This window comes from Panthera tigris, chromosome D1 (assembly GCF_018350195.1).
Source record: "Panthera tigris isolate Pti1 chromosome D1, P.tigris_Pti1_mat1.1, whole genome shotgun sequence".
Taxonomy (NCBI): domain Eukaryota; kingdom Metazoa; phylum Chordata; class Mammalia; order Carnivora; family Felidae; genus Panthera; species Panthera tigris.
In genome coordinates this window covers 42,937,810-43,081,988 of record NC_056669.1, presented here as the reverse complement: position 1 = coordinate 43,081,988, position 144,179 = coordinate 42,937,810, and the positions used below count along the sequence as shown (strand labels likewise).

Genomic DNA, 144,179 nt, shown 5'->3' with positions numbered 1-144,179 from the left:
CTCCTGAAGCCAGTTTTGCACTGTATGTTCACTAACTGAAATTTAAGTTTACAAAAAAGAAAAAAAGAAAAAAATTCATAGTGTTGTTTGAGATTGTGTTAAATACCTATACATTTGAAGTAGAGTAAAACCTTCAATAAACAAAATTTGCACCAGGAGTTTGGAAAAGAGACTGACTAAAGAGCACTGGAATCATCAGTAAAGACTTCATGGAGAAGAGGGGCTGAGTCTTGCAGGATAGGAAGAATTTAGATAAAGGAAAGGACAGGGTTCCTGGGTGGTCAGTCGCTAAGCATCTGACTTCGGCTAGGTCATTATGATCTCAGGGTTTGTAGGTTGGAGTCCCTCATTGGGTGAGCTTGAGCCACACCTTGGATAAACACGAGCCCTGCTTTGGGTAAAAAGAAAGAAAGAAAGAAAGAAAAAGAAAGAAAGAAAGAAAGAAAGAAAGAAAGAAAGAAAGAAAGAAAGAAAGAAAGAAAAAGAAAAGACAAGACCAGCCTCTCTTACCTGAGCCCAGCTTCTCTCGCTCTCTCTCTCTGCCCCTCACTCACTTGCACCCTCTCCTTGTCTCTCTTTCTCTCTCTCTCTCTCTCTCTGTCTCAAAGCAAGATGTTGGATTTGAAGTCAAATAGACCTGAAATATTTACTTTGCTTACAATGAAGTCTGTGTCTTAAGCAATTTAATAAACACATCTCGAGGGGCCTTAGTTTCCCTCGTGTGTGTGTGTGTGTGTGTGTGTGTGTGTGTGTGTGTTATCTATTGAATGTCTAGGAGAAAAGCAAGTCATTTTAATATCCTCTCTTTGCCCTCTCAGTTCCACTGGTTTTGGCAGACCCACATTATCTTCCAACCACATTTCCTAGCTACTCCAGGAAGCTAAAAAATTCATCTCTAAACCATTTGTGTCATTCCAAAATTCTGACATGAATAGTTCTGCCGGGTTCATAAGCAAATGAGGAGAAGGTCTACAGCAGTAGTCTCCAAACTGCTTCAACAGATCAGTGAAAAGTTTGGAGAATGTATTTTGAATCTATGAACAATGAATATATATGAAAAATAAATATATGTATATATGAATAATAAATATATATGCATGCATATGAATAATGAATATATTTACATATATGCTGAAGTATACATTAACATATATAAATAATATTAATATATATATTACATATATATTAAATATTAACAAGCCTAAATAGTATTTTAATTTTAGATAAAAATAACGACTCACAGAAGTGTTAATATATTCTTTTACACTTCAACTGATTGTCTTGTATATTCCCTAAAGTGCCTATGGAGCAGAGATCCTCTTAAGTTCAGTCCAAAAGGCCAGAGTGTGTACATTCTAGCAAATCTGTCCCTATCACGCATGCCCTGTGTTCTTGGCCTCAGGTATCATCCTCCTTTTCTGACTTGTTCAAAGAACTATTCCAACATGTACCTAAAAAGGTTATGTTTGGTCTCAATGGTAAAGATTAAATTAACAATGCATTAAGAAGTACACAGATCAAAAGAACTTTTTCAAACAACCCAAGCTACTACTGATCAAGAATTCAGTGACCCTTGTTTAGAAAAAGGCTGAAGATTAAGAGGGAAGGTAAGGTGTGCATTTTACTTGCGACCTGATCTAACTGAAATGGCTGGGTCCCAGTCCCCAGGAACCACCAGGTGGCCCAGCCTTCACCACGTGGAGAAGAGCCCTTAGGAAACTTTACCTGTGCCATTTTCCTTTAAAAGAGTGTTTTGATAGCTCAAGCTTCTCCTCTGAAGAAAAAACTGTATCTTGCTTCCATTGCTTCTGATTCCTCTTTGTCCTCATGCATTATGCCTGATTTCAGTCTTAGGATTAAGACCCCCCTTTTACACCCCCAAGCAGCCCTTACCCCTCTTCAGCTTAAAATTTAAAAATCACCTCGTGTGTGCCTTCCCTCTCCATCATAAAACTAGTGGATAGGGTTAGATTTTGTAGAACCTTGTTAGAGAAGTTTAGATTCATTGTTTTAAATAAGTCATTGAGGATTTTGTTCTGAGAATTTGCAAGACTTTAGGAAGACACTCTTGTCTGCCAGATTAAAGAAGCATAGAATATGGAGGCCGAGAATGATTGGGAATGGGAAGAAGGGCTCAGAGCTGTACTAGGGGACAATCTGGCTGTGGTGTGTTGGGAAAGATGGGCACTCAGGTGCCCCAGTGGTTTACAATATTTATGGTAGTTATCTGCAATGCACATGGGATGAGCAAACTGCTAGATGCTATTTAATTATTAAGTAATACATTATTGACGAAGTCAGATGTTGGAGGGGATTCCGACACATAGTTGAAAAGTAACTCATGTTCTGGTTTTGGTGCTGCTACCAATTAACTGCAGTTTTTGGCAAAACACTTATGCCTCTAGTTTCTCTGCCATTAAAAAAAAAGATATTCAATAAAATAAACTCCAGTAATCCTCTTTGTCTAGAATTGTATGATTGTAAAAAAATAAATAATGCCTAAATTTGGGGGAAATTCTTTCTTTCTTCTCTTTTCTTTCAAACATCATGTATCTTTCTTCAAACACTATTAACTTTTTCGTATATTTTATTAATCTGCACATGTGATCCCATCACCAAGTATTTTTAAAAGGAAGCAGCATATAATTTAAAAATCACTGTATGATATTTTAATGGTAACTCAATATAAATAAAATCAACATTTAATAATTGACCATTATTTCTTTGAAAAAAAAAGTGATCAAAATCATATTTTCCACTGGAGTTATAATATTGCAGTATTATGAAAGAACTAAGAGATTTCCAAAACAAGGAAGCCAAGTTAAGTGGCATGTTGATAATTTGACAAAATCCATGCATATGACATATGGAGAAGGACCCCTCAGTTATCTGCTTTCATGGATGGAGACATTAGTAGAAAATCTAAACACAATCATGTTATGTCTACCTCTGAAGTAAGCTTGCAAAACTATGCATAAACATGACTGTGTCTAAAGCTTTAAGAATTAACAATACTTCAAATTAAATAATGACATTCTAATTCAGGAGACACAGGAAGTGTCTAGTTTCACCACACAACCAGTGTTTTGAAGAGAATGAAAATTATCACCTCTACTTCCAAACAAAGAAATCCCTTAAAACCAACTAACTTATTTCATGTTTAATTTGTCCGGGCAAATAATATTTTGATTTAAATAACACTCTTGGTGGATTGAAATAAGCTTAGAGTCAGAAGATCTGTATTTAAATAGTGTCACCTCCTTTTGCTAGCTATATGGCATTGAGCAAGGCTACAAACTCTGAACCTCAATGTGATCATTTGTGATGAGAAATTAATAATAGAGTTTTATCTACCTTATGTTCTTCACGTGAGTACAGATAAGACACAATAAAATGATTAATGTGGAGTTATTTTATAAAGTATTTACATGAGTATTTGATGAATTACTACAGATAATACAAAACAAACATAACAATATAAATAAGTGATATATACTGCATTAACTTCATATTTTATGCAAATGTTGTGAAATAAGCCAAGTTCTTTTAAAAGGACTCTACTTTTGGGATAATATGATCTATTTGAGAAGACATACAAACAAGGGGACTTAACTTTCTCCCACTATCACTGTGGGAGCTGGTATAAATTTAGGGCTTCAAGAAAGCATGGAGGCCACCAAATGAATACCCATTCTTTACAGCTGAGGAAACTGAACTTCAGAGAGTTTTGAAGTACAATTTGAAGAAAAGATTCAGAAGAAAGCTGACATTTGCAAGTGAGATCTGGCATTAATAAAGGAAAATGTTGGGATGCCGGGGTGGCTTAGTCGGTTAAGCACCGACTTCAGCTCATGTCATGATTGTGCAGCTGTTGGGTTCAAGCCCCACACTGGGCTCTGTGCCGTCAGCTCAGAGCCTGGAGCCTGTTTCCAATTCTGTCTCCCTCTCTCTCTCTGCCCCTTCCCTGCTCATGTTCTCTCTCTCTCAAAAATAAATTTTGAAAAAAAATAATAATAAAGGAAAATTTTGTTAGGGCATCTTGCTTAATTGTAGATACAAGAAGTACATCTCTAAATCATAACAGTTCCTAGGAATAGTGGGTAGAATAATTGACTAAATAACCTGCAAATGAGTAACAGTCCATTGTGGCTTGAAAGTTTATGATAATCATGATACCCAAACTCCGTATCACTAACTTATGAGGATTTTCATTCAGAAAGTACGGGTAAGACACTAGACAAGACTATGAGGTTTTCAATTAGACTCTCAACTTTGGCATGTGTGCCTTCATAAACTCATGAAATGGGCACTGTACTTTGCACAGTGCCATGTGATACTGTTTTAGCAACCAGAGCACTAAAATTCTGCAAGTAGATCAGTCCTAGGCTGTCAGGCAGAACAAGTCACAGGTGCTCAATCATGGGGGCCTAGAACACTGTATTTTTTAAATTGTTATTATTTTTTAATGTTTATTTATTTTTGACAGGGAAAGAGACAGAATGCGAGCAGGGGAGGGACAGAGAGAGAGAGGGACACACAGAATCTGAAACAGACTCCAGGCTTTGAGCTGTCAGCACAAAGCACAATGTGGGGCTGGAACTCACAAAGAGTGAGATCATGACCTGAGCTGAAGTCGGACACTTAAGTTGGACACTTAAGTCGGACTTAAGTCCGACTGAGTCGGACACTCAGTCGGATGACTGAGCCACCCAGGCACCCCTAGAACACTGCATTTTTAAAACCAGGGCAGTAATAAAAGTGGTTCCTTAAGTTGTACAGTGTTTCACATACACTATCTCATGTGATAGTGAGGTACAATATGTAGAGTTCTCCATGGTATAGATGAGGAAAAATACGTGACTGAAGTCACATAGCAAGTGAATAATGAAGCTAGACCCACACTTCCTATTCTCTAACCCAAAGTCCAGCCTTTTGTGTTTCACTGTTCCAAACTTGTCAATAATAATTATAGCTATTATTTACCAAGCACTTAATTATGTGTCAAGCACCATGCTGAGTTCTTTAGATGCTCCATTTCATTTAGTCAACCCAAACCCCAGAGAGAAGGAGGCATTATTACCCGCATTTCATAGACAAGGAAACTAAAGCTTGCAGGAGAAGCAGGAAGACTTTGTTCCAGGTCACAGGGCTACCAAGTGGTGGAACCAGCGCCTACCCCCATGTCTGTCTGACTTCAGCCTATCCTACCCCTTCCCCCAGGCAGCTTATGTATCTCTGGCAGCTACCATTCCAGAAGCTTCCCCTTCAAGGAGTTAGTTTGACTTAAAAATATTAAGGCAGAGCAATGAAAGGACTGCACTATTGGCTTTTAGGGGTCTCTTTTAGTATCTATTATTAAAATGTGATATAATTTTATATAATCCATACATGCTGAGTTTTTAGCTTTTAGGGGTCTCTTTTAGTATCTATTATTAAAATGTGATATAATTTTATATAATCCATACATGCTGAGTTTAAATTCCCTGCCCAGTGTATATCCCTCTATCAGGTTGTGTCTTTTTTTTTTCTCTTCTCCCTTTCTACCTCACAAAACATAGTCAATATGTATGTATCAGTGACATGTATAACTACCCTGGGACTTCCTTGTGTTTCACATGCTCAGGAGAGTCCTGGACAATGACAAATATTCTAAAACCTTCATGCAGTGCAGATTTCCCAGCTGTATTACCTATGATATATATATATATATATATATATATATATATATATATTTTCTAGAATCTAACATACTCTTGAAACATATTAATTCCACCTCCTACTACCAACATTCATCCTGCCTGCTTTGTTTTTTCTTCCTTCCTACTTTCTCTCTTCCCCCCATTCTTTTCTTTCCTTCCTTCCACCCTCCATGTAATAATAATAATTCAAAGTGACTATTACGTGCAAACATGACCTGGGGGAACTCACTGTCTAGCTGGGACAGGAGCCCCATATATGTATTAAACAACTAACATATAAAGAGTAACAATGTGTGACAGGCTACAGGGAATGTAGATTCTCTGTAAATTGACAAAGATCATGAAAAACAGTTCCCGAAGAAACACCAGAACTGAACCTTCAACAGTACCAAAATACACAAAGAGGAAAGGAAAGGCAAGATAACATTTTATAAATTTCAAAGAGAAAACAATGGGTACTATTAATTCAGTCTCCTCTCTCAGCAAATCACCCTTTTGCCTGCTAACCAACAAAAACAGACCAAGTGCATGCAGTTCTCTGGTTTAATACGCAGGCCTGTACCTCTGTTTCTTTGCCTCTGCTGCCCCCTCTGTCTGACATAGCCTCCCAACCTCCCATCCAAACCTCCTGACTTTCCATGAAAGTCAGCTCAAGGGTAAGTCTGTAAATCCTTTGTGAAGCTTTCTCTGGTTCCCCCAGACAGGCTAGGCTTGCCTTCCTCGAGCCTCACTGCACGCTGCATATAACGCCACTGTATCTGACACTTTGATGTGTTAAATGCCTCTTCACACTGTCTCCATGCCACACTGTGTGTTACTTGTTGTCTAAATCCCAGAACACCAACAATGTGGAATGCTTAATAAATAACCAATATATGTTCCAGGAATGAATAAATTCTATAAAAACATTTGTGAACTTGGTCTATATAATTTCATACTAGAATGGTGGCTTTGAGAGTTAAAGGCTCCATTTAATTCAGGTTATTTTCAAAAATGCTTACTCTGTGGCTTAACTCTGAGTAAAAGAATTACAAAGAAATGGTTTGAGAATGTGAGAACCGTCTCCATGAAATGAACTATATGCAATATAAATATCTAAGCAATGCATAAATATGCACAGAAAGAGATGAATGAGGCATTCAAATAGCAACAGTGTCTGAGCCTTCTAGAAGTGGTTGATGATTGCAGGTTGCCGTGGAACATCATGAATAAAAGATTAAGTGGTATGTGTTTTAGGTAGGTGGATGGGTGGGCAGTGCAGAGAACTGGTAACAAAGAGGGAGAATATTCAGAAGTGCCTAAGAGAAATAATTCATTTCCCAGTGAAAGTGAAACCCCAAACATGGCTGTTGCTAAAAGTATCATACTTACGTGACCTCTTAAACAAATTTTGTGTAATGTTTTTATAATAAAATGGATCGTTCCCTACATGGAAAAGGGATTTCACACATGTCGACCAACATCTGGAGATTGATCGTATGAAACTAAGAAAGAACATAAAGGTTTCCCAGCTTCACAAAAGGTCACAATCCAGAGGAACCTGTATTTAGAATAAAATTGAGTACATAATAGGGTACCCAGAATTCTCATGTGAGTTGACTTTCCCAGTCACCACTATCGGTGAAGGGTCCCTTTCTACTCTCTTATGGAGTAAGCAAGAGGAGAGAATAGAAGAATCAGAAGTTAGAGTTGGAAGGTTTATAGGAATCATCTTTTGCTACCCTTATTTTCAAATGAGGAAACCTGTCAGAGTCCAGAAAGGTATAGAAACTTAACAGGTAGTCAAAGAACTAAAATATGCCAGAGTTGGAGCTAAAACCCCTGATTTCTGATTCCCAGTCTGGTGTTCTTTCTTCTACACTAGGCTATGTAAAAATCAGGTCAAAAATAAAATACTAAAGCTACTAGGCTTACCATTCAAAAGCGTTTGTACAGGGAAATAGATTTGTTTCTTGTTTCAATGTCAAGTCTTTGTTTTCTTGTTTACAGAAAGACTGACATGGACCACAGTCTCCTAGTGACATCTGGTGACTAAATCAGGGTAATGCAAAATATAGGAATAATAAAAATAAAGCACCTCTCTATTTTTGTTTATTAACATTTTCTGGGGTACTTAAATCCAAAATTTGGAGGATATGTTCTAACGGTTCCCTTCCTCATTAATATGTCTACAAACAAGGCTTTGTTTTATAATTCTCTTATTTGTAATAACAGTGACTTATTGACAATCTTGTGCCATCTGAGTCTAAATTACCTAATCTATTCCACAAAGATTCATGATAACCTACTATGTAACATAAACAGTTCTAGTGACTGTGAATGCAAGGATAGATATGTATCATCCCTTTCTTTAAGGCCAACAATGCCTAGTTGGGGAAATAAAGTCATTACAGGGAATTATAATACAATGTGATAGGGTCTGAAATGAAGATAAATATAAAATATGCTGAAGAAGGAGTGACTGGGAAATCAGGAAGTCTTCAGGTAAAATGAGACCTTATTAACCTAATTGTTAAAAAGGGTTTAAGAGTCCATCTGAATTAGAAAGCAAAAGGTCCCAATCATTCTGTCAAATATAACAAAAAGCATCTAACAGTTAAATGTATTTTTATTAAATGCCATTCCGTGAGTATGACTGTCACTCTATATTTCTTCAGTAGTGATCAATTGGTTCCTTGTAGAAAAGAAGAGTATGCTACTATTTTTGGTCAATAACACAGAGATGTTTCTAATATTCTCACTATTTTTATTTCTATATCTGGTGAGTACAGACTCTGGGGGCCAGAACCCAGAACTCTCTGACTTTGAAGTATTCCAGCCTTACTTATTGAGTGACTACTATGTGTCAGATATTCTCTATGATGCTGGAAACAAAATATTAAATCCATACCTTCATTGTACTTATATTCTAGAGGAGAGGAGAGTCAATAAATAAATAAGTAAAACATAGTAGTCAGATAGCTATAAATACTATTAGAAAAAATTGATTAGGGATGGGGGATAGATAGTGCTGGTGTGTGGGGTGGGGGGGGGGCAATTTTAAAGATTGTGGTTGGTGAAAGCTTCTCTGAGAAATTGATATTTTAGCAAAGGCTTAAAGGAAGTAATGGAGAAAGACATGGTATTTGAGGAAGAGGGCTCAGAGAAGGGGGAACAGTAAGAGTAAAAGCTCTATGTTGGGAGCATATGTAGAGTGTGAAGAACACCAAGGAGGACAGTGTAACTAATGAATGAGGCCTAAAAAGAGTAGAAGAAATTAGGTCTGGAAAAAAAAAATGGGGGAAGATCACACAGGGCCTGTTGGTGAAAAACCATTGTAGAGTTGAGGATACAGGGGTAACATTACTCAATCCAATCCAGCTTCCATGTTCAGAACAGACCAGAGGAGGGAGACACATGCTAAATCAGAGACCAAAAGTATTGTATTTACTAGGGAACAGATGATGACCACCTAGAGAAGAGTTAGCAGTGGGATAGGAAAAACCAGATTATTTATACATTTTGAAGGTATAATTAATGGAATTGATAGATGGAGCAAATATGTATGAGAAAAAGAGAGAAGTCCATTGATAGGTGACTCCAAGTTGCTTAAGCAATTGGAAGAAGAAGTTGACATTAATCGTGCAGGAAGATCAATATCAAGGAGTTGTATATCAGGAGTCCGACTCAGGATATATTACATTTAAGATTTCTCTTAACTACAGAAGTGAGGACAATCAGTAGCAGTTGAATAGAATTACGAATTCAGAGTAAGAACATTTGAGTGTCTTCAAAATACAGACAATACTTAAAGCCATAAGACTGAATGATATGGCTGTGAGAGTTAGTGTTGATAAGGAAGAGAAGGGAAGTAAGGACTGAACCTCAGTGAACTCCAGTAGAGAGATGAGAAGAATCAGTAAAGGGAGTGACAAGAAGCCAAATGAAGAAAATATTTCCCGGAGAGATTCATCCATGGCATCACTGCTGCTGAAAAGTTAATTAGAGTGAAGACTGAGAGTTTAACATTGCACTGGGGCAACTATGAAAGTCACGGGTAATCTTGAGATGAGCTGCTTTTGGAGTCCATTCCAGTGAGAACAGGAAGAAAGAAAAGAAACCCAAGAGTGAATACAAGAAATCTCTTTCAAGGAATTTTGATGTATACGGAAGCAGAGAAATCAGGTTATAGTTGGAGACTATTTTAAAGAAGGGTGTTATTTTTAAAAAGGTATTACAGTAAGCTTGCACATTTATGGGACTAATCTGACTGAGATGAAAAAATATTGCTTAAGGAAGAGAGTCTAATTGCTGAAGAGAAAGTGAAGGGGATCCAGTGCATAATTGTTACCAGAATCGTGGGCAGTTCCCCTGCAGTAGTGCAGAGGAAGAAAGAACATACACAAACAGATAGGACAGGTTAGTCCATGTGGTGGGGACAGAACAGAATTATCCACTGATTCTTCTAGGGCAAAACCAAGGACCTGGGGAGCTGAGGTAGAATGGAAGTTCTCTGAGAAAGTGGTCAGGATTTTGGAATTTTAATCCATGGACATTTACCGAGGTTTATAACAGGAGTGTTGTAAAGACTGACCTTAATACACACATGATAAAATCTTGAGGAGTAATAACTAATAAAAACTGATGATATGAGCATCATGCTGTGGAGATTTTTCAGGAGGACAGAGAAAAAAATCACCTGGAAGTGTCAACTAGGAGAAAGGACCTCTACATCCAGGTCCAGTGACAGAGGAGGTATGGGCGACAAACCAGGGCACACTTGAGAGTATATATTTCCTAAATTTGTTACTTCTATTTATTACCAGATATTTATTCTTTCAAAAGATATTTATTAGAATGCCAACTCTATTCAGGTCAATAAATGAGGACTTCTTAAATCCAGACCCCGGCTCATTTGATCCTTCCATTTTTATAGGTTTCATTCATATCTATTGGCATCCAGCATGGTTTAGAGAAGATGGGCATTTATATCCCTGAGTTCTAACTAATTTCCAACTCAGAAAATTATATTGTGCTTTCCTACATGTCTTCCTGCTATTTCAATCGAAAAAGCTATTCACCTCCTCTCTATGGCATTCAGCAGAAAGAACGGTGCCTGCATGTTTCCAGAGTGGGGGACTCTAATCAAGTGGTGTTTTATATTGTCTCCTAATGGTGACACAGTGCCTTCGAAGTGCTTTCAGAGTCTGCAGAAGAAAAGTACCCAACAAACATAAGAGCTGCTAGGAACTTAATCATGTGCCCTGAGCAGCAGATCACTCAAATACAATTGGCTAGAGATTTCATTGTAATCTTTTTCACTGGTCACATGTCGCATCCCTGGACCTCATGTGTTCTCACTCCCAGGCTTACAAATTGTGTTTTCTTGAATTTGTTCTCTTTTTCAATTTGCACGATCCTAATGATTCTTCTTTGACAAGAGTTTTTCACTCTGATAGTTCAATTCATCCACATGCTTATAATGAGCAAGATCTTGGGTCCTAGGGGGAAAGGGAATGAAAAGATGAATGAATTCTGGTCTCTACAGGCCACAAGCCTGCTGCAAAGAAGGAAGTTTGGTGCACACTGCCTCCCTAATCCTTTGGCGAGGAGAGAACAGAATATTGTCTCAAGCCTCCTCACATTAGCAATCCCCTGGGGTGGTGCCTGAAAATAGGAGTTATTAACAGGCACCTCAGATGTTTCTTGTGCACACTAAACCATCCTAATAACATGCTTAAATTTCTGATCTGGATCTTCCCTTTAGTTAAGTGCCAAGGGATCTTACCTCCCCCCATATCCTCCTGCTTTAATGTCTTCAGGTCACGTTACTGTTTCTCAGAAGCTCTATTTCTCCTTTTGTTTACTATAAAGTAAAATGTGTAGTTTTTTCAGAAGACAGAGTGTTCTAAAATCGCACTCTGTGTTTTGGGGAACAGTCTCCTTCAGGGAAAAAACAGCTTGTGAAGTTAGAGACCTCTTTCCAAATCACAGCGATCCTTGAGAAGTCTGGGTGATAACTGGCAGGGTATAATAACATGAGTTCGAAGCAATGGTGGAATAAACTTCAATCCCCATCTGTAAACGGGGACAACTACGGGCTACCTCAGAAATATGAAGAGGGGCGCCTGGGTGGCTCAGTCGGTTAAGCTGCCGACTTCGGCTCAGGTCGTGATCTCGCGGTCCGTGAGTTCGAGCCCCGCGTCTGGCTCTGTGCTGACAGCTCAGAGCCTGGAACCTGTTTCAGATTCTGTGTCTCCCTCTCTCTGACCCTCCCCCATTCATGCTCTGTCTCTCTCTGTCTCAAAAATAAATAAACGTTTAAAAAAAAAGTTTAAAAAAGAAATATGAACGTAATTAAGACAATGTAAATCTTTATTCCAGTCCCTGGCACTTAGTAAGCCTTAAAAAAATAATATCTATTATTGCTACATTATTCTACTTCTTCTACTTCTCTGTGCTCCAGACAAATGGACTGCTAATGACGCAGGGGTTTTTGTTCATTCTCATCTTGACAAGTATAAATGGGCTCTTTCCCCACACTCTATCAAAATCAACTGCTCTTTGTAAACTGAGCTCTGATGCCCTCCCTTGGAGGCCTTCCCAGACCATCCCTTGGCCAAGGGTGATCACTGTTCCCTGTTCTTTATACACAGCTGTTTCTTTCCTGCTTGACAATTATCACGTATTTGTATGCACTGAAGTTACTGTTATAAAACCACTGTTTGCCTTCTTTTCCTTCAAACCATTTACATAACATGCAATTGTTTTATCTGTGTATATTCTTTTTTTTTCCTTTGTGAATATTCCTCATGCTCCACCCCACCAGTGTCTTCCAGACTATGTGCCCCATAAAAGTAGGGATCATCGTCTCTTGTCTCCACCACCGTATGACATGCAAGGTGACTGAGTGCTAGTTACATAATTATATCACTCAATAAGTATTTGATGAATACATTTTGGATTTTAAGGTAGGAACCATGTCTTACATTTTGTGTCCTCTACAAAACTACCCCAGAGCAAAGCATGTGACAGACAAGGTTGCTTCTCTTGATGACGCATACTCTGGGATGGGGGAAAAAAAAAAAACACCAATGGAAAAAAATGTGCAGTTAATATGATAATTGTTTTATAGAAGCACTGTATTCGTTTCCAGGGCTGCTACAACAAAATGCCACAACTGAGGGGCTTAAACAAGAGAAATTGATCTGCCTCACATCTCTGGAGCTGTCTCAAGCCTCCTCATATTAGCAACTGTCCAAGATCAAGAAGACCGAGATCAAGGTGTTGGCAAGGTCAGTTCCTTCCAAGGGCAGCGGGAGAAGGATCTATTTCATGCCCCTAGTCTAACTTCCAGTGTTTCCTGGTAATTACTGGCGTTCCTTGGCATGTAGAAGCATCACGCTAATCTCTGCCTTGTTCTCACAAGGCATTCTCCCCCTCTGAATATATATGTCCAAATTTTCCTTTTTCATAAGAACAACGGTCATATTGCATATTGAATTAAAGCCCACTCTAAGGTCTGCATTTTAACCTAATTTCCTCTGGAAAGGTCCTATCTCCAAACAAGATTGCATTCTGAGGTATTGGGGGTTAGGACTCCAATATATAAGTCTTGAAGGAAATATTCAACTTATAACAGGCACATATAATCTGGCTGGAGCACGGAAGGGCCCCATTTCTATACTTAGCTCACAAAAAGATTCAAGGTGGCTTACAAAAGATTTACAGAGTTTAACAGAATGAAAAATAGCAAGGATGTAGGGAATATGTGTTAAATTAGCATGCTTCCCTAACATGTAATGGGACATAAAATGGTTAACCTAACTATTTCAATTCAACCTAATTCAATTCAACCTAACCTAAACTGTTTCAATCAAGGGAAGATAATAAATGCTGTAATATATGAAGTGCCAGGTCATACACATTTCTGTCCAATGAGAGGAATTTTTTCATTTGAGATCTCCATGAATATACTCCTCCTGTGAAGAGAACTGCATTTTTAATGGTGCAGGAAGATCAGTGATCAACACACACTGGGAGAAACAGAGACTGAGAGGAAAAATAAAGGTGCACTGCACATATACCCCTGGGTATGTACATGAATTCTCAAAATTGTGGATGTACATATATAAAGTTCATTTCAGTACAAAGAAATATCTGAATTCAGAAGGATGTGGCTCAAGAACAGAATGTGAAGACATATAGAAAAGAATTTGCAGAATTTAGGTCAAGCAACAAATAATTAAACCAAACTAGAATAAATGATTCTTATAGCCATTATTAGTGGAGGGATTACTAAATTGGAATTAAATATTTATACCTGACCAGGGCCCAAGGTGAGTGACTCCAGGGTGCACAATCCATATTGGGTAGCATCTGTGCTCCAAGGGGGTCTGATAGAAGCCCATCATTTATCATTAGTAATATATAGCCTATACTGAAATTTAAATTAATGGTATAAAAAAATACTTAGTTTTTATTCCTCTATTTAGGAGAAAAGAATCCTTTAATTAGTATTTCTAAAAGTTGTTGTGTTGTGGGGTTGCCAAGGTGGCTTAGTCAGTTAAGCCTCCAACTTTTTATTTCAGCTCAGGTCATGATCTCATAGTTCGTGAGATCAAGCCCTGCTTCAGGCTTAGCGCTAACAGAACTGAGCCTGCTTGGGATTCTCTCTCCCCCACCCTTCCCCTGCTTGCACACTCTTTTTCTCTCTCTTTCAAAATAAATAAATAAACTTAAAAAAAGTCTTAATGTTGTGAAGTCCTGCATTACAGAACTTCTCCATATTTTTGGGCCGTGATAACTTTACCTTAGTCTTGCTGTATAAACCCAAATGAATGTATAAACTGCATGTATAGACCCAAAGTAAGTTACAATAATAATGATAATAACAATAATTAATAATAATAAGGGTGTCCTACCTATTGAAGTAGCACCATACCTATTGAACTAGCACAGACATCTCTCCCACTTGCTTACTAATCCAAATTACTTTCCTGTGTGCAGAGTTTTAATTGAATAAGAGCATTTATCTGGGATGACAAAGTCCAGTAAAGGGTCTTTCTGTCAGTTACTTACTCCATCTTTATGTAAAGTCAATAGTGAAAATGGGGAGGGGAAATGAATGTTTGTGACCTCAATTCTCCAAAAACAAAACAGAAACTTAAAAATGAGAAAACCACTTTGCCCTTTTAAGAATCTTAGATTCACATCCTAGTAAAGTTATGTTCTCCCTCCTCCCTCCTTTCCATTTTACCCTATTACATAACACCTCGTTGCCCTGGCTGAAGGGCATAATTCAGTTGTGTTACTTATCCATGATAGTAAATATTCTGGTCTTGCAATGCCCAGGCTGTGGGTACAGCTTTTTAGTGGAAGTAAGACATCCAGCTCCCTAGCTTTGACAAAAAATAATAATAAAGAGAGATTTCACTTCTATTGAGTAACTTGGCTTAACCATAAAAATTGCAACATCTGTCTAAAATACTCTTCACTTATACTTAAACACAAAGTACACTAATGAATGCACATAAACCATAGATAATTTTATTTATATTTTATTCTGTAACCAAACTAAATTTTATCACATATATCTACCCTCATAGTTTGTTGCCCAGCTAACATTTCATTTATTTCCAACTGTCCATGTAAACATTTGTCACATTCTTAGACATAGAGTGCATAAGAAATAACTTAGTTATTATTACCTCGTTACATCTTATAAATGTGTAAGGTCACAGTTCTTGATTCCTGGCTTAGAGTTCTTTCCACGGAACAGCAAAATCCATTTGAATAACATATGGGTAATATATGCTAATGAGAATAAAATAAATTCCAAATATCCAGATAGAAATGCAGATGGAACCGGGCAGCTTCCCAAGAAACAGGAAGAGTACGTAAGAAAGATAGGAGTGTGCATTGTGAGCAAGAAGCTAAACTACAAAAGGGTATCTTGGCAGGGCAGGGCAGGAATGTCATTTCTTCTGGAATCTGAAACTATGTTGCAAGTCTTACTTTGCCCTTGTCCAGAGGGTATAGGCTTATGTTCAGAGAGACTCCCTTTCCACTTTCCGCTTCCTATCAACTTTCTTGTTACTGGGCTCTCCAAAGAGGGTCCTCTCCCACTGGCCTGCCTCCTTGGGAATACTCTGTTCCTCTGTTTTGGTCTGAGATCTGGAAACATTCCTTGTTCTATCAGTTCAGCTAGGACAAGGCTACAGTTTTTTTGTTTGTTTTTTAGTCTAATTTGTACTAAAAAACATTTTTAAAGAAGAAAATTTTTAAAAACTGGAACAAAAAGACATGTAGAAAGAAATTCTAATCCAAATGTGTTTTGGCTGGTTGACAGAATTCTTCAGTCTTTTTGGAAAATAACACCTTGAAATCCTCACTCTCAGGTCTCTGGTGCCCTTCTCCCATAATCCTCTGCTCTTTTTTGACTTACCTGCTGTGAAGGGGAGGAGCTGGAACAGAATGGATTAAATTCCTCACCAGAAAGGGCAAGAAACAATGAAATGAATTGTCTAGAGTACATTAGTGTACATTGTCATATGATCATGTCAGAGTCCAAGGCAGAGAAGCCAGTCCTGAGGAATGGCATATTTTCTGGCCAGTTCTGAAGGGTAAAGAGGTCTTTCTTCCACAAAGCTGTTCTAGCAAGTAACCTTGTGCCACACAAAGAACTAATTTGCATATATTGGCCAGTAGCTCAAAAAACATCTTGTTTAAGCTCAGCTCTTGGCAGAAGAAAAGGTGAATGCTCCTTAGGAGTTTCTCTTTTTTTTTTTTTTTTTTTTTTAAGCTTATTTATTTATTTTGAGAGAGAGAAAAAGAGAGAGAGAGAGAGTGAGCATGAGCAGGAGAGGGGCAGAGAGAAAGGGAGAGAGAGAGTATCCCAAGCAGGTATCTCAATGTCAGTGCCAGGAGCCCTATGCAGGGCTGGAACTCACAAACGGCGAGATCATAACCAGAGCCAAAATCAGACATTAGCTGAGTGAGCCACCCAGGCACCCCTAAAATAGACATCTCTAAGGAAAAATAACAAAGTATTCTAGTTTAAGAGGGCATTGAGTACCCCAATATACAAAGCGTGAGGTAGCTCACAGTCTTTTCAGAGCCCTCAAATAGTTGGTTAACAAACTCCTACTCCAACAACAACAAAAGTCATTATAAACCTAAATAAATGACTTGCATTAGAGACTGTCTTTGGCAAGAGACCCTTTCTATACCCACTAGATTTGGATGAATCCAAAATCCATCCAAACTGGATTTGGATGAATCCCCAAATCCCAAACACTGATGAGCAGTGTTAAGCAAGAGGCCAGTAGACTGATGTGGTTCTAATGCCACCGCAGCTTTTGTATGCAAACCCAAATCTCAGCCTCAAGGTTAAGAAATAAAAATAACTAAGGACAGGGGCTCCTGGGTTGGCTCAGTTGGTTAAGCGTCCCACTCTTGGTTTTGGCTCAGGTCATGACCTGACAGTCGTGAGACTGAGTCCTACATCAGGCTCTGCATTGAGCCTACTTGGGATTCTTTCTCTCTCTCCCTCTGCCCCTCTCTCCTGCTTGTTCTCTCTCTCTCTCTCTCTCTCAAAAAAAAAAAAAAAAAAAATTCTTAAATGCTAAAGACAACCAGCCACAATTAACCAGGGGGCTTTAAGCTACAGTCAATCTGCAATTTCCTTACTTTCCTTACACCTTTTCTCTGTAAAACCTCTCACCATGCTCCTGTCAGTGGAACTTTCTTAACTACATCCACTTTGGAGAAGCCTGACTCAAATAGACTTTTCTTACATAAACTCTTAAAATTTTATTATGCTTCAGTTTATCTTTTAATAGTTCGGTATCAGAAGAGGGAACCAAAGGAGACCTTCCCCCTCCCCAATGGCCCCCAGGAACAATGAGCAACCAGACAAAGGTATCTGCGGTATGAGCACTGCCTCTGGAGGTGATGTGGGCAGAGAATGGAGATCCAGAGCTGAAGGAGAGATGAGACTCAAGAGCTTAATTATTCAGGATTCTAAGTAAAAGAAACCAACTCTAGTTAGTTAAGCAAAAAGGAGATTGGGTAAGGGAGCAGGGCTTTTTTATAGAGACATAAGAATATTTCATGAAACCCAAGAGCAGGAATGACACTGGGTCTCTAGAAACACTGGAAACAAGATCTTGAATTGAAGGTCAGGAATTAGAGGAGTCCTCCATTTTGGATACTATCTCTGCTCCTCTCTGGACACTCGCTTCCTTCTCCGTGCTAGTTAATCCTGCTTTCTCTGTTATTGGATCCGTGTGGTGGTAGGCTGAAGCTGACTGGCCACATATGTAACACTTCCAGCCGCTTCAAACTCCAATTCAATAGCTCCGCAATAAAGACTTTCCTCTAAGCTCAGTCAAGTGCCTGGTCGTCCTTCAAGTAACTGTGCCCAGGGGCATGAGGTTTTCAAGGTAGATGTCCACTACAAGAATAGATTTGTGTAAGGTTTTGGAAAAATGTGTATATCTCGAGGAAGAATTTAAACTTTATTTTGTAGGGGGTAAAAAAACAAGTAAAGGCAAAGATTTTCAAACCAAAGATTGAAATGATCGTACTTAATTTTTAGGAGAACTGGTAGAAGTTGGCTATGAGTACAAGAGGTAATGGGAACCAGGTCTAGTTTGCTTACTATTGTGTCTGGTGTGCCAGGAATAGCTCCTAACGCATAGGGCAAACTAAATAAACATTGCATAAATAGATAAAGAATGACTTAAGATTTCATCCTGAACAACAATGGAGAATGGTGTCGTTGATTCACACAGGGCAGACAGGGAAGTCTAGCATGAGGTGGGTGTGGTGTTGGGAGGTGACGTGATGGTCAATTTTATGTCAACATGACTGGGATAGGGGACACCAGATAGCTGGTCAACATTCCATCTGAGTGTGTCTGTACTGTGAGGGTGTCTCTGGAAGAGATCAGCATTTGATTCAGTAGCCTGAGTAAAAAAGATCTTCCCTCACTAATGTGATTAGGGCCCCAACAAAACAAAAAGATGTTAAAAAGGTAAATTATTTTACTTTGTTCTTCAACTGGATGTACATTGTGGGCCTTCAGACTTAGGGCTTTACACCAGAGATACCTCTCCCCACCTAACACCCCTTCTCAGGACTTTGGACTTGGACTGAGTTATACCACTGGCTTCCCTGGTTCTCCAGCTTGCAGACAGCAGATTGAGGGACTTCTCAGCCTCCGTAACCACGTGAGCCAATTCTTACAATAGATCTTCAATTGTGCATAGCTGTATGTATCCTATTTGTTCTGTTTCTCTGCCAAACGTTGACTAATACAGTTGGGTACTAAACCAACTTCTCTTTGACCATGTTAAGTTTGGGTGGACTAATTGACTTCCAGGTAGAGATCTCAATTAAGCAATTAGATATTTAATTCTGGATCTCAGAGGTGAAGTCTAGTCTGGCAATAAACATGAAAAAATGGAGGATTCCATCAAGATCAGTAATATTTAGTGACACCAGCTATTGTGGCAAATTAATCTACTTGGTTAAAAAAATACAAGTTTATTTTTCACTTTTATAGAGTCTAATTGGGCATTCTTGATTACTTGGAGGTTACTCCTCCAAGCAATGATTTAGGAATCAATGTCCTTTCCATCCTGAGTCTATTACCATTCTCTAGGGCCTTGATTCCTCTCTTAGATTGCCTGCAGTCAAACAAATGATTGATGTGAGGAGGGAGAATGGAAGATTGTGTCGTTTTTTTTTTTTTTTCAATTTTTTTATTAAAAAAATTTTTAATGTTTTATTTATTTTTGAGAGAGAGGGAGAGCACAAGCAGAGGAGGGACAGAGAGAGAGAGGGAGGGAGAGGGAGACACAGAATCAGAAGCAGGCTTCAGGCTCTGAGCTGTCAGCCCAGAGCCTGACATGAAACTCGAACCTATGATCTGCAAGATCATGACCTGAGCGTAAGCCCAAGTCAGACACTTAATGAACTGAACCACCCAGGTGCCGCTGTGTAGGAGGTTTTTAAGGTCCAGGCTTGGCAGTGACAGACATCACTTCCTCCTGTATTCTGGTACCCTTGCACACCCAAGTGGCCTACCTAGCTTCAAGGGAAACTGAGACTTGTAGTCTAGCTGTGTGCCTAGGAAACAGGGAAATGTCTGGTGAACTTCTAGCCCATTTCTGCCAGAGTATAGATAGTACTTGGAGTTTGAAATCACCCCAAGGGATACTATAGAAAAAAGAAACACAGGACCAAAGGCAGAGCCTTGAAGCACCCCAACATTTAAAGGACTGGCAAAGGAGACTCACGAATGCCAGCAAGTTTGAGAGGAGTGATGTCATCTAGTCTAGAAGAGAAGTGTTAATGGGAGAGCTAGTAATTAACTTTGCTAGACATTGTGACACTTTGTTTTTTTTAATGTTCTTGAGGGCAGGTTTTATATAGAAAAAAAATATTCAGAGTTTTGCTTTGATTTTCATAATCAGTATTTGGTTGATTGAAGTTAGAAATTTTAAAAAACCTTGTTCTTCCTTAGTGGCTTTAATTTCAGTGTGTGTACCTTATTCTATTTATAAATCTAATAAATTTTAACAATCACTATGAGACTTTTTTTTAGTCTTCTTTTAAACACTTGATTAAATACAGTTAAACATTTTAAATAGCATTTATACATTTAATGGATTCTATTAATTTTAAGCCACTTCAATCATTTAACAAAAATTTTCAAGTACTGAAAATTAATTCTTATAAGACTAATAAATTTAATTTATAATTTTGGAGAATCTTAATTTCTTATATATATTCTAGTAAAACTGCATATAAATATAGTAAGTAATTTCAATTTAAAACCCAAAAGGTGAACTCAATTATTCTATTACACAGATTAAATTTAGAATTAAGTCTAACTGAATATTCCAAATCCTCTCAAATATTGCACATCACATTTTTGAAATACTAAATATGCCTAAATTTCTGATAATTAATGAGTTCCATTACCCATATATTTCTATGTTTAAATCTAAATATTCTGGAGGTAAAAATATGCTTTTTCACAAAGGAAACATAGCTGTCATCAAAAGAGTCTTCAAGGATACTCTCTTAGATGTATAGAATTTGCATAGTTACCTGAGATACTGACCAGAGATACTCACATCTATGCCTGTGATGCCTGCATCAAACCACTAAATGGTTGTGGAGATTTCAAAATCCATGTAGATTACATGTTTAAATTTGGATTGTTCCTAATTCTTCTTTTCATAAGACTCTGCAACCCCATTCAGGTGGTTATATCACTAAAATTAATTTTCTTTGGTTCTTATGCTATTTAAAATATCTTCTAACGTGTAAGTCTAAATACCTGTGATCTTGATAGAAACCTACACTTTTCTCATGTTTTTCCTATTTGTTTGGAACAGATGCCTTTATGGATCTAGATAACTCTTATAGCTCTACAGTGTCCCAAGGTTCCACTGACAGTGAGTGGGCAGGGTGAGACGAGGCAGAGAGAGACAGAGAGATGGTGAGTCACGGGTACAGAGAAAGAGAACTGACTACTGTCTTGGTAATTTTGAGAAGACTGAACAACATACCTATAATTGCCTATGTGAGCAATTGAGATATATTTATTGTTTTAAGTTTATTTATTTATTTATTTATTTAGAGCAAGGAAGGGGCAGAGAGAGAGAATTCCAAGCAGGCTCCACATTCAGTGCAGAGCCCCATGAGAGGCTCGAACTCACGAACTGCAAGATCATGACCTGAGCTGAAATCAAGTGTCAGTAGCTTAACCAAAACTGAGTGGGCCACCTGGCACCCCAACTGAGATAGATTTAAAATCAACTATGTATGATTTTAAATTCAAGACTGTGAAGAGACAAACTTGCCATATTTGTATGTGGGAATGTTTTTATCTTTTCAATAATAATTATTTTTGTTGTTTATTTTTTAATTAGGTAAATATGCTAAATTAATCTAAGATTAGCATTTTGGAAGGTAAATCTTTGTTAATTTGTTGTTTTGGTTATAATTTGGGCCTCTTAGCATCCTTTAGTTTTTAGAATTGCCATCTAGTTTGTTTTTAAAATGGTGGTGAGAACATTTAATATGAAATCTACCCTTTTAACAGATTATGTATATATGTATGTGTTTATTTATTTATTTTGCTTTTTGCTTTTACTTTATTTCTTGTTTTTAATTCCAGTATGACTAACATACAGTGTTATATTAATTTCAGGTGTACAGTACACTGATTTAACAATTCCATATATCACGCAGTACTCATCGTGGTAAGTGTGCTCTTAATCCCCATCACCTACTTCACCTATCCCCCACTAACATGCCCTTTGGTAATCACCAGGTTGTTTCCTATAGTTGTCTGTTTTTTGCTTTTCATTTTTGGTTTGTTTGTTTGCCTCCTTTTTTCTAAAAGTATTCCTTTTTTAATGTTTATTTATTTATTTTTGAGAGAGAGAGAGAGAGAGAGAGAGAGAGAGAGAGAGAGGGAGAGAGGAGAGGGCAGAGACAGAGAGAATCCCAAGTAGGCTCCGCACTGTCAGTGTAGAGCCCAACGCAGGGCTCGAACCAGAGAACCATGAGATCATGACCTGAGCTGAAACCAAGAGTCAGACGCTTAACCGACTGAGCTACCCAGGCATCTCTGTCTCCTTTTTGCTTTGTTCCTTTGTTTTGTTTCTTAAATTCCACATTTGAGTGTGATCATATTGTATTTGTCTTTTTCTGACTGACTTATTTCACTTAGCATTATACCCTGTAGATCTATCCATGTTGTTGCAAATGGCAAGATTTCATTCTTTTTTATGGCTGAATAGTACCCCATTCTATATGTATTCCACCTCTTCTTTATCCATTCATTAGTCGATGGACATTTGGGTGGCTTCCATATCTTGGTCCCCTGTTAACAGATTTTTAAGTGTGCAAAACAGTAGTGTCATCGATACTGCACAATATTATCTATAGGTACAATTTTGTGCACCATATCTCCAGAACTTTTTCATCTTGCATAACTGAAATTTTATAGCCCTTGATTAGCAACTCCTTGGCAACCACTGTTCTATTCTTTGCTTCTTTGAGTTTGACTATTTTAGACATGATATAAGTGGAAACATGCAGCATTTTCCCTTCTGTGACTGGCTATTTCACTTAGTACAATGTTCATTAATGTTGTCACATATTGCAGTATTTCCTTCTTTTTCAAGGCTGAATATATCCCACTGTATGTATATACCACATTTTTTTTAACCCCTTCATTGATTGGTGGACATTTAGGTTGTTTCCACATCCTGGCTATGAACATTGCAGTGCTAATATCTCCTTGATACACTGCTTTCAATTTTGCTGGATTATATGGTAGTTTTTTTTAAATTTTTGAAGAACCTCCATACTATTTTCCATAGTGGCTGCACCATTTTGCATTCCCACCAACAGTGCACAAGAGTTCCAATTATTTAAAACAAAACAAAGATTTTAGCTTTTAGTTTCCAGTTTGATATAAACAGTATAGTATCTCTCCATTCCATATTCCTCCTCTCTCTCAATAATACGGCATTTTAATTGGATTTTCGGTTTCCTCTCCCATATATTCTGTCAAGAACTTTGAAGACCTTTCTTTAGACACATGCTAACTCAATTCCCTTCAGTTTAGGTCTTAATATTTCTCTCAGAATTCCCATTATAGACCTTCAAAACTGCCACCTTTGCCAAAATTTTTCCCAATCAGCTTCATTCTTACCTTTATATTCCAAACAATTCGCAATAAGTTTTCACTTTACTCCATACAAATCACAATTACCTTGCTTCTTCTCACATAGAAATCACTGACATTCTCTGGTTATTCTGCTATGAATGGAATAAAAAAGCCCTTTCTGCTTCATGTGTCCAGAAGCAGCTTTCTCCTTATTCAAGTTCTTTAAGGGCCACTCCTTCTTCTTAAAAGGTTATTCATGACAAAAGTTGTGGTGCTATTTTCCAGAACAAATTTCAGCTTGAATGCAAAGTATCTAATTCTTCTTTAAAATTTTTTTATTTATTTTTAGAGAGAGCATGTGAGCTCACGTGTGAGAGAGAATCCCAAGCAGGCTCTGCACTGTCAGCACAGAGCCCCAGGCCAGGCTTGATCTCACAACCTATGAGACCATGCCCTGAGCTGAAATCAAGAGTTTGACACTTAACCAATTGAGCCACCCAGGCGCCCCTCAATATATTTAATTCTTATGTGAATCAGATACACATTGAAATCTTTGGTATGCTTAGAATAAAAATTGCATTTCACACCTATTCTTTAAAATATTATAAAGTTACTAAAAACAGTAAAGGATATAATCTATGTATTGATATGAAAATCTTCATTCCTGAGTAAAACAAATAAATTTAAAAAATATAGGCATACAGTATTATATATAAATTCTTACGAAACAAGACGAAAAAGAGCAGAATACCTTTCCCATAGAAGAAAACAGCTTCTTATACTTTAAGAAAAACCACATTTGTAATATTTAAGTAAAATGCAGGCTTTTTTTTCCTGTCAATTTTTATTACTAAATAAAACTTGCTTAGTATTTAAAGAAATGTACATAGAAGTATAGGAAATAAGAAACTCAAGTACATCTTTTACCCTCTTCTCTCCCTTCCCTCACTGTTACCACCCTCCAGAGGTAAATACTGTAAACATTTCGGTCCAAACCCTACCCTCACATTTTTCTATGCATACACACAAGATACTTTAAGAAATACAAAATGCGATGCTCCTCTGCCTTTATCTTTTTAAGGAAGGTTTTAATTACTGTATATAGGCATACAGAAAAGTTCACAAGTCGTAACTGTTCAGCTTCCTGTGGCTGGACTGCGGGTGTTGGCACTTTGCAAAAACTCAGGGAGCTGATTGGCTCGGAGTGAGCTAGCGCTGTTTTGGGGCGGGGAAACCGGAGCCCCGGACCGCTAGCGGAGCCAGCCTGCAGTAGCCCGGGGGCGCTCCCTGGCCGGAGGAGTCTTCCGTCCCGCCGCGAGGCTGCAGCGGGACCACAGCAGAGGCGCAGGTCTGGGGAGGCCCCGCCGCCCGCGCCGAGATGTGGAATCCCCTTCACGAAGCCGACTCGAGCTTTGCGGCTTGGCGCCGCCCGCGCTGGCTGTGCGTCGGGGCGCTGGCGCTGGCCGCCGGCCTCTTGATCGTCGGCTTCCTCTTCGGTACGGGCGGGCTGGGCTCGCGCGCGCCGGAGCCTACTGCGCAGCCCCGCGGTTCCCGGGACTCGCGGGCCGCCTGTAGAGCGCGGTCCTGTGGCGCGTTCCCCTCCGGGGGGCGGAAAGTGGGGACCGGCCCCCGCGAGTCAGCTGAGGGGGGCGCTGGGTTGGGTTCTGGACAGTCACCCCAGGTAAAGAGTGGAGCGCAGAGCCCATGAAACTGGACTTCAGCAGGTCCCACCCGCTCGAGCCCTGTGAGCAATTGGTAAGTCTTAGGACGTACTCCCGCAGGTCAGCGGCGGCAGTTGAACCAGGTCGTCCAGGGAGCTTTGCAGGCAGGGACTCTCTAGTGTTGCCCGGGCTGCTTCATGTATACAGTAGGTAAACGTCCGGGCATTGCTGCACGGGACTCTTTTCCGTCCTCATACCGTCGTCCTTGCGAGTTACGTAATTAGGGGAACACGTGGGAACTGGCTGTTACTGGCAGCGCTCTGAACAGATCTTTGCCTGTAAGTGTTCTGCGGCGTTCTCTGTGTACCGATTCGCACACTTAGCCCAACTTCCATAAAAACTAGGGGCAGCACAGACCAGCTCAGACTCTTACATTTTCATTTGGACTCTGTTACTTTTTCGTGGCTTTGAACAGTTTATCATGTCTCTCTTCGCCTCCGTTTTCCAATCTTTATGATGAGGAGAATTTCTGGAATTTATTCGGAATAGCAAATGAAGTAGCACCAGAACCCTCTAGCCCAGTATTGGGGCGTTGGCACTTTTCCTAGTGCCTTCTTGGTGAGGAGATGCTTCTCATTGGACGTTGGTGCACAGGTCCAGCCTAATGTCGTTCACCCCTGCTCTGAATTCTGGATTCTCCTTCTGGGATTAAGAAGACCAGGCATAGACCAGCAACCTTGACTCAATCCAGCACTCTTTTTGGCTTGCTGTGTGACTTCTGGGGTGACTAAGACTTCTGAGCTTCACTCTGCTTATAACTAACGTCTGGATGTTAGTAACCACCCCCACCCCCAGGGTTGTTGTGGGGTTTGCATGAGATAGGCGCTCAGTAATTAGGACACAGTTCAAGTTGAGTTTCAATGGTCTCAGCTGTAAAATAGAGTTGGGAAATAGAGTTGGTAAGGCTGGCACAGGGATTAAAAACTGCATTTCATGGTGGCAATCTTATTCTTCCTGCTGTTGCCCACAGCCCCTTCCGTGTACACTGCTCAGTGGCTGACACCAAATAGGTTCTTTTTTTTTCTTTTTTTTTTAACGTTTATTCATTTTTGAGAGAGAGAGAGAGAGAGAGAGAGCGCGCGCGCGAGTGCGAGTGGGGGAGGGGCAGAGAGTGAGGCAGACACAATCTGAGGCAGGCTCAGGGCTCTGAGCTGTCAACACAGATCCCCATGCAGGGCTCAAACTCACGAACTGTGAGAACATGACCTGAGCCAAAGTTGGACACCTGACCGACTGAGCCACCCAGGCTTCCCCTGTATAGGTTCTTTATTAGGACTTGTTAATTTTTTCCCTAAGATTCTCTGCTCTCCACTCTCCCACAGGCCTCCCACCTCTTCATTTTGTTCATTTTTTTCAGCTCTCAATTCAAGCATTTCATCCCCAATGAATACTTCCCGGATTCCACACTCTAACCCAAGTCCTTTTGTTTTATGTACCGGTGGAATTAAATTTCCATTTGCTGCCAACCATTTATTTCAGTATGTATATATGGGTGTGTGTATGTATGTATATGATTTGTAACTGGAAAGTTCCAAGAAAGCTGGGTGGGTGATTTTGGTAACCATTTTATGCCAAGATCATATCATTTTTCCAAATAAACTCTGTAAAGATACCCCATTTCCCTCAGTAGTGGGCATCTTGCAAAGCCATTGGGAAAACTAAACCGTAGTTTCCTTGTAGCTTTCTAAAGTCCAGCGTCTCCAGCCTGCTTCAACTGGAAACAGACTCTCAATACATTTTGTTTGGGAAACAGAACAAATGACAAGTCTGAGTTTCCTTCACTGAAATAATTTATGTACTTGAAATAGATTCATAATTAATTCATTATAAACATATTACTAAGTGCTTATTCTCAGCACAGGGGCAGTCACTGGAAATAGAAGGTTTCAGAAGAAAGTAGGTGGATCTCCTTTTTTCCTTAACCTTTAAGAGATTTTCTTTATCCCCCGTAGTTGAAACATATTTTAGTAGTCCTTTTCTTATAAAACATTCTTTAAAGAATAACAGCAATATTCGTCATTGAAATTGTATTAAAAAATATGTTGTGACTGATCTGTATTTTCGAAGTGTTTGCATGATTATTTTCCAGTGGAAGTGGGCAAGAGAAATTACACTCCAGAAGACTGGACGTCATTGATAATTTGTGTTTTACATGATAGATACAGTAATGAGGAAAAGTAGGTCCTGTCAATGAGCTCATGTCTCATTCCTATATTTGCATATATTTTACAGGATGGTTTATAAAATCCTCCAGTGAACCTACTAAGATTGTTCCACAGCCTAATGTGAAGAAGGCATTTTTGGATGAATTGAAAGCTGAGAACATCAAGAGGTTCTTATAGTAAGCATATACTTGAGAGTTTATATGGATAATTTGTTGGAAAATTGTTATTCTGTTTGGAAATATTGATCCAGTATTTCATATATAGGAGCTGAGTTTTTAAAAGAAGTTTTATTTGTTGAAAATCTTGTATCATATTTCATCTAGAGAGGATTATACTTTAAGCTAAACTGTACCACAAGAGCCATTTTTGAGGAGGACCCAGCAAACTTGTCTGTGAAGGACCAGCCCCTGTCACAACTACTCTGCTCTGCTATTGTAGCAAGAAGCAGCCATTGAAAATACATAAATAAGAATGGCAGTTTCAGTAAAACTTTATTTATGGGCACTATAATTTGAATGTCATATAATTTATAGGTCACTATATATATATATACACACACACACATATATGTATATATATATATATATATATATATACATACACATACACTACCTATTTAAAATATAATAACCATTTTTAGCTTGTGGAGTGTACAGAAACAAGTTAACTGGATCTGGTCGGGGGAACATAGTTTGATGACTGCCGTTTTAAAAGACATTATATTCTAGTCAAAAGAATAAATCTGGATTTTGGACTTGGATATACTTCAGTTTAAATTCCATCTTTGCCTATTGACAGTAAAATCACTAGGGGTGAATACTTAACTTTCCTGAGCTCGCATTTCCACCTCTATAAAGTGGGGACCATAATATTGTTGTGACAAGGATGATTAGAGAGCATATATGTGATAGGGTTTGCAAACTAGCTCCCTAGTTCCTGAGATAGCTATCTGTAGTGTAAAGCAAAAGATGTAAATGAGTAAACTTACAGAGTATTTGCAAAGCAACTAAAAATAAAACACTTGTGTAGGATGATTGTATGTAATTGATTAGAACACTTAGGTTTTTCAAAGCAGAATACTTGAAGTCCCTATTAGTGATTGAAGGATTCCTTAGTGGATAAAAGTTACGATTTTATATAAAGGGAAGTTATGTATATATACACATATATTTACGTGCACACATATAATAAGCATAAGTGTGCACACATGATCCTACATACATATGTCTGTTTTAATTACAATAGAATTAAAGCCATAAATAAACATTTGCTAGGGCACCTTCTAGGTGTTTGGAAGGGCCATTTCAAGTGAGAGACCCTGAAGCTTAAATTTTGTGGAAATTCCTCCTCTGACTCTTGGACTTACTTCACTATAATTATGTATAATAGATACAATAAAAGTGGAGGTCCGGCAAAATACAATCTCCTTCCTAGACAGAGCTGCTGTCGCTGCTGCTTCCTTCTTCCTTTCCTAACCTGTGACATAGACTGACCAGCAAAGAAGAAAAATGAATGCCTTAATTTCTCTCTCTGGACCCTGAATAAAATGGAAGCAGTTTCTTAATTATTCCTCCTTGACCCTGACCAAGCTCCTCTGTTTGCAACTCAAGGAGTTTCACCATTAGCACAAAAGAAAGAGATTAAAACTTGATATTTTAGTTGGATCAACAACTTACTTGCAACACACCTCTTAATTGATTAAAATAATAAAAATTAAGAGCTGGAGTTTAATACCAGTTACCTAACTGAGCCACAGATCTTTGGGAAGTAGTGAGGGAACAATATTCTCCCCATATACAGATGAGAAAATGAAGATTTAGCCAGGATTACACAATTTAGTGGCAAAACCTCAAATACACTCCTTGTAGGATTTTATGCCAGTTAATTTATTTATCATTGGAAATGGATTTTTTCCCACTCTTCATTAGGATTTGCTTTGCTCCAAATGAGTGGGTTCTAGCCCTGCTTGTAGCACAGTGTAGTATCCTAGTTGGTAATGACAAAACCGTTCCAAGGAATTTCACTCATAATAGCCAGGTCTGATAATAATCCATCCTCCTCCCTCCCTCCCTCCCTCTTTCTTGGTGGTGGGGAGAGCAGGTTCAAGACTCCCCATTGGCAACTGTTCTTTTTTCTTTTTAAAAAACATTTTTTTGTGTGTAAACTCTACCCTCAACATGGGGCTCGAACTCAACGATGCCGATATTAAGAGTCACATGCTCTACTGATGGAGCCAGCCAGACACCCCATTTCTTAGATGCAGGGACAGAGTTATCACTGTGACTTCAGAAAATATGCATAATCTGCATCCATTTTACTTATGTTACAGTTTGCCATCTGTGTAATGTAGAAAAAAATAGCACCATGCTGGCTCTTTTTCTCTTTTCTCTGCAGGTATACGTTGAAGGGATATAGAGACACCTCAGCTGCCTGTTAAGATTGTGTATTTCTGTTACTACATTTTGTAAAGATGCATTAGAAACTTTGTGTAAGAGGTTGTATGGGAGCAAGAATGACCTGTGCCCTTCAAGGTCCTTCTACCAGGACTAAGAATCAAATTGACACAAACAGATTAACAGGAGGAAATCAAATTTAATAGCATACGTACAGGGATTCCACACAGACATGGAAATTCCAAAGCAGGACAAAATAAGTATACATGTCACCCTGAACTAAGAAGTGGGTAGGGATCTGAGACTTCAGGTGAAAGAAATGTGCTTCACAGGGCAATGAGAAAAACAGATGTTTGGTAATAGATGTGTGCCCTGCCTATACAGAGGGATCACCCAGATCAAATTTATCTCTGCTAGTAACCCTTATTTGGGAAAAGACCACCAGTCTCGATTCTCCTGTGTTGTTAAGGGACCGACAAAACTTTCTTTTGAGCCTGTAGGGTCTTGATTGCCTTCAGCTCAGAATAATCATGCCACAATGGCCCATCTTGGGGCAGCCCACCTTTGGCCCCTAGGGTGTTAAGCCCTTAAACATTTTTTGAATGAGGATTTTAATACCATCTTTGTAAACATAACTTAAATTATTTTAATGGAGTTATAAAAATTAACAAAAACTCCCATTTTTTTAAAAAAATTGGAAGTTATTCTTGGCAGTTGATTTTTCAGTCAAAAATTCAGATACACAGTAAAATTAAGTATTTGAAGGTGGAATCATCATAGCCATGTTACCTATTTATTAGTTTATTTTTCTTTTAAAACTCACTATATGGATGGACATGTGCTAATTTTAGGAAGACCTACATATTCAGAACCAGAAGTTCATGAAGCTCAAGAAGTTCATGATCTAGAAATAAATATCTTTTTATGATACGTGATGCATTGTCATACGGATTTTTTTTCCTTTAAGTGGTTTAAGATGAAAATACAAATGAGCTGAATTTTCAGAGAAACAACACATTTCCACAAAAGAAAAATTTAAACAAAAAGCACCACTCTATAGATATATTAAACGAGAGATTAATAAACTCATGACAATATTTTTGGTGGCTAAAATTTTGGCTGCATAGTTTATTAATTAAAGATATTCCTGGTCAGGCTAATTATCATCATTGATTTTTAAGTGTATTACTATGCATGATGAATGGAGTACAAGAGATTCAGTCTGAACTTGTGTAAATATTTTTAGATTATTCCTTAATGAAAATACTTTATACAGGTTGCTAATCAAAAGGTTTCTCACTTGGCTCTAACTTTCAGTCTTTAAAAATAAATGTGATTATCAATCATTCTTGGCACGTCACAGCTTGGTGTTTTGTAGGAAAATAATTTTTACCTCCCAAATATATTTTACACAGTGAAATAAAGAAATAATTCCATAAAAGTTATAAGATGCATGAGTCTTAAGGAAAGATATGATACTTTCCTCATTTACTATATGGGGACACGTCCAAAGGATCGCACATAACAATTCTCTACAAAGATCAGTTTCTCCAGTTTTTCCTTTAATGAGTACAAATTACAGAATGAAACCTTCAAAATACACTTTGAGGATCTATTTGATGCAATAATAGTGCTGCTTTGTTTTTTTTTAACGTATCACATTTCAAAGCAATTTTTAGATGTAAATCTGCCTTACTTGGTTGTTCATTTGGGATGCTGGCTGACTAAACATTAATTTCTAACCACTTTCAATTTTTGTTCACCAGTAATTTTACACGGATGCCACATTTAGCAGGAACAGAACAAAACTTTCAGCTTGCAAAGCAAATTCAATCCCAGTGGAAAGAATTTGGCCTGGATTCTGTTGAGTTAGCCCATTATGATGTCCTGTTGTCCTATCCAAATAAGACTCATCCCAACTACATCTCAATAATTGATGAAGATGGAAATGAGGTAAAAAAAAAAAAAAAAAAAGGGAGAGATAGAAACTACCCTCATCTCTATTTTTTTCAAGTACCTTTTATGAAAGAATGGCCCTATACCATCTCTAATTATTGATAGAAATTAATATTATTGAAACTTGTGAATGTTTTTCATATCTCATTACCAGTATCAGCTGTTTTCCTATGATGTTTGAATTTAATGTGATGTTGGAAAAATTATGAGAAATTAATGCTTGATGACAGTTGTATTTTCTGTTTTTTTAGTATTGCCTACTAATATATAGCAATATATTAGTACTTCCAAGCAACTAAAATAAACACGTTTTTGATAGGTTCAGACTGTAAAAGAAACTGCATAAGTTTGGGGCTATCAGGAAACTCAGGACACCTGGTGTACAGTTTGAGTCATTAGGTTTTTACTGGTATTTAATGATATGTCTCCTAGGATCATGTGTTCAGCTCTGTGCCCAGAACTTGGATGTGGCATTTGAAGGAGAAGAGTTTGGATGGCAAGTCTGTAGAAGGATATCTAAAGAATATACAATTTTGTTTGCAAGTTAGGGTACATACTTGAGAAAGAAGAGATAATACAAGTAACTGAGGTATATCTCATCGTGATATATATTCAATATGAAGGCTTATAAAATAAAACTCATACCTTTAATCCTATTTAGCATACCTTAGTTTTAAAGCTACTATATCTTAACTAAAATAACCTCTTTTAATCTAGATAGTTTCCTTCAGCCCTTTTGTTAGCTGGGCCTTCTAAATATGTCCAGCTTGATCAGTGAACTGAAAATGTCATGTGATTTAAATATATATAGATTTAAAAAAATTTCATAATATGTCAATCACCTTCTATCAACTAATGAATCAATCTTTTAATGGCTAATATGCTGTTAGTTTTGTAGCCAGTCATATAATCCCATGCTAAATTTCCTAACATGATTCAAAATTTTCATATTAGCTACTTTTTAAAATTATACTAGTTAATAGTTTATCTTTTTAAAATATTAATCTCAAAATTTAAAAAGTATTTTTAAAAAAGGTGTGTAGAATATCAGTGTACAGCATATGGTCCCATAACATTTGTTAAATAAGGTATCATATCTATCTATATATAATCGAGTACTAAGCAGTCTATAAAAGTGTATTTAGGGAAATTGTTTAATGATAAAATATTATGTTAAAAAATATATACATATACTTAAACCTTTGTCTTGATCTGTCAAATTTGGGATTATCTATATACAAGGAGGAAAATAGCAAACTTGCAGTTCTTTTTTCCTTCTTTGCTTTTATTATTCCATTTCATTATTTGTTTTTGCTATTATAAGCATTTATTAAATTCCTCAAGCCTGTCACATAACATAAAGGTATCATGTAGAAATTTCATTTCGGAGATTTTCTTGAATGCTGTCAGCTCTCTCATTTGGGTTCCTAGACCAATTTCTACTGAGATGGCGAGTGTTTTCCCCACACATTCAATAAGCAATTCTCAGACACCAGTTGGGTTGTTCTAGAATTCGATTCAATTCTGACACTATTTACCTGGGGATTGCGTCAGATTCCATAGGTAAGAAGTCAGTCTTCTAAAAATGTCCCCTTCCACACTCATTCAGGATGCCACTTGAAAGCTTGGGTTGTTACTTGTGTTTCTGACCTACCTACTGGCTATAAACTGGAAGTTCCAAAGGCTCCCTCCAACTCAGGGTGTCAAGTGTAAGCAGGTTGTTACCTGTACTTCTGACAGACTGGGAGAAATCAGAGGTTCCCATGATCCCCTCCTCAGGTCTGATTAATTTGCTAGAGTGAATCAACATTTATAAAAACATTTTACATTTTAGATTACTGAGTTAGTACAGTTAAAGGACAGTAAATGACATGAAGCAATAGCCAGATGAAGAGATGCGTAGAGCACAGTATGTGGGAAAGAGCACAGAGCTTTCATGCCTTCTCTAGGAGTGCCAGTCTCCCCACACTCCCATGTGTTCACCAACCCAGAAGCTCTCTGAACCCTGTCCTTTGAGTTTTTATGGGCTTCATTACATAGGTGTGATGATTAAATCTTGGCTATTGGTGGTTGATCCAACTTCCAGGTCCTCTCCCTTCCCTGGTGGGAGGTGGGCAATGGGATGGAAAGTCCCAAGGCTCTAATCACAAAGTTGGTTCTCCTGGCCCACCTGACCCCATCCTTAGGTGAGGTCAAAAGTTACCTCGTTAGCCTAACAATAGACCCTTTGTTGCTCTCATCAGGAAATTCCTTTTAGGAGGTTTTAGGAGCTCAGTGCCAGAAAAGGAAAGAGGATCAAATATGTATTTATTGTAAATCACAATATCACACTGCCTAAAGCTTCCTCATTTTTTAAAAGCTATATCATTGGTTCATCTTCCTTTTTATTTTCATCCAAGTACACCTGAACGAAGAGTCACAGACTTCTCCAAGTGCCTTGCTTCCTCCCTATGTCCCTTTCCTGAAGCAGTTGCTATTCAACCATTGACACAAAATAAACAAACCTTTTAAAAACTTTTAAAGGAAAAGGAAAAGAGTTTTATTTGACCCCAAGTTAAGACAGCCGTGCAGGATACACAATCTTGCCAAAAGCAAAAGCAGCATTAGGGGAAAAAAAGAAGAGTATTAATCATATAATAAGAAGGTAGAAGGGCTTTAAATGCTGTATATAAGTAATTAGAAAAAAACTTAAAGGAAAAAACTGGTTAAAAACATAGTATGTCAGACTAAATAAAATCAGCTGTGTACTATTTTATAAGGAGTGACTTGAATGTAACATCACAGCAAGTTTGAAAGTAACAAAACAAAAAGAAATACCAAGCAAATACTGACTTAAAAAACTTGTCTATCTAGTAGTCAATTTTAGGGCAAAGTCAAAAACCTTATTAAGAGTTAGAGAGGGTTACTACATAAGTGTTTCAATTCATTTTTGTCTGTTAAAGAAAAAGATACAACAGGCCCAAAATGGAGTTAATTGTACTAAGCCCCACTTCAGCAAACCAAGATTTAATACCTAACCTAGTACAGTTTCAGCCTCTCCCAGGAATGTAGCCTTTGACTAGTCAATTTGGAATTACCTGGTCAGCACTAATGAGGTAATCCACCTGATTGACCCCTTATGTTCCCCAAAGGACAAAGATCAATAAGGAAAAAAAAATACAAGGAATGCATAAATAAATAGTATAAGGAGTAAAAAAGAGAGGCATATCTCTAGATGTTGCCGAAATTCAAAAAGATAAAAAAGTACTAGGAAGAAGTATGCCAACAATTCATAGATGAGATGAAATGCAAAATGGAAAAAAACATGAAAATTGACCTAAGAATGCACTTTTAAAAATCCAAAGAGTTTTAGAACATTAAAGAAATTAAATCTGTAATTCAAAAATTCCCATAACTCAAAGCATCAAGACCAACTGGTTTTCCTTTAAGTGTGAAAGATTAAAGTGAAAGATCATTTTTGTAAAGATCATTTAAATACAGTACAACACAACTTATTTCAGAGAATATTAAATATTCAACTCATTTTTAAGGCAAGTATAATCTAGAAATTATAAGCCAACAAAGACATTGCAAAAATACTAGCCAAATGTGTAATATATATATAGATAGATAACATAATTATCATTATGAAAAAGAAAAACTTATATACTTATCTCAAAAGACATTCCCCCCCCCTAAATATTTAACACAATGAAACATATATTCATGACAAAAACTCTTAGTAAACTTGGAAGTTAGTTGACATTACCTGATAAAGGTCACTGTAACTATCAAAATTGATGGTGAGACACTGAAAACATCCCCTTCAAGTTAAGCATATCTGTCACCACTTTTCAACACTGTACTTAATTAAGGTCCTGGCCGGTGCAGTGGAACAAAGGGTAATGGGAGACCAGGAGTGAACCTGTGTTGACTAACACAGTGACCTGCGTTATACTAACTAGAGCACCAAATATCTGCCTCTCCCGAGGCAATCTAAAATGAAGCCAAATCAACCACTACCCTCCAAAAATCCCCGCATTCTCCATATAGCCCATAATTTTTCCATGAGCCACATAAGGTACAAACTTATCTGAATCATTGGGCAAGATCACAAAAGAAACTGTAGTATAAAGTACAGTACAAATTCATATAGAAACACAGTCATTACATCAGCAAGTCTTTCAGCCAGTGGAGTATTCAAGTTGTTTTCATTCAATTTGCCTTTATGATAATCTCCAGTTTTACAGCATCACCAAATAAGTGGATTTTAGACCACGTTTATGAGTTATTCTAACAAGTAGGAGACACTTAAAAAAATTGTTTTTTAATTTATTTTTGAGACAGAGAGAGACAGAGCATGATCAGGGGAGGGGCAGAGAGAGAGGGAGACACAGAATCTGAAGCAGGCTCCAGGCTTTGAGCTGTCGGCAGAGCCAGATTCAGGGCTCGAACTCACAGGCCAGACGGTGAGATCATGACCTGAGCTGGACTTAGATGCTTAACCAACTGAGCCACCCAGGCGCCCCTGAGTGGGAGACATTTTTTAAAGTCAAGGAAACAACTTTTTTTGGTGACTTTATCAAAAGGAGATTATATACCAGAGAGCATTGTTCTCTTTCCAAAATTCACCAATATAGCCTCAAATTATGTTTTCTGAATATAACCAAAATAATTTTGGTCCACAAATCTCTATTAACCTTTTGTGACATAACAAAAAGGCAGTATATAGTTCAGTCTATATCATATGTTATCTCTACACAAAGATAAAATAATATGTTTATATATTTAAAACATTTCTGGTAGAATCTATAGAACACTGGTCTTATATGTTGCCTGTGGAAGGAGGAACTTGTGTGTGTTGTGCAGAACAAAAACTGACAGTTTACCACACAGCTCTGCTCTGAATAGTCACAATGATTAAGCTACACTGGGAGATGGTGATAGTACAAAACCATTTGCAGGTGGGACCGAAGGACAAAAACAGAGCTGAGCTGTCACAATGTCAATAGAGAACACCTGAATCTGAAACACAGGCAATATGAGCTTGTGATTTAAAGAAATAGAAGTGAATATATAATTCAACTTATGGTTGTGATAAAATAAAGGGAATTTTCAACTCTTCATGTTTGTAGGCTCTGTCTCTGGGCTCCCAGAGAAGCTATACTTTAACATTTACTAAGATCAAAATGACTCGGCAAAACCTTAAAGTATGGCTCCATTTCTGCCCCAAGCACACACCGTACATCTGCTTTGTTAAAAATAAATAAGTAAATAACCAAAGAGAAGCATTCCAAACATAAGGATTAGAAAAAGAAAGAAACCTCCCTGGTTCCCACGAGATTAAAACTATACAGACTTGCATATACTAAAAATGTAAGATAAAGTCTGTAACTTTCTGGAATGTCCTAGGTCATGATGATTTCTAACTGTTTTTCCCTTTTTTTTTTTTTTTTTGTCTTGGGTGGTTGATCTTATTAGTTTTATTTTTTAGTAGTCTGGAAACTAAAACATCCGATCCCTACTTAACAATGTCATAATTCAATCAATATTTCTACAATACAAACATCTTAGAATACTTTCACTTTGGTCATGCCCTATCAATTTATACCCAGAATTCTAATTCAACCTTATTCTTTTCAACTTGAATAATACTTGCTTTTATTATTACATACAGTCCATATTTATTCATTTTTTCCATATATTTGCGGTAACTTGCTTACCAATCTTTGAATCATATAAGAGCTTCTTTTAGAGGCTTTGTTTTGTTGAATGATACCTTTAGAAGTTTTCTTTGTTTTCAGTGAATGTCTGTTGGCTCCAAACAGTTACTTTTTGGTAGAAAATGTGTCTTTCATTTCATTTTCAAAAGGAAAGATGTTTTATGCATTATGCATTACGTTATTGAGATACCAGCTACCAATCTAATTTTTATTCTGTTTGGGTATCTTGTGTAATCTCTCTTTTGCAACTTTTAACATTAAGTATTATATTGAATATTACAGTTTAACTATGATGGGTCTGGATGTAGATTATTTTTTAGTTAGCTTGGTCAGGATTCATTGGACAGCCTGAATCCTAGAGTTCATAGTTTTTATCAGTTTGGAAAATTCTTAGTCATTATATATTCAAATTTAGCTCCTTCACATTCTTTCTATTCTCTTCTTTTACAAGTCCTCATATATACATCCAACAGGTTTATCTCTAGTGTATCTTCAATCCTGAAGGTTGTTGTATTTTGGAGACCCAGCTTTATGCAGGGGTCTCTTGTAAGACTCTATTATTTGGACCATCTCTAGACTTTCTTTAAACATCGTGTGCCCCTCTTTTGGGGTCCCAGGTTCCATTAGATTCAACTTTTAGTGCAACCTCTCAGGATTCCCGAGAATCCTGAAAATCCTGGAATGTGCCACTTTTTTGTCTTCTGAGTATTCCTTACTCCTCCCCCCCAATTCAATGATATGCTTAAAAACATAATATTTTATTTTTAGTTCAAGTGTGAATGTTGTTCACTGTGTCTAGGTACTATTAGATATGGATCTTCTTGAAATGTTTTTTTTTATTGAAATGAATTTAGTATGTAATTTATTGCTAAATAATCATCTTAGCAATGTTATAAGGGACTAAATTTATAATACAATGCTACTTTTTATTTGGGTATTAACACTTCCTCCTAAATCAAACCTGGTGCTTTATAAGTCCTCTCTGGTTCTATAGTTTATTCTTCTGATGAAATCCTCACAACTTCCAGCACAGTGCTGGATATTTGATATGTATTTGCAAAATACTGAAGGATTGATTAACCCTGTACTGAAAAGGAAGAATATACACATTTTTTCCTTGTGTTTGACTTGTAGCAATCAAACTTTACCTGATTTACTTTTGATTATCGTATTTTGTTTTTCTAGATTTTTAACACATCATTATTTGAACCACCTCCTCCAGGATATGAAAATGTTTCAGATGTTGTGCCACCTTTTAATGCCTTCTCCCCACAGGGAATGCCAGAGGTAAAAATGCAATATGATGAAATAAAAATAACAAACAGAATTCCTCATATATGCAGGCAACAATTAAACAGTTATAAGATTTTTCATATAATCCAAATTTACCCCTTTTTTACAGTTAAGAAACTAGAATTTCTTTATAAGAAAAGGACTATTAGTTTTGTTGACCGTTTTTAAAGATAAAATTTACTCCAATGAGATGCAGAAATGCAAAATGTACATTTGTTGACTTTTGACAAATGCGTATACCTATGTAATCCAAACCCCTTAACACACAAAATATTACAGTCACTTCAGAATGTACCTTTATGACCTTTCTCAATCGGTATTACACAGACTCCCAGTCAGTCATTCAATTTGTTTTTGCCACCATTGATTAGTTTTGCCTATTCTAAAAATTCACCTAAATAGAATTGTATAGCATGTAATCATTTGTGTCCAGTTTCTTTCACTAAGCATAGAGTCTATGAGATTCCTGCGTTTTAGCATTTAGTTCATTCTTTTTTATTGCCAAGTAATTTTCATTGTATGAAAATACATTAATTACTACTGTTGCATGGCAGTGATTAGTTTTCAAAGAATTTGAATAAGAGTGTTGTTGCCATTTTCAAATAGGGAGCCTGGATGTCCATTCTAGAAAATTTTGTGTGGTCTACTCAATAAAGCAGTGTATTTAACTATCATCTGAAATTCTACAGTCAATCCGATTCTTGTGTGGTACTTTGTTGTTTAGAAGAAAGCTAAGAAAGGTAAATTTGAAAGAGTTGAATATAATTTATTTATATATTTTAACAATTATCTTTCCCATTAAAATATTTGACAGCAAGTAGATTCAATTTTGGATGTACTGGGTTGAGATGCCTAGGATATATGGTATATTTACAAGAAGTTGCTGATTGACAGTTGGGTATATTGAAATACCACCCGATAGAAGGGTAAGAGTTGGCTATTATTGGAAACATCCTAAGTAAAAAAAATTGTATTTAGAGTTGAATATTTAAAAGTCTCTCTTCACCAATCAATGAGGATTTAATCCAAGAACATAAGGATTATTTAATATCAGGCAACAGTGCCATATTTTTTAATAAGAGAGAAAAATACTCTTTTTTATTTTCAGATGTATTGGCTTTACTGGCTTATTTATAATTTAAAAACACAAGATTTGAATCAAAGAATATTTTCTATTGATTTCATGAAACTTATTTCAAATGAATAGTTTACATCTTACCTAATGGTATAATATTAGAAAAATTCTTTCTAAAATTGGCACATAAATAGAATGCATACAATTGTAATTATTTTATGGTTGACCTGAGATAGAAATGTGGCATTTAACAATTGGAAATGAAGAGAGAGTGTATATTATTTTATTTTTAATTTATTTTTAATGTTTATTTATTTTTGAGAGACAGAGAGAGAGACAGAGTGCGAGGGAGGGGAGGGTCAGGGAGGGAGACACAGAATCCAAAGCATGCTCCAAGCTCTGAGCTGTCAGCACAGAGCCAGATGTGGGGCTTGAACCCATGAACTGTGAGATCATGACCTGAGCCGAAGTCGGACCCGTAACCAACTGAGCCACCCAGATGCCCCAAGATAGTATATTTTAGATCTCACGTGTCCTGACATCACTTAGACTTGTTCCTCAGGTTAAGGCGCCTTACCATCATGGGCCCATGTATGATCCCTAATTTAAATGTATTTTCTTTTCCTTTCATCTCTCATCCCTATCCTCGATCTCATTCCTTTCCCCTCCCCCCAGTGTATTTGTGTCCTTAGCAATGTACACAGTGTTCTTAAAAACATATGACTTTATTTTGTGTTTGATGTACTTTAAATTTCTATAGGTAGCATTATATTTTAGGTCTTACTTCATCTCTTACTATTTTCAATCAACGTCCTTTAAAAAATCTACCCTGTTGCTTTGTCAGAGCAGCTCATCACTTTTGCTGTCGCCTATCATTTCATGATATGTGCACACCACATGTAACTTACCCATTCTTTTGGTTGCCAACACTGCTTTACTTTTAAGTCCTCATGACCACAGTGTTGCAGCAAGTAACCTCATACGTGTCCCTGTTTGGGCTTGCCAGGGTTTCTCTGTTCATGGTAAACCAGGTATGGGATTGCTGTTTTATAGGAATATTTAATTTCCCGACGTCCAGACTGTAGCAGTTTATTGCTTGCACTGACATCCTTTTTTTATATATTTTCATCAACACTTGGAATTATGTAACTTTATAATTTTTGCCCATCTAAGTGTTTTAATTTATTTTAATTCACATTTCTCTGATTACCAGTGAGGTTGCTTGTCTCTATACATAGTTATTTATTAGCTGTTCTGGTTTTTATTCTGTGCAATGACTACATATAGCCTTCTCCTTTTCCTGTTGAATTTCCAGCCTTTTTTCTTACTGAATTTAAGTATTTCTTAAATATTTTAATTATTTATTCAATATTGGTTTAAATATTATAAGTATCTTCTAATTTTTCACCTATTTCTTCATGTTATCTAAGCTTTCCTTTATTGAAAATATATCTTTAATTTTGATATTGCCCAATTGTTCTTATGTTTTCAAACTTTGGGTTTTCTTTATTAATTTTCCTCATTATTTACAGTGATAAATCTGTATAACCAGAATATATAAAAAATACTAATACATCATTATTTTAAAATAGCATTAATATTATCAGATTGGAGTTAAATATATATGGACAGATAGTATATAATAAGAGGAAATATAGCAAAAATTTTAATTTAAGATAGCCATAAAATATAAAATATACTTTAAAAGTCTTTAGTGAGTGTGAAGTAGTTGAAAAACACTGAAATTTATTGAGCAATGGAAATACTATGTATAAAGAAACAGATTATGGGGGCACCTGGGTGGCTGAGTTGGTTAAGCATTCTACTTCGGCTCAGGTCAAGGTCTCGCAGTTCCTGAGTTTGAGCCCCACTTCAGGCTCTGTGCTGATAGCTCAAAGCCTAGAGCCTGCTTCAGATTCTGTGTCTCCTTCTCTGCCCCTCTCTCATTCACGCTCTGTCTCTCTGTCTCTCTCTCTCCAAAGTAAACTTAAAAAAAAAAAGAAACAGATTATGTTTCTAGATAAGAAGACAGAGTGTTATAAGGAGGAAATTATACCCACATTAGTATGTGGGCTTAATGTATAATCAGTTAAAATCCCCAAATACTTTTTGGACTTTGACAGAATTATTCTACTCCTAAGAGTCATAGAGATTATTAACTCATTTCTTTCAAGTAGATTTAAACTCTTCTAGATTAATGGAAAGCTAGAAGGATCCCCTGATTCCGCATGAGATTCTTGTTTGTGTTCAAATATTAGATGAATTTGCGGCTGGTGTGCTTCACTGGGTCACCTGTAACTCAGCTAGTGCACTGTTCTTTTTAAAATTATATATGTCTGTATGTGGGCTTAATATTTTTCACTGTAAGTTATCTTCGGATCTACATCTGAATTCTCCGGAGTGTAAAGTACGGGGCTCTGCTTTAGGCTATTTGAAATGAGCAATTTGACAATGTCTAATAAAAATATAATCTAAGGGTATCTGGGTGGCTCAGTCAGTTAAGCATCCAACTCTCGGTTTTCGGCTCAGGTCATGATCTCGGGCCTTTCTGGGTTCATGCCCCGTTTTGGGCTCTCTGCTGGCAGCATGGGGCCTGGTTGGGGTTCTCTCTCTCCACCTGTCTTTCTGTTTCTCCCCCACTCCCACCGTCTCTCTCAAAATAAACTTTAAAAATATATGTAATCTAATTTTTGGTTTTCAAACTTCAGCACATATCATGGTAATCGAGAAGGCTTATAAAACACAGGTTCTGGTTCCCACCTCACTGAGTTTTGGTAGGTCTTCATAGTTTGTTCCCAGTAAGACTCCAGGCCTTGATTCTGTGGGTTTAACAACTATACTTTGGGAGCCGCATATCTTTCCTCCCAGTTCTGTTTCAGCTAACAAGAACAGGAAGATGGAAGCTTGAAAGACACGGAAAATTCTAGGCTGACAGTGCAAGATTGTATTTATTCCCAGTCATAGAACAATGGTACAGTGTAAACTTTACAAGAAGGTCATTATCTGAAAACAAAGCTTTTTTCTAAATAACAGTGACAACTTGCATTTGTGAAGTGCCCAGAGGACATATCTATCACACTTGTGTTCATTTTCAAAGTGTCCTGTCATTTTTAAACCAATATCTTCTCCAATCCCACCTCCGTCATAATTTGTTCTGTGAGGATTACAGATTTATCAAAAGATAGCCACAATTTATAGACATTTTAGGAAGTAGTGTCCCCAAAGTTAGTGATACTAAATAGAGATACATTTCAAGTAGGACACTGACACTAAAACAAAATTCACTGAAATCAGATTGGTTAATGTCTCTATACTCACAGAATAAAAGTGAGCTCCAGAGAAGGCTAACAATTATAAATGAGACATACAGTGCTATCATTAATAGTGTATTAATATTGCATTGTCTGAAGAAGAAATACAAGAGCTAAAAGTAATCCCTTTACTGAAGTAAAGATTCAGATGTCACCTTCTCAGTAGACTTTCCTCTTTTTATTAACATTGCATCCACCCAAGTACTAGTTACTGTTTACCTATTCTATTTAAACTTTGAAAAAAATTTTGACAGCACTGATCACTTTTTAATATACCATATAATTTACTTACTTTTTAATTCATTATTATCTTTCTGCTTTTCACATAAATGTAAGTTCCTCCAAGGACAGGGATTTACTGTATCCCTAATTTTTTTTTTAATGTTTATTTATTTTTGGGAGAGAGAGATGGAGTGTGAGCGGGGAAGGGACAGAGAGAGAAGGAGATGCAGAATCCGAAGCAGGCTCCAGGCTCTGAGTTGTCAGCACAGAGCCCAACACGGGGTTCGAATCCATGAACTGTGAGATCATGACCTGAGCCAAAGTCAGATGCTAACCAACTGAGCCACCCAGGTGCCCCTCTTTTTAAGTTTTTTAATTAATTTATTTATTTTTGATAGCAAGCAGAGGAGAGGCAGAGAGAGAGGGAGAAAGAAAGAGAATCCCAAGCAGGCCCCACACTGCTAGCATTGCTAAGTGCAGAGCCCAAACCCTGGTTCGAACCCAGGAACCATGAGACCATGACCTAAGCTGAAGTCAAGAGTCAGGTGCTTGACCAACTGAGCCTCCTAGGCACCCCAACAAATGACCTTCTTAATACCCATCACCCAATGTAGCCCATCTTCCACCAATCTCTCTCCATCAACCCTCAGTTTGTTCTCTATGGTTAAGAGTCTCTTGTGGTTTATTTCCCTCTCTCCTTTTCCCCTCCTCCCCCACCCCTTCCCATATGTTCATCTGTTTTGTTTCTTAAATTCCACATATGAGTAAAAGCATACATACATATATTCTTAATCAAGGGAAGTTGGGCAGTGATCAAGAAACGACTTCCAAGCATTCCCAGATTCTAGGTGACAGAAACCGAAGTGGAATTTAGTATGCTAAATATTCATTAAGAAGCATTCTCTTGGGATCAGTACCTGTGTCAGGGAGGGAAAGGAAGCCAGATGGAGCAGAAGGAGCAGTCACCCTCAATGCCAGCTCTGGGACAGCGTCGGCTGGAGTCAGCATAGCCCTTCAGAACTGTCCCGGGTTGGACTAAGATGTCCAAGTCTTTTTTTTTTTTTTCAATATATGAAATTTATTGTCAAATTGGTTTCCATACAACACCCAGTGCTCATCCCAAAAGGTGCCCTCCTCAATACCCATCACCCACCCTCCCTTCCCTCCCACCCCCCATCAACCCTCAGTTTGTTCTCAGTTTTTAACAGTCTCTTATGCTTTGGCTCTCTCCCACTCTACCTATTTTTTTTTTCCTTCCCCTCCCCCATGGGTTTCTGTTAAGTTTCTCAGGATCCACATAAGAGTGAAAACATATGGTATCTGTCTTTCTCTGTATGGCTTATTTCACTTAGCATCACACTCTCCAGTTCCATCCACGTTGCTACAAAGGGCCATATTTCGTTCTTTCTCATTGCCATGTAGTACTCCATTGTGTATATAAACCACAATTTCTTTATCCATTCATCAGTTGATGGACATTTAGGCTCTTTCCATAATTTGGCTATTGTTGAGAGTGCTGCTATAAACATTGGGGTACAAGTGCCTCTATGCATCAGCACTCCTGTATCCCTTGGGTAAATTCCTAGCAGTGCTATTGCTGGGTCATAGGGTAGGTCTATTTTTAATTTTTTGAGGAACCTCCACACTGTTTTCCAGAGTGGCTGCACCAATTTGCATTCCCACCAACAGTGCAAGAGGGTTCCCGTTTCTCCACATCCTCTCCAGCATCTATAGTCTCCTGATTTGTTCATTTTGGCCACTCTGACTGGCGTGAGGTGATATCTGAGTGTGGTTTTGATTTGTATTTCCCTGATGAGGAGCGACGTTGAGCATCTTTTCATGTGCCTGTTGGCCATCCGGATGTCTTCTTTAGAGAAGTGTCTATTCATGTTTTCTGCTCATTTCTTCACTGGGTTATTTGTCTTTCGGGTGTGGAGTTTGGTGAGCTCTTTATAGATTTTGGATACTAGCCCTTTGTCTGATATGTCGTTTGCAAATATCTTTTCCCATTCCATTGGTTGCCTTTTAGTTTTGTTGGTTGTTTCCTTTGCTGTGCAGAAGCTTTTTATCTTCATAAGGTCCCAGTAATTCATTTTTGCTTTTAATTCCCTTGCCTTTGGGAATTACTGTGTCAAGTAAGAGATTGCTACGGCTGAGGTCAGAGAGGTCTTTTCCTGCTTTCTCCTCTAAGGTTTTGATGGTTTCCTGTCTCACATTCAGGTCCTTTATCCATTTTGAGTTTATTTTTGTGAATGGTGTGAGTAGTGGTCTAGTTTCAACCTTCTGCATGTTGCTGTCCAGTTCTCCCAGCACCATTTGTTAAAGAGATTGTCTTTTTTCCATTGGATGTTCTTTCCTGCTTTGTCAAAGATGAGTTGGCCATATGTTTGTGGGTCTAGTTCTGGGGTTTCTATTCTATTCCATTGGTCTATGTGTCTGTTTTTGTGCCAATACCATGCTGTCTTGGTGATTACAGCTTTGTAGTAGAGGCTAAAGTCTGGGATTGTGATGCCTCGTGCTTTGGTCTTCTTCAAAATTACTTTGGCTATTCGGGGCCTTTTGTGGTTCCATATGAATTTTAGGATTGCTTGTTCTAGCTTCGAGAAGAATGCTGGTGCAATTTTGATTGGGATTGCATTGAATGTGTAGATAGCTTTGGGTAGTATTGACATTTTGACAATATTTATTCTTCCAATCCATGAGCAGGGAATGTCTTTCCATTTCTTTATATCTTCTTCAATTACCTTCATAAGCGTTCTATAGTTTTCAGCATACAGATCTTTTACATCTTTGGTTAGATTTATTCCTAGGTATTTTATGCTTCTTGGTGCAATTGTGAATGGGATCAGTTTCTTTATTTGTCTTTCTGTTGCTTCATTGTTAGTGTATAAGAATGCAACTGATTTCTGTACATTGATTTTGTATCCTGCAACTTTGCTGAATTCATGTATCAGTTCTAGCAGACTTTTGATGGAGTCTATCGGATTTTCCATGTATAATATCATGTCATCTGCAAAAAGCGAAAGCTTGACTTCATCTTTGCCAATTTTGATGCCTTTGATTTCCTTTTGTTGTCTGATTGCTGATGCTAGAACTTCCAACACTATGTTAAACAACAGCGGTGAGAGTGGGCATCCCTGTCGTGTTCCTGATCTCAGGGAAAAAGCTCTCAGTTTTTCCCCATTGAGGATGATGTTAGCTGTGGGCTCTTCATAAATGGCTTTTATGATGTTTAAGTATGTTCCTTCTATCCCGACTTTCTCAAGGGTTTTTATTAAGAAAGGGTGCTGGATTTTGTCAAAGGCCTTTTCTGCATCAATTGACAGGATCATATGTTTCTTATCTTGTCTTTTATTAATGTGATATATCACGTTGATTGATTTGCGAATGTTGAACCAGCCCTGCAGCCCAGGAATGAATCCCACTTGATCATGGTGAATAATTCTTTTTATATGCTGTTGAATTCGATTTGCTAGTATCTTATTGAGAATTTTTGCATCTGTATTCATCAGGGATATTGGCCTGTAGTTCTCTTTTTTTACTGGGTCTCTGTCTGGTTTAGGAATCAAAGTAATACTGGCTTCATAGAATGAGTCTGGAGGTTTTCCTTCCCTTTCTATTTCTTGGAATAGCTTGAGAAGGATAGGTATTATCTCTGCTTTAAACGTCTGGTAGAACTCCCCTGGGAAGCCATCTGGTCCTGGACTCTTATTTGTTGGGAGATTTTTGATGACTGATTCAATTTCTTCGCTGGTTATGGGTCTGTTCAAGCTTTCTATTTCCTCCTGATTGAGTTTTGGAAGAGTGTGGGTGTTTAGGAATTTGTCCATTTCTTCCAGGTTGTCCAATTTGATGGCATATAATTTTTCATAGTATTCCCTGATAATTGTTTGTATCTCTGAGGGATTGGTTGTAATAATTCCATTTTCATTCATGATTTTATCTATCTGGGTCATCTCCCTTTTCTTTTTGAGAAGCCTGGCTAGAGGTTTGTCAATTTTGTTTATTTTTTCAAAAAACCAACTCTTGGTTTTGTTGATCTGCTCTACAGTTTTTTTTAGATTCTATATTGTTTATTTCTGCTCTGATCTTTATTTTTGCTGTTCTGCTTCTATTTCCTTTAGGTGTGCTATTAGATTTTGTATTTGGGATTTTTCTTGTTTCTTGAGATAGGTGTGGATGGCAATGTATTTTCCTCTCAGGACTGCCTTCGCTGCATCCCAAAGCGTTTGGATTGTTGTATTTTCATTTTCGTTTGTTTCCATATATTTTTTAGTTTCTTCTCTAATTGCCTGTTTGACCCACTCATTCTTTAGTAAGGTGATGTCCAAGTCTTTATAGTCCCACACTGATCTGTCACTGATGTGTGACATCCTAAGAAAGGGCATGACCTTGAGCAGAGTGGCTGTCTGTACCTGAGGCAATCCCTGGAGAGGCTTGAGAATTGAAGGATGTCTGCAGAGAGCCTTCCTTGAAACTGGAACAAGAACATCATCACTGAAGAGGAATCTGGGCAGCACATCCCAGTGTCCAGAACAAATATATTTTACTTTAGAGTAAAATTTTTTGGGGAAAGGGGGACAAAAGTGAAGCTGAAGGAGAAAAGGGATGGTAAAATTCTGACTGTGTTCCTGTAGTTTTCAAATGGATGATATTGAATAATAAATCAGTATAGTGTTTATATGCCTTTGGATACATATAAAAATTGATGTAAATTTGCTCCTAAAAATGTTAATACTTATAATATGCTGGTAATTGCATTTGTTATAGTGACTTAAAGGTATGATATTAGATCTTAAAGGTATGATATTAGACTTAAAGGTATGATCTTAGATGTCAAGTAAATGTATGAGAGAGTACATTACTTTTCAAAATTAATTTAGGGAGTAGGTAAGAAAAAATGAAGAACACTGGTCATTTTGCAAATAAGAGTACTGAGACTCAGAGATGTTATAAGACTTACACACAGTCATACTAATAATATGAAACCAGACTCATAAGCCCTTAAAAATTACCTGACCTTTCTTCCTTACCTGGTGGTTGTAAAGACCCATTAATCTACTATTTGTGAATGTACTTCTAAAAGAATAAAGCTCTCATCAAGAGTTTCTTAACCTAGAGAGCCTGGACCCTTCAAAGTGCCAGTGGCAATATGTATATTTGTATACATTTGTGGGGGGAACACTTCTATAGCATTATAGCCACTATAGAGGAGACATATAAGCGAACCCTACTGTTAAGTTCATACATCTCTAACCCAGCCAATTGCTTTAATTCAAGTTCTTCTCTCTTGAATGTCTTATTTGAGTTTCATGCTTTCTGACCCCCTTGAACTCTCTTGCATCTTCCCTCATTCAAAGATGGGAAACAGTCTTCATGCAGGGAAACCTCCTTGTATTAAATCTTACTTGTACTAAATCATTCCTGATCTCAACAGGGTGATCTAGTGTATGTTAACTATGCCCGGATTGAAGACTTCTTTAAACTAGAGAGGGACATGAAAATCAATTGCTCTGGGAAGATTGTGATTGCCAGATATGGGAAAATTTTCAGAGGAAATAAGGTAAAAGTCATTTCTTTTTCCTTGTCCCCAAATACAAAAAATTATGTCATATCTTACATGTGTAGAAACATATCCTTCAAACTTCCTGAGGACTATAATCCTCTCATATTATATAACATGCCTACCTTATGGGGAGGACACATGTACTAGCTTATAGATAAGGGTTTTAATGGGGTCTTTGGAGTTTGGGCCAATGAGGAAGTTCACGGAGAACAGAGCAGATTTTTCCATATTTACAGATTATGCCTGTGGTCTACAAAGAAGCATGAATGGGATTTTTTGTTACCATCGTGTCTTTGTTTTAAATATTATCTCTGAAAATATCTACCTAATTAAATTTTAATAGTAATTATTATTATAGGGACTCAGAGAAAACAATTTATACATAACAGTTTTTAAAAATTACTGTCACTTTGACCTGTAAATTTTTTTCCTCTTTTGTAAGAAATTAAATTTCCAAAATATTCCCTTCCATCCATAAAAGATAGAGAAATCTGGCCTGTAGGGTCTACTTGCTTCCTGTGCTTCTAGACTAATGCAAGAAAACAGCAAGTACTTGCTATCTCTATTACGGGCATTTTCCAAATCTGCTGCTGTGGGGGCTGATCTAGCCCTAGAAACCCATTTTTAGAACTTAAAGTAGGAAAAAGCAAGCACCAGTGCTCTGTGAGATGTCCTTTGTTGCAGGTCTAAATGACAAAGTTTAAGTGTAATTTCAAAAAACCTGATATTATCAAATCTGGAACAACCAACCTGAAATAAAAAAGATGTTGTGTTTTCCAGGTTAAAAATGCCCAGCTGGCAGGGGCCAAAGGAGTCATCCTGTACTCAGATCCTGCTGATTACTTTGCTCCTGGGGTGAAGTCCTATCCAGATGGTTGGAATCTACCTGGTGGTGGTGTCCAGCGTGGAAATATCTTAAATCTTAATGGAGCAGGGGACCCTCTCACACCTGGTTACCCAGCAAATGGTGAGTGATCAGGCCTTAATCATCACAGGAAACTTAAAAACATTTTAAAGTGATTTTATTAAAGGATTTCAAACAAAGTATGTCTTTTTAAAATTCTCTGTGCATCAAAGAAGTAAGTTAAAGAGTTTCAGACTCTGAAAAGTATTGCCTTAGCTTCCTGATCTCTTATTGGGAACCCCTGGGCCTGATGGGTTTTGGAATCCAGACATTTTCTGATATTTAAAAGTAATGTGATGCATATACCATTGATTGCGTAACACCCAGGAGTCTGGGATGGAATCCAGGAAGCAGACATATAAATACTTTTGCAGCAAAATATATGAATAATCATCCTAAGCAGAGGTAAATAATAAGTGATAAAAATAAATAATATAAATAGCCACATGTCTGCTCTAATTAGATCGGCTGTGAAATGAGTTTGGATCAGATCAGGTTTTGATGCCAAGTAAATTCCCTCTAAATTTATGGCTTTTACAGTTTTTGGATTTCCTAGTTGCTGATAAGGGATAGCAGAAAAGAAGTTTTACAAATCCCCAAAATGGCACATTTAAAATATAGAGTCCTTTAAAGATTTATGAATCTTCTTAGAACATAGTATACTGTCATAGATTTTTTTTTAAAAAACAATACATGTTATCCTGTAATAAAATCACATAAATATACCTTAACTTCACTTACTTCTGGTTTTTACTCCCAAGTTAAAAAAAAAATGCAACCTCTCTTAATTTCTGTTTTACAAAGTTAAACTTATGAACATAAAATGAACTTACCTGGAATATTTCTGTTGCTTATCCTCAAATTTAAATGATAGTATTTTAGGCGAGAAATGTTATCCCTATGGGGCTTGTATTTACTGAATTTCCTTTTGTGCCCTATTCTTTTTTTTTTCTTACCCCTTTAGTTTTACTTTTTTATTTCTGGAATAGTTCTAAAATACACAAACATAGAGATAATTATCAACATTTTGTCAATCTTGTTTCATCTCTTTATTCTGCCTTTTTTATTGTTACATAGGACAATTTTTACATAAGTCCCATGTAATGTATCATTACATCATTTTACTCATAAAATGAATGTGCTTTTGCAATCACCTTGTTCTTATTAGATAATTTAAAAATTTGGAGAAAAAAAATGGAAAAATAACTCCTATTTTTTTAATCTGAGGAAATGACAGAAGGTTTTTATTTTGAAGTAGAGCTCATATGTAATAAAATACACAGATCTTAAGAATTGAGTTCAATGAAAATTTTAAATTGCATATGTCTATGTCATTCAAAATAAGATATAGGACATTCTCGTGACTCCAGAAAGTTCTCTTGTGCTCCTTTCTGGTCAAGCACTTTCTGGTATCTCTCACCATTGATTAATTTGCCTGGTTTTGAACTTCATATACAAGGACTCAGTGTATATTCTTTTGTAGCTCACTGTTCTTATTCAGTATACTGATTTGAGATCTGTCCGTGTTATTGTGTGTCTTAGTAGTTCTTTTAATTGCTGAGTAGAATTCTGTTGTGCGACTGGGCTACAGATCATTTATTCATGCTGCTGTTGACAGACATCTGTGCTGTGTTCTGTGTTTAGCTGCCCAAATTCAGCTGCTGTGAATAATTTTGTACAGGTCTTCTATGTGGACATATATTTTCCTCCTTTCTTGAGTAAATACCTACGAGTAATTGCTGTGTCCTAATGCACAATTCTGTTTAACCTTACTTTTCCAAAGAGTGATCCAAAGTGACTGTATGATTTTACACGCTTGCACAGAATGTACGAGAGTTTCAGCTGCTCTACATACTCGCTAACGTTTGAAGGTGTCTTTTTATTTTAACAGTTCCAGTAGATGCAATATAAGAATGTGTTTAATGGGATTTACAGAAACACTTTTGAAAGGGACTCGGTTTGTACTGAAGCATGTCCAGCTTCTTTCAGAATATGCTTATAGACGTGGAATCACCGAGGCTGTTGGTCTTCCAAGTATTCCCGTTCATCCAGTTGGATACTACGATGCACAGAAGTTCCTGGAGTAAGTGTGTAAGAAACAAACAGATGGCTCTTTGGTTAATTCTCTTTATCGGCAGTCTTTGACTATTGGCAATATTAACATCTGAATATTTCTCCACTGTTCAGAAACACTGAAATTCTGTTAGATGGTAGAACCTACAATTTTATCACCATTTTAAAGAATAGTGGTTATTTTCTGGAATTTACTTTATGTAGTGCTATCCGGTATGTGACAGTCATGAGAATGACTTTTAGTTTCCAGCTGCAGGGGGCATAACTGATCAATGACTCCAGCGACAGTGCTTTGAAATCCACTACCCTGTTTGTGTCGAGGCCATGCTTCCTACTGGTGTTCCCAGTCAATGACTAGTTGCAGCAGGGACACTAAAACAGCCCCATTATTGGGAGGCCCAGGACTCTTCTCATGGGAGACTTTGGCTCAGGATTCCATGACAGGTTTGTCCAACTAGATGCCACCACCCATGACCCTTTTCTTCCTTCCTTTTCTCCTTTACCTCATATGAGACCTGCATTGCAGTCTATTGGCTTTTTCAGCTTTCCCTCACCCCCTTCCCATTTCTCTCACAGGCTTTTCCCCTAATAAATCTCTTGCTCATCTAATCCACATATTGTCTAGTACTTGGATGACTTGGAACACCATATTGTGAGATCAATTCCATGTTATCTTTACCTTTATTCCTCTTCCCCTTCTGCTTTCCTGACATTGGAACCCTCTCTCCTTTCCTGCCCTGCTATGTCCCATCTGCAGGTCCTTTGTCCAGCGTCCTTCAGGAGGGAGAGAACATGACTTCTTTGAAAGTAGAATTGTGAGAGAAGCATCTTGCCAGTTAGTACCTTTTCTTATTTGAGTTTAAAGCATTCTTAATCATTTTATTCTAGTCTCTATAAGAAAACTTTTTATGACCTAATACAATGCCCTTCTTATTTATAATTGAGGAGGTTGATATTCGGAGAAGTGGAGGGATCTGTCCCATTTAAGGGCAGTTTAAGGAACAGCACCTTCGTCTCTTTTATTTATAGGCTCTCAGCTTTTACCGTGTGGTTAGAATTCAGGATCCAGGCACAACTTTTGAGGGCACAGCAGACAATGCATTTGTCTAAACATATTTGTAAATCAAGTCAAATATTTGTCATATTTAAAAGATGAAAGTGATTATAACATTACTTGTAGTATTAGAAAACTGTCAATAACACTGATCTTCAAAAATTGCTAAGTAAGTCAGATATGTAGCTATGGCTATGATAGTGCATAGAACCATTAAAACATATGTTGTACAAGAATATTTAATGTTATGGAAACATGCTTATGCTATACTACTAAGTGAAAATAGCAGAATTATCTATCTAGGTATCTATAGAAATATCTGTATATAGATATGCAGATACATAAAGACAGAATAATCTTAATTATGTTAATTTTTTAAAATGAACCTGTATTATCTTTGTAATTAAAAAAAGAATGCATGGAAGGAAGATCATATGGAATTTATTTGAAGTGTATTTAGCCATGTTTACTATTTGACTGCTCTGATTAACTAGGTCAGCATTGGCTAGGTCCTAAATGTGTATTAGAATTACTTGATCAGAAAAAAATCACAAATGCAGTTTATCTCTAATGTATTCAAGTCAGCTTCTCTAAGCCATCTTGTAAATACAATCATCATTAATGACATAATTTCTATGGAAAAGTGGACTTTGCATTAAAAACACCATAATTTAAAAGGAACTTTGGAAATACAATCTACATGGAAGTAGGAGATGATCTTTATATGTTAAAAGCAATAAGACAGCTCCTATCTCATCTTTCATACTTTCTAAGATATAATGAAATATTCTTCAGGAATTTAGTCTTACATATTTTTTTCAAAGAACATATCATTTGTTTATGAATTTCACTGTGAAAATTTACTCCCGATGCACACTTAGGAGTATGCTAGTTGTCCCTGATAGTCAATTCTCAGATGCCCACAAAAGGTTAGCCATTTAGCATTATGTATTAATTAGAAAAGAATTGCTAACATCATAACATGAAAGTTTCTTCATAAATGTGTGTGAAGACAAGAAGAGATATAAAGTCATATAATGGCCCAAGAATGTTGTGAATTTCAATAAAAAGTTGATGAGATGTGAGGTGCCTGGGTGGCTCAGTCACTTAATCTCAGCTCAAGACTTGATCTCAGAGTCGTGAGTTCAAGCCCTGTGTTGGACTCCAGGCTGGATGTGAAGCCTATTAAAAAAAAAAAAAAAAAAAAAAAAAGGTGAGGGGCTCCTGGGTGGCTCAGTCAGTTGGGCGGCTGACTTTGGCTCAGGTCATGATCTCATGTTCCGTGAGTTCAAGCCCCACATCAGGCTCTGTACTGACAGCCTGGATCCTGCTTCAGATTCTGTGTCTCCCTCTCTCTCTGCCCCTCCCCCATTTGTGCTGTGCCTCTCTCTGTCTTTCAAAAATGAGTAAATGTTAAAAAAAGAGTTGATGAGATGTGAGTTATAGTAAAGCAAAACCACATTTACTTGGGTGGGAGGGAAAAGGGACACATGTGTTTTTTTCTATTCTTCTTTACATGTCTGTTGAAGGGAATGTGATTATATGGTTTTCATTTGCCTCCCTGAGAAACTACTAGCATTGATACTAGTATCAACAATAATAATGACAATAACAATAATAATAGCATCTATCATGCAGTTATTTGTCAATTTTATCAAAGAATCAACTTTTGGTGTCATGGATTTTGTCTATTTTTTCCTCTTTTCTGTAATTATTTTTGTTACAGTATTTATTGTTCTCTTTCTTATGCTCAATACGAGTTTAATTTGCCTTCATTGTCCTGTTTTTTAAGGTGGAAGACTAGTTTATTGATTGATGTCTTTCTCCTTTTTTTAAAAATTTATTTTAATGTTTATTTATTTTTGAGAGAAAGAGAGACAGAGCATGAATGGTGGAGGGGCAGAGAGAGACAGGGAGACACAGAATCAGAAGCAGGCTCCAGGCTCTGAGCTGTCAGCACAGAGCCTGACACGGGGCTTGAACTCACCAACTGAAGATCATGACTTGAGCTGCAGTCAGATGCTCAACTGACTGAGCCACCCACGTGCCCCAATGTCTTTCTCCTTTTTAAATGTAGATGTTTACAGCTATACTTTTCCTCCAAGCACTGCTTTAGCTGCATCCCATAGGTTTAGATACATCATGTCTGCATTTTCATTCATCACTAAGTATTTCCTAATTATTCTTGGGATTTTTTCTTTCACCCATTGTGTATTTAGGAGTTAGTTCTTTGATTTCCATATATATTTCCATATATTTCCCAAATTCCCATCTTTAATTGTTAAATTCTTCCTTTTTTGGTTGGATTAATAAACAGATTGTATAATTTATAAAAGGGTTGCATGACTGCAGCCATTTAAATTCATTTAAACTGATTTTATAGCCTAATATATAGTCTATCCTGAAAAAATGTTCCATAGGTGCTTGGGAAGAACATGCATTCAGCTCTTGTCAGATAGCATGTTCTAGATATGCCACATGACATTTCTGGCTTGTCAGCTTCTTCAGCTCCAAGTCTGGGATAGATAAGCCAAAAAATAAACAGAGGAGCTCATCTTTGTCTCTTCTTATACCCTGAAGTCCCAGCCTAGGCTTTGAGAGCCTAATGTGTGTTGTATATAGTTATGGCCCAGAGAATTTAGTTGTTGTACTTAACCAGAAGAATAGGGTAAAGCTCATCTCCATCTTTCCAGAAGCAGTCTTACTTCTTTTCAAGCTTCTGTCATGGTACCCTAATCCCTTATTCCCCAGCCAGAACAATCACCATGCCTTACACTTGCCCTATACTTCTCTGCATTTGTACCTCTTCATGTCATACTTAGTACCTAGAATGCTCTCCATGTCATCTTCCCATGCCCAGATCTTAACTCATCCTTTAAAATTCAGATAAGTAAAACCTCTAAAAAGTTGTTCATGTTCCCACAAGCTAAATCAAGCTGTCTTTTGTCTATATTCTTTAGAATTTTCTCTACCATTGGTCTTGCTTTGTTTTATATTATTGTTGACTTTATATGTACCTTCTTCTGACTAACTTCTGACTAAACTTTTTGGTGGAAAAAGGTCATGTCCATATTTGTGTTCCTTATAACACAAATGTCTTGAGTATAACACAATGTCTTGAACATCGTAGACCGTAAATCTTTGCCAAATGCACACATAAAAAGTAATTTGCTACAGGATATAGATTTTAAATGCCGTGCTGTTTGCATATATTTATTGAACAAGTCCTTTCAGAGACATTTCAACATGTATATTTCCTGAAATTTTTATGGTTTGGAAGTTTAATATTTAACTTTTTAATTTTCTTGGAATTTATTTTTTATTTATAGAGTGAGGGAAGTACCTAAAGAATTTATATTCCTAATAATCTCAGTAACATTTATTGACTAAAACCTCTATTCTCCATAGATCTGTGATATTTCCTGAACTGATACATCAAATTCTTATATTCAGCTATTATATTCTATTCCAGTCATCTGTTTACTTGTCCTTGCGGAACACTATAATTTCCGCTTTATAGTTTATTATCTTGTGGGAATATGGACTAATCGTTACCTTCCTTATGTAATAATATACAATTGGCTATTATTCTTCCTGCTGAAATTACCTTGTTATATTTTTCATGTTTTTATTTTGAAAAGGAAATACATTTACATGGTTCAAAATTCAAAGGGGTATACAGGAAGAGGTTTCCATCTAACCCATTTCCACCTCAAGAACAATTAGTGTTGTTAACTTATATCATTATAGAAATACTTTACATATAATGAAGCATGGTATATTTTTCTTCACTTGTGCTCCACAACTTTTTTTTTAATGTTTATTTTATGGGGGGAAGGGCTGAGAGAGGGAGACAGAGGATCTGAAGTGGACTTTGTGCTAACAGCAGAAAGCCTGATCTGGAGCTCGAAATCATGAACTATGAGATCATCTGAGCTGAAGTCAGATGTTTAACAGACTGAGCCACCTAGGTGCCCCTGTGCTCTGCAACTTTTTTACATACTTAGTACTCTGCTGTTTTGACTGATTATGCTTTCTACCAATGTAAAAGTCCCCTTCATATTACTTGATGCTATTTATGTGAAATTTTAATATAAAAAGATAAATTTTATAGTATATTACTTGAAATTATGTTTATTAGCCAAACTCCTCCGTGATATGGGGGGGGGGGAAAAGAAGAAGGATTTACTCCCTGGTAGAGCATTTTAAAACAGAATATTACTTATAATTAGGCTTCCATGAGAAGATAGTCTAATCAATTGCTTTAGCATTGTGTGTGCACTAGATTCTAGGTCAAGTTGAACTAGTCACATTTCCTCAAATAGGTAGGCAGGGAACAGCGCCTGTGTGTAGGCACACAACAAAGAGGGAACTGTAAAGCATGTTCCTTTGCAAAGCCTAGGGTGCATGAAGTTCTATGATGAGAGATAAAGTCATAAAAGATAGATTGATATTTTCCACACTCTTCATTTTCTCTTGAACCATGTTCTTCTATTTGCTGCAATTTAGCAAAGGTTTCTGTGCCCAAACCAAGAATAAGTCAATGCTCTTAAAAGAATAAAGGCAGATATGTTGAGATAAAACCACAAGAACTCCTTCATTCCATAAACGCTCTCATATTACCTTTCTCAGTCACCTGCTGAGAAATAACCAGGGCTAGTTGCATGTACTGGCTAGTCTGCTTGAATCTTTCTACCTTAAAAATTTTTTTAAATGTTTATTTTTGAGAGAGAGAGAGACAGAGCGTGAGTGGGGGAGGGGCAGAGAGAGAGAGAGAGAGAGAGAGAGAGAGAAAGAGAGAGAGAGAGAGAGAGGGGCACAGAATCTGAAGCAGTCTCCAGGCTCTGAGCTGTCAGCACAGACCCTGATGCAGGTCTCAAACCCATGAACCGTGAGAACATGACCTGATTTGAAGTCAGACTCTTAACCAACTGAGCCACCCAGGTGCCCCTCTACTTAAAAAAATAAAAATAAAAATAAAAAAGTTTACAAAAATTTCGTGAAGCTTTTACAGACTGTTGATTGAAGTAAAATCATTTCCTTTGCTCTTTATGAGTGAAGATACCTTGTGAAAGATTAACATGTCCATATTTGGGGATATATTTATCAGTAGGAGAAATAACAAAATGGAAAATCCCAGAATTTGACATCAGAGCTCTTTCCTCACAGCATTCCCTGGAGGCATTTTAAACAGACTTTCTATTAGAAACTGGGAACGAAGAGTCTGGATTCTTCCCAAACGTTTGACCCTCAGCTATACCACTTACCAGCTGCATGACTCCAAGCAAGTTACGTATCTCTCTAAGCCTCATGCCCTCATCTCTGAAGTAGGAGGAATAGTAGACTCTACCTCCTAAGAGTCCGAGTAAGGGTTAACTGGCGTATCCCTGACTCCTGAAGCTATCATGAGCAGGCACTCAAAAAAGCAAGCTCATTGACATTTTAACTGATAGCTCCAAAGTTTTTCTTCAGCTGATAATACTTTTTGTGTTCCATAGGAAAATGGGTGGATCAGCACCGCCAGACAGCAGCTGGAAAGGAAGTCTCCAAGTGCCCTACAATGTTGGCCCTGGCTTTACTGGAAACTTTTCTACGCAGTTAAGAGACTCTTTTTGTTGTAACTCTCAGGCGAGGAAAACTTTTTTCAAAAAAACAAAAAAACAAAAACAAAAAATACTTACAGAGGATGACTGGAAAAGTAAAATATATCTGGTACCAAAAGGGAACAAAGCCACAGGTTGTAGAGGGGAATACACTTACATCATTTGTATTGGACAGCTGGACAATGTAATTCTTGCATGTGTACATTTAGAAATCTTTAAAATGATGTAAGAGTTAAAAAAATTGCAGGTGGCAAAGTGTTAACCAGGATTTTCAGAATGCGTTCTTTATTTTTGCATTAGAAAAGTCAAGATGCACATCCATTCTAACAATAAAGTAACCAGAATATACAATGTGATCGGAACTCTCAGAGGAGCAGTGGAACCAGGTAAATTAATCATTTGCTCAGCAAATATTGATTGAGCAATCCTTCCGGGCCGGGCACTGCTCTGAGCTCTGGGAATGTAAGGTGAACAAAGCACTTCTTGGCCCTAATGGAACTTACATGGACACAAAATACACAAATTGAGGTAATTTTGTATTGGGATACATGTTTGAAGAAGAGTAAACGTGGGGCTAAGTTGGTTAGATGCCCAAGGATAGTAAATATGAAGCTGTGCATGCTTCAATTAAAGGATCAAGGGAGAAAGGTCAGGGAGGGATCATTGTGAGGTCTTTTCTCTGGGTTTTCTGGATTTGTTTACCACGTAGTTTGCTTGGAGTAATATTTCATGTTAACTACAAACATCTATGTGAAAGATAACACTATTAGAAGATTAAGGTAACCTTGAATTAATGAATCCTTTATGTAGTCTTACCTTCTATTGAAGTTAATGAGATATATAGACACATGATTTCCACAGAATTTCAGATACCCTGCAGCTTACTCTATTCTGTAAATAGTCTTACTTCATTGTGTTTCAATTCCTTAAGGATTAGGGTAATATATTTCTGACTAACAGGCATACAGTTAAATCACATATTTTTTGTAGAAGCAGCCAATGCTTTCTTTCAGGGATATAAAGAATACTGGTATACTTCCAGAGGGTACTAAATAATATATAACTGGCAATTCATTGAATCTCACTGACTACCTGTTTTGTGCCAGCTCTGTATTAGGCATTGGGGATGGAGGGAAAAATTGAAGACATAAGCCAGGGATGAGGAGCCATGCATTCAAGCATGGTAAATGCTTTGTCAGATATGGTAGGATTGCTTTGAGAGCTGGAGAGTGGGAGCAGTTCTCTCCCCTGTGGAAGCTAGGAAAGGGTCATGGAGAGGTAAAATCGTTGATCTGTGTCTTGAAAACTGAATAGGAGTAGGAAGTGGAGAATGTACTGTGAGGCCACTGTGTTCTCTTACTCTGAAAATACTGGAAGTAAAGTGTTAAGTAGCTAAGAGAGGAGTGACAGAGGATAGAATAATTCCATACTTACTTATTATTACTTTTTGCATTTACTTAGAGAGAGAGAGCATGTGCAAGTGAGTGGGGAGGGGCAGAGAGAGAGAGGGAGAGAGAGAATCCCAAGCAGGCTCCACACCTTCGGTGCAGAACCCATGCAGGTCTTGAACCCACGAACCATGAGATCATGACATGAGCTGAAATCAAGAGTTGGACACTTAACCAACTGAGTGCCCCAGGTGCCCCGTCAATTACATGTTTATGATTGTTATTGTACATTGTACACTGAGTATACCTTTGCTTGTCCCATCTACTCTCTTTGTCCATCAAAATCAGACCAAAATAGTATATTTACACAAGTCTTCAGGAACCTTGCTCTTTCTTTGAGTGGTGAGTGCTCTGTGTTTAGATGGTCTTGACTCACTTGCAGTTTGCTCTGTTATTGTCCTGGAATGACAAATAATTTTGCAATGATGCTTCCTAGACAGATATGTCATTCTTGGAGGTCACCGTGACTCATGGGTGTTTGGAGGCATCGACCCTCAGAGTGGAGCAGCTGTTGTTCATGAAATTGTGAGGAGTTTTGGGACACTGAAAAAAGAAGGTAATGTAAACAGCAAGGGAAAAGATCATCCTCTCTGAATCTCAGTTTGGTCCTCTGTAAAGTGTGTAAAATTACCACCTTCTCGTAGGTCTGAGAGAGGTACCAACTGACAGGGTACGTGCAAACATCAAGTGCTTGGTAGTACCTAGTAGCATAGAACAGCTTTCAGTAACTAGTTGCCATGTTTCTTGTGTGGGTTAGATAATTATATTGTTTACTTATTTTTGCTTATTTATATAATAATGTTTACATTATTGATATTTATAAAGTTATAATCTGAAATAAGGGAATTATACTGTTAGGGGTCGCTCTTGACAACAAAGAAGGTGGAGACGCATTTCTTCACAGGAGAAGACAAACCAAAGTTAGGTCATGGGCCAACGTGTCCTGATCAGAGAACTGTGAGCAGAAGTTCCTTCGGCCCTTCTAGCCTCACACAACAGGTCAAGGGCATCAAGTAAGGGAGGGGATTGAAGCTTCCTCTGAGAAGTTTTGGTGTCTGTCTAATAGGATTCTCAGAAGTTTGATGTTTGCATCCCCACATCCTCAGTCTTGGTGTGCTCTCCTAAAACTTAGGTTTAAACTCCTAGCTCCATTGCTTCAGTCCTTTTAGAATCTTCATATGAAAACAAAGATAACACTTAGTTCAAATGATTGCTTTTTAAAATAAATCACACATTGAGAGCAGAAAGTCCACTCTCTTTACTGACCCTGCAAACCAGGGTGTGGGGGCTCTAATTGTGACCCGTGTTTTTTTAGCAGCAATAACAACCAACAGCAAAACTGTATTAAGTTTGTACGATACTTGTTTTCACAGAGAAAGTGCTTTCACGTATTCTTTGTTTTGAACTCCTAGCAACCAGGGAGAAGTTTACTTAGTTATTTCTGTTCTCATTTCACAGATAAGCTAACCAAGTTTCACAGAATTGAGTGAGTCATCCATGGCTGTATAGCTAGTGTGTGGCAGAGTCAAAGAACCCGGGTTTAAACCCAAATTTCTGGGGGCGCCTGGGTGGCTCAGTCGGTTGGGTGTCCGACTTCAGCTCAGGTCATGGTCTCGCAGTCTGTGAGTTCAAGCCCCGCGTCGGGCTCTGTGCTGACAGCTCAGAGCCTGGAGCCTGTTTCAGATTCTGTGTCTCCTTCTCTCTCTGACCCTCCCCCATTCATACTCTGTCAATCCCTGTCTCAAAAATAAATAAACATTAAAAAAAATTTAAAAAAATAAAATAAACTCAAATTTCTGGCTACTAGCCCACAAAACCATGTCTCTCTTTAAAACAAAATATAAAGGGGCTCTATTATTTTTTTCCACAAAACTATTTTATGTTTTAAGAACACAGAATTATGAAGATCTGAATTTACAAAGCTCATAAATTAGGTAGTGTTGAACATGAACACAAAAAATTTTATGATTTTGCAATAAGATTCCCTATGATAAATACAAAACATTGCAGTGACAATGATAGAGTGTGCCAAGAGAGTGCAATGATGAGGAATAATAATTCATAGGAAATTTGAATTATATTATTAACAAATTGACAAAACACTGGACTCAGCTGTAGGGATACACATTCTTAAGCAGAAATGAACTATTTGTGGAAAAAATGACACATTTTTGGAGCATGTTTGAAGTGCTGTGTTTGTAAACACGACTCCATTTAATCTTCCTAACAATCAAGGAGTATCTTCATCTCACTTTGCTTTTTCTGGTGTACAGATGAAGAGAGGGAAGCGGAGGAAGCTTGCATAACTTTCCCTCGGTCATAGTGCTAGTAGGTGAAAGAACTGGGATTTGAAATAAGATCTTTCTTTAACTCCAAGGTCAGTGTTTATCACTCCAAGCCATATTACCTCCTTGTTGAGTTATGCTGAATTATTGCAGCAGCCACAGACATCAGTATTGCTAACTGAGCTTCTGTTGACTAATTCTGGCAAAGAATGGAGTGAAATCACACAACCAGCTGACACCGAACAATTGTGTGTATGATGCCAGAATGTGGAAGAGTTGTAAGGAATTTTCTTTCGGTTCGATCTGCTCTCAGAGCACAGACCACATCTAGCACTTTCTTCTTTCACTCCAGGCAGCTGCAGAGCACAGATGGCTGCCTGTGTGTATCCAATCATTATAAACTGTTTAGAATATTATGACCTAATGGAATTTTTGGTATGTCTACATCCCCCCCCCCCAACTTTTCAGTGCAAATGTGCTCGTTTGTACTGACAAATCAGCTTTAACATCTCACAAAAGGAAATGATATAAGTAAAAATTCTCACTACAGTTCACATTTTCTAAACAAACAGTGGAATTTTAGTGTTGTTTTGCTGTTGAGTTTTACAGTGTCTTGGATATATAATGCATTTTCCCAGCATTTATGTGTATACACATATATTTTAGGATGGAGACCTAGAAGAACAATTTTGTTTGCAAGCTGGGATGCAGAAGAATTTGGTCTTCTTGGCTCTACTGAGTGGGCAGAGGTTAGTTGATAATTTGCTACAATATAAATTTTCACAACAAAGCAGTTAGGATTTATCAAGGACGCAAAAATAACAAGTGAATTCAGTGAGAACATATTCAAACTTTTTTTTTTTCCAGAAAATCTGAAACAAAATATCCTTGTCCAAAAAGAAAAATCTCTTTGTCATTAAAGAACTGTTTTGTTTGAACTTCTAAAGGTACTTAATGTCAATTGTCAAAGTAATTTAGTTTTCATTTTCTGAGAGTTTTATGGCAAATAAGTAAATTCACTAGAAACCAAACATCAAAATAAGGTTTCACATTTCTATTACCCTTTGCAAATTAACTACTAAAGCTAACCACATTAAAATAACCCCTTGAGCTTATACAGTAAGCTATACTTTTCAGATTTATGTTCCTTATATCCTAATGACTGACTCTAAATTAAATCATGCTAAAAATGAGGTAGAAAGTCTCACTGCAGAATATTTGATAGGCCCCTTTAAAAGTAAATTTACCTTTATGCAGATGTTATACACACACCAAATGGTCATCACAAATCAGAAACTAGTAACAGACTTGCGAAAAATAAAGAGGAATGAATCCAAGTATTTCACTAAAGAAAGCCAACGAACCATGAGAGAAGAGAGCAAAGAAAGGAACAGAGAAAAACTGCAAAACAGCCATAAAACAAGTAACAAAATGGCAATAAGTTACATCCCATCAATAATTACTTTGAATGTAAATGGACTAAACACTCTGATCTAAAAACAAAGGGTAATGGAATGGATTAAAAAACAAGGCCCAGGGGCGCCTGGGTGGCGCAGTCGGTTAGGCGTCCGACTTCAGCCAGGTCAGGATCTCGCGGTCCGTGAGTTCGAGCCCCGCGTCAGGCTCTGGGCTGATGGCTCGGAGCCTGGAGCCTGTTTCCGATTCTGTGTCTCCCTCTCTCTCTGCCCCTCCCCCGATCATGCTCTGTCTCTCTCTGTCCCCAAAATAAAATAAAAAATAAAAAAAAAAAAAAAAAAAAAAAAAAGGCCCATCTCCATTCCGCCTAAAAGATACTTATTTTAGACCTCAAGACATATGCAGATAGAAAATGAAGGATGGAGAAACATTTAAACAAATGGATGTGAAAATAAATCTGGGGTAGTAATACAGTGGACAAAGTAGACTTTAAAACAAAGACTGTAATAAGAGACAAAGGACAGTATACAATCATAAAAGATACAGTTATAAGAAGATACAACAATTGTAAATATTTATGTGCCCAAAATGAAAGCACCCAAATACATAAAGCAGTTAATAACAAACATAAAGGAACTAATTGATAGTAATGCAATGCTAGTAGGGGACACCCCATTTACAGCAGTGGATAGATAATCCAATCAGAAAGTCAAAAAGGAAACAGGGGCTTTGAATGACACACTGGACCATTCTTTTCAAGTGTACATGGAACATTCTCCAGAATAGGTCATATATTAGGCCACAAAACAAGCCTCAACAAATTCCGAAAGATCAAAGTCATACCATGCATCTTTTCTGACCACAATGCTATAAAACTAGAAATCAACCACAAGAAAAAATTTTGTAAAGACCACAAAACATGGAGGTTAAACAACATGCTACTAAACAATGAATAGGTCAACTAAGAAATCAAAGAAGAAATTAAAAAAACACGTGGAGACAAATGACAATGAAACTCAATGGTCCAAAATCTTTGGTATGCAGCAAAAGCAGTTCTAAGAGGGAAGTTTATAGCAATATAGGCCTAAATCAAGAAGCAAGAAAAATCTCAAACAAAAGGAGAAAAAGAAGAACAAACAAGAACAAACAAAATCCAAAATCAGTAGAAGGAAGGGAATAATAAAGATTAGAGCAGAAATAAAATAGAAACAAATAATAATAATAATAATAATAGAACAGATCAATGAAACCACCAGCTTGTTCTTGAAAAGATCAATAAAGTTGGTAAACCTTTAGCTAGACTCATCAAAAAAAAAAACAAAAAAACCAACAAAAAAACAAAAACAAACAACAAAACAAAAAAACCCCAAAAAACAAAGAAAGAGAGAGGGTACTCAAAATCAGAGATGAAAGAGAAGAAATAACAACCAACACCACAGAAATACACAAGATTATAAGAGGATATTATGAAAAATTGTATGTGCCAACAAATTGGACAATCTAGAAGAAATGGATAAATTCTTATAAACATATAATTTACCAAAACTGAATCAGGAAGTAATAGAAAATTTGAACAGATCAATTACCAGCAATGAAATTAGATCAGTAATTAAAATATTCCCAACAAACCAAAGTGGAGGACCAAATGGCTTCACAGTTGAATTCTACCAAAAATTTAAAAAAACAAAAACAAAAACAAACACCTATTCTTTTCAAAATAATCCAAAAATAGAAGAAGAAAGAAAGCTTCTAAATTCATTGTATGAGGCCAACAATAATCTGATATCTAGCCTAGATAAAGATACTACACAAAAAGAGAATTACAGGCCAGTATCTCTAATGAACATAGATGTATAAATCCTCAACAAAATGTTAGCTAACTGAATCCAAAAATACATTTAAAAAGTCATTCATCATGATTTAGTGGGTTTTATTCCTGTGTGGTATATTTGCAAATCAATCAATGTGATACATCATATCAACAAGAGAATGGATAAAAAATATATAATCATTTCAACAGATGGAGAAAAGCATTTGACAAAATACAACATCCATTCATGATGAAAACCCTCAACAAAGTAGGTTTAGAGGGAACATACTTCAACATAATAATGAAAATCCACAGCTGAACATCATACTAAATAGTGAAAAACAAAACTTTTTTCACTTAAGGTCCAGAACAAAACAAGGAGGTGTCACCATTTTTATTCAACATGGAACTGGAAGGCCTAGCCATAGCAATTGGACAAGAGAAAGGAATCAAAGGCATCCAAATTGGTAAGGAAGAAGCAAAACTTTCACTATAAGCAGATGACATTATCTTATATATAGGAAACCCTCAATTCTGCCAAAAAAAAACAAAACAAAAAAAAAAAACAAAAAAAACCCCTACTAGAACTTATAAATGAATTCAGTAATGTTGCAGGAAACAAAATTAGTATAAAGAAATCCACTGCATTTCTATACACAAATAATGAAGCAGAAAGAGAAATTAAGAAAACAATCCCATTTACAATTTTACCAAAAATAATAAAATGCCTAGCAATAAACTTAACCACAGAGTTGAAAGACCTGTTCTCTGAAAACTATAAAACATTGATTAAGGAAATTAAAGATGACACAAACAAATGGAAATCTATTCCACAGTATAGATTGGGAGAATAAATATTGTTAAAATGTCCATACTACCCAAAGCAATCTACAGGTTGAATACAATTCCTATCCATATAACAGCACTGTTTTTCACAGAACAGGAACAAACAATCCTAAAATTTGTATGAAACCACAAGAGGCCCAAAATAGCCAAAACAATCTTGAAAAAGAAAAACAAAGCTGGAGGTATCATAATTCTAAATTTGAAATTATACTACAATGCTGTAGTAATCCAAACAGTATGGTACTGGCACAAAAGTAGACACATAGATCAATAGAATAGAATAGAATGCCCAGAAATAAACCCACAATTATATGGTCAATTAGCCTTTGACAAAGACCGCTTTCTTACATCATTCACAAAAATAAACTCAAAGTGGATTAAGGACCTAAATGTGAGACCTGAAACCATAAAAATCCTAAAAGAGAGCATAGGCAGTACTTTCTATTACATTGGCCATAGCAACATTTTTTCTCAATATGTCTCCTGAGGCAAAGGAAACAAAAGCAAAAATAAACTATTGAGATTACATCAATATAAAAACCTTCAAGACAACCTATTGAATGGGAGAAGATATTTGTAAAATATACAAAGAACTATTACAACTCAACACACAAAAAAACAAGTAATCTGATAAAAAAATGATAATAATAAGTAGAAGAGGACATGAACAGGCATTCTCCCAAGAAGATATATAGATGGCCAACAGACACATGAAAAGATACTCAACATCACTTATCACCAAGAAATGGAAATCAAAACCATGAAGGATCACCTCACACCTGATAGAATGGCTAATATCAAAAGTGTTGGCAAGATGTGAAGAAAAAGGAACCTCATGCATTGTTGGTGGGACTGTAAACTGGTGCAGCCACTGTGGAAAACAGTATGGAGGCTCCTCAAAAAATTGAAAATAGAACTACCCTATAATCCAGTAATTCCACAACTGGGTAATTACTGAAAGAATACAAAAAACACTAATTCAAAAAGATTAATGCACTCTATGTTTATAGTAGCATTATTTACAATAGCCAAGTTATGGAAGCAGCCCAAGTGTCCATTAATAGATGGACAAACAAGATGTGGTGTATATATATATATATATATATATATATATATATATATATATATCTCCACACACATATATATGTAATGGAATATTATTAAGCCACAAAAAGAATGAAATCCTGCCATTTGCAACAACATGGTTGGATCCAGAGAGTATAATGCTAAGTGAAATAAGTCAGTCAGAGAAAGACAAATACCATATGATTTCACTCATATGTGAAATTTAAGAAACAAAACAAACAACGAGGGAAGAGAGAGAGAGAGGAGAGAGAAACCAAGAAAGAGACTTAACTGTAGTGAACAAACTGATGGCTACCAGAGGGGAGGGTGGGGGGATGGGTGAAATAGGTGAAGGGGATTTAAAAGTACACTTATCATGATGAGCACTGAATAATTGTTGAATTGTTGAATCACTATATTATACACCTGAAATTTATATAACACTGTATGTTAACTATACTGGATTTAAAATTTTAAATAAATTAATTTTACTTGCATATATTGTTGGCTTTGTGTAATAGAAGCATTAGCTGTAAATATAGGCAAACTTAAAATTTATCTCGTTTACTTCCAGTAATGCTTTAAAACGTATTTGGCTCCTATTATATTCTCTAGGAATTAGGAGAAGCCCTGTAAACTTCAATTTTCTTTGGGGGAAAAAAAAAAAGTAGTGTTCCTAAAGACAGGAAAGATTTATGGTGGCATCAGGAAGAGCCTAAATATTTTGAGGTTTATTTATCTCCTTCAATTATTTTCCCCACCTACAGTTGCAAATCTTTTCCACTTTATTTCTTACTCTCAGGACGCTTAGGAAATTGCATGTTTTGAAGACTCAAATCCACTTAATAGCTCAAAAAACCTGCTGCACTTTTTGTCAGCATTTTAAAGTTGTGCAATGATCAGTCTTGACCAGTAGGTGGTGGTATCCTACAGGAGAACTTCATGCTTCTGAGTATAGACCAGAAAGAAACCTCACATAGTTTTAACCCATAAATTTGAGATTATTTATTCCCTGAGAATTGGGTAATAATCTCTATTTCAATTTAAAAAAAAAATCATGGGAAAATTTCCACTCACAGATTTTCTTTCTTAGGTCATTTATGTTTGCAAAGAGAATTTCTTAAAGGGTAAACTATGGTATGGTTAAGCAATCAACTCCTTTTCTATTTACCATATTAAGATGGAAAGGTTCATTTTAATTTTTAGTCTTAAAAATGTTTTGCCTGTTATTTCTTAGCAGTAGTCTTTACTTAAATTCTTTCAAACAAACTTGCTTTGAGCATCCTACATATCAGTTTTGTGGTCAGCTTAATTCAGAAAGCTGCACACAACAAATGTAGAGATGATTGTTTTAGGGGAGGTTATGGTACATATTTATGCTTTTCTTTCTTTTTTTATTGTAGGAGAATTCCAGACTCCTTCAAGAGCGTGGTGTGGCCTATATTAATGCTGATTCTTCTATAGAAGGTGAATCTCATTGGTCTTGTAGGAAAAGGTGTGATCATGGTAGTAGCAGCCATTTAGTTCATAAATTATGCACTAATAAGGAAGGCAAATCCATCCCATGTGTTGGGATGCCACCCTTGCCTCACAGCAGCTGTGAGACCTAGAGTGCTCATCTGGGAAAGCAGCCCTCTCTGATTTGCTTCACCTGGCAGATTACCTTGTCTGCACTAGGGATTGTAAATACCTGTTAAATGAATCAGTAAATCATAGAACAGAAGATTTCTGTGATTTTAGAATGGGGTAGCAAAAAAGTGTAATTTAAATATAATGCTAGTTTTATCATATCATGTGGATAGATTTGGGAAGAAATACTGATGTCCAGGTATATTTTTTCTTAAATATTTTTTTCTCCTATTCAAGAAATAGTTACTGAGCCCTTCTGCATGCAGTGTATTTTCCAGTATTTCAGAGGAATCAGAAGTTAGTAAGTCTTGCACTTGGAAGTTTGTGGCTCAGTACAAACGAGGAAATAAATTAGTCTAGGATTCTAATATATGCAGGTACTATAAGAAGGCTATAATGAGGCTGGTCTGAGAGTTCAGAGGAGAGAAGAGTAGCAAGTTCAGGAAAGGCTTGAGAAATGAGATAGACACTCAAGACTGGCCTTTAAGAATGGATCTGCTTTTGATAAGTAGAGATTCAATCGAAAGGACATTCTCAGGTCTATTTCCAAGATCGAGCAGTCCGTTGTCACTACCCTCCATACCCATTCATCTTTCTGTTCTTGACTACATGCAACTTCCCAGACATTGCAGCTGCTGTTCTTTGTACTAGGATGGCTGTTCCACACTCACTCTATCTGTTTCATTCTTACCCTTACAGTCTTCCTGAAATGGTACTTTTTCAGGGAAGCCATGTCTGTAGCTCTCCTCATGACCATTACTAAACAATTATTTGCTTTACAGACTACTTCTGTTACTAGGCTATATTCTTCAGCAAGTAACAGACAGGATCTTTCTTGATAACTCCTGGTTTTCTAATGTCTTGTTAAAGACACATGAGTTGTGGGGCGCCTGGGTGGCGCAGTCGGTTAAGCCTCCGACTTCAGCCAGGTCACGATCTCGCGGTCCGTGAGTTCGAGCCCCGCGTCAGGCTCTGGGTGATGGCTTGGAGCCTGGAGCCTGTTTCCAATTCTGTGTCTCCCTCTCTCTCTGACCCTCCCCCGTTCATGCTCTGTCTCTCTCTGTCCCAAAATAAATAAAAAACGTTGAAAAAAAAAATTAAAAAAAAAAAAAAAGACACATGAGTTGCATTCGTGCAGCAAAGAATGAGTCAATGAAGGGTAGACTTTGAGAATCTTTTTGGTAGTATACTGATAAACTTATCACATCCACAATAATTGAGACAATGCCTTTTGACAGAGGCATGTTGGCATTGACATTTCTTCTTTGTCCAGGTGTCTAAATTACATCGTCCCCAAGGTGGCTCACACAGTGCAGTTCAGTAATCCTTTCCCCTCCTCTTATGGTCATGGTGAAGGGTGTGGCCTTATTCTCGGCACAGCCACTTCCTACTTGTATGACCTCAGCTTGTTACTTATCTTCTGTGTCTCAGTTTTCTCAGCTCTAAATAGAGTTGCCAAGAACATATACCTCAAAGGCTCTTAGAAGGGCAAAAGAGGTTAATATTTACAAAACTCCCACACCTGTGCCTTGCACAGGGTAAAAGTTCAAAAATATTAGCTTGGAACTATTACCCATACTTAAAAACAAACACATGGTAGGATGAAACCCCTTCGCTACACAGAATGAATACATAAACGTGTATTTCTCAAAAGCAGAATAATGTTCTCTTTCTTGCTAGCTTTGTTTGCAAGATTTGATTTTTAATGTATATTTTTAAATCATTGGAATTTGTTGATTATGTCACTCCCTGCCTTAAAATGCTGCATGGTCTCCCCATCATTTTCAAGACCCAGAGCAAATGACACACATGTTACCCTAAGATTAGGACACCACTTACCTTACTTTGGTTTATATTTAAAATCTTATTAAGTATGACTTTTTAAAATAACACAATAAGTGATACACTGACTTTCTCATGTTAAAATGCAAAATTTACAGACAAAGCAAAAATCTTTACAAATGTCAAACTCAGCCCTCTCTCTGAAGGTACTACTGTTCTCAGTTTGGGGTGTTTCCATCACACTGACATATATAGAACTCAGCTCACACAGTGTCGGAGGTACTCTCTTAAGTGCTTTATGTGTAAAAATTTATTTAATACTCACAATCATCCGCTGAGGTGAGTACTTTATTGTCTCCCTTGTGTAGAAGAGGAAACTGTGAATTCAGAGGAATTAAGTAATTTTCCCAAGATCACACAGCTAGTAAAGGATTGAGCTGAAACTCAAACCAAGCTGGTCAACTTTATCCTTCTTATCCCTATATTCTGTTCTCCCTCACTACCTTATACAGGTTTTCATTACATATTTCATCTTACAGGCTAAATGGTCCTGCATCTCGCCTTTTTCATGCAGCAGCATATTATGGAAAACTTTCCATGTCAGTGTATATAGATCTATTTCACTTGAAAATTAAACTTCTTCAGTGTATTCAGCAGAACAATTTATGTCTCAGTTCTCCAGCTGATGGTCAGATTGTTTCCATTTGTTGCAGTCAATATCTTTTTTATTTGCCTGCCTTATATTTTTCTACACAAGTCGAGAGTGGAGAACTACAGTATCATTGCTTGCTCATGGTATATGTGCAATACATTGCCATAAATGCTGCCAAACTATCTCTCTGACCCTCTGGTTTACACTCTTATTGGCTATTTATCTGTTTTAAAAATTGCAGTAGCTAAAATTTGTGCATATTTCTTCTTCCAGTTGAATTTTATTTTATTTTAATTTTTTAATTTATTTTTGACGGGGGCGGGGGGCGGAGAGCGTGAGTAAGGGAGAGCAGAGAGAGAGGGAGACACAGAATCTGAAGCAGCTCCAGGCTCTGAGCTGTCAGCACAGAGCCTGATGAGGGGCTCCAACCCGTGAACAGTGAGATCATGACCTGAGCGGAATTCGGATGCTTAACCGACTGAGCCATCCAGGTGCCCCATCAGTTGAATTTTGGAACCAGCCTTTCAAGTTTCAGGAACAATTCTGCTGGGGTGTCTACTTATTTTTAAAGCCTCAACTTTTGCTGTTCCTAGACATGGATCTTAAGCTTTGAGATAAGAGTTTCTGGCCATTCTCTGAGCACATCATGTACTTTTATATTTCTGGGCATTTGTACAGGCTATTCCTTGATGAAGTTGTCTTAACTTCCCCTTCCCCAGGCCCCCAGCCTGTTCTAGTCTCTCCTCGCTGTGCTCCCACAGCTACTTGAGGGCACCTCTCCTGGCTGGTTTGCAAGATTCTCAAGCTCGTCAGACATAGAATTCCTGAGGAATGGGAACCTCATCTCTGCTCTGTATTCACAAGTAGATGGACAGCACCTGCCTTACAAATGCATTTTTACAACAGATATTTATTGGGTAAATGCTAAACACCAAGACTATACTAAGCCCTGGGGATATGGCAACAAATAAAAAGACTACCTGTTCCCATGGAACTTACAGTCTGGTGTGAGGATGGCAAATAAAAAGGCAAATATTTAACACATGTGGGAGGTAACTAATAAGGAGAAAAATAAGCCAAGGTCAAGAGAGAAAGAGTAGCTAGGATGAAGGGAAGAGAGGGTGATCCTTTAGGTAGGGTGTTCAGGGGACAACTCTCAGAAAACATGACATTAGAGGTCTAAGTGAAGTGGGGGAGTTTTAAGTCATGCAGATGTAATGCAGAATGCTGTTCCAGGCTGAAGGAACAGTATGTGCAAAGACCCTGAGAAGGTCCCTGCTTGGGTAGAGTGGGATGTGAAGATATGAAGAGGTGACGGGGATTGTTTCTTGTATGGAACTGAGGACCAAGGTAAGCATGATGAGTTTTATTGAGTCATGAGTTGGAGGGTTTTGATTGGACTTAGGTTCTAAAAGGATCTTTCTGGCTAAAGAGTTAACACTGGTCTTTGAATGAAAGAATGAAGTAAATGAAATAAAAAAACCATTCTTTCTTTATCTTTAAGGAAACTATACTCTACGAGTTGATTGCTCCCCACTGATGTACAGCTTGGTATACAGCCTAACAAAGGAGGTAAAAATAATTACATATCATTTTAGAAAATTTGAGTTCTACAAATGTTTCATTGAGATACCATTATTATGTTAAGCAGCTGCCTTGTTTTATAGCTTGTCTTTTTCTCATAGAGCAAATACCCACTCCAGAGAACATTGCATCGAATAAACTATTTGCATGTGTTATCCCATTTCCCCCAACTGCCCTGAAGCAGCCTTTGGATAGTATTGTGTCTACCATCCCCATGTGAAATGGAGAACACTGAGATCAAAAAGCATTAGCCACCAAAGTCACACAACTTGTGCAGTAGCTGAACCAGGACTTGGTCCTGTGGTTTAAGTCCTTAATTTTAAAACTGCTTTATACTCCTTCATATCATGATACCAGTTATCCCAGGATGCAGGAAGAGTTAAAGTTTCTAAGTGATTGAGAAAGAGTATGTGTAAAAACACCAAGTACTGACTCCAAGGTCAAATCAATTTGGGGCAGAGGCTAAGTGAGACCATGTACCCCCCTTTCTGACTTCCTGACTTGAGCTGCATTCCACTGAGCCCCACTGACCTGGGCTGACAGCTAAAGTTCTCTTAGTTCTGACAGAGGCACAAGATACAGAACCTGCTGGAGAGACAGTGCCTGAATTCCTGTAGGACTGACAGGCAACTCTTCACTTTAGTTGTCCTGCTCCTAAACCCACTGGGACTAAAGTTAGTCATAATGAAGAAGTTGTTGCATGGCAGATTTTTGTTTTTATTGTTAATTATCTGATTTGAACTGGAAAGGAAAAAAAAAAAGAGTTGCCTATTTAATGGAATTACCAACTGAAGTATAAATACCAAGAAAACCACGATTATTGCCCTTCAGATAGGGATTTTAGTATCACTAACCTTTGGTTTCAAAAGCATGGAATTTCATCTTATAACTTAACTTCCCCTATAGGAATAGAAGCAAATTAATTTGAAAAAAATGTATTCATGTCATTACTCAAGATCTGCATCATTTGCTTGTAGTTTTTATCAGTTTCCATGAAATGCATAAAAACTGTAATACCTGAAAACAGGGTATTTCAGAGAAATTTCACCATTCATATAATTTAAGGTAAATGCTGAGGAAGCTTGGCAGTTATATTTGTTTTCTGGGTGGTTTGGTGGCACCCAGGGACAATTGCAAACACAGCACTCTAAGTCAGATTCGATGCTTGACAGTTTTGGCGGTCTGTGTTATTCTGTTTTGTTTATTGGGGGAGAGGGATTCATAGCATTTTAAATTTTAGTGATGAACTGAAAATATAGTTATGTATTTCTACACTATTCTAAATATGCATTTCTTTTTAAAAAAAAATTAATGTTTATTTTTGAGAGAGAGAGAGAGACAAAAAAAGAGAGAGAGACAGAGTGTGAGTGGGGGAGGGGCAGAGAGAGAGGGAGACACAGAATCCTAAGCAGGCTCCAGGCTCTGAGCTGTCAGCACAGAGCCCGACAAGGGGCTTGAACCCACCAAACGTGAGATCATGACTTGAGCCTAAGTCAGAAGCTCAACCTCTAAATTTGCATTTCCTAGAATAAACGGAGTGGTACTGTCCCTTATATCAAGGTTTTGTGTAAATTTATAAGCTCGAGTGAAATTATTTTGTGTCTTTATTTATTCATATTTTGCAAGTTAAGATGTTGACATAATTTCTGATTCTCTCCCCATCCTTATGCAGATTTATTTGTATTCCCATAGACCTTTGCACATACCTAGCACATTGAATTTCACATTTTTACTTCTAGTTCCCACTAGTAGAAAGTATCTAATGTGTCTTTTTGAGCTTTGTTTTCATGGCATTCACAAAAAGTCTTAAACAATATAGGTACTCTATTAATTTTTGAAAATTGAATTTGTTGAAAAACAACATAGGACTTTTATTAAATATAAAACAAAAACAATTGTGTACCATATAATGTATAATAAATAACCCGTGAATAACTACAGAACATTAATTGAAGTTGAGTTTGCAAAATGTTTTTGGGATAACATCTAATGTTCTAGATGTCAAGTACAGGTTTAGAATTCAATAATAGGTCATATTTTTCTCTCTCAGTTTTCTCATCAGTAAAACCAGAAAATGTAGTTAAAGCCCAGTACTTATTGAAATTACAATAAATACTCAATATTAATGCATTTGTTTTTATTATGTATTATATAATGACCTTTAGCGACCTTACTGGCAAGAAACAATATTAAAAGAAATACCTTCTCTTAACCACCTTGCTTCCTTTCATTTTCTTTTTTATAAGAGAAGTCTGTTTTTGAGAGCAGCCTTCATGCATTCAGAAAAAAATAGACCAAAAAAATCTTATAATAGGACATCATTTGAATATGATGGCTTGGTAATAATTAGGCCTTCTTTTCCATACACTTCATGGTTTTTTTTTTCTTATAGCAGCTCCACCTGTATATAATAGCATGAGCATTTTACCATATTGTCAGAAATTCGTTATTGTAATTCTTAATGACTGCTAATAATATGAATTGCATCACTTGTTTTGCTGAATATAGTTTACTTATTCATTCTCTGGCTGATGGACATTTTGATTTTAAAATATCTGATTTGTAAGTATTCTCTTTTTTTCCCATTTAACCTGTGTAGCTCCAAAGCCCTGATGAAGGCTTTGAAGGCAAATCTCTTTATGAGAGCTGGAATGAAAAAAGTCCTTCCCCTGAGTTCAGTGGCATGCCCAGGTAACCATGCAAACAAGAGTCTCTGTTGCATACAGTAGGGGGTTGTGTTGAAAATGAAAGTGTATTTTCTCTCAATGATAAAGGAAAGGCAATGCTTTGGTTCACAAATAAAATATTCTTGTGTTTTGAAGTTAAATCTGTAGGCCATCAAGAAATGGTTCTTTTTTGAGTAGGCACTATATTCACCTGTTATGTAAGTCAAAAGTATGGTAGAAAGTAATTCCCCTCACAGTTCTGTCCCCCAGTTACTAGATACATTTTCTCTTTTCTGAATATCATACAGTTAACAAATATTTTGGTTACTCTAAGAAAAATATAGGCATCATTTCAGTATTGGTTGTGTCTTCACAGCAAATTACAGGAATAAACATCTCAGAGATAAAGATTGATTAGAGATGAGATTATAGCTTTAAAGAGTATGAATACTTAAAAAAAATTTAAGGGTAGTATTTACATCTGAGTTATCTAAAAAATTTCTGTTTCTTTTAACTTCATCATGCACAACAAATATAGGTAGTAAAATAAGTTAATGAGGTGAAATATTTTCCAGCATAATGAACTTGTTATTTTATTTTATTATTTTTTTAATGAATCTTTTTAAAAAAGTAGCTTACATAGGTGTGATATTGTGATTTATAATAAGAAGTATATATTCAGTCTTTGGCCCCTTTCCTGGCAGAGAGAACTTAAATCTTTAGAATTTTCTAAGTGATGAAAGAGATAAGGGTGCCTCTTGTTATGTTAACAGGGTGACCTTTGGATCCCCACCTAAGGATGAGGGCTGATGGCCAGGAAAACCAACCACATAATTAGAGGGTTGGACTTTCAGTCCCACCCTAGGAGCAAAGGTTGAATCAATCTGCAATGGGCAATGATTTAATCGATCATGACTTTCTAATGAAGCTTCCATAAGATAGGGTTCAGAGAGCTTCCACATTGAGTGGCACGCCTGGGAAGGGCATGGAGCACTCTGTGCCCTTTCCCCACATCTTGCCCCTTGCGTCTCCTCCACCTGGCTGTTCCTGAGTTGTATCCTTTTATAACAAACCAGTGATCTGATCGAGTAAATAAAATGTTTCTCCCACTTCTGGGAACAGCTCTAGCAAATTAATCGAACCCAAGGAGGAGAACTGGGGAATCTTTAATCTGTAGCCCATTGTTGAGAAATCCACCTGGGTTTGTTTTTGGCTTCTGAAATTAGAGGAGGGGCAGTCTTTTGGGATGGAGCCATTCACTTATGTAGTATGGTGTTATCTTCAGTGTCAGAATTGAGTTGAATTTTAGGACACCCAGTTGGTATCCCAGAGAATTGCTTGTTGCTGGTATGGGGAAACACCACACACACCCCTCCACATGTTGGAATTGGGTTCAGGAACCCAAGAGAACAATGGTCACTACTACCCAAAACAGTCTTAAGGAAGTAGATACTCCATGATCAAAATTGACATTCCTCACAATTATTTTTTGTTGTTACTTGCCTAACATGATTTTTATAAATAAAAATTATATTTATAGTAGAAAGAATGGAGTTTAATTAATCTTTAATCTGTACTCCCTGAAGAAATTACTCAAATAATTTCATGTTTTAATCCCTATAAGGATTAGCAAGTTGGGATCTGGTAATGATTTTGAGGTGTTCTTCCAAAGACTTGGAATTGCTTCAGGCAGAGCACGGTACACTAAAAACTGGGTAAGTCTATCAATAAGATTTTCAAGGTTATTTATGAATATATTTTAGCTAAATAAATAATTCTGAATTTTAAAAAGTGAGTTCAGCAGTAGAGAAGTAGAGGAATTTGAAGCAGATGTGGTTGAGATGGTGCTACTACTAATGGAGTAGTTCCTGCATCTGGTATTTTGAGCCTTTGAACTTGAACTTTGATGAGCTCCCTTAAATATGTTTTCTGTTTCATTAGATGGCATTGGTTCATGCAGTTACTTACACTAGAAATGTCAAAATTGTCTTTGGTTCCTCTCTACCTGTTATCGTTCAAAATTAGTTATTATCAAGACCTGCAAATATTTGGATTTTTATGTCATTAGCTCCCCAGTCATTAAACATGAAAGTTTATTTATCACAATAGATTATCATGATGAATAGCACAATAAACCATGAACACCTATACAAGTCCTAATTTTTTTGGCTACTGTTGTTGCTAATGATGACAATGACACTTATAGTTTTTATTTTTATCAAGGCAACCTAGGAACATAGTTCATAGAATGTCATACAGTCTAAGAGTGTGTAATGAAAAACAGTGGTCCCTTATCCCATATCCATGCTTGTCCCACTTCTGATTCTGCTCAACAGATTCAGATTTTTTCAACTTTTTAAGTGTTTTATTCTGCTGTCTGCATGCTGACAAATAATATGCTCATGCTGCTATTTATTTTTCGGTTTTATGTATTATCTGTTTACATCTCATTAGGGAAGATGGCATTTAGCTCTTTTATATCACTTTTTCTCCCAACTCCCAAGTACTTTCCCTCATTGCATTTTCTCAGTATATACTTGTACCACACTTTTTGATTAGAATATCTTTTTTCTTCTCCATGTATCCATAACTGGTTCACCACAAACTTTTAGTATATTTAAAAACATCAGGCGAGGGGCGCCTGGGTGGCGCAGTCGGTTAAGCGTCCGACTTCAGCCAGGTCACGATCTCGCGGTCTGTGAGTTCGAGCCCCGCGTCAGGCTCTGGGCTGATGGCTCGGAGCCTGGAGCCTGTTTCCGATTCTGTGTCTCCCTCTCTCTCTGACCCTCCCCCGATCATGCTCTGTCTCTCTCTGTCCCAAAAATAAATAAAAAAAAAAAAACGTTGAAAAAAAAATTTAAAAAAAAAAATAAATAAAAAAAAAAAATAAAAACATCAGGCGATCTGGCAGATTTCATATTCCTTGGGATCTCCTGTTACTCTGAATTCTCTGCTTGTTCTCTTTGCCTGTGGCACATCTCTTGCCTGTGAAATTTTCCTTCACTGAGAAATCTGAGAGCACCTTCATTTCTCTCCTGTTTCACATCTTCTGTTTCCTGGATTTTGTATCTTCCTTTTTCTTGTTTACTCTTTACTGTTTTTGGAGCACATCCTTCAAGAACTTCTTGAAAAGGGTGTATGAAATGTAAAGCCCTTGCATGTCTGAAATGCATTTCAACTACACACTATTCTTTTTCAGTTTGCCTGGGCACAAAGCTTTTGGTTGAAAATCCTACATCCTCAGAATTTTGAACCCATCACTCAATGACTTTCAGCCTTCAGGATTGCTGTTGAGAAATTTGTTGCTATTTGATCCCTGATTGCTTTGCTTTTTTTTTTATTTTATTGAAATATAATTGGCATTCAATATCCTATTAGCTTCAGGTGTGCATCATAGTGATTCACTATTCTTATACATTACAAAATGACCCCCACAATATCTAGTTAACATCTATCAATATACAAAGTTATTACGATATTACTGACTATATTCTCTGTGCTGTACATTACATCTCCATGACTTAATTATTTTATAACTGGAAGTTTTTACCTCTTAATCCCCTTTACCTATTTTGCCTGCCCTCTAACCCTTCCTGTTTCTGATAACCAAGAGTTTGTTTTTTGTATCTGTGAGTCCATTTCTGTTTTATTTACTCAGTTGTTTGATTTTTTTAGATTATACATATAAGGGAAGTCATGTGGTATTTGCCTTTCTCTGTCTGACTTATTTCACTTAGCATAATACCCTCTAGGCCCATCCATGTTGCAAATGGCAAGATTTCATTCTTTATGGCTGAGTAATATTCCTGTGTGTGTGTGTGTGTGTGTGTGTGTGTGTGTGTGTGTGTGTTCATCTATTGATGGACACTGAGGCTGCTTCCATGTCTTGGCTATTGTAAGTAATGATGCAGTGAACATAGGGGTACATGTATCTCTTTGAAATGGTGTTTTTCTTTTCTTAAGATAAATACCCAGCAGTGGAATTGCTAGATTGTATGGTAGTTCTATTTTTACATTTTTGAGGAACCTCCATACTGTTTTCCACAGTGGCTGCACCAGTTTGCTTTCTGTGCAATATTGCACAAGGGTTTCCTTTTCTCTACATCCTCACCAATATTTTCTATATTTTGCCTTTTTGATCATAGCCAGTCTGACAGGTATGAAGTGATATCTCATTGTGATTTTAATTTGCATTTCTCTGATGATTAGTGATGTTGAGCATTTTTTTATGTGTCTGTTGGCCATCTGTATGTATCCTTTGTAAAAATGTTTATTCAAGTCCTCTGTCCCTTTTTTTTCCTGCCTTTGCCCAGTTTTAATTTGGTTGTTTGTGTTTTTGATATTGACTTGTAAAAGTTTTTTATATATTTTGGATAGTAAACCATTAATGAATGTATGATTTGCAAATATATTCTCTTTCTCAGTAGGTTGTCTTTTCCTTTTGTTGATTGTTTCCTTCACTTTTTATTTTGATGTAGTCCTATGTACACCTTTTAGCCTTTGCTGCCTTTGCTTGAGGATACCGGTCCAAGAAAATATTGCCAAGACCATGTCAAAGAGCTTACTGACCATGTTTTCTTCTAAGAATTTTAATGTTTCAGGTCTTCCATTCAAGTCTTTAATGCATTTTGAATTTATTTTTGTGTGTGGGATAAGAAAGTGGTTCAATTTCATTCTTCTGCATGTAGCTGTACAGTTTTCTCAGCACCATTTATTGAAGAGACTATCTTTTCCCCACTGTATATTCTTGCCTCTTTTGTCATAGATTACATGACCATATATGCATGGATTTATTTCTGGGCTGTCTATTTCATTCATTGACCTATGTGTCTATTTTCATGCTGGTTCTATGATATTTTGAAAGGAAGGTTTTATACCTTTCATGTTGTCCTGGTGTATGTGTGTGCCTTGGTTGGTTAATACATTTTTCCTTTCACTGGGCTGGGCACAGAGTGGGCCTTTAGTCTGGAAACCTATGTCTCACATTTGGAGGGAATACTTTTTCCTTTGATCACTTCTTCCCTCTTTCCTCTTTTTTGAACTATTAGTAGTTGTTTAATACCTGGGGATTCTTTTCTAATGTATTTATATTTTATCTTTTGTTTCTATCTGTGTCTTTTTTTACCATCTGGAATATTTTTCTCAATTCTGTCATTCATTTTTAACTGATATCTTTATTATTATTATTGTTGTTGTTATTATTATTATTATTATTATTATTATTATTAAGTCTCCCTCCATTCCATACAGTACCTCCTTACTCTGAGTTGATTTTATTTTAATTTGTGTGCTTGGTCTAGTATCTTTCACGTCAAAGGCTGTTTTCAAATGCCTGGTCATCTTTGGCAACCTGTCTTTTAGGCAAGCTGATTGAAGTCCTGTATACAAGGGTGGCTCTTGTCAAATGGGAAGCTTCTGAGAAGAGTGGTCAAGAATGCCTATTCTGGTTGCGTCACGGGGAGGCAACAATTTGAGAATCTATATGTCTTTTCTCTTGGACTAGTTATTCTCCCCAGACAGGAAATCTTTAATCCTGCCTTTGGGGTAGGAAGTTAGGGAAGGTTAGATGGGGGTTGTGATGAGTATCGATGTTCATATTATCTACATTTTACTTGTGAGAAAACTACAGTAAAGAAAGGCTAAGAATCTTTGGGTTAATAAACACTCAAAAGTTATTTGGTAATAAATCCTAAAGCCTGGATTCAAACTCTGGTTAATTTTAGAGTCTTAGTATCTTCAACACACCACTGTATAAAGTGTTCTTTTATATCAATAAAAAATGAGCAACTAAAATGATAAGCAGCTAAATAAAACAGGCAAAAGGCATAAATCAGCAATTCAAAGTTGGAAAGGTCCTTGCCTCTTGGCTTTTGTGTATTTTCTTGGTTTCTTAGATATGTCTGAGCATTCCTTCTCTCTCCTGAGCAAGACGTTGGATCCATTACTGAACTCACTGTACCCATTCTTCACACTTCACACACTGCTTGTCAGAGAATGATCCGTTTGTGGCATTTCAGTCATTAACAACTTGCAGCATTCCCCTGTATAATACTTATATGATACTCATTTCCTTGCCTCTACCAATTCTCTGTCTTCTTAAATTATTTGTACTGAAATGAAACATTATCTTGTCTTTAAAGTTTCAAAAACGTTTTCCCATCTCCTGTGTTCTTGAAGGCAAGACTTAGGCCTTTCCAAATAATTTTTATGCTATCATTTATGTTATATACACATATTTTTTAATTACTAAAAACCTGGGGTGTGTTTTAATATTATAATACTAACCCATTAGTAAGTGGCTTATTGAGGCACTGAAGTACTTTATTTATTCGTTATTGGCCAAAACAGTTTTACTAATATTAATAGTAAATATGATACTATGCATTTTACTATAAGCTATCTTACAAGAGAAATATTTTGTGTTTTTGGTTTTTTGTGTTTTTTTCCTTTTCTTTTTCTTTTTCTTTTTCTTTTTTCTTTTCTTTTTTTTTTTTTTTTTTTTTGTAGGCAACAAACAAATTCAGGAGCTATCCACTGTATCACAGTGTCTATGAAACGTATGAACTGGTGGAGAAGTTTTATGATCCAACTTTTAAGTATCACCTCACTGTGGCCCAGGTTCGAGGAGGGATGGTGTTTGAACTGGCCGATTCCACAGTGCTCCCATTTGACTGTCGAGATTATGCTACAGTTTTAAGAAAGTATGCTGACAAAATCTACAATATTTCAATGAAACATCCTCAAGAAATGAAAAAGTACAGTGTGTCATTTGGTAAGCTTCTTCCTCTTTCAAAATTCATTATCTCTGGGTTTTATTTAATCTCCAAAATGCAATGACCTACTTTAGTCCATTTATTAATTATTGCCATTCCGTGGGATCAGATACATTGTTTACATCTATAAAAGTGCTTTCCATTTCATTGATGCTCATCTTGTAATATTTAATTATAAATACCTTGTCAAATGCAAAAGAGGACAACTTCCTGTATTGTTCCCTTTGCATAAGCCATTCATCAATGCCATTAGGGCCTGTTTCTATTTCAGATTCACTTTTTTCTGCTGTGAAGAATTTTACAGAAATTGCTTCTAAGTTCAGTGAGAGACTCCAAGGCTTGGACAAAAACAAGTATGTTGTACATTTTTTAAGTTATGCATATAATAGATACAATGAAAAAGAGATACTAATTGACATGTTTGTTGCTGAAATGTCTTTGGAAATTGTTTTGCTGATTTCTGTCTCCACTGTAATGCATCCTATACAGGGCTACCATATCTCTCCAAAACTCATTCCTTTTTTTTTTTTTTAAGTTTTTATTTTTTTATTTATTTTGAGAGAGAGAGAGAGAGAGAGAGAGAGAGAGAGAGACAGCACAAACAGGGGAGGGGCAGAGCGAGGGCAGGTAGAGAGAGAATCCTAAGCAGGCTCCACACCTTCAGCACAGACCCTGACGCGGGGCTTGATCTCACAAACTGTGAGATCATGACCTGAGTGGAGATCAAGAGTTGGACACCTAACTGACTGAGCCACCCGGGCGCCCCATCTCCAAGACCCATTTCTAACATTCGGAGTGGCAGCTGTGCTGCTGGGAAATGCCAGTGCCCCTTTACTACCAGCTGAATAGTTATGAAATTCCCACCTTCGCCCTGAAGGTCCTTCGCTCTGTGACCCCAGCTTTTTCTAGTTTTATCTCATTCTTTCCATGTTTGTACATCATACTCCCACCAAATTCTCCTATTCCCAGAGCACACCTTCTTTCTCCCTCTTCTTAATGTCACTACCTCGGAGTTCCTTATTTCCACTTCCACCTGACAAGTTCTTTATCCAGCATAACAAGTGTTGTGAAGCCGTTTTTCTTCTAGTAGCAAGCGTTTAGGATCAATTCTGTATAAAATCGCAAAAGTAAAAGATAATTGGAACAGAATTTTTAGATGGGAGAAAAATAATGGGAAGGTATTAAGGAAATTTTTTTAAAGTAGAATTTTGAGAGTGAACATCTTCTGTATATTAAACTTATTATGAAGTTACAAATATCAAATCCTTGGGGACTGATGCAAAAATACATACAAAGATAAGAGCAGAGAGTCCGAAAATAGATGAGTGACATTTAAGAATGTATTTATAATGAAGGATACATCAAAAATAAATGGAGAGGAAAGACATATTCAACAATAGTGATGTGTAAGCCTTTTAGCAGCTGATAAGAAGTTGAGTTCAAAAATCTCACTTCACATCACATGCAAACATAAGTGATGGATATAGAAGAATTCTTTACTAAAAATTGAAATTTCTTGGAAGTGAAATTCAAGTTTAGACACAACAAGGAAATGAGAAAGCAATGAGGTTTGAGGACACCGAAATGGTTAATAATACGAAAATTAATCATCCAAAGCAAAGATAGAAGACTGGGAAACCTCTTTTCCCACAAATATGGAAAGGGAATAATATAATAAATGTCATAAACATATTTTTGAAAATTGGTAAAAAAATCCAAAAGAACAAGGTTGAAAATGTTGGCAATGGGCAAGCCAATTAAAAAAGAAGATACGACCAGTACAGAAACAGAGACAAAAAACCTTCAAATTCACCACTAGTTAAAAATTACAGATGAAAATAGTGTTGTACTATCTTCATATCAACTAATGATTTAAAACTTGGTCATACACATTGCCCCAGATGGTTCACTGGAGCCAGCATTCTCACACTCTTTTGATAGCATTGTGAATTGCTTTGAAAACCTTTTTGAAAAAGAAAATAAATAAAAAATAAAAACCTTTGGAAAAGCACAAACTCATACTGCTAATGTTTCAAGAGCCATTTACAGAGTTCTTAGACTTTGGCATAGTATTTCCATTTCTTGGACTTTTTCTTCAGGAAAGAGTTTCAAGTTTGGAAAGAGAAAAAGGGCTTCTCAGAGAAAGATAGGAATTATAATACCGAATAATTCCAAACAGTCATTACCTAAGAGGGGAGTAATTAACTAAAAAAAATTAGTTGTCCACTAATTTGAATAATTTATAAGCATTAAAATAGATGATTATAAAGGAAATATAATGTAAGATATTTATAATAAAATGTGAAACAAGCAAAAATATATAAAATTTAAATAGAATTTGATTATACTTTTATTGAACAAATATAGAGAAAAACTCAAGATAAACCAATTAGTATAATAATTGTGTTATTCTGGGGTAGACATGAGGGTTTTTTTTCTGTATACTTTCCAATTCTTTCCAAATTTTTTATGTGGGTAAAAAAAAAATCTACAACGAGAAATAAACTTTAAGGACATTCCAAACACCATATATTCTATGAAGTTGATTTTCTATCTTTAAAAAAAAAATGATACTTCTTCTTGCTGGCACAATGCTTTATGGGCATAGATTATGGTTTTCTAGGATATTTGGCTTTCACTTTGGATATTTCTGTATTTGTCCTATCCTCTCTAAATAGTAGTTAAGGTATAGTTTGTGTCTCCACACTATGTTTACAAATCCTGAAACATCTGTAAAAATGCATTACCCATGATAATAGTAAATGCTGGCTAAAGTACATGAAACTGAATGTTGAATTTCTCAACCCAAACTTTGAAATCCAAGGAAAAGACGCTTCTTTAATTCTGCTTCTGCTGAATCAATCCCTAGATCCATCAAAGGATTCAGAAAGTTGTCTCCTTGGTACCTTCATGTTCACATAGTATTCAGCCTGAAGACTTATTCGTTCTTCGGTTTTCCTGGGAAGGTCAGCATGCTTCTGGAATGCAGAAACCCCATTTACTTAAGTCCCATGTTCTCAGCATTTACCTCCCAGGGCTATTTCAAACTAGGCTGTGCTTTGTACAAGGAACAGCATGGTTTTTCAGTGGTAGCCTCAAGATCAGAAATCCAGAGAGAGGTGTGTGTGTATGTGTTGTTGTTGTTGTTGTTGTTGTAATGCTTTATGAATTTGGTTCAGAAACCTTTAGTATCTTACTGAAATTGTGTTTTATGCAGTTGTCTCCACTGTTAGTTTATGTGAGGTGTTCACAGGTAAAGTTTACACTGAGTTTACCTTGATACTGTCACAAAACCTGAGTTCTTGATGTTGAATAAATAAATGTTAAAAATAGCTCAAACCAGATTATGGGGCCTTTAGTTATTTTATTTTTCCTTTTGTCAACATAGTGCAGTTGAAAGAATAGTACTGAGCTTCTATTTCATTCTAAAACTTTCTAGTTGTGAATGTGGGCATGTTATTTAACTACTGAGTCTTAGTTATCTTAGCTATGGAATGGGACTGCTTTCCTGCCTAACTTGCAGGATTGCTCTGAACATTAAAGAAAACATTACTGGGGTTCCTGGCTGCTCAGTCAGTAGAGCAGGAGACTCTTGATCTTAGGGTCGTGAGTTCAATGTTGGGCATGGAGCCTACTTAAAAAGAAAAGAAAAGAAAGAAGACATTACATAACCATTCAGAATAGTAATTGGCATATAGGAATCAGTAGTTATTATTAAAACTAAAATATAACTAAATAAAGAAATAACTAAATTATTAAATAACAGTTCTCAATAGTTAAATTATAGCAGAATTAATATGTTGAATTTAATAACTCATTGTTCAACTATTCAAAACTTGATACATTTTCAATTATATCGAATCATTCTTTTTACAATAACACCCCCCTCTTTGGAATATGAATTCTGTGATAGCAGGAGAAGTATCTGCTATTTAAAAAAAATTTTTTTTTAATGTTTATTTATTTCTGAGACAGAGATAGAGCATGAGTGGGGGAGGGACAGAGAGAGAGGGAGACACAGAATCCGAAGCAGGCTCCAGGCTCTGAGCTGTCAGCCCAGAGCCCAACGCGGGGCTTGAACTCACAACCTGTGAGATCACAACCTGAGCCGAAGTCGGTCGCTCAACTGACTGAGCCACCCAGGCGCCTCTAGAAGTATCTGATATTTGATAACAGCAGACATTCAAATCTTGTTAAAAGGATAAAGTAAACACCATTTCTTGTGTTTATTATAGTTTATCTTTAATAACAATAAAAACATTAGCTGTCATTTGGTAAAATATGTATAATTTTCCAGGAACCTTACATTAACATTAATAGATTATCCTTCTTTACCTCTTTGCTTGGGAACTTATCCTTCTCTTCACGAGCTATCCCATTCCATATTGAAGTGACTACTTTGAGTAGATTACTAGAATACCTAAGATGAAAAAATCTTGCCTATTTTTAAATGCCTAGGTTTGTCAATTCATTATTTCAAAATAAATAAAAATTACTGTCATCTTTTCAATTGGAAAGTATAACTTCATGTGCTTTTACAAGCCCCAGGAGAATAGTATTTTATAGGTTTCTTTAAATGTAACTGTGTATGCTGTTCTTAATTTGCATATCATAGGAATTTAAGATATATTAGTTGTGTTTAGTTTTGTTCTGAATTTTATTATTTACTTTTTTAAAGTTTATTTATTTATTTTGAGAGACAGAGAGTGTGAGCCAGGGAGGGGCACAGAGAGAGGGAGAGAGAGACTCCCAAGCAGGCTCTGCGTTGTCAGCACAGAACCTGATATGGGCCTCTATCTCATGAATCGTGAGATCGTGACCCGAGCTGAAATCAAGAGTTCGATGCTTAATGGACTGAGCCACCCAGGAAACCCTGTTTTGTTCTGAATTTTTAGATTGCTGTGTAGTGTTCACGTTTTCGTGAAGTGACAACTGTATTCATTTTCTTTTTTAGCCCAATATTATTGAGAATTATGAATGATCAATTGATGTTTTTGGAACGAGCATTTATTGATCCTTTAGGATTACCAGACAGGCCTTTCTATAGGTAAGGATACAAATATGACTATTGATTATATCATTCTGTCTTATTTTTTGCACTGTGGAAAAACTATAGCTGATTTCTTGTAAGCAAATAGAAAATTTCAAAATATATATAGTAAATGATAAATATATTATTTCTTCGTATAATGTAATATGATGGCTATATACCTTTCTTTTTAATTTTTTTTACTTCTGATAATAAATGAATATATGTTCATTGTAGGAAATTTAGAATATTCACAAAGTCACAGGTAGGAAATAAAAATATCCCCAATTCCATCAGTTAGTTTATGCTTATATTTTGGTTTAGATAATTTTAGCCCCTCTCTCATTTTAAATATATTTGTGTTTATGTATGTATATAAGACATAATAAATATATGTGAAATGTATATAATAAATATATATTTACTTACTCCCCTAATGTTCACATTTTTTACTAATTCTTGACAATCCTAAATATTTCTGATAAACATCAGTGGTGAACATTAGATTGATCCTACTGAAAGTTGCAGAATGAATTAGATCACTGACTAACAAGAAATAGCCCCATCTGTCTGTTTATAGATTATCAAAGGATCAGAATTGGGCATGATCCAAGCATGGTAACTCATTTCCCAATGGCAGCATGATTGTGCCTCTTTCCTTACCTCTTTGCTTGGGAACTTATCCTTCCCTTCATGGGCTATTACATGAACTGACATAGATCTTTCTTTTCTTTTCTTTTTTTTTTAAGATTTTAAATTTATTGTGAGACAGACAGAGGCAGTGCGAGTAGGGTAGAGGGAAAGAGAGAGGGAGAGAGAGAGAATTCCAAGCAGGTTCTGAGCTGCCAGCTGCACAGAGCCCATTGTGGAGCTCGAGCTCACAGAACTGTGAGATCATGACCTGAGCCAAAACCAAGAGTCAGACACTTAACCTACTAAGCCACTTAACCTACTATGCCCTGACATAGTTCTTTTAATAAAACATCACCTTCTACCTAGGTCATGTTAAACTTTCAAGGTTGTTTTTAATAGTTCTTCATACTTTAAGGTAGGCATTCTAACATGTTAGTGTGTCTTCCTTTTTAATGAGAAAAACACGGTAGTAAGTTGGCAGGTCACAAACAGGACTTTGATAATCACAACTGTGCTACATTTCAGAGGATAAAGTGGGATAGTGAAAAGTCAGTACTTACTTGCAATGTAACTTGAGACTGATCCCATAATCTCTCATATCTTAATTTCCTCCTTTTTGAAATGCTAAAATCAACTTTGTAGAGTTTATTTTCAAGGGTTAGAAAAATTATAGGCAAATTATATAACAAGCATGATCCCTAGTAGGTGCCAACTATTGTGGCTCTTGTTATTTTTGTTGCTATGAACCACCTTAAGTCATCTGTTTAAAATAAAAACATAATTAGATAAAGGTTTTATATCCGTGATATATAAAGAACTTTATAATTCAATTAAAATGGACAGAAGACATGAGTAGACATTTTTCTAAAGAAGACATACAGATGGACAACAGACGCATGAAAAGATACTCAGGGCACCTGGGTGGCTCCGTTGGGTTAAGCGTCTGACTCTTGATTTCCACTCAGGTCATGATCTTGTAGTTTGTGTGTTCGAACCCTGAGTTGTGCTCTGCGCTAACAGTGCAGAACCTGCTTGGGATTCTCTGTCTCCCTGTCTCTCTCTGCCCCTCCCCTGTGCATTCCCTCTCTCTTTCTCTCTCAAAAGCAAATAAGTAAACATTTTTAAAAAAGAAGAAAAAGAAAGAAAAGATGTTCAACATCACTGATCATCAAAGAAATACAAATCAAAACTACAATGAGATATCACCTCCCACCTGTCAGAATGGCTAAAATCATCAGCACAAGAAACAGCAGGTGTTGGTGAGGCTGTGGGGAAAGGGAAACCCTCTTACACTTTTTTTTTTTTTCTGTCCCTCTTATTTTTTTTTTCAATATATGAAATGTATTGTCAAATTGGTTTCCATACAACACCCAGTGCTCATCCCAAAAGGTGCCCTCCTCAATACCCATCACCCACCCTCCCCTCCCTCCCACCCCCCATCAACCCTCAGTTTGTTCTCAGTTTTTAACAGTCTCTTATGCTTTGGCTCTCTCCCACTCTAACCTCTTTTTTTTTTTTCCTTCCCCTCCCCCATGGGTTTCTGTTAAGTTTCTCAGGATCCACATAAGAGTGAAACCATATGGTATCTGTCTTTCTCTGTATGGCTTATTTCACTTAGCGACGTGGATGGAACTGGAGAGTGTGATGCTAAGTGAAATAAGCCTCTTACACTTTTGACAGGAGTGCAAACTGGTACAGTCACTCTGGAAAACAGTATGGAATTTCCTCAAAAGGTTAAGAATAGAACTACCCTACAATCCAATAATTGCACCACTAGGTTTTTACCCAAAGAATAAAAAAACAAAACAAAACAAAACAAAAAAAAACTAATTCAAAGGGGTACGTGCATCCCAGTGTTTATAGTGTTATTATCTACAGTAGGCAAACCATGGAAACAGCCTAAATGTCTATCAACTGATGAACAGATAATGAAGAAGTGTTATGTATCTACAATGGAATACTACTCAGCCATTAAAAAGAATGAAATCTTGGGGTGCCTGGGTGACTTAGTTGGCGAAGCGTCTGACTTCGATTCAGGTCATGATCTTGCAGTCCATGAGTTTAAGCCCTGCATTGGGCTCTGTGCTGACAGCTCAAAGCCTGGAGCCTGCTTTAGATTCTGTGTCTCCCTTTCTTTCTGCCCCTCCCCAACTTGTGCTCCATCTCTCTCTCTCTCTCTCTCTCTCTCTCTCTCTCTCAAAAATAAATAAACATTAAAAAAAGAATGAAAGCTTGCCATTTGCAATGATGTGGATGGAGCTAGAGAGTATCATCCTAAGCAAAATAAGTCAGAAAGACAAATACCATATAATTTCACTCATATGTGGAATTTAAGAAACAAAACAAATGAGAATAGGGGAAAAAAAGAGAGAGAGGCAAAACAGGAAACAGACTCTTTTCTTTTAAAGTTTATTTTTGAGAAAGAGAGCAAGCACATGCAAAGTAGGGAGAGAGAGGGAGAGGGAGAAGACCAAGGAAGCTGTCAGCACAGAGCCCAATGTGGGCTTGATTTCATGGATGTGGGGAAATCTCATGGTATCCTGAGCGGAAATCAAGAGTAGAATGCTTAACCAACTGAGACAACCGGGCACCCCTAGACTCTTAACTATAGAGAACAAATTGATGGTTAACAGAAGGTAGGGTTGAGGGTGGATGAAATAGGTGAAAGGGTTTAAGAGTACACTTTTCATCATGAGCACTGAGTAATGTATAGAATGTTAAATCACTACATTGTACACCTGAAACTAATATTAACTGGAATTAAAAAAAAAATTTAATGCTTATTTATTTCTGAAAGGGAGAGAGAGTGCAAGTGGGGGAGGAGCAGAGAGAGAGGGAGACAGAATCCAAAGTAGTTTCCAGGCTTTGAGCTGTCAGCACAGAGCCCAACACGGGGCTAGAACTCAAGTACTGTGAGATCATGACCTGAAGCAAAGTTGGCCGCTTAGCTGACTAAACCATCCAGGCGCCCCATTGACTAACTGGACTTCAAATAAAAACGTAAAAAACCAAAAAAAAGTCAAAACATAGTTAATTAACACACACGTCATAGACTGGTCTTTGGAAGTGACTAAACTTGGAAATTCAGCTGACGAGTGGCTTATTCATATCATGAAATTAGAATTGTGCAGTCCAGGGTTGATAGAGCGATCCTGTTTTTCTCTTGTGTGTATCATTTGGACAACTGATAGATAACACACTGTCTTTATCAACAGGCATGTCATCTACGCTCCAAGCAGCCACAACAAGTATGCAGGGGAGTCATTTCCAGGAATTTATGATGCTCTGTTTGACATCGAAAACAAAGATGATCCTTCCAAGGCCTGGGGAGAAGTGAAGAGACAGATTGCTATTGCAGCCTTTACAGTGCGGGCTGCAGCAGGGACCCTGAGAGAAGTAGCCTAGGTGGTTCTTCAGAGAACCCGTGTTGAATAGGTAGGTATATCACTATGGTGTATTGATAAACTAAAACATAAAACTATGTATATGTATATGTATATGTATATAGACATGCACACACACACACATCTTAGCATTCTTTCTTCCTCTCCCTTCGAATCAAAAAAAGAAAGATGGACAATTTTTATCCTATAATAATAAAAGGCTAGGGGCACCTGTGTGGCTCAGGTGGTTAAGCGTCTGACTTCGGCTCAGGTCATGATCTCATGGTTTGTGAGTTCGAGCCCTATGCCTTGTTTTGCACTGACAGCATGGAACCTGCCTGGGATTCCCTCTCTCCCTCTCTTCCTCTCTCTGCCCCTCCCCAACTTGCTCTCTCTCTCTCTCTCAAAATAAATAAATAAGTAGATAAAAATAATAATATAAGGTTATTCTGAGTTTGAACTAAATGTTAAATTAAGGTGAACACCTGCCATATTAAAACACCCATGTGACATTATCAGAGAATCAAGTCTAGTTCAACACTTGTGTTGGCCCTACTGGCCACCCAGGGCAGAGAGAGCACTGTCTTAGTGTGCCAGTGGAACAACTCTGGTCTACTCGCACTGCTGGTAAACATAGTCGCTCTGTACCATAAAGGATAATTACTTTTATTAAATTAGCGAATATTTTATTTATGTCAAAGGGTGTATATAATGTGTGTATAGTGAAAAATAATAAAGAAATGAACATTTGTAGAACTATCCCCACAAATAACCAAATTAAGAAAAAGAACATTACCAATATCTTTGACTCCTCCGTGTGCCACTGACCAGTGTGCCTTCATCTTCTGCCAGAGATACTCACTTCCTTTAATCTTCTGTGAGTTTTTCTGTTATTTATAATTATACCACACATATATATATATATATACCACATGGTATATATCCCTTGTGTGTTTTGGGCTTTGTGTATGTTTTTTAACTGTTTATAAATAAAATCATACTGTGTATGTATATTCTAAGACTTGATTTTTTTCACTCACCTTTGAAGGTGCATCCACACATGTGTTACTATGGCTGTAGTTCGCGGATGTAAACCAATGGGCTTGCGTGAATGTAACATTTATCAGTCAGTGTCCAGTTAACACAAGGAAACCACACAGCAACACAAACAGGAAAAGTTATTATAAAGAGTGATTCATTAGACATGTGAAAAGATGTTCAGCATCAGTCACTACCAGGGAAATACAAATCAAAACCACAATGAGCTACCACCTCACACTTGTCAGAATGGCTAAAATTTAACAATTCAGGAAATAACTGATGTTGGCAAGGATGTGGAGAAAGAAGAACCCTCTTGCACTGCTGGTGGGAATGCAAACTGGCACAGCCACTGTGGAAAAGAGTATGGAGATCCCCCCCCCCCAAAATTAAAAATAGAACCACCCTATGACCTAGAACCTGCACTACTAGGTATTTATCCAAAGGACACAAAAATGCTGATTCAAAGAGGCACATGTACCCCAATGTTTACAGCAGCATTATCAACAATAGCTAAATTATGGAAAGAGCCCAAATGTCCATGCAATGGAACATTACTCAACCATCAAAAAGAATGAACTCTTGCCATTTGCAACAACATGGAACTGGAGTGCATTACGTTAAACGAAATAATTCAGTCAGAGAAAGATAACTATATGGTTTTGCTCATATGTGGAACTTGAGAAACAAGATAGATGAACATAGATGAAATCATTATTACACTATATGTTAACTAACTTGGATTTAAGTTTTTTTTTTTTTAAAGGATGATTAGTTATAATAACATTGCAGTAAGGAGATACTTCTAGTAAAAGGTAAAGGGAGCTCTAAGGAATATAAGCGTAGCAGACACAAGGAGCAATCACTGTCTCTAGGGCTTAGATGGAGCAGCTAATGAACTTCCCCCACCCCAAGGGCCTTACCGAATAGCAGAGAAGTCAGTGTGGTGCTGTGCTCACAGACCTTGTGAAACTCCTCAGAAATTTGCACTCTAGGCTACTGTGGGAATTGTGATTGTGGGGAATTGTCTTGCCAGAGGCACTGCACTAGCAAACCAACCATGGGCGGTTTTAAAAGAAGCTCCTGACTACTGTTCTGGTCGCCATGAACAGCAAGAAGCAAGTGCCAGAGGAGCAGCCTGGACCACAGGACGGGGCACCACAGGACGGCAGCACTGGCGAAGGCTTGTATGCTCTATGAGCCACGCGCTGAAGTCCTTTGCAGGCAGAGACCTGCCAGGTGAGCACATGGGAACCAGGAAGGAAAGCCCCTTCCTGCAAGGTCTCTACAATGCCTTCTACTGACAAAGTTTAACATCATGTCTCTCAGAAAAGAAAAAAAAATTTTTAAAGGATCCAGATATCTTTACAAAGAGCGGGCAATGAAGAGTAAGTTTGCAGCAGAGAAGCAATAAATTGGGTAGCTGACACATAACAGAATGTATTTATTCATTTTCCTGCTGGTGGGAGTTTGGAATGTTTTCTGTCTTTTGTTCCTACAAACATGTCTCCCAATGCAAATATACAAGAAATATCTTTTCGGGCAGCATCTATCCTAAATGAAATGTCTGGGTTGTAAAATATGTACATCTTTAATTTTACTGTGAAACTGTTACAAAGTGGTTTTATTCTCCTATATTCCCAATGGCAAAGTGATCATATTATATAAGAGAATAGAAATAAGAAAGAATGGCAGGTTAGAGAAATACAAAGAATTTAGTGTTTCTAGAAATGGAGTGTGTCTATACATTTAGCATCAGATCATGTAAGGCTTGGGAAGGTGCACTAAGGAGTGTTACTATTTTCCTGTATAAAAAGCCATGTAGTGGAGCACCTGGGTGACTCACTTGAGCATCCAACTTTGGCTTAGGTCGTCATCTCACAGTTCGTGAGTTCAAGCCCCACATCAGGCTCGCTGCTGTCAGCTCAGAGCCTGCCTCAGATCCTCTGTCCCCTTCTCTCTGCCCCGCCCCTGCTTGCACTTTCTTAAAAATAAATAAAGCATAAAAAAAAAAAAGCCATGTAGTAAAGTTAAGCAGGGGAGAGCAGGTAAGATTTACATTTTTAGAAGAATTCTGGCCTAGGCATGCATGGATTGGAAGGGCATTAACACAGCAAGGTATCACAACCTGAATTTTTTCTCATTACACCTATGCCATGTAGAGCTTCACCCTCAGAAAAGACAAGACTTCCCTCTTACTCTTCACATTTCATCTCTTCTGCAAAGACTTCCGGCATGTTCGCCCATTCCCTGCTATGTTTACCTCTACCAGTCATTAGGGACAAGTCTTGATCATTACTGTAGCTCTGGTCCCTCTATAACAGAATGCAGTCTGTAGCAACCACTCCTTTGTGAATAGTCAGTAGCGTGCATAGGAAGTTATGTCTGGGAGATGATGTGTTTGGCAAATGGTGGGGCTGGAAAGTGGTGTGCTTGGCACTAGGATTTCAGCAATCCCTTGTAATGGGATCTGCCTGAACATGCCTACTAAAGCTTTTATTGATGTCAGTGATACACAGTCAGACCATACTGTAGGTGATGCGTGGGCCCTGGAACAAGGTGAACAACACCATTCTAAAATATGAATAAAACCCACATAGTGCTGAAAATTATGTGAATTTTCAGTTAAGTTGTAAGCATGCAATAAGCATCCCCCCAAAACTTTGTGCAATTGCATGGTTTAATAATGTATTTTGGCAACACATTATTGTTAATTGTCATTTACTGGAGGTTGTACAGGGACAGAAACACAGCTTTGGGAGACAGATTGCTGGGTTCAAATGCTGCTTCTTTTACTTGGAATATGACTATGGGAAAATTATTAAAACTCTCTTAAGTTTCTTAATCTATGAAATGGGTATTAAACAATATTTCATAGGGTTGCTGTAAGGATTAAAAGAGCTGGTACATACAAAGCACTTAGAACAGTGCCCAGCATATAATTAGTAATCAAAACATGTTTAATATTGTCATTGGAATGGTATTTCTTGCTTAATAATTTTTTTTAATACTTATTTATTTTTGAGACAGAGAGAGACAGAGCATGAACAGGGGAGGGCCAGAGAGAGAGGGAGACACAGAATCCGAAACAGGCTCCAGGCTCTGAGCTGTCAGCAGAGAGCCTGACGTGGGGCTCGAACTCACGGACCGTGAGATCATGACCTGAGCCGAAGTCGGACGCTCAACCGACTGAGCCACCCAGGCGCCCCAATAATTTTTTTAATTAATTTATTTTTGAGAGAGAGAGAGGGACACAGGGCATGAACAGCGGAGAGGCAGAGAGAGAGGAGACACAGAAGTCAAAGCAGGCTCCAGGCTCTGAGCTGTCAGCACAGAGCCCCGATGCAGGGCTTGAACCCACGAACAGTATGAGATCATGACCTGAGCCAAAGTCAGACACTCAACTGACTGGGTGCTCCGAGTATCTCTTAATATGGTAATAAGCATCACTTTTTTTTTGTTCTCTCTTCAGCATGATGATACAGTTGAATTAGAAGATACCTACTCTAATTTCCAACACTAAAATTCTGAATTATTGTTTATTCTTTTATATGCATCTTATAATTTGCTTATTGTTTATTTCTACCTACTATAGTTGTAAGATGTGTTTCACCAAATTGCAGTTATATATTTCTTGTTGAGTGTGATTTAAAAATGAGGTGAGGGGCGCCTGGGTGACTCAGTTGGTTAAGCATCCGACCCTTGATCTCAGCTCAGGTCTTTCTTTCTTTCTTTCTTTCTTTCTTTCTTTCTTTCTTTCTTTCATATTTATTTATTTTTGAGAGAAAGAGAGAGAGAATGAGCAGGGGAGGGGCAGAGAGGGGAGACACAGAATCCGAAGCAGGCTCCAGGCTCTGAGCTGTCAACACAGAGCCCGATGCAGGGCTCGAACCCATGAAATGCGAGATCATGACCTGAGCCGAAGTCGGATGCTTAACTGACTGAGCCACCCAGGCACCCCTCAGCTCAGGTCTTGATCTCACAGTCGTGAATTCACGCTGGGTGTCGAGCCTGCTTAAGAAAAGTGTTTTTTAAAATAATAATAATAATAATTAAAATAAATAAATAAATATGAGGTGAATTAACTAACTTCGTGAAAAGAAAATACACCAAATAAGTTTTACATTGATCTGGATTTTAATAACGAGAAAGTAAAATCATTTACTAAATTATACTGGCATGAAAGGATAAAGATGCTATTTATATTTTGGATAGCAACTTCATGATTATACTAAGGCCAAATTTCACTGGTTTATAAAATTGGAAAGACAATGCATGAACTTTAAAGATGAACTGTGTTCTTATGTACTTCCTCAGTGAAGACCTTTCTTTCTCATTAATCTCCTGGGACAATCTCAGAACCATAATGGATTCCACAGTGCTGAAGGCAGTGCTGCTACCGGCTGTCTGCTGTGCAGTTAGAGAAGAAAGGTGTATGTGTAAGGAGGCATAGAGCGGTTTCACAGCGCAAAAGTCAAGTACCAAATTGGAATCATATATATAGAAAAGTAAGTCAATATGTCTACTAACGTTACTTTTTTAGTCTCAGGGATAGTACTGTATATCTCCATCTTACTGTCATGGGTTATATTGATCTAAGGGTTAATGCCTTATACAATCGTCTGATAGGGAAGTTTATAAAACGTATACACTTTGGAAAACCGGAAAGGTTATTAAAAAGTCTAAAAGACATGGAATGCCATCTCTGATTATTAGGGCCTATTACCGTGATTTCTCACATTTCAATTCCTACACGATCCACTACATTTACTTGAGTAAATCAAAGCCTTCTGGGCATTTCAATAAATAATTTGGGGCTAACTGGGCGCTTGGGTGGCTCAGTTGTTTAACCTTCTGACTTCGGCTTAGGTCATGATCTCGCAGTTCACTAGCTCGAGCCCCACGTCAGTCTCTGTGCTGACAGCTCCGAGCCTGGAGCCTCCTTCGGATTCTGTGTCTCCCTCTCTCTCTGCCCCTCCCCCCACTCATGCTCTGTCTCTCTCTCCCTCTCTAAAAAATAAATAAACATTAAAAAAAATAATTTGGAACTATTAATAAATCAAATTCAATGCCAAGTAGTAAAATTTTCAAGTAATTTAAATTTCATTTGTATTCAATCTGAAAAATGTATTTTAATCAAATAATTTAAATTCAGTTCAATTTATATTCAATCCAAAATATACTTGAATGCTAAAATAAATTGAGATGAAGGAAGCAGTGAAATATGGAGAATACAACCATAAAATCAGAATAAAAGGGTGTGATTTAATATCTAGATGGATTGGGACCTACTAAACCTAAAAATTGGGGAAAAAATCTCAAAGTAAATGATGTAAACCACATGTAAACAGCATCCTGGGAAAAATATTTGCAATGAATATAACAAAGTGTTACCATAACTAGCTTAAAGGCTCTTTTAAATCAATAATTTCAGTATTAATAATTAATCTCCACTTTTTTCCCTGAGGACATATGTATGTATGTATGTGTGTGTGTTTACATTAAGAGGAAAAGGAAATAAAAGAGTAAGGATAAGAACATAAATCCAAGGCACAAAGTAGTGGGAATATGCATACCTAAACAGCAGAAGTCTTAACCTCTACCCTTCTTAAAGGTCAGCCACAACCTTAAGATAAACATAAATCTATTGCTCAGGAGAAGGAAACAGAGAGGTCAATAAAATGGCAAGTTTACATGGAGTCAAGAGGATTACTGAACAAGAATAAATTAGGAGAACATGAGGAGGAGGTCACATAAAAAGTTAATCTGTATAATACATTGGCCAGAGTTGAAAGGACCCCTATTCTAGCAGATAAACCTCTCAACAGATGCATTTCATCAAAAATTCTTTGAGTCTTTGGGCATCTGGGTGGATCAGTCAGTTAAGTGTCTGACTTCGGCTCAGGTCATAATCTCATGGTTTGTGAGTTTAAGCCCACAGCTGACAGCTGTGACAGCTTAGAACCTGAAGAACAGCTCAGACAGCTTAGAACAGTGCTGACAGCTCAGAACCAGAAGCCTGCTTTTGATTCTGTCTCCCTCTCTCTGCCCCTCCCTCACTTGTGCACGTGTGCTCTCCCTCTCTCTTTCTCCCTCTCTCAAAAATAAATAAACTTAAAAAAAATGCTTTGAGTCTTTCTTGTTTTTCATAGTAATAGTTGTAAATAATGCTTCACAACAGTTCATTAACCCCTTACAAACTTATGATCTATAAATTTGTTTTGCTCAGTGATTTGGGAATTTGTCTAAAGCACTACAACTAATTTGTACATCAGAATACTGATCCAGTGATCTGCAGCCTTTTTTACGATTCTATACCTATAACTCAGTGCCCATAGGTGGTTCTGCTGTTGAGGAGCAAAGTTACCTTCAAAGTTATTCAGACTGTTTTTTGGTTTGTGAACATATTTTTAACTTTAAAAAAGCTCACAAACAGCAAAAAAGTAGTTCTTTATAATAAAACATATATATACCAAATGCGTATAAAGCTTTCTAATCTAAAGGACATATTTTTGACGGAACTCACGGCTTTTTATTTGTATCAGAGAATATTTATTTTTAATTGCCTTTTAGGAAAAGCATCCAACAAATTGAAAAAAAAAAAAAAAAAAGGATTCAGGGAGCCTGGTTCGCTCAGTTAAGCATTCACTTTGGCTCATGGTTCCTGAACTCCCCCATTGGGCTTTCTGCTGTCAGCACAGAGCCCATTTCAGATCCTATCTCCCTCTCTTCCCCCTACCCCTGCTTCATGCTCTCTCTCTCAAAAATGAATAAACATTAAAAAAAAAAAAAAGAAGATGATCAGCATAGAGGATTCTGCTGGACCACAGAGGATGTTTAGGGCAGTGAGGCTACTCTGTATGAAACCATAATGATGAATACATTTTATTATAAATGGTCCAAATCCATAGGATGTACAGTACCAAGAGTGAATTCCTGGGTTAACTATGGACTCTGGGTGACAAGGATATGTCATTGTAAGTTCATCAATTGTAACAAATGCACTGCTCTGGTGAGGGATGTTGATAATGAGGGAGGTTATGCATGTATAGGGGCAGGGAGTATATGGAAAATCTCTGCACCTTCCCCTCAAGTTTGCTGTGAACCTTAATTTGCTCTAAAGAGTAAAGTTTATTTAAAAAAAAATATTCATGCAAGAATCCTATTGTAGCTAATAGATTTTAGGTTTAGAATGGTCACTGAAAAGCATATGTGAAGTCTGAAAAGCACATGTGAAGTCACCTTATGTGGGCTTGAAAATATAAAATCAAATAACGACATCAGACAAACTGATCTAATTATCTACCACCAGCTGGTATTTGTTGATGTTTCCTTAATAGATTAGGCGATTATGTAAATCCAGGCAGAAGAACTTGAACTTGTGTTTACAGTTACAATAACCTAATCTTCTATTAAGAGTGTAACACAACATCTTAAGTGTCTAGTCTTTGAAAATTCCACAAAAAATCTGAACAATTAAATTCAGACTGCCACATTATCCAGAAAATAAAGACCCTCACTAATGCTCATTAGGATGCCAAATTACAGTTACCAGTGAGTTCTGTCTTATAAAGCAACCAGCCTGGCTAATCGACTTTTCCTCTAAAATTACCATCATGAGAACATTTATAATGCTTATCTTATGTTCTTGTTAAATGGAGCACCTGGGTGGCTCAGTCAGTTAGGCAGACTCTTGATCTTGGCTCAGGTCATGACCCCATAGTTATGAGATCAAACCTGGAGTAGGGCTCTGTGCTGATAGCATGGATCCTGCTTGGTATTCTCTCTCTCCCTCTCTCTGTCTGCCCCTCCCTCACTCACATGCACTCTCTCTCTCTCTCTCAAAATATATAAATAAATATTTTTAAAAATCAAGAATAAGGAGGCGAACATATAAATTCCTTAGATGTAAATAAGACAATAAGAGGATTTTATGAACAATATTATGCCTATGCACTTGACAATTCAGATGATATTAACAAACGCCATGAAAAATATATCTTATAGAAGCTAGCAAAAGAAGAAATAAAAAATCTGAGTGGTATGATTTACATTAAAGATATTAAACTTATCGTTTAAAAAAAAAACTTCTCACAAAGAAAACTCCAGTGATCTCTTTCAGTGAAATCTTTCAAACATTTAAGAAAGAAATAACACAAACTTCAGCAAAGTATTCTGGAGAAGTAAAGAAAACTAATACTTCCCAACCCATAACTTTGATATCTAATTCTGCCAAGAGTATTACAAGAATTGAAAATTATAGCACAGACTCTAATATATATATTAGAGTATATATATATATGTATATATATATGTATGTACATGTGTATATACATACATATATATATACATATATATATATATAATCATTCTTATAGATGCAGGAAAAAAAGCATTTGATATAACTCAAAGCCTATTCACAATTTTTCAGTAATTATTAACAAAAAGTGAAATCTCATAGTGAAATTTCATAGATTTTCTAGAGAAATTTATGACAAATAATATATTTAATGAAGAATTTGAACGTTTTCCACGTAAGAATAGGAATGAAATAAGAATGTCTGCTATTTCCACTTCCCAACACTATTATAGATGACTTATTCAAAGCAATTAGACAAGAAAAAGAAATCACACTCCTTCAAGCAGTGAGCCTGACTTTATTTAAGATTTGGTAACCCAGGAAGCTGCAGTGCACTTATTTTATTTTATTTTTTCTCATTTTATTTTTTAGAGAGAGAGGGATAGAGTATGAGTGGGGGAGGGGCAGAGAGTGAGAGAGACACAGAATCCAAAGCAGGCTCCAGGTTCAGAGCTATCAGCACAGAGCCTGACGTGGGGCTCGAACCCATGAACTACGAGACCACAACCTGAGCCCAAGTAGGACGCTTAACCCGCTGAGCCACCCAAGAGCCCCTGAGACCCACTTCTAATGGTTCTTGTAGCTGCTGCATTTGGGTTCTTGCTATGCAGCATTATGGATAATGCCAGTCTGATTGATAACCTGGCTTTATGGTCTGAGTTTGTCCTAAATTTTTCTGGCCAAAAGTTGTTCATATTCGTTGGAGAGCAGATGATCAGGCTAATTTGGGCTGTTTTTCCTATTGAAGTGTTTACATCTATTTCTAATTGCCCAAGTAGTACTGACAGCAGTTTTATAAGCTTTTGACCACCTTCTGGTAAAAAGACTCACCAACTATTCCCTCCAACCACACTGATGTCAACCTGCAATTCATTAGTGTTTGGTAGGAGCAGAGTTGAATGGCATCACCCGTGATTTTGAGGTGCAAAAATTTGGTGGAAGCCAGGCATTGGTTGTATTATAATCCATGGTGTCGCCCAGATGGGTGTGTTGCTGCCTGTGTCCCGGCTTCTCACAGTATCTGCCCCATGTGAGGTGAATGAAATGAAAGTCCTTTTTAACCTTGTCAGTGCAAACTATCCTTCATGGGAATCTCTAAGCATAATAAATTATCCAATGCACTTTTGAAATTATTTTTTGATCCACTTTTTATTTCCAAAAAGGCCTGATATCTGTGATATTAGCATTTCCTTAGCCTAACAGAAGATACAATTTTTCAACTATACACTCTCAGATTTATGTTCATATTAGGTTTCTATCAAGCTAAGCCCATAAACCTTGGTGAATCCACATCTGTCAAATGTTCAAGAATTAGTCCATGATAGGAATAGATTTCTTCTAGTTTTTGGCAGGCTCATTGTTGGCTGCAGTAGGGAACTTAAGCCTTTTTAATCAATGTTTTTGTTTTGCAGGGGGTTCTTCCCACAGAAAGTTGAGGGGGAAAGGATGTCAGGAGTCAGTCAACTGCTCTTTGTTTTCTTCTCCAGTTGTACACAGCATATTTCTCTTTCTTTTTTTTTATTAAATTTTTTAATGTCTATTTATTTTTGAGAGAGAGGGAGACAGAGTGTGAGTGGGGGAGGGGCAGAGAGAGAGGGAGACACAGAATCTGAAGCAGGCTCCAGGTTCTGAGCTGTCAGCACAGAGCCTGATGTGGGGCTTGAGCTAGTGAACCATGAGATCATGACCTGAACCGAAGTCAGAAGCTTAACCGACTGAGCCATCCAGGAGCCCCAGTTTTCTCTTTCTTATTTGAGACGTTATGGATTTCTTATTTCTCTATATATGCATTCATCTTCCCTACTAATTTATAATCTCTGATTCTAGGAGTTTTGTCTAACTTACCTTTGAAAACTAGGTAACTTCCCCCTTTGGGGGAAGGGATTGAGAGGTTGTTATGGTACTCAGTAAAACGTACTCAGTATAGCAACTGCTTAACTACTATATTTATTATTTGAGGTAGGGATGAGATCACAGAGTGTGGTCTACAGGACTTTTATATGCTGTGTAAAGTGATCACAAATCCAGGAAATAATGGTGCAAACAAATGTTGGACAAATCCCTGTAAGGGAGCACACCATTTAGCAACACTATAAGGGGGTTTCCTGCACACATAACCATTTAATTTTTATTGAAAGATGAGAATACTAGAAAATCCTTCCTCTCTATGCTTCTGTAGAGGGTATGCAACCTGTTAAGAAATGTTTGAGGCAATTTTCCCAAAATTAAAATTTCTGGAAAAGTCCTCACGTACATATCTATATATATATCTATATATATATATATATATATATAGATATATATATATGTATATATAGTATTTACTATTTCCTTTCCTTAATCTCCTTAGAATACATTTGACTAGCATAATTGCTAGTCAAATAATGCTTCTGAAGCTTATATTAATTTACAATCCTATGTATTCAGTAGTTACTTTACCTTTTTTTAGTATACACTAGCTTTTATGTTTGGTTTCAACTTGATAATTTTTATTTTATTTTATTTTATTTTATTTTATTTTATTTTATTATTTTATTTTATTTTAAGTTTATTTATTTATTTTGTGAGAAAGAGAGAGAGAACGAGAATCCCAAGTAGGCTCTGCACTGTGAGCAGATGTCTAGCCCGATGCGGGGCTCGAAACTACAAACCACAATACGATGACCTGAGCCAAAATCAAGAGTTAGATGCTTAACCAATTGAGCCACCAAGGTGCCCCACAATTTGATAATGAAAAAAAATAATAATGTTTATTTATTTTTGAGAGAGAGAGGGAGACACAGAATCTGAAGCTGGCTCCAGTGCTCACTTCGACAGCGCATATACTAAAATTGGAACGATACAGAGAAGATTAGCATGGCCCCTGTGCAAGGATGACACGCAAATTCGTGAAGCGTTCCATATTTTTCAGAAAGTGAATTTAGAATAATAGTCATAAAATTAATCGCTGGGCTTGAAAACAGTATAAAGGACAGCAGAGAATCTATTGCTACAGAGATGAAGGGACTAAGGAACAGCCAGGAGGAGCTGAAGCTAGCTCCAGACTCAGAGCGGTCAGCACAGAGCCCGACATGGGGCGCGAACTCACAAACTGTGAGATCATGACCTGAGCCAAAGTCAGACACTTAAGCGACTGAGCCACCCAGCTGCCCCAAATAATTTTTTTTGCTTTCTTTTTAAAACTTTATTTAACATAACTATGCTTACAGAATACATTCATATTGGTTAATAGAATGCAATTTAAGTTTAACTTATCCTACACAATTTGGTCCAAAAACTTGGTACACAGTTTAAATGTTAAAAAAAAAAATTACAATCTGGTTTATTTTTCATCTATTACAAATGTATATAAAAGATACTCCCGTCAAAATTTCTAAAAGGTGATTTTTTTTTATTTTAAAAAAAAATTTTTTTTAATGTTTATTTATTTTTGACAGAGAGAGAAACAGAGTATGAGCAGGGGAGGGGTAGAGAGAGAGGAGACACAGAATCAGAAGCAGGCTCCAGGCTCTGAGCTGTCAGCACAGAGCCCAACACGGGGCTCGAACTCACAGACTGAGATCATGACCTGAGCTGAAGCCGGATGCCCAACCGACTGAGCCACCCAGGCACCCCTTCTAAAAGGTGATTTTTATTTAAACTTTCACTTTCAAAAATTCCTAGTAAGGTTAGATTATTTTCATGTTTATAAAAATAAGGCCTAAACTCCCACGCATTAGATAACTTAGTGAGACAACCTATAGGCAAGCATTGGTGATTTGTTAAGCTGTGATAGGCATCAACAAAACAGAGGCAGTATGGCACCTCTGTTAAAAATAATTTCCACAGCATGCACAGCATGATGACTATAGTTAACAATACTGTACTGCATATTTGTAAATTGGGAAGAGAGGTCTTAAAAGTTCTCATCATGAGACAAAAATTATGTAACTATGTATTGTGATGGATGTTAACAAGACTTATCGTGATCATTTTGCAATATATAAAAATACCAGATCATGTTGTAACACTTGAAACTACTATAATGTTATATGTTAATTATACCTCGATTAAAAAACAATTTTCTGGGGACACCTGGGTGGCTCAGTCAGTTCAGTGTCTGACTCTTGATTTCGGGTTAGGTCATGATTGTGAGATTGGGCCCGTGTCAGGCTCTCCACTGACAGCACAGAACCTGCTTGGGATTCTCATTCTCTCCCTCTCTTTCTGCCCCTTCCCCACTTGTACTCTCTCTCTCTCTCTCTCTCTCTCTCTCAAAATAAATAAATAAAATTTTTTAAAAGTAATTTTATTATTTTTTATATTTATTAATTCATAAATTTTAAAATTTATATTTTATAAGTATTTTTATTTTATGCATGTTATTAAAGATAATTCTGCACATAATTTTTGTGTAAATAGGTATTATCACCTTATATGATAATATAAGTGTGCACACACACACACAAATACACAAAGTATTTGGTTTAAAATTATTCATCAAGATACATAAGTCCACAAAATAGATTTTATTTTTACATGAACCAGTCATTAAAAAAATAGTCATCAAATATTTAAGGTATGAAAAACACTAGCAGAGTTAATTCCACCAACTATAACATATACAATTATTTAAAACCCAATTGAAATGCCTACGTGCCCTTTTTAAATATTTTTATGAGAAAGTTGCACAGTTCAGATGCGTTGGTTTTTCCATTTAATGTTTGATTGCTTTAACATAATCAGATAAACAATAGCTGGAGTTTACTTAGCAATTAGAAATTTAAAAAGTAGAGTAAGAAAACAAGTTTTAAAAATTGTGAGGTCAGAGGCGCCTGGATGGCTCAGTTTGTTAAGTCTCCAACTCTCGATGTCAGCTCAGGTCGTGATCTTGTGGTCATGAGATGGAGCCCTATGTGGCGCTCTGTGCTGAGCATGGAGTCTGCATGGGATTCTCTCTGTCTCTCTCTTTCTACCCCTCCCCCACTCATGCTCTTACTCTCTCTCTCTCTAAATAAATACATAAACATTAAAAAAAGTGATGTCAATCAAAAAGAATGAAATCTTGCCATTTAAAATGACATGGATGGAGCTACAGTATATTCTGCTAAGTGAAATAAGTCAGTCAGAGAAAGACAAATAAAATACTACATGATTTCACTCATATGTGGGATTTAAGAAACAAAACAGAGGAGCAAAGGGGAAGGAAAAATAAAGAGAGAAAGAGGCAGGAGTGGGAAACAAACTGTAAGAGATAGAGAACAAACTGAGCGTTGCTGGAGGGAGGTGGGTGGGGGATGGGCTAGATGGGTGATGGGTATTAAGAAGGGCATTTGTTATGATGAGCACTGGGTGTTGTATGTAAATGACGAATCACTCTGAATTCTACACCTGAAACCAATTTTACCATACATGTTAACTAAGTAGAACTTAAATAAAAACTTGAATGTCTTTTTGAACAACTTGTGCAAGTTCAACTTTCTTCCATCATACCCCAAAACAAGTCCAGATTCTGTTAGGGCATTAGTTCTCAAGGGTTGTTCTCTAGATGCTGTAAACCCTAATAAGCCATTTTTATACCTTTCTGTGTTATCTAATCAGCCACTTCCGATTCTTTCTGAAGACAATAGCCAATCTCAAGAAGTAGGCGTGACCTTAGGTGAGACTGACCATATAAAAAGCCCGTCTGTCCAGAGAGGACTTCTTTTACAGGGAAGACTGGCTGAGTTTGCAGCTTCCAGGCTTCAGGGAGCAGAGAGTTCCTACTGACCCTGATAGCAGCAGACCTTCCAGACCTTCCAGAGCTTCCAGAGGTAAGACCACTCAGTAGACCCTGGTGAGTATGGAATTTACAGTAAATATCTTCATGCCTACTTTCTCCTCTACAAATACTTTCAATTTAGCTGTTGTCCTGGTTGGGTCTTGTCCAAGCAAACAAACAGCTTTCCTAGTTATTTAAAATGACATCAAGGTTTAAAATATCTGTGTAACTAGAGCATTTGTAATATAATAATATTTATTATATTAAATTGATGATTTTTTATTCTTTTTTTTACTTAAAAAAATTTTTTTAATGTTCATATTTGACAGAGAAAGAGAGACAGAGTCCAAGTGGGGGGACTGATGGAGAGAAGGAGACACAGAATCTGAAGCAGGCTCCAGGCTCCAAACTGTCAGCACAGAGCCCAGTGTGGGGCACGGACTCATGAACTGTCAGATCATGACATGAGCCGAAGTCGGATGCTTAACTGACTGAGCTACCCAGGCGCCCCGATTATTTTTTTTTTAAGTTTTATTTGTTTTGTTTTTTGTTTCTTTTTAGCATTTATTAATTTTTGAAAAGCAGAGAGAGACAGAGCATGAATGGGGGAGGGGTAGAGAGAGAGGGAGACACAGAATCTGAAGCAGGCTCCAGGCTCTGAGCTGTCAGCACAGAGCTTGACGTGGGGCTCAAACTCAGGACTGCAAGATCATGACCTGAGCTGAAGTCGGCTATTCAACCAACTGAGACACCCAGGCGCCCCAGCGCCCCGATTATTTTTTATTCTATTATCTTATGTGTTACTAAGTTTTTTTTTAGGTCTTAGAGATTTATGCAGTTTTTATGCAGTTTCGGAACTCATAAAGCACCTGAAATGTTCAACATAATGTATATATGTAATAGTCTTTGTAGCCATCAACATGAAAGTTTAGTGTGCTGAATTGGTTAGAAACCCTTTTTTGTAAAAGTCCTACTATGCTCTCCTTCTAAAACCTTCAGTTTGCAGACTAGATTTAAAAGGCTCTTACCAATGGGTAAGGACTCCCAAGAAGTGGCATTGATCACCATGGGGAAATACCAAAAATACAGATGAACTGATCATGCTCCTCTTAACTACATCTCTGTACTTTCTAGTGCAAAAAGGAAATCCAAATACTTATTCCCTTTTTTGTTTGTTAAAAAAAAAAAAAAAAAAAGATTAATCATTGCTCGTTAGCACTGTGGCTTGAACGTTCACCAGTTCAAGATGTGAAGATGTTCTGATGATCTGAACTGACTCTGGGAAAAATCATTTTCCAAACTAGAAATAAAAGATAATTTTTACACTTTATTTCCTTTACAAAAAAAAATTTTTTTAATATTTATTTATTTTTGTGGGAGAGAGAAAGACAGAACATGAGTGGGGGAGGGGCAGAGGGGGAGGGAGACACAGAACCTGAAGCAGGCTCTAGGCTCTAGGCTCGGAGCTGCCAGCACAAAGCCTGATGTGAGGCTCAAACTCATAAACTGCGAGATCATGACCTGAGCCGAAGTCGGATGCTTAACCGACTGAGCCACCCAGGCGCCCCTAGACTTTATTTCCTGAAAGGAGGAGTTTTGCTATTAAAGTTAGAAGCACAAATTCAACTGCTTACAGTTGCAGGAGTCAAAGTTGAAGGCAACACTGATTAAATTAAACAAGCTTAAATTAAACCTAATCAGTTTTATTTATTTTTAGAAAAGTACACCTGTCAGTTTGGAGACAGTATACATGGAGGCTGTTAGCATAGAGATGAAGTGTCTGTGTGTATATGTGTGCCTGTGTTACAGTCATGAAGAGAGAGAGAAACACATGCAGAGAGAGAGAGTCAGGGTGGGGAGAGGGGGAGATTGAGATTCTATATAGGCTTCTGCACCAATCAGCTAAGAAATGTAACTCTGTAATTATCCTTTCACTCCCTGACCCAGTCTTTGAGGGGCAGTAGTTTAGCTCTGATTGGGAAATTGACTATTTGACATTTATTTATTTTTGAGAGGCAGAGACAGAGTGTGAGTGGGGAAGGGGCAGAGAGAGAGGGAGGAACACAGAATCTGAAGTAGACCCAGGCTCTGAGCTGTCAGCACAGAGCCCTACACGGGGTTTGAGTTCACAGACCGTAAGATCATGACCTGAACCAAAGTCAGATGCTTGACCAACTGAGCCACCCAGGAGCCCCAAGAACACTGTCTATTTGAAACCAAAAAGATGGTGAGGACACTTTTGTCCCATTTTTTCATTTGTAGCATAGCATAAACCCAACGTATCTATATCTACCATGCCTCCCTTTGTGCTGGAGTTAAATTAATAGGTGGATTAGATAGAGCTCAAGCAGACAAGCTTTTGTCTAAAGGCTTTCCCCCGCCTCATCAGGACAGAAGAATGACTTTCTCTCTCTCTCTCTCTCTCTCTCTCTCTCTCTTTTTTTTAAAGATGTACAGAAATATGGATTTGGACACCTTGCAAGCTTTGCAGAATGAACTCATCTGCTCCATTTGTATGAACTACTACATAGACCCTGTCACCATTGACTGTGGGCACAGCTTTTGCAGTCCCTGCCTGCACCTCTGCTGGGAGGAAGCCCAGACCCTGATGTCCTGCCCTGAGTGCAGGGGAATTTCAGAGAAATCAGACTTCAAAACCAATATTGCGCTCAAGAAACTGGCATCCCTTGCCAGACGGGCCAGAGTTTACCACGCCAACAGCTCCAATGAGCAGATCTGTGTGATACACAAGAAAGCAAAGGAGTTCTTCTGTGAGGCTGACAAGAGCCTGCTGTGTGGGCTCTGCTCTGAAACACCGGAGCATGTGGCTCATGGCCACAGTCCAGTCCAGTGGGCTGCTGAGGAATACAGGGTAAGTGATGGCTCTAGAGCAGTTTGGACTCATAGGCTTCTAAGTCCGAGAGAAAGATGAGGAAAATGATCATGAAGTTGATGTGAGTGGAGATAGTGAAGGTGGTGATTTTTCAATATAAATACCAAGACCAATATCCTTTCAGTGTGTTGACCAATTTTGACGCTATAATCATAGCTACGTTGAGCCTTTAGTAAGGGAAATTTCCTTAGAAACATTGTCCAAATCTGTATGTTTGATGTAATTGTGGGGTAAGTGGCTACTACCAGGAACACTGGCTTCTGATGCAAGCTTGATGCCTTCATAGTCAGGTTATATAAAAATTTGAGTGCCAGTTTCTCAGGAAATGGATAATATTATCTATAGACTACCCTCAAATCTCTATTACGTTTGTCACCTCTGATATCACAAATATTAGAATCAAATTAGATAATGCAGAGAAATCTGGCCACTCCATGCTAACTCAAGATTACTGGTTTCTCAGCCACTGACCTTTCCCATAGATAAGGGGATGAAATCTATAATATTATCTTCTGTGTTGCTAAAGCTCATGGTTATTTTGCAGGAGAAACTTCTGAAGAGAATGGGCTCTTTATGGAACATGACTCAAGAAATGCAAAATGATCTGAATCAAGAAGCTAACAAAATTCAGTCATTTGAGGTAAGAATGAAAATGTTCTATCTGTTTTTATGCAGATTGACATAATGGTGGTTTAGATTTTTGGCTACATTTAAGTTGCCAATTAAAGGATCATTTTTTTTTCCATGAAAAAGTAATGGTTTCAAATGATAGATCAGTAATCACAGATATGCAGGCCAATAAAAGCTAGTGCAAAGAATTCTGGTATATGGGATACCCAGGGCATGCGAGATATTCCTAGTCCAACCCTACAGGTTTAGATAAACCTCCTCAGACACTGAGTTTAAGAAAACATTGTAATAGGGGTGCCTGGTGACTCAGTTGGTTAAGCGTCCAACTCTTTTTTTCTTAATTTTTTAAAATATTTATTTATTTGAGAGAGAGAGTGAGAGAGAGACAGAGTGCTAGCTAGCAGGGGAGGGGCAAAGGGAGAGGGAGACACAGAATTCGAAGCAGGCTCCAGGCTCCGAGCTGTCAGCACAGAGTCCGACGTGGGGCTGGAACTCATGAACCATGAGATCATGACCTGATCTGAAGTTGGATGCTTAACCGAGTGAGCCACCCAGGCACCCCAAGCATCCAACTCTTGATTTTAGCTCAGGTCATAATCTCTTGGTTTGTAAGATTGAGTCCCGCATCAGGCTCTATGCTGAAAGCGCAGAGCCTGCTGGGGATTCTCTCCTTCTCTCTCTGCCCTTCCCCTGCTCCTGCGTGCTCTCTCTCTCTCCCTCTCTCTCTCTCTCTCTCTCTCAAAATAAATAAACTTAAAAATAAAATAAAACATTGCAATGAATTTGGCTGTGAAGAAGAGGAGAGCCATAGGGTAGCACCGAGAGGAAAAGTAGAGAATTTAAAGATCTGTAAAGTGTGGTGTATACATAAGTATTTTTAAACATTTAGAAAAATTAGACAAAGGAACAAAAGAAAAGGAGGTTCAGGTAAGAGAGGAAATAATTGATGGAGCATCACAGCAAGAGAGCCTGGGACCTCTTAGAGAGCTTGATTTGAACAGGGAAGGCATCTAAGAACATAGACAAAGGGTGAACATAAAGGACTAGCAAATATTCCAGACATTTGGAGATATGAGGTACGAAGTTTGTCAAGTACTTTCTCAATGACACCAAGGAAATAGGATTTGAAGGTTGAGGTTTTCTGTTGCGAGTGAGGCTAACCCTTTACACCTACCATCTCCTCAGGACTATGTGCTTTTAAGGAAGGTGATGATCAAAATGCAGTATCAGAAGATGCATCTGTTTCTTCGTGAGGAGGAGCAACTCCATCTGGAGACACTGGAGAAAGAGGCAGAGGAGATTTTGCAACAACTCCAGGAAAGTGCATTCAGAATGACCCAACAGAAAGCAAGCCTGAAAGAAATGTACAAAGAGCTGACTGAGATGTGCCACAAGCCTGACCTGGAGCTGCTCCAGGTGAGAAGGCAGGGTTCATCCTCAGAGACAGGAATCCTTTTTTGGGCAACGTTGCCATGACATTGAAATGCTAACAGCATATACCATTACTCTCAGCAAAGTCATGATGCTTATTGACTCCCATCATTCTGTTTGTCCAACCATTTATTTCTTCATATCCTGGTAATCTTTGGGAGATTTTTTCGCATTTAGGAGCTAACCTACGGCAAAATTATTGCTGTGTAATCAGAAGTACTAATCACATGGATAAATGATCCAAAATCAGAAAAACCTTATAACCAGAGGAAGGTTAGCTATGTTGGAGTAATTCTCAATTTATGTTCCCCTAATCCATTGTCACTCTCTGTTTCCCCCACTCCAGAAATAACTTGCTGAAGACACTGAGATTTTGCCCTCTGCCTAGGCAAGGGTTGTAGAATTTGGCAATCAATTTTACTGCACTCCAAAACTTTTTAAAATGTAATTTCTCTGTTTTGCTTTCGTTATCGCAAATGATCAGATCTCTTCTTGGGAATAAGACTGGGCTCTGAGTGACAGTGGAAACCTAGATCGTGTTGCATCTCTGCACAGCCCCTTCCTGACCTCCTTTCCTTAATATACCCTGAGGAACTCTGTCATGCTTTAGTTTAGGTTCCATTAAGGTAGTCTCTGATTGTTCCTTAGAGGGGAATGAGAGAAAAAAATACATTATTTAAGCAAACAAACAAGAATACTTAGAGAAGCAAAAAAACAAAACTCTTATGATTAACATTACTTTTTTTTTCCCTTACAGGACTTGGGAAATGTATTGCAAAGGTGAGTTTCCACTAATGGTTACTGATTGCTGAGCAAGTCTCTTGTTCTTATTGATAAAGTGGATGGACATGTTTTGAGCTCTTAAAATCATTCTCTGTGGCTACTTTCTGTTGTTGTTTGTTGTTGTTGAAGCTTATTTATTTATATTTGAGAGAGTGAGAGCAAGCACACAAGCAGGGGAAGGAGAGAGAGAGAGAGAGGGAGAGAGAGAATCCCAAGCAGGCTCCACACTGTCAACATGGAGCCCAGTGTGGGGCTCAATCCCACAATCTGAGATTGCGACCTGTGTAGAAACCAAGAGTCAGATGCTTAACTGACTGAGCCACCCAGGTGCCCCTCTGTGGCTACTTTCTATTTCTTTTTAAAGAAGCCTAAAGACCTTCTGCTCCTTGGACTCAGTTTTCTTTTTGTGTGGATGAATTAAAATATACTTCAAACCATGCAACATTCTGGGCTCTGTTCCACTCACTGCTCCCAAATCCTCTCCCACCTCACCACAGTAAAACTTACCGAAGGAATTTTTCTAAGGTGTAACAGAAGGGGTTCCTACCCTAGAGAGTTGGAGGTGAAAAAGACAAGAAAGACAGATATTCCCCAAGAATGGATAGGAGGGGAGTGTGATTTTGTTCCCAGCAGTAGTAATGATCTCACCTATTCCATCACAACACATCCGGTGGTAGACAGGGCCTCACAGGAAATGGCTTCCTGGTGCCCATTGAGGGGGGTCAGACCCTGGGGACCAAAGCTGCCAGGCTGAAAGTAGATTCTCTTGCTGGACAGAAAAGAACAAAACTGTCTGACTCAGTGGGCCCTCCCCTTTTAGACACTGAATATATCATTAGTGACTATGTGCAGACCGACCTCCCAAAGGCTTTGCCTGAACATTGTGCTCTCTGTAAGACCTCAGGATCTTTGCTTTGCCTGAGGTGGAATAGAGGGAGGGAATGATCCTCAGTAATTTGCGAAATAGAATAATATCTGAGAAGAATGGAGAAGTTGGAGTTTGATATAATTTAAATTTAGAAAAAAAGGTAAAGTAACGTTTCTCATATTCCCAAGAGTGTAGAATACAATGTATTCCCAACAAACCAAAATGGGAGAATTCTGATGAAAACTCTTTGAGTAAACACTGCTGCTTTTGTAATCTAGTGTGATTGACCTTTGGCCCAGAAGTGTAACTGATGTCATTCTTTACAGGACTGAATTGGTGCAGGTGCAAAAGCCTCAGCCCATGATTCCAGAGCTCACCTCGCATGGCATCACAGGAATCCTAGACATACTGAACAACTTCAGAGGTAAGAATCAGCCCTTTGGCAATCAGGCCTCAATTTCTCTAGTGGTTCTTGGGGATGATTCTCCTTTCTCTTTTAATTTTGTTTTTTCTGACATGAAGGTAGTGTATGTCTTTCCAAACTTATTATCTCTTTTCTCTCTAAATAGTCATGTTACAATGATAAAGACTAAATTTTCCAACTTATACTTTACTGAAAATGCAAAGCACGATACATATTTTTTAGTTGTTTCTGACACAAACAGAGCAAGAGAAGAGTAATCAGGTTGGTCGTGTAGTTATGAAGAGCTAGAATATTTAGTTCTCAGAGTAACAATCAATATGTATGTTTATTCAGTTTACTCCAGTCTTGAAAGTTTTAAATATGGCATTGGTGGCTTTTAATTTTTTCTATATTCCAAGTGCCTTTATCAGGCATTGTACAAAGACTATTTATTACTTATAAAATCAGAAAGCTTTGACAGAGAAAGACCAAAATTGTCATTGGCAGAATAATTTTAATGTTATGAGAGCAATCTCAAAGCCACTGAAAGGCAAGGGATGTGTGAACAGGGCTGAAACAGAGTGGGCCCACAACAGAGAGTAGGTCTAGACAGCAGAGGGCTAAAATTGGCATTTGACTAAATCCAGGGTCTGAACAGATAATGTAAAGCCACAACATTCTTTTCAGAAGCTTCTAAACTAAGCATACATGGATTTCTATAAAATTTTTGACATTTGAAAATGTCACAGGTACCAGTTATATGCCAGTCAATACCCACATAATAGCTAGGTGCTATTTATTTATTAAATAGTATTAAAGATAAACAACACAGGAAGAGTTTTCTGAAGTAAAGACAAAAAATGAGGTGTGTCCTGAAACAAATTATCCAGACTGACATCAAATGACTGCTTCACACAGTTCACAATATGTCTGGATGTTTTTCCTTTTTCTGTATGATTTGAAGGGTTTCTGTGCTATAGAGGCAGTCACAACTCTTGCTCTTCATAGATAAGCCATCTGAACTCTCTTCACTCTTTTGTATTTCCTTGAAGGAGGGGAAATGAAGAGGTCATTGGTGGGTAGAAAATCTTTGCCCCTCAGGACATGGAAACCCATTCACTGACCTAATTTTTGCCTCTCTTTGTAGTGGATAATGTGCTGAGTCAGGAAGCCACTGGTCACTACATGTGCGTTTCTGAGGATGCTGGAAGTGTGATGTTTGGAGTCACCCATCCTGGTGTGTACAGAGAGCCTGAGAGCCTGGCGAGCTTGGCAGCCTGGGGACCTCAGGTCTTCACCTCTGGTAAACATTACTGGGAGGTGGATGTCACATGCTCCCCAAATTGGATTCTGGGAGTCTGTAAAGATTCCTTGATGAGTGATATTGATATCATTAGTGATCCTGAGGCAGCATTTCTTCTGTTTTCTTTGAAGATACACAATCGTTATAGTCTCTCCACCAACTCCCCGCCCTTAATTCAGTATGTGGAAAGGCCTCTGGGTCAGATTGGAGTATTTCTGGATTATGACAATGGAACTGTGAGCTTCTATGATGTTTGCAAAAGTTCCCTCATATACAGTTTCCTTCCTTCCTCCTTCTCTTTCCCTCTGAAGCCATTCCTTTGCTTTGGTTCCCTCTGAAAAAACAAGTTTTGTGAGCATTTATTTGATGAATTCCCATGTCTGAGGAAATTCCTATCATGAAATCTTTTCATGTAAAACAACAGGATAATAAGGGTCTTTGAGCACACTGACTTAGGGGAACAGAATCATTGTACGTTTATAAAATGGCATTAACTATGTTGACTATATAAATTTGTGTATTAAATTTTCTTTCAATAAAAAATTGTTTATTTTGGAGCATTTTCTGGAATATAATCAATGCCTTCATTTCTTTCTTTCTTTCTTTATTTTTATTTTTGTTTTATTTTTTATTTTTTTAAATTTACATACAAATTAGTTAGCATATAGTGCAACAATGATTTCAGGAGTAGATTCCTTAGTGCCCCTTCCCCCATTTAGCCCATCCCCCCCTCCCACAACCATTCCCGGAACCCTCAGTTTGTTCTCCATATTTATGATTCTCTTCTGTTTTGTCCCCCTCTCTGTTTTTATATTATTTTTGTTTCCCTTCCCTCATGTTCATCTGTTTTGTCTCTTCAAGTCCTCATATGAGTGAAGTAATATTATTTTTGTGTTTCTCTGACTAATTTCACTTAGCATACATAATACCCTCCAGTTCCATCCACCTCATTGCAAATGGCATGATTTCATTCTTTTTGATTGCCAAGTAATACTCCATTGTATATATATGTATATATACCACATCTTCCTTATCCATTCATCCATGGATGGACATTTGGGCTCTTCCCGTACTTTGGTTACTGTTGATAGTGCATGGGGGTGAATGTGTCCCTTCAAAACATCACACTTGTATCCCTTGGATAAATGCCTAGTATTGCAATTGCTGGGTCGCAGGGTAGTTCTATTTTTAGTTTTTTGAGAAACCTCCATACTGTTTCCCAGAGTGGCTGCACCAGCTTGCATTCCCACCAACAATGCAAAAGAGATCCTCTTTCTCCACATCCTCGCCAATATCTGTTGTGGCCTGAGTTGTTAATGTTAACCATTCTGACAGGTGTCAGGTGGTATCTCATGGTGGCTTTGGTTTGTATTTCCCTGATGATGAATGATGTGGAGCATTTTTTCATGTGTCAGTTGGCCATCTGGATGTCTGCTTTGGAGAAGTGTCTATTCATGTCTTTTGCCCATTTCTTCACTGGATTATTTGTTTTTTGGGTGTTGAGTTTGATAAGTTCTTTACAGATTTTGGATACTAACCTTTTATCTGATATGTCATTTGCAAATATCTTCTCCCATTCTGTCAGTTGCCTTTTAGTTTTGCTGTTTGTTTCCTTTGCTGTGCAGAAGCTTTTTATTTTGATGATTTTCATTTTTGCTTTTGTTTCCCTTGCCTCCAGAGATGTGTTGAGTAAGAAGTTGCTGTGGCCAAGGTGAAAGAGGTTTTTGCCTGCTTTCTCCTCGAGGATTTTGATGGCTTCCTGTCACACATTTAGGTCTTTCAGCCATCTTGAGTTTATTTTTGATTATGGTGTAAGAAGCTGGTCCAGGTTCATTCTTCTGCACATCGCTGTCCAGTTTTCACAGCACCACCTGCTGAAGATACTGTGTTTATTCCATTTGATATTCTTTCCTGCTTTGTCAAAGATTAGTTGGCCACACGTTTATGGGTCCATTTCTGGGCTCTCTATTCTGTTCTGTTGATCTGAGTGTCTGTTCTTGTGCCAGCCTTTTCTTCTTTTTTTAATAACAGTTTTAGTAAGATGAAATTTACATACCATAAAAGTCATTCCTCTAAAGTATATACATAATTCAGAGGCACCTGGGTGACTCAGTCGGTTACCCGTCCTACTCTTGATTTCGGCTCAGGTCACGATCTCACGGTTTGTGAAATTGAGGCCACATGGGGCTTCGTGCTGACAACGTGGAGCTTGCTTGGGATTCTCTGTCTCTCCATCTCTCTCTGCCCCTCCCCCTCTCTTTCTTTCAAAAATTATAAAGTACATAATTCAGTGGCTTTTAGTAATATCCCAAGAGTTGTACAACTATCATAACGATTTAATCCCAGGACATTTCCATCACCCCCAAAAGAAATAAATGCCCTTTAATACTTACTCCCTTTTCACCCTCTCATCCCTTGTCAACCTCAACTCTCCTTTCAGTCTGTATGGATTTGTCTATCATATACATTTCATGCAAAGTCAGTCACACACAGCATGTGGCTTTTTGTATTTTTATTTTTGTATTTTGTAAACATTCACATAATGTTTTCAAGGCTCCTCTGCATTGTGAGCAATGTGTTTTACTTGCATGTTTGAACAAGATTGGGGTAGAAGAAATGAAGTGGTATATATCTCAGCTTAGTATGCAAAAGGAGTGATGCTTAATCTTCTCTTCAAGGCTGACCTAGTTGGATAAATCCAAGTATCTGACAGGCATTATCATTCCTCTAAACCTTAGTCATTCATCGAATCTTGACTGAAACAAAAGCTTTTTAGGGAAGTCCTTCTGACTCCACAGATCAGGGTAGTTCCTCTTGTTCCATACCCTCTAAGCATATTATATTACCTTATTATAATTATCAACAAACTTTCATCAAATTGGTAGACACTTATTAGATTGAAACTTATTAGACTGATACTTATTAGGTTGAAAATTCTAAGAGAGTAGAGGCAGTATTTGTCTCACTTACAACTCTATTCCCACTATTCAATGCAGTACTTAGACCATAAAATACAATAAATTAAACATGAATAGATAAATGAGCAAAAGAGTTAATGTAAGCAAATATTATTTCAGCATTGAAACATGATTTTTCAGAATACAGCTAACATAATAGGACAAAAAATACTAATGGGAAAGGTCAACAACAGACAAGAAATAGATTAATTTCCAGATTCATAGACTAAGAAAAGTCCATTATTTTAAGGTATGAAATACCGACAGCATAATTTTATTCTGTAGTGTTGATTTTGAGATTTCCCTAGGATAATCAGTATAATCTAGTAGAAGATGAAGACCCTACATAAAGTGATAAAGTGATAGGGAAACAAGAAATAGCACTTTGAATAATGGAGACTATCAGTTTCTAAACTGACATATGTGTTAAATTACTTACTAAACATAAAGTGGTATTAACCTCTCTAAGCAGTGCATAAAACAAAACCTGTTTAGATTTGAAAAAATAATACAGATGATAGAGAATAGAGAATTCTATAATACCATGTGATATCTATATCTTGTAAAAAATTTTTTTAAGAAAGAAATACTTTGGAGTACAGTCATAGGATAAATAATGACTGAAATATGAAGCAACCACATAATCACTAATGTGCTTAATCCCATGACATTGAGGGTTCACTTCTCATGGGTAGTTGGTGCAAGTGAAAGCCTCTCTTAGGACCAGTTAGGGGATAGACTAACCTGATCTAACAAGAGCCTCCACATTGAAATGAGTTGGAAGATGTGCTCTCTCACATGGCTGCCCAAATAGCAGAGGTGGTCAAGAGGTAGACTGACATAGTCAACCACTGGCTGTTATCTAGGTGTATGTAAAATTCCAATTTGTGGCCTTGTCCCATCCAGCAGGAAAGCTGCAAAAAATATCTGGGGCAAAGGGATCTGACTTTCAGGAAATGAGTTGGTGTTTTCTACAGCTCTTGTGTTCCATTCCTATTGGTTTATGCTTAGGCATTGGAGCATACCAAGCTGTGAGAAATGTCCAAGAATTCTGGATACACAGTGAAAAGGAGATCAGTTTTTATTGTTTCAGAAGAAAATATTGAAATGATTGGCACAGTAGGAGAAATTCCAAAAGGTTGTGATTAATGAAACACAGGGGAGCCTCAACAAAAGAGATATGGTGTTGTTCAAGGTTAGGTCCAAGTCCAGTGTTCAAGAAGGTATAAACTCTGCTCTTCACATTTTCCAAGTGACAAGTGTTTACCTACTCAAAGCCTGGCTAACTGAGAGCCATGAGACAAGGAGCCTCTTTTTTGCCTTTTACTCCCTTAAATGGGTGACTAAGACAGAAATGATTCTCCAAATTTTGAAAATAGTTATCAGAAATGTTCCATTATTTTTTCACCCTAACACCCAGATTCTGTAGTTAACTTTTTTCCCCTCCCACATCTTTCGTGCAGCACTGTGTTGACTAATAGACTCTATTGCGAGTTTTTTCCTGACTTGCTGCCTCTTTCCAAGTGATCTCAGATTGTATAATCTTATCTGCTGGAGCTTCAGTCTAACACTCCTTTTCTATTTTTGCCTGTGGTTCCTGAGATTTTTTTACAGATGCTAACACTTTGCTGAGTAACAGCAAATACATCTGAAGTTTGATAATATTAAGTTTTCTTCCTTTTCAAAGAAAATTTTATAGCTAGCATTCTTCTTATTTCTCTCAGATTTTCTTGTATCTCCAGGCAGAATTAGCTACTTTAAAGACATTCAATATTTGCCTTCGATATTAGAAGATGGGACAGTTTACATTTCTTTTTTTTTTTAATATGAAATTTATTGTCAAATTGGTTTCCATACAACACCCCGTGCTCATCCCAACAGGTGCCCTCCTCAATTCCCATCACCTACCCTTCCCTCCCTCCCACCCCCCATCAACCCTCAGTTTGTTCTGTTTTTAAGAATCTCTTATGTTTTGGCTCCCTCCCTCTCTAACCTTTTTTTTATTTTTATTTCCTTCCCCCACCCCCACCATGGTCTTCTGTTAAGTTTCTCAGGATCCACATAGGAGTGAAAATATATGGTATCTGTCTCTGTATGACTTATTTCACTTAACATAACACTCTCCAGTTTCATCCACGTTGCTACAAAAGGCCATATTTCAATCTTTCTCATCGTCACGTAGTATTCCATTGTGTATATAAACCACAACTTCTAATAATCCAGTGAAAAAATGGGCAGAAAACATAAATAGACACTTCTCTAAAGAAGACATCCAGATGGCCAACAGGCACATGAAAAGATGCTCAACGTCACTCTTCATCAGGGAAATACAAATCAAAACCACACTCAGATACCACCTCACGCCAGTCAGAGTGGCTAAAATGAACAAATCAGGGGACTATAGATGCTGGAGAGGATGTGGAGAAACGGGAACCCTCTTACGCTGTTGGTGGGAATGCAAACTGGTGCAGCCGCTCCGGAAAACAGTGTGGAGTTTCCTCAAAAAGTTAGAAACAGATCTACCCTATGACCCAGCAATTGCACTGCTAGGAATTTACCCAAGGGATACAGGAGTGCTGATGCATAGGGGCACTTGTACGCCAATATTTATAGCAGCACTCTCAACAATAGCCAAATTATGTAAAGAGCCTAAATGTCCATCAACTGATGAATGTTTGCATTTCTATTTGGTACATTTTCTCAGCCATCACATCAAAAGTATTTTATTCTTGATAGTCCTGGAGATGTTTATCACATTCATTCTATCTACCTCTTAGGTTTGATTACTTATATAGAATTAATATAACCTGATGGGGCTCCTGGGTGGTTCAGTCAGTTGAGCGTCCGACTTTGGCTCAGATCGTGATCTCACGGGTCGTGAGTTCAAGCCCTGTGTCGGGCTCTGTGCTGACAGCTCAGAGCCTGGAGCCTACTTCAGATTCTGTATCTCTCACTCTCTCTGCCCCTCCTCCACTTGTGTTCTTTCTTTCTCTGCCTCTCAAAAATAAAGAAACATAAGAAAAAAAATTAAAAAAAAAAAGAATTAGTATAACCTGAAACTTACTTATGACTGAAATGAAATCAAAGTGAGGCCATTAGAAAACTTCCCAATTATTACACTCAACATCTGGGACTTCCTTGGTATCTTATCCATGAAAATAAGATATTTATTCCTTTACCTGGCCACATTTTTTTATATGGCAAGAATTTTTATTCTCTTATGAAACAAAAAGTAAAAATGACATGAAAGAAAATGTGGAAAGAAAATGCTCTTATAAAACACATAGCCTTGGGGGTGCCTGAGTGGCTCAGTCGGTTAAGCGACCGACTTCCGGCTCAGGTCATGATCTCACAGTTTGTGAGTTCAGGCCCCGCGTCAGACTCTGTGCTGACAGCTCAGAGCCTGGAACCTGCTTCGGATTCTGTGTCTCCCTCTCTCTCTGTCCCTCCCCTGCTCACGCTCTGTGTGTGTCTCTCTCTGTGTGTCAAAAGAAAACATTAAAAAAATTTAAAAACAAACTGTAATTGGATAATTGTATCTTCTACAATTAACAAATGAGTTGGTGCTGCCACTCACGCCCAAACTTGATATATCAGGCTGAGCTTGTTCTCTTGTTCCTAAAGTTCCAGAAATGAGAAAGATAATTATGAGTAGACTCCAAGAAAAACTTTCTTTTTGAAAGGGGACAGGATTTTGAATTTTGACATTATAAATTTTTAGGCTGTTTGTTTTCCCTTCTCAGTGGTAGGTATCACTGTGTAACTGAACTGCTCCAAACAATTTCATCACCTGAGATTTTAAGAAGGGACTAGTTTTTTTGATTGTTTGTTTGTTTTGTTCTGTTTTGAGAAAGAGACAGCATAATCAGGAAGTGGGGAGAGAATCCCAAAGCAGGCTCCCTGCTGACAGAGGGAGTTCCAATTCAGGAACTGTTGAGATCATGACCTGAACCTGAACGGAAACCAAGAGTCAGATGCTTAACGGACTGAGCCACCCAGGCACCCCAGAATGGGACATATTTCAGTGATGTATATTCTCTCCTGTCCACTTAAGGAATAACTTATAGATCCTTGTACTGGAGCCAAGATCTTATCAATTAAAACTTCTTTATTTATTTAAAGTTTTTTTTTTTAATTCTAAAATACTTTAATAATATTGACAGGAAGACTGATATACAATGCAATTATGCATTTTACAAGGAGACTCTGTACATCAGGGAAGCATCCTGAAGCATCAGACTTTTATTTATTTACATTTTAATTGTGAATTGTTACACAAAAGAGAACACAAAATCTCCTATATCAATGTAAATAAATATAATATTTGTAATGTATTACAAATGTAATAAATGTAAATAAGTAAATAAACTGAAAAGACTTGAGCCCCAAAGCATCTTGTTTCAAAAGAACACGAATGAGATGAAAGATGAACTAAATTCCTTAGTGGCATGGACAAAGCAGAGGAGCAGTTCAGGAAATCAAATCCTGTTTCCAATTTAGCACATTAAAAGAAAGTCAGGCAGTAAAAGACGGGCTTGAAAATTTCATCTCAAGCCATAGAGAATATTGCATAAGCCTAGATAACAGTCTCCAAATCAACAAGATAGAAAGGTTAGAAGTCAAGTGAGCAGGTTATGTGTGGCCACCTTACATACAAACCTCTAGCAACTTTGCAAAATTGTCAATTGTCTCCCTGCGGTCACTCAAATGTCATGAACTTCAAGGAGCTTGGACCCACTCTATCTCTGTAGCCATGATGCATTTGACAGTAACTGAGAAATCTAAATACCTCCCTCTTTCCCATACAGACAGAAGACACTACCTTTTAAGGTCACTTCAGCTCTTTTGTTTTGACCAGATATTCTGATTCTTCAGCACTGCTTTCATGGACATTGAAGGAGAAAATGAGAAAAATCTACTTAACGATTACAAGTATGGGACTGCAGAAGAAATAGAAGAAATCCATGAAACAGCCATAATTTTCTTAACATTAAAGTAAAGAGTAAAAGCCACATTCATCAGTTAAACAGAAACTATCTTTTTTTTTTCTTCCACTTAGTGCAGATAGGAATTAGAGGGGAAAATGGCTCGCCTGCATAATTTTCAAAATAAAAATTCAAAGAAAGTAACTGAATCTTCTGTGTTAGGAAATCATGTCAATGTATATTACAAATACACAAAGGGGTAGGGACTGACTCAATGCCCAGGCACCCACTACACTGGCTACAACTTAGGGGAGGAGGGGTGAGATGGAAGCTGCCAGAAAGGGTAGAGAGGTTCAGCAGGAGGATCAGCATTTGGAGGTCAGCAAGAGAAGGCAAGCAGCATGGAGGAGAAGGGAAGAAGAGGGTCATGAATGCACTCCTCCCCTGGCTACTTCCTTCTCCAAAGACCTTTCAGGATCTGGCATCCTATGTCCCTAGGACCTTACTAGGAGCCAGCAGCATACATGTGCTCCCACAAAATTGCTACAATTCTGCTTTAGGGAGAAAGATACGTCTATTGGTCAGAATGATTTCGAATATCATTTGATACGACAAAGGCACAATTGCCTATAAAATTTAAGCCATGAGTTAGTTTTCTGCCAAGTTGTCATTTACATAAAAACCTATATTGGTTTTATTTATTTTTTAAAATTTATTTTGAAAGAGAGTAGCAGAGAGAGAGAGAGAAAGCAGGGGAGGGGCAGAGAAAGAGGGAGACAGAATCCCAAGCAGGCTCCACACTGTGAGCACAGAGCCCCACACAGCGCTCAAACCCTAGAACCATGAGATCATGACCTGAGCCAGTCAAGAGTCAGAAGCTTAACCCAATAAGCCACCCAGGCGCTCCAGTTTTATTTTTATGTATAGAAAATATATATACTTTTTCATTTTCCCAACCTGGAATTTAGTTGCATCTCAGATTGCTTAATAAACAGAAAAACATAAGTTTCCATCCCTTCCTCAAGATTTTTTTAACATTTACTTATTTATTTTGTGAGAGAGAAAAAGAGGGTGGGGGAAGGGCAGAGAGAGAGAGAGAGAGAGAGACAGAGAATCCCAAGCAGGCTCCGCACTGTCAATGCAGAGCCTTCGGGCACCCCTCGCAAGATTTTTTTTTTCCTAAAAAATTAAAAACCAGTATGACTTGTGCCAAAAAGGAAGAGCATGTCAGATCCTGGGCTGGACTGCCTGAAGAGGACTAATTTGCTGTGTTACAAATAAACTGCAATGCTTTCAACTGACCTGTCAGTGTGGTATGGAGGCGTCCCTGGGGAGGGGGCTCTTTGCTGGAAGGTTAGGAACCTCCGGAAAGTTTTCTCTGTTCAGTTTCTCTTTTATCACTTCTGAACCTAAATGGAGTAAAACAAACTCTAGAGGAAACTGGGAAATTAATAGATATGTTTTAAATCTTGCGAAATCTTAACTCCAGTTTGGAGAGATTAGGGAGGAGTTTGTGATAGGTTTATAGAAAGCCATGACAGTAAAATTTTATAGACGCCAGTGGAAATAAAGATGTTATAATAAAAAAGAATTATAATTACAATACAATTTGTGACTCATCTATGATTTTCATTTTCCACAGGTGTTAGTTAACAAAATGTAAGAAAAATTATGATGCGACCATATGAGGAAAGAAGAGAATACAAATATGTGTGAAGGACGAAGGAATTAGCTAAATTTTTATTTCTCTTAAAGTTAAAAGACATTTTATTCAAAAGTGCCAAAATAAGCTTATTATTTAGTATCATGTACATAACAACAGAGACTTACCTTTTTTGGTGGAGATACAAAGATATAGAAGACAATATATCTGTCATCAAAAGCTTACAAATATAAACAAATAAAATTTTCACAAACCAAAATTACTTCAAATATTTTGTTCGATTCTATATACCCTTCTCCCATCCATTCTTAATACAAAATTTCTCTTCAGTGTCAACACTTGCACATTTAAGAAATCTTAATGTAAAGGGGATCTATTGTTTAAAATAGAATATATACTCCTCAATATATTCCTCAATCATATCATACATACTATCATTCACATTTGAAAATACATAAAGCCCAAATTTAAAAGACAACTAGTTTCATTTAATAGAGTGTGCTTTAAAATAAATGACCAGAGGTAATCAGCATCCTGATTTTTAGACAAGAGTGAATTCAAAAGTCCTCATTTACGATACTCCAACATGTCACAAATGACATCTTCCCACATCACTAATTTTTGGGTAGTTATTGGCCACTTTTAAAAGGCCACAATCTGAAAAATGAGAAATGATTTTTCACATTCTATAACAAGATTTTCCAAGAACTTCTGCAGAAATTCAGTCTATTTTTACACACGTGGAACCATAAAATAACAGTCTTATTAATTTATAAAATTCTAAGCAATAGTACAGATTATTATTCCATAGTTCCAGTGAAAACTGAAAATAATAATATATAGATACACACATAATATATACATATGTATTAGGCATTTTACCATTGGCTTTAAGAAAGATGCAAACTTCCTGGTGGTTAAATTGAAATTCTTTTTTAAAATCTTTAAGTTAAAGATAAATGAATTCTTCCCCTTGGAACTCTGTACCCACTTGAAGATTCTATAATTGGTCTCATCAACACTTGAAGGAAAAGACACCTAGTTGGGTAAGTGGCTCTGTGTTCTCGGTTCTGTGGACAGAAGCTGAAATTTTCAGCTCTCCATGGTCCAGCCAATGCTTCTGAACAGACCAAATTTGATTTGGAGACTATCATTATATCAAGATTCTTGAAGCTTCTCCGGATTAGGCTTCTGCAGTACAGAAGACCAGCATGATATACTTTCCCATTGTTCAATGAGATTAATTCCCTTCCTAATCTCTAAAACTACTGACTACAAACACCTCTTAGTGCTGATTCAATCTTGTAGTTAATTTTTACAAAAATAATGTCTGCATGATAAATTCATGTCCCACGTTCTCTTGTTTTTACCCTTACATCTAACTGTATTTGAATATGCTATTTGAATCCTTCCCTTGTTTGATAATTTCTGCCCTCTCCTCACAAAAACTTAGGCTCTAATGTCATTGTATCTTCAAAACAGCTATTTAAATCCCTTCATTCTGATCACTTTCTAGCTACTCTTTAGAAGTTAAATTGGCATTTGAGATCAAAATATGAATGATTCTTATGGCTGGTTTGGCAAAATGAAAGTGTAAGGTCACATGTCTGTCATCCTGGATGATTTAATTATGGGTTCAGGGAAAAGAGACATAGGGAATAGGTGGGAAAAAGAAAAAGAGAATTCTAGATGATTTGGTTAAAAGCAATTTGTCAAACTCAAGTTACTGGAAAGGATATCTTGACTGAAACAAAGAATTATTTGAGAAATTGCATTTGACATTACCTGATTTCTAACTACTAATTATCTATATACACTTAATAATAAGATGTTATTTATAAAAGCCTGTATCAGTGGAGTGTTTAAAAAATATTAGTATCTTTACAAATTGGTACATAACATAGGATTTAATTTAGGGCTTTTAAAATTATGGATATAGATGAACATAGTGAAAAACATATACAGAAGAGTATCTGGAGAGCTAAAACTCTTAGGATTAAGTTTGATAATAGCTTGTTGGTATTCTTTTTATTAATTTATTGTCATCTTTGTTTATGTTTTAGAATTTGTAGTAGCAACAATTAACTGCTCATGTGAAAAGAAATTGTATTTTTAGACATCACATAGCTCTCATAGAGCTCATGTAAATATTTATTTAAGTGCACCTAGGAATAGTTTTAAACAAAAAAGGAATATGTGTATGCTATTTAGTCAACTTAAAAATTACTAGAACAGAGGGGCACTTGGGTGGCTCAGTCATTTAAGTGACTGATTTTGACTCTTGATTTCAACTCAGGTCATGATCTCATGGTTCATGAGACTGAGCCTTGCATCAGGCTTTCGGCTGACAGTGCGGAGCCTGCTTGGGATTCTCTCTCTCTCCTTCTCTCTCTGCCCCTCCCCACCTCTCTCTCTCTGCCTCTCCCCGCATGTACTCTCTCTCCCTCAAAATAAATAAATAAACATTTTTAAAAAATCAAAGAAACTATGTTTCTAAATTAAATAGATAAAAAGACAATAAATACAAATAATAAATCTAATCTTTTTAGGAAAAGCATAGAGTACCATAAACTCATGAATGGGGACACCGGAATCATTTATGACAAGACAGTCAGAAATAATAAAATGATTTCTCTCTACATATTCTAGAGAGAATAATATTTCCTTCTTTATTAAAAAAAAAAAAATAATGTAGAGGGGTGCCTGGGTGGCTCAGTCAGTTAATCCTGTCAGGATCTCATGGTTCATGAGTTTGAGCCCCGTGTTGGGCTCTGCACTGACAGTGTGGAGCTTGCTTGGGATTCTCTCTCTCTTACTCAAAATAAAATAAACTTAAAAAAAATCTAACGTAGAAATATGCTCAAACTGTAACAAAACGAGGACAAGATATAAACTGTCCTGTAATCCATTTCTAAGCTCTGTCATTTTGGACAGAACTTGCCATCTTTCTTTTCCATGCACATTCCCATGAGGTAATTTATGGCAATGAGTTATAGAGTTATAAGTCTTGCTCTATGTAGGAGAAAAATCAGGCTATAATTTCTTTTTTCTTTTTTTAATGTTTAGTATTTAGTTTTGGGAGAGAGAGAGAGAGAGAGAGAGAGAGAAAGCGTGAGTGGGGGAGGGTTAGAGAGAGACGGAGATACAGAATCTGACGCAGGCTCCAGGCTCTGAGTTGTCAGCACAGAGTCCTATGCAGGGCCCGAACTCATGAACTGTGAGATCATGACCTGAGCCAAAGTCTGACACTTAACCCACTGAACCACCCAGCGCCCCTCAGGCTATAATTTCTCACCAATTAACTGTTTTCTCATCACTAAGAATTCCCGATGTAGTTGTCTAATTGAAATCTTTCAGGGGCACCTGGGTGGCTCAGTCAGTTGAGCGTCCCACTTCAGCTCAGGTCATGATCTCACGGTTTGGTTCATGAGTTGGAGCCCTACCTGTGGCTCACTACCATCAGTGCAGAGCATGCTTTCGATCCTCTGTCCCCCTTTCTCTTCCCCTCCCCCACTCATGCTCTCTCTCTCTCTCTCTCTCAAAAATGAGTAAACATTTATAAAAAAATAAAAATAAAAACTTTCATAACTTAGATTATTTATATGAAACCAGATTAGATCTTCTCAACTGGTTTCCTATGGTAAGAAGTACAGTAGTTACTTTTGGCCTCAGTCTCCAGAGCGAGGGTTCTCAGATCTTCCTCTTACTGATTCAGAAAGAAAAAACATAAATGGAGGATTTTCCTGCCCACCAAATTCAGGTGGTTTCAGTTTTATTGGGAACTGACAGTAAGATTATTAAAGGAAGAGAGACTGGGAACAGTGCACTGGAACATGGGGATGTGGGGGATGGGGGAGGGGAAGGAGGATCTCCTGGATATGTAAACACTCCACTGGCCCCTTGGCTTTTTGGCATTTACCCTCCTGGTCCCACTTCATTCAGGTTACTATCTTCCTTTATTCATCTAGACTTCTTATTAGCACCCTTGGTAGATTGTGATTCTCTAAGTGTGCTTTGCATGGCCTCCCTCAATGAGCTCCACATCCCTACGGCTTTAATCATAACTCTCTAACCTAAATTTCCCAATAGAAGATATCCCCCATGTTCCACATTGGTATTTCTAAATATCTAGCAGGCAATGAAATGAAATGTTTTATAGATGGCTCACTCCCAATTTATTCTATAATGTCCTCAATATTTTCACCCCATCTCCACCTTCAATCATCCTCCAAATCTGTTCCTTTTTGAAGATTATGTGCAATACATTTAAATTCTAACTTTACTTTGTCAAGTATTTATGTCAAAGAAGAGCAACCAAAACACTAACAGAATGATGAAAATAACAATTTACTGTTTAAATTTTTTTTAACACTTATTTATTATTGAAAGACAGAGCATGAGCAGGGGAGGAGCCAAGAGACGGGGAGACACAGAATATGAAGCAGGCTCCAGGCTCTAAGCTGTCAGCACAGAGCCCTACGCAGGGCTCGAACTCACCAACTGTGAGATCATGACCTGAGCCGAAGTCGGACGCTCAACCAACTGAGCCACCCAGGTGCCCCACAATTTACTGTTTTATAGTATAGAATCAACATGCTGTTTAACTAAAAGATGATTGATAGATTATCTGCAAACAAAGCTCTCATGACTCTCTCCAGGCACACAGTGATGTCCTGGAAAAGGTCCCCTGTCACCTCTGGTACCTCTGGACTAGGGTGGACGGTCCAAGCATAAAGACATAGAATAAAAGGCAATTCATAGAAGGTTTGGATCAGCCTCCTGGAATTTGATAAGTGTCAGAATAACCTGATAGTTAAGAGGAGGGATTCTTTCTTCTTGGTTGTATTAAGGAGAACACTCATTATAATCTCTTTCCCACACGCCCACTTTCATCAATAGGTATCAAAACCTATTAGCTTCATAGGAGCGTTCCAGGATTATGAAAGTAGAACTGTGAGCTTTGCAATTGTTGCCCAAGTTCCCTTATATGCAGCCACTCATCTTGCACCTTCCCTGTCCATCTCATGCCTATCTTTTCCATAATCACATTTGACCAGGGGCAAATCAGGAATTAGAAGGAAATCTGAGATACGGCACCTGGATGGCTGGGTCGGTTAAGTGACTTCGGCTCAGGTCATGATCTCACGGTTCATGGGTTCAAGCCCTGCATCAGGCTCTCATTGTCAACGCAGAGCCTGCTTTGGACCCATGGTCTCTCTCTCTTTCCCCCTGCTCTGCTCTCTCTCTCCCTCCCTCTCTCTCTTTCAAAAGTAAGTAAACATTAAAAAAAAATTTTTTTTAAAGAGGAAATCTGAAAAACCTCTACTTCTTGTGCAATCTTGAACCAGACAAGCAGATGATATCTGTCTTCAGATTCTAATGTAAAAAAAAAGTACCATTTTATATGAAGTATCATGGTTTTGGGTGGTGATATAAAGGTATGTATTTGAATTGTTTACTTAATTATAATGAAAATCATAATCTATTATATAATGCATAGAATATATGCGGTGGTTCTCATCTCAATTTCCAGACTACAAGTAGGTAAAAATAAAAATGTATGGGGGGCGCCTGGGTGGCTCAGTCAGTTAAGCATCTGACTTCTGCTCAGGTCATGGGTTTGAGCCCCTCATTGGGCTCTGTGCTGACAGCTCAGAGCCTGGAGCCTGCTTCGGATCCTGTATTTCCCTCTCTCTCTGCTCCTCCCCTGCTCATGCTCTGTCTCTTTCTGTCTCTCAAAAATGAATAAATGTTAATTTTTTTTTAATGCCTGGATCTTTTAATTAAATTTAATGCCTAATATAAATATAATGCTCTTTTCTTCGCAAAAATACTGTCACCAGAAAGTTTTTACTTATTTTTTTCCTACTTAAATCCTACTTATCCATCATGCCCCGAATTTAATAATCCATTTTGTGAAGGGTAATTTGATCACTTGTGAAGTATTTTCATTGTAATTTGCATCATAGAAATAAATACTCACTATTGGTGTTATGTAGTAATCTGTGAGTTACAACAGAGTAAGGGTAGTACTGAATATTGATAATAAAATAATGAATATTGACTCCTATCTCATGGCGTAGAAATTATTTCCACACTATTGTAGTTATCATTGTGGAAAGAATAATAAAGAAAAAAATCTCAGAAAATTTTTGGACTATATAATCTCAGAGGAAGTTTTCCTAAGTGGGACACATAAGTTACTAAACATACGAAAAATGAATTGGAATGAATGAAAATTAGTAACTTCTGTACATCAAGACACCATTCAAAGTGAAAGGCAATAATGGGAGAACATATTTGACATTTTTTGGGGGGAGAACTCCAAAAATCAGTAAGAACAAGACAAGTCAACTTGTTTGAAAAATGGGGGGGGGGAGGGATGATTTGAACAGGTAGTTCACCAACGAGAATATCCAAATATACCCCTATGCTAAAGTGTTTCACTGCATCTGTCATCAGGTAAATGCAAATTAACACCACAATGTCAACCACAAAATGACAAAAAAATATCAAAACAGGTAATGGCAAATGTTGGCAAAAGAATGGAGGAAACAACACAATTACCTGTGTCAGGATATGTTAATCACCAGGATGTGGTTACCGCTATGGTAACCTCTATGGTTAGAGTTGGGGTAGGGTAGACAATACTGGGGGCTGGATGTGGGAGTATCTTTACTTTGTGTTATGAAATACAATTTTCTTTGACAATGTCTTCACCATGTTCTAAATGTTCAGAGACCTCTGTACAGGAAGGTGTAATCTTGGGTCAGAAAGGCAGAACTGTATATTTCCACTCTGTTCACAAATATTCCTGCTGTATGGATTCCAGGGAACTCTGAGGGCATTATTTTCCTCACATGATCTATAAAAAGAGAAAGGAACACTGAACTGCATTCAGTGAACAACGTTTTCTAAGACTTGGGAAGTCAGCTCAAGGAATCTGTTCTAATTATTTTGTTCCTCTGCGGTACATCTTTATTTTCCTTATTAAATGTGACACTTTAAAGCCACTTTCATAAATATGCTCCTTCTCAAGTGATAATAATCTTTAGATATTACCTAAATATCAGCTGGTTTGTCCTTTGCTTTTCAACATGACTCCACTGATTTATCAAAACATTAAATTGTATGCGTAAAGTTGGTTAAATGATATGTAAATTATGCATCAAAAAAAGCTAACAAAAAGCATGTCTCTACAGTAAAAATGTATAAGAACATAAGAAAAAAGATACAGAGGGAATAAAAGAATGGAGATGCAGAAAAAAAATGGAAAGAATAGAGAGCAAGTGTATTAGCGTTTCAGGGCTACTACGGGATTCTGGACTTTCTGCAATTTTCAAGTTGGTAAAATAAATTTTGTAAAAAGGAGGATGCTGGGGGCGCATGAGTAGCTTAGTCAGTTGAGAATCTGACTCTTGGCTCAGATATACATAATATGAAAATGAAGGATGCTGGCCGTAGAGGCACGTGTTCATAGAAGTGAACAGCAGTTGTGCAGCTTTTCCAGATGTGCAGGAGAAAGCCTGCCTCCTCCCATCAGCCGGAGAGTCTGCGAAGACTTGTGAGGAAGGTTTGCATATTTTGTGTAGTGTCTCTTCAGTTTTATTTTTCTCCTCTCGTATTATAATATCTTGTTGTCTCTTCTTTCTCTCTCTGATCCAGTCTTTGCAAGATCTTCAGCCCTTTGCTAAAGGAGATGGAAATTCCAGCCCAGCAGGTATGGACTCTCAGGAACACCTGGTGATGTCAGGAGCTGAGACCATCCAGGCCTCTGCATCTGCCTCTTGGAGAACAGACCTGTTTTCCTTTCCCTGTTTGGCAGTTTTATTATTTTCCCTATGGCTTAGAGGAACCAGTCATTCTCTCCCCTGTATTTGTTAGAGAATTTGCATCAAAAACGTTGCCAGCGGGGCCACAGTACCTCTGTGGCTTCTGTCCTTCCATCCTTTCGTTTTATTCTCCACCCCCACCCCCACCCCCACCCCCCGCCGGACCTCAAACGTGGAATCCTGCGTGTTCTCAACCCAGTAGCTGGAATCGAGCGCCCAAAAGGCCCAGGAGGAGGAGAAACCCTTCTGAAGCCCATGCACTTCCTCGTGTAAAATGTGAGGAGCTGTGAGGACCAGTGAGCTCATCCTAATTCCGCGGGTGGGATGAGGTCAGAGGGAGCTGGCGCGCTTCTGGGCCGCGCCTTCTACAAGGTCTTAGAAATCCCGAGCAGAGGCTCCGTGGGGACGGGGGGATGGGGAGGGGGGAGCCGCATCAGGGACTCCAGTGGGTTTCGCTTTGTTTTGACCACGCCCCGCGCCGCATCCCTCCCGCGATCTCCCGGCTTCCGTTCGGGTCTTGAGCCACGTCCCGGGGTCGCGTTCCGACCCGAATGCAATCACCACCCGCACTCGCACCCGCACCTGTTCTACGTCACCCCTGACTTCAGCACCCAGAGAAAGGCTCCCGGCCGGGAGGCCGGCTGCGCGGACCCCGTCTCCCCCTAAGGCTGGTGCGCAGAGCCCGGAGGGGCCCCGAGGCTGGAAGCGCTTGGCGACGCCTCTTCGCTCCAGTCCCTCCGGCCCCGCTCGCTCTCGGGCTCTCTCCTGTGGGCCCTTATTTCCATCCCCGTCCTGTCGCCCCTTGGGTCTGTTCCCGAGGCTCCGCTTCCCTTTTATGTTTTTTTTTATTTTCCTCGGAAACCGCGCCACTACCCCTAGTCGCCCGGTGCAGGTTCCCGGCCTCAGCGGGACGAGTCAATAGGCCTAGCGAGCACCCCAGAGTCCGCGTGCAAAGGTCGGCTTGGCTGCGGGACCGTTTGGGGCAAACCCTGCGCGGTGGTGGGTGTGGTCGCCGCCGTCCTGCATCCCTGGCGGGAAAGGGTAGAGATGCTCAGCCTTTGCTGGGGGATTTCAGATCCAGTTTGAATCTCCGCGAATTGCAGTGTTGGTTTAGGGACCCTGGCCTTCTAGGCTTTTCTTTCACCCTGGCGACAAGGTGCCCTCCACTGCAGTGCCCTCCACTGCTCTCTAGGCGCCTGGAGTATGAACTGGGAAGCCTTAGCCTTGGGGACAGTGGGACCCGTTCCCTCCAGGGTAGGCGACAGGTGGGCCCCACGGAACCCCAGCTTCCTCTGTAGGTGGTTCAGATGACTTTCTCGAAAACTGTGCAGTCCGTTTCAGATCACACATTTACCCACGCACTGCCTTTTTCATAGACACAAAGGGGAGTGCGCAGAGAGGATGTACAATTAATTCCCTTTAATCCTGGGGCTGTGGATTAACAAGGGAAACAAGTCTCTGCTCTGAAGAAGTTTGAGCCCCACCCTGTCCCTGAGGACCTTCTGATGTCAGGATTTCTCCGCTGACACTGGGGCTGTCCCAATGACCAGAGTTCCCTACCATTTAGCCCTAGAGGAATAGGGGAGGGTCCACCTTCTGTACAGCATCCTGTCCCCTCTCCCAGGGTAAGATCCACCCCAGACATCCTCTGCCTCCATCTTTTTTTGTTTTTGTTTGGTTTTTCGGACCAGTAATGAGCAAAGATCAAATCATTTGGCCCTTTGTTCCCTCCTTTCCCACTTCCCAGTGGCTGCCTTACTTGAGTCATCGCCCAAGTCCAAAACCTTTCTCTTCAGTTAATTAATTTGTTTGAGAGAGAGAGAGAGAGCGCTTGTACAAGCAGGGAGAAGGCTAGAGGGAGAGAGAGAGAATCTTAATCCGTGCTCATCATGGAGCCCCACTCAGGGACTGGATCCCATGACCCTGGGACCATGACCTATGCCAAGATCAAGAGTCAGATGCTCAACCAGCTGAGTCACCCAGCCACCTCCCCTAAAAGCTTGCACTTTAAATCACTGACGAGGTGTTGGAGCTGCCCTCTGGTTCCCAGCGCCATATCTGAGTCTTTCATATCTCATTCTGTGTGACAACTGGTAGAGCCTGAAGAAGTTTGAACCAGCCAAGAGAATTTAGGAAAATTCCATTAGAGCTTGGCAGGCCTCCTGGAGCTCCCATTTACAATTGTGTGCTGAGAAGATGGGTCACCTGCTCTGTGCTGGTGAAGATGAGGCAGAAGATCATCGGTGAATATGGAACGGAAGAATTTGGACAATTGGATGATGGGTGGGATCATCCCAAGAGAGGAGCAGTTTTTGGGTTTGGGATGAATTCTGTCTTTGACACTTGAAGAATGGTGCGCCAGAGGAAAATTGTAATGGAGATGTCAATGAGATCATTACTTTGTGGTATGACTTTTGCAGAAATATATGGACTTAATTAATGTGAGAATAACAGACACGTGGGACATGATGGGTTCATGCTGGAAAGGCATATAGGCTACATGAGAATATGCAGATTTCCAAGACAGAGACAGCAGTGAAGGGAAACCAGGAGTTTATGGTACTTGAAGGAAAGGAATGCCCAATGATAAGGGTGGTAAATGTAGGAAGCAACTAATTCTACAGTCTCCTGGCCTCCCTTTGACTTGCTGCCTCCTTGAGACTCAGGTCAAGCGTCACTGATATGAGGGGATGGTGTTTCAGATTCCAGGCACATGACAGCATACAGGTGACTCCTTGATATTTCCCATTCAATTTTTGTCCAATTTATGCAAAATGAAAGAGCCTAAGTGCTAATCTAGCCCAGTCTATGTGTCTGCAACAGTTCTGAGAGAGATTTTCCTCCCTGGTTCTTCTCCCTAACTACATTTTGTTTCAGTTTTCTCAGGAAGAGCCTGGGGAAGTCCTTCAGCTTTAATGTAATAATTAATGAGTCTTGTTCCCTCACCCTGCTGTCCCCTCTCAGGCCTTACTATTCTGGAAAAAAAAAAAATGAATTCAAATCTAGATCATGATAAACACTGAGTGAAGGTAACAATGTCAGCATAGTTAATCATATATTAAGCTTCATTATAATTAAAACATTGAAATAATTAACTTTGGCTGCTTCCCAAAGTGGTAGTATGGAAGCTTTGTGTAAATGTCATATTTCCAACATAAAAAAGGCTCGAAAATTTGCCTAAACTCTAGTCATCATTTCAATACAACCTCAGAAAGTGGGTTTATTTCTAATAAGATGTGAGCTTAATGTTAGTTAATTCAGTAATCCAGTCCCCAAATGACTCTATTCCTTCATCTTTTTCATAACTTAAGCTATTTTTTCATCTGATTTTGCTATATATTTTTGGAATAATTTGGTGATTAAGTTTTGATCTGTTGTTTTATTCATTGTTGGCTGTTTATATGACTATAAAGACTCATAAATTAGTTTCTAGTCTTGTAATTTTTTAGTCTGTGTAGATCATAAAAATGAGTTAGGACAATCGTATCTTCTTTGTATAAATATATTATGTTCTATTCTACAAATGACAATATGCAAGTATGTTAGAGGAAATATTTGGTAATTTATAAGTATATAAAGCACTGGATAATTCGGAAAATAACTTGTATTTGACTGTTGGCAAATGATTTCAGAAAACTCAGTTTTCTGGCATAAAGTTAGAGATGGCAAAAACGAATGGGCTTGCAGAAAAGTGACACTGGTAACTGTGAAGAAATGTGAGAAATTAGAGGGTCAGTGTGTTCATGTACAATCGAAATGAATGAATGTTTTTGAAAACACAATTTTAAATTATGATATGTTTTCTGGTGCTGATTGTAATTACATGATAGTGAAATCTTTTCACCATGACAAGGAATGCTTGGAAATAGTTCCAAAGGATTTAGAATATGTTTCTATTCTCTTCTCCTTAATGATTTTTTTTTTTTAATGCAGCTGTGTCTATAATGAAGACAGGAAGGCAAATTTAAAAACTTAGCATATTCCTATAAAAAGATGCTGGGTGAAATCTGGTCCAATTTTACAAAGTTTATCCTGTTTACTCTCATATATTCAGAAAATGTTTTCACTGATGGATTCTGTTTGAAATAAAGAACATCAGAGGAGAAAATTTCATTTTATGGCTCTGTCTTATGTATGCACATTTTTGTGCATTTTAGTCAACACATTGCAATAAAAACATTTTTCTGGATCATGAATGAGGGACAGAAGATATACAGATCGGTGGCATTATATATATTTCATTTTATCGATTGTGGGATTTTTTTTTGTTTTTTTTTTTAAGTTTATTTATTTTGAGAGAGAAGAGCATGCATAAGCCTGTGAGAGTTGGGGAGATGGAGAGAGGATCCCAAGAGGCTCCACTGATAGCATGGAACCTGATGTGCGGAGCTTGATCCCATGAACCCCAAAATGACCTAAGCTGAAATCAGGAGTCGGACGCTTAACTGACTGAGCCACACAGGCACCCCTCAATGTTTTTTTTTTTTTTTTTTCTTTTACTATCCATTATATCCCCAGGCTGACAGACTGTTCCTGGAACCATAAACTTATCAGAAAAATCTTGTTGATTGAATTAATAAAGTTGCTTAGAAAGCACAGGTTGCTTGTTTTTCCTGTTGTAGTCTTAGAGACTAATAGCTTGCTGATTTAATTGGGTCAAAGGTGTGACTTCTGTCTCTGACATTTAGTAGCAGAGTGATTTGGAGCAAGAAATCATGACAGGATGGTTTTGACACTTAAATCAAATAATGAAAGTAGAAGCCTAGTGAACTGCCCTTTGTTAAACCACTTGCTGACTAGTCACATTATTGATTGATTTTTCAGACCAATTGATTTTTGGAGGAAATGAACACCTCAACAAAACTGAGGTTCTTTTAAACAGGAGGAAGAGGGATGGAAAGGTGGATGCTTGTTGGTTAGGCAAACAAAAGAGTTTTCTTATAGGAATTTTATTTATTTATTGCAAGTAAACAAATATATTTGGCAACTGGAACCCATATCACTAGTAAGCATGGATTTAACTCATAAGGTAATTAATATGGTAATGAGGTCACCATTTGATTATACATATAAGCAGCCACAATAGTGCTTAGGTTTTAGTTGCCTGGTATATATTATATTTAGTTATGGGACTTGCTTTCAAACATATGTACAAAAAATTTAATAACATTAAAATGAATCACTTTTTTATCAACATGCTTAAGACCATGAAATTCTTATAGTCTGTGCCTCACTGACTAAAGTATCTTATTACTAGAATAACTTTTGAAGTAGAGGAGATATTCTATTTTTATCTATATAAGCTTAGTTTGCAATGGCATAAGTGCTTTCTTGAACAGGTTTTTGGAATGAATTGCTGAACTACATGGCAAATCCACACCCCCACCTTTTTTGGGGAGAGCAGGAAATGAATACATTACTTTAAAATATTCTTGCCCTTCTGTGCTGAGTGTGGAGCCTGTTTAAGATTCTCTCTCAGGGAGCATGGGTGGTTCAGTCAGTTAAGTGTCCAACTTTGGCTCAGGTCATGATCTCTGGTTAGTGATTTCCAGCCCCGTGTTTGGTTCTGTACTGACAGCTTGGAGCTTAGAGCCTGCTTCAGGTTCTGTGTCTCCCTCTCTTTCTCCCTCTTTCCCACTCTCACTTTCTCTGTCTCTCAAAAAATAAATTAACACACAAAAAAAGATTCTCTTTCCCTCTGCCCCTCTCCCTCCCTCTTTCTCGCTCTCTCTCTAAAATAAATAAATAAACAAATTTTAAAAAATAAAAAAAAATATTCTTGCCTATCTCAAAGGGCTGCTCTTTATGAAGTAACATAAATAATCCACAAACATCAGGATAAAACGTGCCCAAAAGCCTTATATATGTATATAAATATATGCTCATGGCTACCATTGACAACAGTTTATTTTTTTGGTCCTATATCTTATTATTCCTTTATCCATTTTATCCTTTTTACTATCAACTGATTTTATTTTATTTTTTTTTTAATTTTTTTTTCAACGTTTTTTATTTATTTTTGGGACAGAGAGAGACAGAGCATGAACGGGGGAGGGGCAGAGAGAGAGGGAGACACAGAATCGGAAACAGGCTCCAGGCTCCGAGCCATCAGCCCAGAGCCTGACGCGGGGCTCGAACTCACGGACTGCTAGATCGTGACCTGGCTGAAGTCGGACGCTTAACCGGCTGCGACACCCAGGCTCCCCACTATCAACTGATTTTAAACAAAACTGATACTGACTTCATTAGATTTGATGCACTTATTAGCACCTTCACAATATAAAAATGAAAATGTACAAGTAAAATTTGGGAGTGTTAAAGTTAGGGTTACAGGTGATCAAAAATTGAGACATAGTAATGGACACAGTTTATTCAATTACAAAACATAATGTACTTTTATATACCAAAATAACCTATGACTTCACCATCAAGCTAGACTAACAGTCTTCTGTTGTCACTCATTTAGATTTATTTGTAGAACATGCAAGAAGAATAATATCATTGTTTAAATTCTGGAGGGGGGCATTTTAGTAATAGACACATTGACCAGCAGAGGAAATACAATATGTAAAATATATTTATACCATAGACAAGCAGAGGAATTGCTTAGTATTTTCCTCTGACTCTTTAAGAACTCCTCTTGGAATTTTTCTTTTGGCTTTAAAGTCGAGTCATTTAGGTCTGGGCATTCTTGGAAGCAAAATCACTTAGAAATTAATATTTTGTGCTAAGAGAAGAAATACTTCACAAGAACAAAAAGCTTGAATTTTTCCTCTTTTAAATTTTGAAGTCACAGTTTGTATCCAATCAGATATTAAATCAACTCAGAAATTGGCCAGGAATTTTAAAACTGGTTTTGACTGGACTATTCTTTTCATTCCACAGTAAAGAGATCCTTCAATAAAGAAATAACCAACCAGGATATCAAACTGTTTGACAATGTGAGATGTTTGAGGTGTAGACATGACCATCAAAATGCATCTTTGAATTCAGAAAGATCTAACTATTGTGCTGTGTGGAGAACATCAAGAGATATTATGGATGATGATTTCACCTCTGGAAAACAGTATTGGGAGCTGGATGTGGGCCAGGTCTTGGGAGTAAGCTCTAGGAGTCTATAAGGATTCTTGGATAAGGAAGAATGACCTGCTGATGGAATCTGAGGATACATTTCTTCTTTTATATGTGAAAGAGAGTAATTGTTACACTTTCCTGTCCAGTTTCCCAGTGTTTGTCAATAAAGAAATCTCTGGGCCAGTTGGTATATGTTCCTTGACTTTTCATTCCGTCTTCTCTTGTTCCATCTTCTGTAAATTAAAATCATCTCTGTGGCCCACTTACCTAGAATACATGCTGTGGTTGCACACCTGGTTTGGGAGTTTGCTGGGGTTACAAAAATGTATGAGTGTGTGATTCCAATTCAATCGTGTAATGTAGGGTTTGATTACTGTATGCTACCCAATAATCTTTGCTACAGTTAACATACTATATACTCTGTTTACCAAATTCCACTTCTGATATGGACGTAGTTTTGAAATGCATGTGATTCTACATATTTGTGATTAATAATTGAGACTAGCCAGTAGAAGAAATGCTATCTACCACTGAAGATGACACAGTTGAGGATAATAAAGGACGAAGAAGGGACTTGACTCATGTTTCTCAAAGTTTCATTCAGTTTCCCCACCATCATAATCACCTGAGCTTCAGGGCCGTGGGTGGCTCAGTTCGTTAAGTGTTTGACCCTTGATCTCAGCTCAGGTCTTGATCTCAGGGTCGTGAGCTCAAGCCCTGTATCAGGGTCCAAGTTGGGCATGAAGCTTACTTAAAAAAAATAATAATTTACCTGAACTTTGGGTGAAATGCCAATTCTTGGCTCAAACCCAGGACCTACAGAATCAAAAATGTTGCATGTCAGGGGCCAAAATTCATGGTTTGACAGTCATTCCAAGTAATTCAGATGAATGCTGGATTTTGAGAAACACTGAATGAATCTGGTTTATACCAGCAAACTTCTTAACAGCTGAGAGCTAGAGTATCACTAGACACAATTTGATCCAGTAGCATATTCTTTTTTGTTAAGTTTATTTATTTATTTTGAGAGAGAGAGAGCATGAGCAAGCAGGGGAGGGGCTGAGATAGAGAGAGGAAAGAGAACCCAAAGCAGGCTCTGCACAGTCAGTACAGAGCTGGACGTGGGGCTGGATCTCATAAATCGTGAGATCATGACCTAAGCTGAAATCCAGAGTCAGATGCTTAACCGACTGAGCCACCCAGGCGCCCTGCTTTTTATCTGCTTTTAAGAAACTATAGGGGCGCCTGGGTGGCTTTGTTGGTTAAGCTTCCTACTCTTGGTTTCGGCTCAGGTCATGACCTCACGGTTGGTGAGTTGGAGCCCGACAGTGTGGAGCCTGCTTGGAATTTTCTCTCTCTCCCTCCCTCTCTCTCTGCCCCTCCCCTGTGCGCTCTCTCTCTCTCTCTCACACACACACAAGTAAAAAAATTTTAAAAGCAGATAAAAAGTTTATATTTGGGGGGTATTTATTTACTTATGTGGAGTTCATTTAAAACAAGACCCATATTGATCACATAGGTTAACTCAAGGTGTGGCTTCTTACTAGAGATCAAATGTGGAAGTTTGAATAAGTTGAAGAAGGTTTCCAATCAGCCATAATCTTCAGGGTGTGTTTAACAGGCTGCAAAAATCGAATCATGTAACCCAACACCTTTCCCAAGATTCAATAACTGAAGCACTTTGGGTAAATGGGCGTGGTCTTCAAAGACTATAAAACATCAGGCAAAGGGCTGAGTTCATTATTCTGTAGAATCTGTGTTTGGAGTTGGCTGGGCTGCGGAGACTTCAGAAATTTACTGCTACTGAAAGGTGAGCGCCTAATCCTTGAACCGACTTTACTGGAATCACGTACGGAACAAGAATGGAAATCTCCATTACCAGTAACCACGGGTGAGTACTCATATTCATGAAAGCAACTTCTGTTATTTTCTCTTAAAATTAGGAACGATAATCCACATGTCTGTTTGTTTAGGTTGTTTCCAAAGAATTTAATAGTAGAAATTGTTTCATTACTTTAAATTTAGTCCATTATGAGGATGCAACCTCTTCTCTTTGTATTTATTTTTTGAGTTAGTATGATTATTTTTCCTCTGTTATTTTTGTGTACGTTGATTATTCATATATAATCGTGAAGTACAGAAAATAATTTGGCACCAGATAGCTTGCAGTTTGGTAGGTAAAGCAATACATACATGCTAATTGTATTATTTTTCTGTAGATACTAAGTCATCTATCCATGCCCACCAAGCTGTTCATGTTATGCTCTGTGTATGTGCATATTTAAGTACATGTTTGTATCTTAGGTCTATTTAAAATGCCGGTCGATTCAATGTGCTGAATTATCCCACAAACATTCATTGTGAGGTTGAGTGTTTGAAATGTCTCTTAATGTTCTCAGCTTCAGACTTGGATTTCAGTTTTCAGAGGGAGATTGTCAAGTGTTTAGGAATTGGAGTGACCTAGAGAAGACTGTTACTTTTCCCTATGAGGAAGTTTAGATACGGGAAGGTTCTCTGCATCCACTGAACACGAAAATAAGGACTCTTGAGTGCAGCCAAATCAATTTATGGACAGTCCCGACTTAAGATGGTGGGACTTAATGATTTTTTGACTTCACAGTGATGAGAAAGTGTTGCACATCCAGTAGAAACTGAACTTCAAATTTTGTGTTTTGGTCTTTTCACGGGCCAGCAATGGAGCCCTAATGGTTCTCTGGTGACGTTGAGCAGCAGCAGAGGCAGCCACAGTTCCCAGTCAGCCAGCGACCGTGACGGTTGACCTCTAATGCCCTTAAATCATTTGTACCTACACGACCATTCTGCTTCCCACTTTCAGTACAGTATTCAATTCATTACAGATTTTCGACACTTTATTCTAAAATGGACTTTGAATTAGCTGATTTGGCCCAGTTTTAAATGTAAGTGTTCTGAACACTTTTAAGGTGTGTGAGGCTAAGCTATGATGTTCAGTTGGTTAGGGGTATTAAATGTGTTTCCAACTAATGATATTTTCAGATTACAATAGATTTTTTTCAGATGTAACCCCATCATAAGTCAAGAAAAATCTGTATTTTAAAATTCTTTTTTTTAAGTTTATTTTGAGAGACAGAGAGAAAAAGAGCAGGGGAGGGGCAGAGAGAAAGGGAGAGAGAGAAAATCCCAAGCAGGCTCCAAACTGTCGGGGCTTAAACTCACCTGAGCAAAAACCTGACCCGGAATTGAGAGTCTGACACTTAACCAACTGACCCACCCAAAATCCCCAAGAAAAATCTGTACTTTAAAACACAATTTTTATTTGCTGCTGACAACTATTTTAACCTGAGGTATATATCATTTCACAGAGAACTGGAATTCTAGATAATGAGTCTGAGTACATTATTAGTCTCTCTTTTTTTTCTAAGTTCTTCACCTTTTTTTTTTTTTTTGATGAAATTTATTGTCAGATTGGTTTCCATACAACACCCAGTGCTCATCCCAACAGGTGCCCTCCTCAATACCTATCACCCATCCACCCCTCCCTCCCATCCCCCATAAACCCTCGGTTTGTTCTCAGTTTTTAGGAGTCTCTTATGTTTTGGCTCCCTCCCTCTCTAACCATTTTTTTTTCCTTCCCCTCCCCCATGGTCTTCTGTTAAGTTTCTCAGGATCCACAAAGGAGTGAAAACATATGGAATCTGTCTCTTTTTTTTTGTCATTAAAATCTTGAATGCATCAGAGTTGATAGAGAAGATAAATTGACTTGTTTGCAAATTTCAAAATGAAGGGAAATAGATAAGATCTGAACAAAGTATACAATATTTAGCTTTAAATAGGTCAGCTTTTTGTATTAAAAATAAGGTAGACTGGGAGAGAGGATGTTCCTTAAGAAATATGCTAGGCATTAAGACAAGTAGATTTGGTTGTATGCGTTGAGTGTGTATTCGTGTAGCATTGTTGCATAACCAAAGGTGAACTATCTGATGGTTCTCTCTTCTCTGTTTCCATGGCACATTACATGTTTCTCATTATTACAACATCCTTTTCTAAAAACTAAACTAAACTACACTAAACTTGGTTATATCATCCTTCAAACTCTGACTCGCTGGCTGGTCCAAGTACAGATGTGTTTACAATTAATTAATTACAGCCAGTTACAGATTTCTCTGGAGTACCTGGGGGTTCAATAGGCTAAGCGTCTGACACTTGATTTGGATTCGGATCATGATTTCATGGTTCCTGGGATTGAGTCTCATATCAGGCTCTGCATCGAGCCTGCAGACAACAGCACTGAGCCTGCTTGGGATTCTCTCTCTCTCTCTCTCTCTCTGCCCTTCCCCCACTCATGTGCTTGCTTGTTGTCTCTCTTTCTCTCTCTTTTTCTCTCTCTCTCTCTCTCTCAATGAATAAACTTTAAAAAAAAAAATTCAAACTCTGGGGCACCTGGGTGGCTCAGTCAGTTGAGTGTCCAACTTTGGCTTAGCTCATGATCTCACAGATAGTGAGTTTGAGCCCTGTATTGGACTTTGTGCTGACAGCTCAAAACCTGGAGCCTGCCTCAGATTCTGTGTCTTGCTCTCTCTCTGCCCCTTCCCTGCTCATGCTCTCTCTCTCTCTCTCTCTCTCCTCTCTCTCTCTCTCTCAAAAAAAGATAAACACTAAAAAACAATTAAAAATTCAAACTCTGACCCACTGAGTACTAGAATATTGTCTTTTTTTTTATCATGATGAAATAGATTACTGTCATTACAATTCAGAGATCAGTAAATGCTGCTTGATTTAATATTAATCTTGGACACTACAGCTCAGAGTTGTCTTTTTTTCCATCAGTAAGATCTATATTTGAGTATGGGATCAGTCATTTACTCAATGTGTGACTTTTAGAC

At 37.6% G+C, this 144,179-nt stretch overlaps 2 protein-coding genes and 1 non-coding gene across 5 annotated transcripts; all 3 read left to right on the top strand.

Annotated features, from left to right (window-relative positions):
• The first annotated feature begins 24,650 nt into the window (after positions 1 to 24,650).
• FOLH1B (folate hydrolase 1B) lies at positions 24,651 to 91,710 on the top strand. Of its 3 annotated transcripts, none has more exons than XM_042958027.1 (19): positions 24,651 to 24,875; positions 27,333 to 27,441; positions 31,425 to 31,611; positions 38,502 to 38,603; positions 48,655 to 48,780; positions 49,564 to 49,750; positions 51,677 to 51,770; positions 58,313 to 58,411; positions 58,718 to 58,803; positions 60,302 to 60,421; positions 62,817 to 62,899; positions 68,691 to 68,754; positions 72,855 to 72,922; positions 75,534 to 75,625; positions 77,225 to 77,315; positions 82,108 to 82,372; positions 82,645 to 82,726; positions 87,328 to 87,420; positions 91,251 to 91,710. In XM_042958027.1, the coding sequence occupies exons 1-19, from the start codon at positions 24,758 to 24,760 to the stop codon at positions 91,438 to 91,440; spliced, it is 2,256 nt and encodes a 751-aa protein (XP_042813961.1). In that variant the 5' UTR covers positions 24,651 to 24,757; the 3' UTR covers positions 91,441 to 91,710. The 3 variants fall into 3 exon arrangements, with proteins under 3 accessions (XP_042813961.1, XP_042813960.1, XP_042813962.1); XM_042958026.1 differs by having other exon boundaries at positions 82,627 to 82,726; XM_042958028.1 differs by lacking the exon at positions 24,651 to 24,875 and having other exon boundaries at positions 27,356 to 27,441; positions 29,660 to 31,611; positions 82,627 to 82,726.
• A 1,893-nt stretch (positions 91,711 to 93,603) lies between these two features.
• Positions 93,604 to 115,413, top strand: LOC102958057 (tripartite motif-containing protein 64). The gene is made up of 8 exons (XM_042958533.1): positions 93,604 to 93,695; positions 106,396 to 106,607; positions 109,005 to 109,427; positions 109,993 to 110,088; positions 111,264 to 111,494; positions 112,267 to 112,289; positions 113,487 to 113,584; positions 114,711 to 115,413. The coding sequence occupies exons 3-8, from the start codon at positions 109,005 to 109,007 to the stop codon at positions 115,202 to 115,204; spliced, it is 1,365 nt and encodes a 454-aa protein (XP_042814467.1). The 5' UTR covers positions 93,604 to 93,695; positions 106,396 to 106,607; the 3' UTR covers positions 115,205 to 115,413.
• On the top strand, positions 103,617 to 103,723 carry LOC122231657. The gene has a single exon (XR_006208901.1). It is a non-coding gene; the product is annotated as a U6 spliceosomal RNA (small nuclear RNA).
• Positions 115,414 to 144,179: the final 28,766 nt, after the last annotated feature.

Coding starts and splice junctions, on each gene's coding strand:
- LOC102958057 (XM_042958533.1), top strand. CDS start 109,005: ATGTACAGAAATATGGATTTGGACACCTTGCAAGCTTTGCAGAATGAA. Junction 111,495..112,266: donor CTGACCTGGAGCTGCTCCAG/GTGAGAAGGCAG, acceptor TTTCCCTTACAG/GACTTGGGAAATGTATTGCA. Junction 113,585..114,710: donor CATACTGAACAACTTCAGAG/GTAAGAATCAGC, acceptor CTCTCTTTGTAG/TGGATAATGTGCTGAGTCAG.
- FOLH1B (XM_042958026.1), top strand. CDS start 24,758: ATGTGGAATCCCCTTCACGAAGCCGACTCGAGCTTTGCGGCTTGGCGC. Junction 38,604..48,654: donor CCCCACAGGGAATGCCAGAG/GTAAAAATGCAA, acceptor TGATCTCAACAG/GGTGATCTAGTGTATGTTAA. Junction 68,755..72,854: donor TGCTGATTCTTCTATAGAAG/GTGAATCTCATT, acceptor TTTATCTTTAAG/GAAACTATACTCTACGAGTT.